This window comes from Bufo bufo, chromosome 3 (genome assembly GCF_905171765.1).
Source record: "Bufo bufo chromosome 3, aBufBuf1.1, whole genome shotgun sequence".
Taxonomy (NCBI): Eukaryota; Metazoa; Chordata; class Amphibia; order Anura; family Bufonidae; genus Bufo; species Bufo bufo.
The window spans coordinates 40,462,846-40,607,024 of record NC_053391.1 but is presented as its reverse complement, the minus strand read 5'-3'; the positions used below and the strand labels follow the sequence as shown (position 1 = coordinate 40,607,024).

At 45.2% G+C, this 144,179-nt stretch overlaps 1 protein-coding gene across 3 annotated transcripts; it reads left to right on the top strand.

Moving 5' to 3' along the window:
* Nucleotides 1-25,535: 25,535 nt before the first annotated feature.
* DOP1B (DOP1 leucine zipper like protein B) lies at nucleotides 25,536-139,255 on the top strand. Of its 3 annotated transcripts, XR_005777423.1 has the most exons (38): nucleotides 25,536-25,637; nucleotides 32,249-32,410; nucleotides 63,940-64,121; nucleotides 65,254-65,424; nucleotides 66,619-66,808; nucleotides 67,220-67,318; nucleotides 70,566-70,689; nucleotides 73,977-74,086; nucleotides 74,761-74,875; nucleotides 75,629-75,749; nucleotides 76,107-76,226; nucleotides 76,371-76,470; nucleotides 78,437-78,628; nucleotides 83,533-84,169; nucleotides 85,253-85,524; nucleotides 85,939-86,091; nucleotides 88,107-88,207; nucleotides 88,287-88,477; nucleotides 89,929-91,531; nucleotides 94,184-94,295; nucleotides 94,864-95,049; nucleotides 99,631-99,756; nucleotides 102,226-102,360; nucleotides 102,444-102,499; nucleotides 103,296-103,400; nucleotides 117,238-117,304; nucleotides 118,542-118,686; nucleotides 121,359-121,444; nucleotides 121,575-121,684; nucleotides 124,985-125,131; nucleotides 125,503-125,564; nucleotides 128,440-128,568; nucleotides 128,755-128,891; nucleotides 130,333-130,388; nucleotides 130,482-130,640; nucleotides 131,616-131,742; nucleotides 134,369-136,321; nucleotides 139,224-139,255. XR_005777423.1 is itself a non-coding variant. In XM_040423117.1 (37 exons), the coding sequence occupies exons 2-37, from the start codon at nucleotides 32,273-32,275 to the stop codon at nucleotides 134,621-134,623; spliced, it is 6,816 nt and encodes a 2,271-aa protein (XP_040279051.1). In that variant the 5' UTR covers nucleotides 25,536-25,637; nucleotides 32,249-32,272; the 3' UTR covers nucleotides 134,624-138,685. The 3 variants fall into 3 exon arrangements, 2 of the variants coding, with proteins under 2 accessions (XP_040279051.1, XP_040279050.1); XM_040423117.1 differs by lacking the exon at nucleotides 139,224-139,255 and having other exon boundaries at nucleotides 89,932-91,531; nucleotides 134,369-138,685; XM_040423116.1 differs by lacking the exon at nucleotides 139,224-139,255 and having other exon boundaries at nucleotides 134,369-138,685.
* Nucleotides 139,256-144,179: the final 4,924 nt, after the last annotated feature.

Below are 144,179 nucleotides of genomic sequence, written 5' to 3'. Positions count from 1 at the left end.
AAGAGGAGAACTCGGACGTCAATCGACTGGACATGGGCGTGCCACTGCCAAAGGGTGAATAGACGGAGCCTCTAGGTGCTGCAGCAACGCCCTCATCGCTAATGTCAGTCAGCTACATAACATAAAGTTTTTTCTGGTGATGACAGATTCAGAAACCTGTTTAAACACTGTTAGACTTCAAATGTTTTATATACCTTTTTAGAAGTGACTACTAGGACAGGACTTGGTCACACAGGTTGAAAAAATACTGCTGCACTGTCTGCAGGCAGGGCACAGTGGGCACTGGGCTGGGCACTTGGGCAGGCTGCTGGACTGGAGAAGAATGATTTCTCCCACGGAGCTCCCTGCCTCTCTCTCTCTGATGTCACTTCCTGTTCCTGACTTCCTTATCAGAGAGAAGGAGGGAGGGACTGGGAGGCAGGCAGGGGAGGAGCGAGGAGGAGCGAGGGAGACTCTGAACACAGCGTTCTGACTCTGAGGCTGCGCTGGCGCTAGCATCACTGTAGAGGAGGGACTCGGGGAGCGCTGCGCTCAGCTGATCACCCGTCCGCCGCTGTGACAGCTTATCCGATCGGAGTCTCGGACCGTCGGACGTCCACACTAGTGCTCATCGCCCGCCGCGGCTCACCGCCAGCTGTCAGGTGAGACGAGAGTGCAGTTTGAATAAATCCTGTGCCCGGGTCTAAGAAAGGCTTGTACCCGGGCACAGGATTACAAACCCGGACTGTCTGGGTCAATCCCGTACGGGTGGAAACCGCGGTCGCTACCTCTGCCCCCACCACCAATACCGTGGTACAGGTGCCACTATTACCAGCACCAACACAGCTATGCATGGGGTCCCCCGCCTCCCCCTGAACCTCCTCCTCAAGACAGTCCAAACGCTGACTGCTCTCACACAAGTCATCAACAGGGAGACTCTTTGACCAGTGCATGGTTGGATTTTGTTGCTTTTTCTTAGGAAAAAAGAAGGAGCCCCACTAGGAAGGGGCACTGAAGGAGCAGGAGGAACACTGTGACCCCTGGCTCCATGGCATGGTCTTAGACTCCGAAGTCATATTCATATCATCCTGCTACGACTGAGAGGAAGAATGAGCCATCCAATCCACAATCTCATCCTATTTATCCTCAATGATAACGTTGCATCTTTCCGACGCCAGGGGCCTACTACTGCTACTACTACTGCTACTACTACTACTTCTGGCCAGATAGCTGGTGCAGCTACTACCCACATTCTGGCTCTGTGAGGACAAGGCCTGACACTGGGTCTTTCGTTTGGAACCCTTCCATATTCCAGACATTTGTCCTAATGTACACAGTCAGATAAAAAAATATGGAACGGTTTGCAAATCAGTTTTCTAGCACTCACAGACAGAGAGGCGCAATAAAATGTCCTTCCCTTTCTACAAACACACTGGACACACTGCTAATGAGTTTGGGAATAATGCAGTATCAGCACCACTAACAGATTTAGGCCTAATGTCTTAAGTGCGTTCAAATACGCAGATTCTAAAAAAAGCTTTCTCTTGTGTAAAACACAAGTTGTCAACCTACTTTGAGATTGTACTCCCTCCCCCAACGTTAAAATGTTTAAAATGTCTGGCGATGCCCTGTCACAGATCTGGGCCCATTATTTACTGTGTGTTCACACAAAGATTTAAAACAGTAGTCTCTGTATTGTAAAAACACGCGTTGCACACTTGTATTGCAATTATTCCCACACAAACACGCACACACAACAACTCTTGACTTGTCTGGAGATGTCCTGTCACAGATTTCAGCCTACTGTTTGATGTGTGTTCACACAGAGATTTAAAACAGTACTCTCTGGATTGTAAAACACGTGTTACACACTTGTATTACGATTATTTCCCCCCCTTCCTCCCCACATACACACACCCCAAAACATGAACTGTTGCAGGAAAAGGAGGTTTGATTTTAGTGTACGGTGTAATTTGTGTTTAATTTCACTGGTAGAAAAATGTTGTTAATGCTTTTGCTACAATGCAACACGTTTAAATAAAACACAGATATGATGCACTGAAAAAAAAAATATTGATCCTCAGCAGATTTCGTTATTGCTGTAAAATACTTTTTCTATAATGCAACATGTTTAACACGGACGGATATGATGCACTGAAAAAAAAAAGTACAATAATGGCTCTGCTGCAGAATGCTATTGGGGTGCTGTACTGGCAATAAGTCTATGTAGAAACTTCAGGTTTGGGGGGAAAAAACACAGCTGTATTTCTGTTCAAATAAGAAAGATAAATAAATGTTCTTTCTATGGGCAACTAAACCAGTTTTCCTTTACACCAGTTTTGAAAAAACTACCTGAAGGGATAGATTTACATTTTTACACCACTCACTTGTGGCCTTTGGGACCCTACACGGATATGGCGCAAGATCATATTTGACCGTATACGTGTTGTTATACTGGGCCTAGAGAAATTGACTCGGTTGTCCATAGCAACCAATCACCGCACAGATTTTATTTACAACAGCAGGATATGAATCGAAAGCTGTGCTGTGATTGGTTGCTATGGGTAGCATAGTCTTGTTTTCTTCTAGACAGTTTCATAAGTCTCCAAACTATGCCGTCTGGTATTCTTACTTCAGCCGGAGTTCTTATGCATATGTAACTCAGATCCCAACGGATGCCAACTCCCTGTTACATATTCGAGGATGCAAAACTGTGTACATAAAAGTACATTTCCTATCAAATGAAGCACCTGAAGGGCATTAGTGATACCGTATGTCCCTTTAAGAACTGATTTTGTAATTTCCATTTATGAACTCTAGGTGGCGGCATTGTACAGGGATTCTCTCAGATCGTAAACTGTTACGTCCTTGAAATATTCCACTTTCGGCATATGAATGTACCTCCCTCTCAGGATACATATCCCTGCCCCGTAGTATTTAGAATTCCAAAATGGGTATAACGAAGGGTATATCTATAGGAGACATAGCAGTTGCACCAAGGCCATGGAGCCTCTCTGCCTCACAAGAAGACCTCATTACTGTAAATGGCACATGGTATGTAGGTTCCCTTTAAGGGTCCTTTCACACGTCCGCAAAATGGGTCTGCATCCGTTCCGCAATTTTGCGGAACAGGTGCGGACCCATTAGTTTTCAATGGGGTCGGAATGTGCTGTCCGCATCCGCATTTGCCGATCCGCACTTCCGTTCCACAAAAAAATAGAACATGTCTTATTCTTGTCCGCAATTGCGTACAAGAAAAGGCATTTTCTATGAGAGTGCTGGCGATGTGCGGTCCGCACATCGCCAGTGTCCGTGTTTTGCGGATCTGCAATTTGCAAAACACATACGGACGTGTGAATGGACCCTAATACTATGCAGCCAGCCAGTCGCAGGGGGAACACGTGAGGTGCACGGTGGACCGATGAGGGGCCAAATAGTATAACACACAGTTCATCAGTTTACTCACGGTTAGCAGAAAGCCTCCCTGGGCTGGCAGCACAGTGTTGAGGTGGACAGCACGAAATCCTCCGGGGCACGCTCTGTGCTAGGAAGCATCAGCCAAGATGGAGGTTGAGGTGCCCTTGATGTTAGGGGTGCTTAGGGTGCTTGTTGCGGCTGAGTCCCTTGATGTTTTTTGTTGTGACACCAGTACCGTTAATGGTGGTACAACCATAGGTAGTAATAATGAGGTAGACAGTGGTAAGATCCAACTCACAACTTTTACTTTGGATGTCTCTTGGTTGCAGTAGTACAATTATGCAGTCTCTAGATGGTACAGAGGTAATTCTGCAAATCCACTGTTGTAGGCTTGTCAGGTTTTTGTGGTTTTGGAGCAGTGGGTTACTTTAATGTCAGTGGAATCTTGGTGAGGTTGCCAGAGGCTAAGGTATCTTTCACCTAAAATATCCCAAAGGTCCTTTCTGCCTGGGTTACGGCTTTTATCCTTTGGATGAAGTTAAATTTGTCCTTTTCTCTTGTCCCTCTCTGGATTAAAACTTTCTTTTAGAGCTGAAATGCTGGATCTGCACCTTTTCACTCTCTGATCTTCACACTGACCTGTGGTCTCAACTGAACTGATCTGATCTTCTCTGTCCCCACTCTATTCTGCCTTAACCTGATCTGTCTCACTAGGCCTGACCTGGGTATATATAGGACCTGAACTTTATCCCCATCTAGTGGCGGGATGTATAAATTACACCTAATAGGCCTGTTAACAGGGATTTTGCAGATACATAAATGCAAGATTATACATTAAGGTACAATGCAATTATTAAGATGAAAAGGTACTTTTAAGCAGTGCCCACACACACGTAGTGGGACGCTGCATACCCCCATGGTAAAATGTTAGTCGAACTTGACACATTCTTGACTCGATGTTGTATCATCCTGAAAGATATAAAAAGGGAGAAGCATGCATGCATAGGGAAATAATGCCATAACTCATATTCTTGTACTTCTTGTACCTATGAATAAAACGGGTTAGGCAAACATATCTCAGGCAACAACGAAATGTAACAAATGGGGTAACACATTTTTTCTCTGCATACTGCTGTTATACCGGCAACTAAAATAGTCCATAATGATGAGGAAAACACAATAAACATCTCAGGAGGCTCACAGGGTATGAATCCGTTCCCTGGGCACAATAAATATAATAATGGAATAGCACGGTAGCTCAGGTACGTGAAAGTCTATCTCCGGGTGCTGGGATCTTAACTTCTCGGCTGCTGGAGCAGGAAATCTCCATAACGGACTGGTGGTTTCCTGAATTGTGACAACTTCGGTTTCTGGTTGAAGTGTTGGGGTATTAGTTTTAGCAGGCACTAGAATGTTAAGCCATGGGGTTAAGAACCATTGCAAAGGATCAGAAGCTAGCAATGTTTTTCCCAAGGACTGTTCCCTCTGGCTCAGTTGGTTTTTCCAGCTCTGGCTCAATGGGTTGAATTTCCTCTGAAACAGCTTCTTCTTGAGAAGTATCTACTGAAGGGTCCTCTTTAAGACACAATTTTAGACGGTTTCTGTGTACTACACAGGATTTATCCTCTTGGGTAATCTCATATGTGTCAGTTTCTGGATTCAAAATAGCAGAAATGGTATAAAGTTCTCTCTCCCATTTGCTATCAAGTTTGCTGGTTCTATGGTTATTTTTTAACCAGACACGATCACCAATTTTAAGTGGTTCTGCCTTGGCAGATTGGTTGTAGTCCTTCTGTTGTTTTTCTTGGACATGTCCCATTCGTTGTTGAACAATTTCTTGCGCGTTAATCAAACGCCTTTGGTGTTCAGCCACCCAATCAGTCTTTGGTAGGGGGTTGATTACATCAGGCACTTGTACGCCCAAAGTGTGGTCAGCAGGTAATGTACCTTGTCGGCCAAACATAAGGTAGTATGGTGTATACCCAGTAGAACAATGGACAGTGTTGTTATACATCAGCTGAGGCAATAAAGTAGGCCAATCATTTCTTGTAGCAGGTGGGACTGCTCTTAACATTTCAATAATGCCTCGTTTCCACTGAGCGGATCGGTTCGGTACGGTTCGGTACGGTACGCTATTTTGGGTGTTTCCATTATGAAAGCGTGCCATAAAACCGAACCGTACCGCGCCATTCAGGGTCCTGCTTCTCATGTGGGTCCATAGAAAATGGAACGGTACGGTTAGGGCGGAGCTACTGGCGTCACACAGTACTTTCCACTGATTGGTGGTCAGAAAACATCAATGCTGACGTCAAAGCAAAGCGCCAAACAATCACCACGTCGCCTTATTAGTCCATATAAAGGAGAAGGATGCCAGCAAACAACAGCAGGGTCTGGTTATCTGAGGAACTATCTACGTTCTTAGCAATCATCGGCGATGGCGTTATTCAGAGTGAGCTTGATGGATCAGTGAGAAATGAAAAGGTCTATAAAGATATTTCGCAGCGGATGGCAGCCGAGGGATTTGAACGGACGTCGGGCCAGTGTAGGGCAAAGCTTAAAAAGCTTAAAGCACAATATAAAAAAATTAAGGACGCCAACAGCCGTAGTGGAAACTGTCCAACTGCTTGGAGGTGGTACGACGCCATGGACGCCATTTACGGTCATCGGCCAGCAAACCAAGGCAGGGAGGTCTGGACTCTGCAACTGTAATTCTCGAATCCATGGTAGACCCCTTTGGTAAGTTTTTTTTTTTTTTAAAACTTCGCTTAGAATATCGCTCTGCTTACCATTTAATATATAATATCTAACCATATGTTTATTTTCAGAAACAGTTGATGTACTCTCCACTGATGCATCAAACTTATCAGAAGATGGACCTTCAATGTCTTTCAGCAGCAACAGCAGCAGTATTTCCTCAAGCCAACCACAGAGTAGCCAACCACAGAGTAGCCAACTACAGAGTACTCCCAATGCACCAAGGCACAATGGTAAGACATGATGATAAAAAAGAAATTTTTAACTGTGCATTTTCTTAAACTAAAACAGCAGTGGGGCAGATGTGCAGGAGGTACAGTGTTGGAATAGATAAGAAGGGGGAGATCAGCTGTGGGGGAGATGTGCAGGAGGTATAGTGGTGGAAGAGATGAGAAGGGGGGGATTAGCAGGAGGTACAGTTGTGGAAGAGATAAGAAGGGGGGGATTAGCAGGAGGTACAGTGGTGGAAGAGATGAGAAGGGGGGGATTAGCAGCAGGTACAGTGGTGGAAGAGATGAGAAGGGGGGGATTAGCAGCAGGTACAGTGGTGGAAGAGATAAGAAGGGGGGGATTAGCAGGAGGTACAGTGGTGGAAGAGATGAGAAGGGGGTTCAGCAGTGGGCAGATGAGCAGTGCTGTGTATTGGTGTAGCAGATGAGCAGGGGGAACAGAGGTGTGGCAGTGAATCACTGTGGGGCAGATGAGAAAGGAGCTTACAGTATTGGTTTGGCAGATGTTACCAAAAGCAATATTTCGGTCTTTTGTATATTACAGGTGAAAGGAGAAGGTTACAGTTGGATCTGCGCACAGTCATGGAGGATATGCGGGCAGCAGAAGAAAGGCAGCTGGAAAGAATGGATAACCTTTCTGAGAGGCGGTTTCAAGCAGTACGTCAGGATGCCCAGGAAGCTATGCGCCAGGAGGCAGAAATTGCCCGGCAGCAGATGGAGCAGTTGGCTACCTTCAACCAGGCCTTCCTCGGTGTCCTTGGTCAGCTTGTTCAAGTGATTGGAGCCAATCGTCAACCCAGGTCACCACCCAGACATTAGTGCCTTTCATGCAGCACAGGACCTGTACCCATGTTTACGTTTAAAAATATATAATTAGAGTGGGTTTTAAAGGTTAGATTTTTTTTTTTTTTAAATAGGCTCCTTTGAGCCATCAGCGATCACACAAGATTGGACACATTTGCTCCTTGCTGCACATGGCTTTCTTTGTGCTGCTGCTTTGATTCCCTTCTGCCTCCTTTGCGTTATCACCCCCATTGGACGGTGGAGCCTGGATTTCAACAAAGGGCACCCCCGATCGCTTAATTTCTTCTCATTTTTGCATTGTAGATGTAATTGCGAATATACTTGGCATTTTTGGTTTACCTTTTCCTTTAATTTCCTTTTTAGATGTTTTTTTTCTTGGTCTGAATTTCTCACTTCCTGTTCCTTCTCAGTAAACCTGACAACATCATCTGAGCTGTGTTTAGTCAGTCAGCACAGCTTATTGAACAGCTTACTGAGGAGGAACAGGAAGTTAGAAATTCATACAAAGAAAACAAAAAAAAAACATTTATTGGAAGTGAAATTGAAGAAAAAAACAACAATGCAATAGCTTAGGGATATGCAATTAGTGGATATCCAACTGTTTCAGAACTACAATTCCCATGTGGCATAGCAAGACTCTGACAGTCACAAGCATGACACCCAGAGGCAAAAGCATGATGGGACTTGTAGTTCTGCAAAACAGCTGGATTTCCGCTAATTGCATATCCCTGCACTAGCTTAATAAAAAACAAACCTTTACAAGCTCTTTATTGTAAACAATGTTTCTACATTATCAAAATTTTGCCTTTACAAAATATGTAGGAAGATGATTTTTTTTGTGGAATAAGAAACAAGAACGACTTCTCTGAGTATGTCTGATTTTATTTAGCATTTAGCAAAAAGTAATTAAAGATTTTAATTATTCACGGTAACAACGTTAACGTTAAGGTGCCTCATCAGAGCCTGACGTATTTCACTGCACTCTTCTTCCATATCCTGTGCTGCTATTACTGGTACTGGCTCTTCTGGAGATGTATTCCAATCCTGGTCAAAGTCTTCTCCATGACTTTCACAAAGATTGTGAAGAGCACAGCACGTTAGGACCATGGATTTGGTTAGTTGTATGTCACTGTCATTCCTCTTCATAAGACACCTCCATCTACCCTTAAGTCTTCCAAACGCATTTTCCACTACAACACGTGCCCTGGATGTTTTCTTGTTGTAGATTTGCTGCTCTGTTGTTAGGCGCCCATTGTCTGGAAATGGTTTCAGGAGCCAATTTTGTAAAGGATAGGCAGAGTCCCCAAGCACATAATAGCCAACATTCACCCCACAAATGTTCTTAGTGCTAACAGGGTACAGGCCTCCCTGGCCAACCCAATCCCAAAATGTTAACAATCGGAGAACCCGAGCATCATGCAAACTCCCAGGCTTTCCTACATTCACATTCCAGAATAGTCCCTTGCCATCCACTACTCCCTGGAGGATGATGGAATGCCAGCCTTTTCGGTTGAAGTAGTCAGTGTGGTATTCTTGTGGTGCTATTATTGGTATGTGTGAGCCATCAATAGCACCAACACACTGTGGAAGGCCCCACCTGTTCTCAAAGTACTCAGCCATGTCTTTGAGCTTTTCCCTGTTAGGAAAATGAACAATTTCAGGCGCTAGCAATGTGCACACAGACTTACAGAAGTCCTGCACACACCGGCACACTGATGATTTGCTGACACCAAAAAGATGACCTATACTCCTGTATTCACTGTTGGTAGCCAGCTTCCACAGTGCAATGGCAATTCTTTTCCTTACAGGCAAACAGGCTCTGAAGTTGGTGCTTTTCTTTTCCATCACTGGACGTAGCTTTGCACAAAGGAATGAGAAGGTTTCCTCTGACATGCTTAAATTCTGCACCCACTGTCTGTGGGTGAATCCTGGGACGGTCACATTCCACCACTCATTGGCACGAGGGAAAGCCCAAATCACTGGTCGGCGGCGCTGCTTTGCCAAAAGGAGAAGCATCTGTAAAAAATGCAGTGTGTCAGTGTGTATAGGTCAGTGTGTGTGTCAGTGTGTGTGTGTAGGTCAGTGTATGTGTGTGTATAGGTCAGTGTGAGTGTGCCAGTGTGTATAGGTCAGTGTGTGTATAGGTCAGGGTGTGTGGGTCAGTGAGTGTGTCAGTGTGTGTATAGGTCAGTGTGTGTATAGGTCAGGGTGTGTGGGTCAGTGAGTGTGTCAGTGTGTGTATAGGTCAGGGTGTGTGGGTCAGTGAGTGTGTCTGTGTGTCAGTGTGTGTATAGGTCAGTGTGTGTCAGTGTGTGTGTGTGTCAGTGTGTGTATAGGTCAGTGTGTGTCAGTGTGTGTGTCAGTGTGTGTATAGGTCAGTGTGTGTGTGTCAGTGTGTGTGTGTAGGTCAGTGTGTGTGTAGGTCAGTGTGTGTTTCAGTGTGTCAGTGTATGTGTGTGTGTGTGTTTCAGGTAAGTCAGTCAGTTGTGCTTACCCTATAGCGCTGCCGTCTTTGTCTTAGCAGCACAAATGTATACTTCTCCTCCCGGCTACACATCCAAGCTAAAAGTTTTCTTCTCTTTTCGGCTGTGTTTCTCATTGCCGCTCGCAACCTTCTCTCATACAGTGCGGTATGAATTTTGCCTATTACGAACCAAAAGGCTAGCAGAGAAAAGACGAGCTGCTGAATGACCTCCATTGTTGTTGTTGTTGTTTGGCTGACGCTGAGTGACGCTGCATCACGTTTCTCGTCGCACTAGTGTGACATCATGAGAGGCATTTTTTCTAAAACCTGTATGGCCCCGGCGGTCCGATTTGCAGTGGAAACGCTCACCAGAATAGACCGGACCATTCAAACCCGTTCCATTCTAAACGACCCGAACCGATCCGCTCAGTGGAAACGAGGTATAAGAGTTTGGTTCATCTTCTCACAAAGTCCATTCCCTTGGAGATGATACGCTGTGGTCCTGATTTTTTGACAATTGTGAAAAGTACATAGTTCTTTAAAGAGTTGGGATTTAAAGGCAGATCCTTGATCTGTGAGGATTCTCTCTGGACATCCATATGGTAACAAGAAATGTTTCCAGAAAGCATCTGCAGTTGTTCTTGCGGTCAAGTCTTTTACAGGCACAGCTACAACAAATTTTGTGTAGTGGTCAATGATGGTCATAGCATAGGTATAACCTGAGCTACTTGGTTCCAATTTCACATGGTCGATTGCGACTATTTCTAATGGTGTTTTGCTTACTATGGAATGTAAGGGAGCTCTTTGGTCATGCTTCTCATTTCTTCCAACAGCACAGGTGGAACATTCTCGACACTATTTCTCAATATCTCCTCTCATTCCGATCCAATAGAATCTTCTACGGATGGTGGCTTCTGTTTTCTGTACGCCAAAGTGTCCTGATTGGTCATGATACATTTCCAGAATGATTCTTGCATCACGCCGTGGTATTAGGATTTGGTAGAGACGATCCCATGTAACTGGGTCTAGAGTTTTTCTTAGGCCTCATGCACACGGCCGTGTTCCGCGGCCGAGAGCGGTCCGTAGTAACCCGGCCGGGATTCCTTCTGAGAGCAGGAGCGCACAGCGTCATTGGTTGCTATGACGCCGTGCGCTTGATGCCGCCGCTGCTGTACAGTGATACACTCGTATGATCTATATGAGTTTATCACTGTACAGCAGCGGCGGCATGAAGCGCACAGCGTCATAGCAACCAATGACGCCGTGCACTCCTGCTATCAGAAGGAATTCTGGCCGGGTTACCACGGACCGCTCTCGGCCGCGGAAACACGGCCGTGTGCATGAGGCCTTAGTAGTAGGCCTTTTTGTAGAAAGAGGTGTTTTCTATGTCTCCATAATTTGGACAACTCTAAGTCTGCATTCTTCCTGCGGATTCTTTCTGGGGTTCTTCAACTGGTGAAATTCTCCTAACACTCTGCTTTTGTTTTGTAACTTGATCCATCTTTCTTGGTCTACATGAGATTTTGGATCCACTTGCAGTTGAGAGTTGAAGACCTTTTTTCCTTTAACAGTGATGATGTCTTGATGGGCAAAGTTGTTATAGAAGGATGGCATTTCTACTTCTTCCCAAATGTCTTCTTGTGAAATAGGGTCTTCTTCGGTTGGCAGACGGGATAAAGCATCTGTATTTTCGTTTGCTTTTCCTGTTCTGTACTTTACAGTAAAGTTGTAGTTAGCAAGGCGTGAGGCCCATCTTTGTTCCAACGCTCCTAACTTGGCGGTGTTAAGATCTGCTAGTGGATTGTTATCACTAAAGGCCACGAAGGGTGTTGCAGCAATGTAGTCTTTAAATTTTTCTGTAACGGCCCACACGAGTGCGAGGAATTCCAACTTGAAGGAACTGTAGTTTTGGTCGTTCTTTTCACACCTCTAAGAGATCTACTAGCGTAGGAAATGACTCTTTCTTTACCTTCTTGCACTTGTGACAAAACAGCTCCAGGCCTTTCTTACTCGCGTCTGTGTAAAGATGAAACGGCTGTTGTCAGTCCGGGTAACCTAAGATTGGTGGTTCGGTTAATTTCTTCTTCAGGAGCTGGAAGGCAATTTCTCTTTCAGTGTTCCATTCCACTGGTATGGGAGTCTTCTGGTATCTTTTAGGATGCCCTCTCAAAAGTTCCAATATTGGCTCTGCAATTTGGGAAAAATGAGAAATGAAACGTCTGTAATATCCTGCGAAACTGAGGAAACTTCTTACCTCCTTCACCGTAGTGGGAGTAGGCCAATTACGGACTGCGGCTATCTTCTCTGGATCCGGTTTAACACCTTCAGAGCTGACGATATTGTCACGGCTGTATGTGAGCAACAAGAGCATACACAGTAAATAGAGCTACTGCCCGGACCCAAACTAGGGAGGATAAAGGGTGACCCCTGTCAGACCCTCAAAGCTCTCCCTATGCTGCTAAAGCACATGCCCGGATCCAAATGGTGGAACGAGGCATGCCCGCGAACCTAAGACTGATGACCACTGTAACCCCTACAATAGTGGAAGGGGCACGGCCACCGGTGCCCTGCTCAGTATATGGAGGGAACCGTGGTCGCCTCAGATCCAGTCAGAAAATAAACAGATACACTACAATGTCTGCACACTTAGCTGAGAAATATAATCCACACCCTACAAAGGAGGAGGTGTGATTTAAAGGCAGGGAAATCAAACGCAGGAGGAACAGCTGGGAGGAAGGAAACAGAAAGTAAAAACCTCATCACAGGGGCGGAGAAACAGAGCAGTGAGAACTCCTCCAAGCTCTAGTAGTGACATCATCACAGGGGTGGAGAAACAGAGCTGTGAGAACGTCTCAAAGCTCTGGTAGCGACAGATATGCCCTAAGTATTTAACTTCTGGCTTCAGCAGATGACACTTGGGTGGTCCATGCTTAATTAGAACTTGAAAAACTTCGGCCAGATGTTTCAAATGGTCTTCATAAGACTTGGAATAGATGATGACGTCATCTAAGTACAGCAGGACAGTTTAAAAAATTTAGTGGCCCAGACAACGCTCCATGAGTCTCTGAAAAGTTCCAGGTGCATTACAAAGTCCAAAAGGCATGCAATTGAACTCAAATAGGCCCATAGGGGTAGTAAAAGCAGGCTTCTAACGATCTCCTGGTGCCATTGGTACTTGCCAGTATCCACTGGTTAAATCAAGTGTAGATAAGTAAGCTGAGGATCCTAAAGATGTTAAGGATTCCTCTATGCGTGGCAAAGGATAAGCATCTTTGTGGGTAATTTGGTTGATTTTTCTGTAGTCCACACAGAATCTGATGTTGCCGTCTTTTTTCCGGACTAGGACTAGTGGTGCAGCCCATGGGCTATGGCTGTCTTTGATGATGTTTGAGTCTTTCATTTCTTGAATCAATTGCTTGACGGATTGGTACATAGTAGGTGGTATAGGCCGATACCTTTCTTTGATCGGTGGGTGAGAACCTGTAGGGATGGAGTGTTTTATGATGTCTACTTCTCCATAACCTGTAGAATGTTTGCTGAAGGCACGGTGATGCTACTTCACGACTTGCAATACTCCTATTTGGTGTTCTGGTGTGGAAGCATCTCCTACATTAAGTTCTTTCCACCAGGAGGTGTTTAAGTTTTGGCCCTGTGGGGGTTGTCTCTTTAAATCTGTAGTCACGCTGATGACGTCTTGAAAGGTGATTTGGATCAGCTGTGCAATAGGACGGTACTTGGCTAATGTGACATTATGATCACTCAAGTTGAGAAGACGAATAGGCACTTTACCTTCAGTGACAGTTACCAGGCTTCTTGCAGCTCTGACTAAAGGATAGTCTTCCAAAACAACTGGTTCCACCAAGGCCTGGTAGTCTTGACCTTAAATTCCGACTACAGCTCGGCACCATAGGAGAGTTTCAGTGTTGGGCTTGAGAATCACTGGTTGATTGTCTCGGATGCGGACGCAGCAAATTTCTCCTCTTTCATTGGCGAATCTCTGTTGTGCACTCAGTACACGGATAGTTTGCTGGATTACCTTCTTAGAAGCAAAAGAAGCAGTAGGCACTGATTGGTGTAAAGCTTCCAACATTTCAACATAGCAATTCCTAAGGACATTCATGCCTAGGACTATAGGAGGGTTGTTATTGTTTTCTTTTACTTGCACTACAATGATGCCTTGTTGGGATAGGATGGTTCTTCCTATTTGGATGGTGGGTTCCCAGTAACCCAGTATTGGTACTGGTTTGCCGTTGCTGGCTATGAGACTCAGCCAGGATTCTGGTGGCTGGGTAAGTTGATTTTGGTCCCAGTATTTCTCAAATGCTGTTTGTTGTATGGTAGTGACTTGGGATCCTGTGTCAACTAGGGCAACAAAAGGAACTCCATTTATCTGAAGGGTCACTTCTGGACGGGATCCTACATATCTTGGCATCCAATAAGGATCTTCTGGACCTATTGATCTACCTCCCGAGGGGTGGTCCCTGACCTCGGGGGTCGCCCGTTTAACTGCCAGCAGGTGGCTTCAGTATGGCCTGGCTTGTGACAGTATGTACAGATAGGCCGCCTGGGGGTACTAGTGCAGTCAGGTGGGCGTCCGCCTGAATTTCTGGAATAAGTCCCTTTGTAATCAGGGGAGAAGAGCCTTCTGGATACTGGTTTCTCATCCTCTAGTAATAGTGGCTTTTCCCATTGTTCCAGTTTTTTGTGAACTTTCTCCAGACTTTTAGTTAGGAATTGGACTTGCTCAGTAAGGGCAGCAATTGCGTCAGGAATTGGGTCTTGAGTTGCCTGACTGACGACAGGTAAAGGTTTGACAGGGGTGACCGGCTGTGTTACTGGCACTACAGCGGATCCAACTGGTTCTGTTGGTGAACTTTCTCCCAGTATACTGATAGCTAGTTCTTTAAAATATAGGAAAGCAGCACTTGGATGCTGGGCGGCTAACATTCTTAGTTGGCTCTTTAACCACCTCAGCTCCCCTAGCTTAAACCCCCTTAATGACCAGACCACTTTTTACAATTCTGCCCTACACTACTTTCACGGTTTATTACTCAGTCCTACAACTTACCCCCCAAATAAATTTTACCTCCTTTTCTTCTCACTAATAGAGCTTTCATTTGGTGGTATTTCATTGCTGCTGACATTTTTACTTTTTTGTTATTAATCGAAATTGACCGAAATTTTTGCAAAAAAATGAAATTTTTCACTTTCTGTTGTAAAATTTTTCAAACAAAACTACATTTCTATATAAATTTTTCTCTAAATTTATTGTTCTACATGTCTTTGATAAAAAAAAATGCAATAAGTGTATATTTATTGGTTTGCGCAAAAGTTATAGTGTTTACAAACTATGGTACAAAAATGTGAATTTCCGCATTTTGAAGCAGCTCTGACTTTCTGAGCACCTGTCATGTTTCCTGAGGTTCTACAATGCCCAGACAGTAGAAAACCCCCACAAATGACCCCATTTCGGAAAGTAGACACCCTAAGGCAGTGATGGCGAACCGATGGCACGGGTGCCAGAGGCGGCACTCAGAGCCCTCTCTGTGGGCACCCACACCCTGGAAAAAGTCTATGGTGTACCAATATGCCTTAGACTTTTCCTGCCATTCAGCAGCGCAGGGCGCACTATAAACAGCCCAGGCAGCGCACTGAAGGTAGGCAGGCTATTGTAAATAAATGATAAAGTACATGGAAGATATCCTATATTGGCCTGTAGTATTCAAGGTAAATTGCTGTGTTGGCACTTTGCGATAAATAAGTGGGTTTATGTTGCAGTTTGGGCACTCAGTCTGTAAAAGGTTCACCATCACTACCCTAAGGTATTCGCTGATGGGCATAGTGAGTTCATGGAAGTTTTTATTTTTTGTCACAAGTTAGCAGAAAATGATTAATTTTTATTTTATTTTATTTTTTTTCTTACAAAGTGTCATATTCCACTAACTTGTGACAAAAAATAAAATTTTACATAAACTCACCATACCCCTCACGGAATACCTTGGGGTGTCTTCTTTCCAAAATGGGGTCACTTATGGGGTATTTATACTGTCCTGGCCTTTTAGGGGACCTAAAGCCTGAGAAGTAGTTTGGAATCCGAATGCGTAAAAAATGCCCTGTGAAATTGTAAAGATACTCTTTGGAATTTGGGCCCCTTTGCGCACCTAGGCTGTAAAAAAGTGTCACACATGTGGTATCGCCGTACTCAGGAGAAGTAGGGCAATGTGTTTTGGGGTGTCTTTTTACATATACCCATGCTGGGTGAGATAAATATCTCTGTAAAAGACAACTTTTCCCATTTTTTTAAACAAAGTTGTCATTTTACAGAGATATTTCTCTCCCCCAGCATGGGTATATGTAAAAAGACACCCCAAAACACATTGCCCTACTTCTCCTGAGTACGGCGATACCACATGTGTGACACTTTTTTGCAGCCTAGGTGCGCAAAGGGGCCCAAATTCCAATGAGTACCTTTTAGGAGGGCATTTTTAGGCATTTGGATTACAGACTTCTTCTCACGCTTTAGGGCCCCTAAAATGCCAGTGCAGTATAAATACCCCATAAGTGACCTCATTTTGGAAAGAAGACACCCCAAGGTATTCCGTGAGGGGCATGGCGAGTTCATAGAAGTTTTTTTTTTTTTGGCACAAGTTAGCGGAAATTGATTTTCTTTTGTTTTTTCTCACAAAGTCTCCCTTTCCACTAACTTGTGACAAAAAGTTAAATCTTTCATTGACTCAATATGCCCCTCAGCGAATACCTTGGGGTGTCTACTTTCCGAAATGGGGTCATTTGTGTTTACTGTTCTGGCATTTTGGGCGGGGCTAAATTGTGAGCAACCCTGTAAAGCCTAAAGGTACTCGTTGGACTTTCGGCCCCTTCACGCACCTAGGCTGCAAAAAAGTGTCACACATGTGGTATCGCCGTACTCAGGAGAAGTAGGGCAATGTGTTTTGGGGTGTATTTTTACATATACCCATGCTGGGTGAGAGAAATATCTCTGTAAATTGACAACTTTGTATAAAAAAAATTAAAAAGTTATCATTTACAGAGATATTTCTCACACACAGTATGGGTATATGTAAAAATACACCCCAAAACACATTGCCCTACTTCTCCTGAGTACGGCGATACCACATGTGTGACACTTTTTTGCAGCCTAGGTGCGCAAAGGGGCCCAAATTCCAATGAGAATCTTTACGATTTCACAGGGCATTTTTTACGCATTTGGATTCCAAACTACTTCTCACGCTTTAGGTCCCCTAAAATGCCAGGGCAGTATAAATACCCCACAAGTGACCCCATTTTGGAAAGAAGACACCCCAAGGTATTCCGTGAGGGGCATGGCGAGTTCCTAGAAAAAAATAAATTTGGCACAATTTAGCGGAAAATGTTTTTTTTTTTTTTTGTTTGTTTTTCTTACAAAGTCTCATATTCCGCTAACTTGTGACAAATTTTTTTTTTTTACATGAACTCGCCATGCCCCTCACGAAATACCTTGGGGTGTCTTCTTTCCAAAATGGGGTCACATGTGGGGTATTTATACTGCCCTGGTATTTTAGGGGCCCTGAAGCGTGAGAAGAAGTCTGGAATATAAATGTCTAAAAAATTTTACACATTTGGATTCCGTGAGGGGTATGGTGAGTTCATGTGAGATTTTATTTTTTGTCACAAGTTAGTGGAATATGAGACTTTGTAAGAAAAATAAATAAAAAAATCAATTTCCGCTAACTTGTGCCAAAAAAAAAAATCTTCTATGAACTCACCATGCCCCTCAAAAGTGATCTTTATAGCGCCGCAGCGATTTTACGGTGTTTTTGCAGTGATCAGAAAAAAAAAAATTCTGTCACTGCGGTGGGGCGGACTGAACGCAAGTGTACGCACAAGATCAGGCCTGATCAGGCGAACACTGCGTTTTTTGTAGAGCCTATAGAACATGTCCTATTCTTGTCCGCAATCGCGGACAAGAAAAGGCATTTTCTATATAGTTCTGGCAATGTGCGGATCCGCAAAATGCGTAAAGCACATTGCCGGCGTCCGTGTTTTGCGGATCCGCAAAACACATACGGACATCTGAATGGAGCCTTACAGGAGGTGATCAATGACAGGGGGGTGAACAGGGAGTCTATATGGGGTGATCACCCCCCCTGTAAGGCTCCATTCAGACGTCCGTATGTGTTTTGCGGATCCGCGGAGGTCAGCCTGCACGTTATCTTCCTGCACAGACATGCTGACAATAGTTTAATTACAGTCAGATAAGTTATTTGTGGCTTGCAATACTTTTTACTTAACGTTGCTATGGGCGACCGTTATTTTTCGGTGTGTAGCCCTTTAAATGTTCAATGTCGGCTAAGTACAATACTCAGACAGCGCTTATTTGGATTCCTAATGGCGCTCCTGGCTAGCGGTGCTTCCCTTTGAAATGCCGAGAGTAAATTACAGTCTGCGGTAGTTACTTGGGGGCAGAGAGGCAATGCGATGCGATCCGGCAGCCTGCCGGTGTAAATCTCGCGATACCTTGGGGATGCACGCACGTCACACCGTCCTCCCGTGCGCGGCGTCTCCCTTTAATGTGGCCACAAGCAGAGGAGGCGGCGCTGCGCTAATATACAGGGCCCGCCTCTCAGAACCCACACAGTACAGGTAGGATGGGCTTGAATTTGCATAAAGGGGCGGCACACTGGTTTCCCACTCTGCAGGGGGTGTCGCCAATTAGCACAGTGATGGTGCAGTGTTATTTTTTTAAATCGGAGCTCCGGCGGCCATATTAGTTTCACAGTAACAGTCTATTCACTGACAGAAAGCCGTTATAGTGACACACAAATGTTGAATTTTCACACTTTTGACACTGCGGTTTTGATGCTGGGGACTAGTATACCACCTCCATATACTTTTCAATCAATTTGAACAGTCCTGGGCCCCAAAACAGCGCACAATAAGTCTCTCAAGCAAATAAAGGGGCTTATTTACAAGCGACAGTCTTTCAAATATGGCGCAGGGGTTAATTATCCTGTTCGTGACGCCAATAAAAAGTTATGCAGCCAGCCAGTAACGCAGGGGCAACACGTGAGGTGCACGGTGGACCGATGAGGGGCCAAAGTATAACACACAGTTCATCCATTTACTCACGGTTAGCAGAAAGCCTCCCTGGGCTGGCAGCACAGTGTTGAGGTGGACAGCACGAAATCCTCCGGGGCACGCTCTGTGGTAGGAAGCATCAGCTAAGATGGTGGTTGAGGTGCCCTTGATGTTAGGGGTGCTTAGGGTGCTTGTTGCGGCTGAGTCCCTTGATGTTTTTTGTTGTGACGCCAGTACCGTTAATGGTGGTACAACCATAGGTAGTAATAATGAGGTAGACAGTGGTAAGATGCAACTCACAACTTTTACTTTGGATGTCTCTTGGTTGCAGTAGTACAATTATGCAGTCTCTAGATGGTACAGAGGTAATTCTGCAAATCCACTGTTGTAGGCTTGTCAGGTTTTTGTGGTTTTGGAGCAGTGGGTTACTTTAATGTCAGTGGAATCTTGGTGAGGTTGCCAGAGGCTAAGGTATCCTTCACCTAAAATATCCCAAAGGTCCTTTCTGCCTGGGTTACGGCTTTTATCCTTTGGATGAAGTTAAATCTGTCCGTTTCTCCTGTCCCTTTCTGGACTAAGACTTTCTTTTAGAGCTGACGTGCTGGATCTGCACCTTTCCACTCTCTGATCTTCACACTGACCTGTGGTCTCAACTGAACTGATCTGATCTTCTCTGTCCCCACTCTATTCTGCCTTAACCTGATCTGTCTCACTAGGCCTGACCTGGATATATATAGGACCTGAACTTTATCCCAATCTAGTGGCGGGATGTATAAATTACACCTAATAGGCCTGTTAACAGGGATTTTGCAGATACATAAATGCAAGATTATACATTAACCACCTCCCGACCGCCTAACGCACGGATGCGTCCGGAAGGTGGTTGATTCATTCCTCCTGGACGCATCCGTGCGTCATCTCGCGAGACGCGAGATTTCCTGTGAACGCGCGCACACAGGCGCGCGCGTTCACAGGATCGGAAGGTAAGCGAGTGGATCTCCAGCCTGCCAGCGGCGATTGTTCGCTGGCAGGCTGGAGATGCGATTTTTTTAACCCCTAACAGGTATATTAGATGCTGTTTTGATAACAGCGTCTAATATACCTGCTACCTGGTCCTCTGGTGGTCCCTTTTGTTTGGATCGACCACCAGAGGACACAGGCAGCTCAGTAAAGTAGCACCAAACACCACTACACTACCCTACACCCCCCCCTGTCACTTATTAACCCCTTATGAACCACTGATCACCCCTGATCACCCCATATAGACTCCCTGATCACCCCCCTGTCATTGATCACCCCCCTGTCATTGATCACCCCCCTGTAAGGCTCCATTCAGACGTCCGTATGATTTTACGGATCCACTGATACATGGATCGGATCCGCAAAACGCATACGGACATCTGAATGCAGCCTTACAGGGGGGGGTCAATGACGGGGGTGATCACCCCATATAGACTCCCTGATCACCCCCCTGTCATTGATCACCCCCATGTAATTGATCACCCCCCTGTAAGGCTGCATTCAGATGTCCGTATGTTTTTTACGGATCCACGGATACATGGATTGGATCCGCAAAACACATACAGGCGTCTGAATGGAGCCTTACAGGGGGGTGATCACCCCATATAGACTCCCTGATCACCCCCCTGTCATTGATCACCCCCTTGTAAGGCTCCATTCAGACGTCCGTATGATTTTTACGGATCCACTGATACATGGATCGGATCCGCAAAACACATACAGACATCTGAATGGAGCCTTACAGAGGGGTGATCAATGACAGGGGGGTGATCACCCCATATAGACTCCCTGATCACCCCCCTGTCATTGATCACCCCCCTGTCATTGATCACCCCCCTGTAAGGCTGCATTCAGATGTCCGTATGATTTTTACGGATCCACTGATACATGGATCGGATCCGCAAAACACATACGGACATCTGAATGGAGCCTTATAGGGGGGTGATCAATGACAGGGGGGTGATCACCCCATATAGACTCCCTGATCACCCCCTGTCATTGATCACCCCCCTGTCATTGATCTCTCCCCTGTAAGGCTCCATTCAGATGTCCGTATGTTTTTTACGGATACATGGATCGGATCCGCAAAACACATACGGACATCTGAATGGAGCCTTATAGGGGGGTGATCAATGACAGGGGGGTGATCACCCCATATAGACTCTCTGATCAAACCCCTGTCATTGATCACCCCCCTGTCATTGATCACCCCCCTGTAAGGCTCCATTCACACATTTTTTTGGCCCAAGTTAGCGGAATTTTTTTTTTTTTCTTACAAAGTCTCATATTCCACTAACTTGTGTCAAAAAATAAAATCTCACATGAACTCAACATACCCCTCACGGAATCCAAATGCGTAAAATTTTTAGACATTTATATTCCAGACTTCTTCTCACGCTTTAGGGCCCCTAGAATGCCAGGGCAGTATAAATACCCCACATGTGACCCCATTTCGGAAAGAAGACACCCCAAGGTATTCCGTGAGGGGCATATTGAGTCCATGAAAGATTGAAATTTTTGTCCCAAGTTAGCGGAAAGGGAGACTTTGTGAGAAAAAAAAAAAATATATCAATTTCCGCTAACTTGTGCCAAAAAAATAAAAATTCTATGAACTCGCCATGCCCCTCATTGAATACCTTGGGGTGTCTTCTTTCCAAAATGGGGTCACATGTGGGGTATTTATACTGCCCTGGCATTTTAGGGGCCCTAAAGCATGAGAAGAAGTCTGGGATCCAAATGTCTAAAAATGCCCTCATAAAAGGAATGTGGGCCCCTTTGCGCATCTAGGCTGCAAAAAAGTGTCACACATCTGGTATCGCCATACTCAGGAGAAGTTGGGCAATGTGTTTTGGGGTGTCATTTTACATATACCCATGCTGGGTGAGATAAATATCTTGGTCAAATGCCAACTTTGTATAAAAAAATTGGAAAATTGTCTTTTGCCAAGATATTTCTCTCACCCAGCATGGGCATATGTAAAATGACACCCCAAAACACATTGCCCAACTTCTCCTGAGTACGGCAATACCAGATGTGTGACACTTTTTTGCAGCCTAGGTGGGCAAAGGGGCCCACATTCCAAAGAGCACCTTTCGGATTTCACCGGCCATATTTTACAGATTTTGATTTCAAACTACTTCTCACGCATTCGGGCCCTTAAAATGCCAGGGCAGTATAACTACCCCACAAGTGACCCCATTTTGGAAAGAAGACACCCCCAGGTATTTCGTGATGGGCATAGTGAGTTCATGGAAGTTTTTATTTTTTGTCACAAGTTAGTGGAATATGAGACTTTGTAAGAAAAAAAAATCATCATTTTCCGCTAACTTGTGACAAAAAATAAAAAATTCTAGGAACTCGCCATGCCCCTCACGGAATACCTTGGGGTGTTTTCTTTCCAAAATGGGGTCACTTGTGGGGTAGTTATACTGCACTGGCATTTTAGGGGCCCTAATGTGTGGTAAGTAGTTTGAAATCAGAATCTGTAAAAAATGGCCGGTGAAATCCTAAAGGTGCTCTTTGGAATGTGGGCCCCTTTGCCCACCTAGGCTGCAAAAAAGTGTCACACATGTGGTATCGCCGTACTCAGGAGAAGTTGGGCAATGTGTTTTGGGGTGTCATTTTACATATACCCATGCTGGGTGAGATAAATATCTTGGTCAAATGCCAACTTTGTATAAAAAAATGGGAAAAGTTGTCTTTTGCCAAGATATTTCTCTCACCCAGCATGGGTATATGTAAAATGACACCCCAAAACACATTGCCCAACTTCTCCTGAGTACGGCAATACCACATGTGTGACACTTTTTTGCAGCCTAGGTGCTCAAAGGGGCCCACATTCCAAAGAGCACCTTTCGGATTTCACCGGCCATTTTTTACAGATTTTGATTTCAAACTACTTACCACACATTAGGGCCCCTAAAATGCCAGGGCAGTATAACTACCCCACAAGTGACCCCATTTTGGAAAGAAGACACCCCAAGGTATTTCGTGATGGGCATAGTGAGTTCATGGAAGTTTTTCTTTTTTGTCACAAGTTAGTGGAATATGAGACTTTGTAAGAAAAAAAAAAAAATCATCATTTTCCGCTAACTTGTGACAAAAAATAAAAAGTTCTATGAACTCACTATGCTCATCAGCGAATACCTTAGGGTGTCTACTTTCCGAAATGGGGTCATTTGTGGGGTGTTTGTACTGTCTGGGCATTGTAGAACCTCAGGAAACATGACAGGTGCTCAGAAAGTCAGAGCTGCTTCAAAAAGGGGAAATTCACATTTTTGTACCATAGTTTGTAAACGCTATAACTTTTACCCAAACCAATTTTTTTTTACCCAAACATTTTTTTTTATCAAAGACATGTAGAACAATAAATTTAGAGAAAAATTTATATATGGATCTCGTTTTTTTTGCAAAATTTTACAACTGAAAGTGAAAAATGAAATTTTTTTGCAAAAAAATCGTTAAATTTCGATTAATAACAAAAAAAGTAAAAATGTCAGCAGCAATGAAATACCACCAAATGAAAGCTCTATTAGTGAGAAGAAAAGGAGGTAAAATTCATTTGGGTGGTAAGTTGCATGAACGAGCAATAAACCGCTAAAGTTATGGAGTGCCGATTTGGAAAAAAGGGCCTGGTCACTAGGGGGGTATAAACCTGTGGTCCTTAAAGGGACACTGACAGGCCAAATCAGCATATATAGTTAGATATATGACATTACAGGTCTTATAGAGTCTTTTAAAAGCATATAAGTATCCCCCCTGTCCACCTTATAAAGAGCGAAATATAAAGTTTTATAACCTGCTTCTCCGTTCAGCAATCTGCCCAAGGGGCGGCGTTTCATGTGAAAATGCGCCCAGCCAGCCTTCCCAACTGCCGTTCTTAAGCCCCGCCCAGCTCATCATTATTCACTTCGCTGGGCGGCGGCTAGAACTCTCCCCAGTCCCGATCCTGCGCATGGGCAATTCAATCCTCTGGGCATCGTTCATGCCCAATCTTCTGCGCCTGCGCCCCGCCGTGGTTAGATCGCGCATGCGTACACACACAGCCTGCCTGCGTCTTGGAGGCAGCTGCAGCCTCAGCCATGCACTGTTCAGAGCAGCGCTTCAGAGCGCTGCTCACTCACATCGTCAAAGGGGTTAATAGTGCGTCCCAGAGGATTGAATTGCCCATGCGCAGGATCGGGACTGGGGAGAGTTCTAGCCGCCGCCCAGCGAAGTGAATAATGATGAGCTGGGCGGGGCTTAAGAACGGCAGTTGGGAAGGCTGGCTGGGCGCATTTTCACATGAAACGCCGCCCCTTGGGCAGATTGCTGACCAGAGAAGCAGGTTATAAAACTTTATATTTCGCTCTTTATAAGGTGGACAGGGGGGATACTTATATGCTTTTAAAAGACTCTATAAGACCTGTAATGTGATATATCTAACTATATATGCTGATTTGGCCTGTCAGTGTCCCTTTAAGTGATTAAAAATAGAAAAAAAAATTGAAAAATTTAAATCAATCCTCCCCTCAAAAAATAAAATAAAATAAACAATATAAAAAATAAACATCATCCATGAAACAGTTTACCCATACTATTGAAATATAAAAATATTTTTCCCATATGGCGAACGGCATAACGGAAACAAAATCAAAATTACCTATTGGACATTTTTTTTTTTAATCACTTCACCTCCCAAAAAATTAAATAAAAAGTGATCAAAAAGTCATGCACACCCCAAAATGGTATCAGTATAACTACAGTTCGCCCTGCAAAAAATGAGCCCTCACAAAGCTCCGTAGATGTAAATATCAAAAAGTTATGGTGGTCAGAATATGGCGGTGCAAAGAAAAAAAAAAAATCTCCCCCCCAAAGTTATTATTATTAAAACACAAGAAATACGATATGAACGTACTCGCTGTAATCATACTGACCAGGAAAATGAAAGTAACAGGTCAGTTTTATCATACAGGGAACGTTGTAAAAAAAAAACATAAAACTATAGATGTATTTTTAAAAAAAAAATCCAATTCCACCCCATTTGGAATATTTCCAACTCGGCACTAATGCAATAATTAATGGTGCCATTAGAAAGTACAGCTTGTCCTGCAGAAAACAAGCCCTTATACCTCTGCGTGAACGGAAAAATAAAAAAGTTATGGCTCCGGGAAAGTAGGGAATGAAAAACGAAAATTCAAAAATGAAGATTTTTTTTTTAAAAAATGGCAGATTTGAACATAGCCTGAGAAACACACAGCGCCCCCTACAGACCCATATATTATAAAATTGATCAGCATAAAATTTTAGATCTAAAGGCAGAACATTAAATTTGATCAAGGCGTACTATTGCATGGCAACTAATTACAGCGTAATTTTAGCGCCAAAGGCTTTAGAATGCTGGGCCTTGTAGTCCCACCGTCGAGGAGTGATGGTCTGGCCTGCACTAGTCTGTATAGTAACATGTGCGGAAGTGAAATGCTGTGGCAATCTAGAGCACACTGGCGACGAAGGAGTTAAACCAGCCCGACTGACGTCACCACTAGCGGCAGAACCTGAACAACTTGCTGAGAAGTTGGATTGTACCATGTGTCGCACGGGGGGATTCAGAGGACCTGCCTTTTTACCACTAGAAGTACTACGTTTAGTATTGGAGAACATTTTGAGTTGCTTTGTTATAATGTTAGATCATATCAATCAAATCAACAATCGTACAGTTTAATTTTGGCCGCTAGCGAGTGACAGAGAAGGATTCGTGAGGCAGCGCTCCCCTCTACCCCCGGGAGTGGTCGCGTCCGCTGGCTGGCAGTCCTGTACAGTCTGTCAGACCAGTGTTGTCCACATCTCCAGCACCTTGTGCCCGGGAGAGGAGGTGGATGCTGGGAAGGGAGGAGCGCAGGACACGGCGGAGCCAGGTGGGTGTAGTCCTGGGAGAATACAAATAGGGGGTCTGAGGGTACCCCATATGTTACACAGTTCTGGAGCCCTAAATTACGGCAGGGATCCCCCTGCACTGTGCTCATGGTACAGCCCCAGTAATAGCTCATCTCACCAGTGACCCCTGCCTGTGGTGGACCATCACCCCTCTATAGTGACCACTACAGCTGGGGGACCATCACCCTGTATAGTGACTACTACATCTGATGGACCATCACCCCTGTATAGTGACTACTACATCTGATGGACCATCACCCCTCTATAGTGACCACTACATCTGGTGGACCATCACCCCTCTATAGTGACCACTACATCTGGTGGACCATCACCCCTGTATAGTGACCACTACATCTGATGGACCAGTCCATCACCCCTGTATAGTGACCACTACATCTGATGGACCATCACCCCTCTATAGTGACCACTACATCTGGTGGACCATCACCCCTCTATAGTGACCACTACATCTGGTGGACCATCACCCCTGTATAGTGACCACTACATCTGGTGGACCATCACCCCTCTATAGTGACCACTACATCTGATGGACCATCACCCCTCTATAGTGACCACTACATCTGGTGGACCATCACCCCTCTATAGTGACCACTACATCTGGTGGACCATCACCCCTGTATAGTGACCACTACATCAGGTGGACCATCACCCCTCTATGGTGACCACTACATCTGGGGGACCATCACCCCTCTATAGTGACCACTACATCTGGAGGACCATCACCCCTCTATAGTGACCACTACATCTGGTGGACCATCACCCCTGTATAGTGACCACTACATCAGGTGGACCATCACCCCTCTATGGTGACCACTACATCTGGGGGACCATCACCCCTCTATAGTGACCACTACATCTGGAGGACCATCACCCCTCTATAGTGACCACTACATCTGATGGACCATCACCGCTCTATAGTGACCACTACATCTGGAGGACTATCACCCTCTATAGTGGCCACTACATCTGATGGACCATCACCCCTCTATGGTGACCACTACATCAGGTGGACCATCACCCCTCTATGGTGACCACTACATCTGGGGGACCATCACCCCTCTATAGTGACCACTACATCTGGAGGACTATCACCGCTCTATAGTGACCACTACATCTGATGGACCATCACCCCTCTATGGTGACCACTACATCTGATGGACCATCACCCCTCTATAGTGACCACTACATCAGGTTGACCATCACCCCTCTATAGTGACCACTACATCTGATGGACCATCACCCCTCTATAGTGACCACTACATCTGATGGACCATCACCCCTCTATGGTGACCACTACATCAGGTGGACCATCACCCCTCTATAGTGACCACTACATCTGATGGACCATCACCCCTCTATGGAGACCACTACATCTGGGGGACCATCACCCCTCTATAGTGACCACTACATCTGGGGGACCATCACCCCTCTATAGTGACCACTACATCTGATGGACTATCACCGCTCTATAGTGACCACTACATCTGGAGGACTATCACCCCTGTATGGTGACCACTACATCTGGGGGACCATCACCCCTCTATAGTGACCACTACATCTGGTGGACTATCACCCCTGTATAGTGACCACTACATCAGGTGGACCATCACCCCTCTATAGTGACCACTACATCTGATGGACTATCACCGCTCTATAGTGACAAAGAAATGGATGATGTAGCAGGTGGGCCGAGACACAGTGAGAGAGATCACCCTACCTAACAATCCGCTGCATACCGGTAGATATACCTTGGAACAATACCATTATCCCATAAGTGACACTGAGTGTGGGGGAGCGCTTGGATCCGACTTAGGTCTGTAGTGCTTTTCCTCCTTTAACGCAGCTTTTCTGTTTTTTAGGTGACAGCTAACTTACATCCACTGAAATACTACCATAGACCTAAATAGTAAGTAGTGTGTAATTTTACACCTTTTAGCGGTGTGTGTTTTCACTACGCTAGAGGGTTCGACAGCTTGTTTGAATGACAACCCCTGGAGGCAATGGGAAACCTAGGGATAGGATACCAGTACCTCCACTTTGGATGGATGTACATGGTAATTAGTCACCCTACTGACTTGCTGACTTTTACCATACGCAATGGTGGGCACGGAAGTGGCTAGGGGCGCCCTCCCGTTCACTCGGTTGGAACCCCACACAATGTGACCCTAAGCGTTGAATGTGTAAGGACAAATTGGCGGTTACTCATCACGGGGTGACTCTGCCAGTGTCCGAGCTTTTATATCCCTAGCCCACCCTCTCCCATATTGAGACACCATTGCATTGCTGTTTGTATTAGGAGGTTTTTCCCACATTAGGTCATGATATTATAGAGGACTGTATGTTATATGTATGTTATAAGCATACTATTTTTACATTTTGCTGACACCCGTTTGAATTAAACAATGCTGCAATTACTATCTAATATTGCCTTCCGGACCCCCACTTCGAGTGCCCTTATGCCCTACTTAGATATCACTGATGCGATACAGCCGAGATTGCCAAGGAGAATACATTGCCTAGGTACTGTCACCAGCCGGCTGACAGCACACTCACTGAACATGCGCAAGCTCCGCTCCGACGCCTGCACTTTGAGTAACTGAACAATGACCTCCGGTGCGCCTACGTGACATCGCGCCTGCGCACATCTAACTTTCTTCTGCGCACGCGCGAACACCGTTCCGATGCGCATGCGCATTGCGAACTCAGACGCGGCGAGACTAAGTGTTTTGGCGCGCATCCAGCCTCCACACGCTTGCGCACATGCGAGGGGCATAGGCATGCGATCAACATGCTGTATACAGCACCTTGTTTACACCCACCAGCAGTCCACAAGGGCCAATCTGAAGTAAGTAATATTTATTACTGCAATACATATGTATTTATAAACTGTAACATGATGCTTGGCACTATTTTGGAAGGAGGGCCTATGATATTTTAACCTTCTTTCCACATATGTGCCAGCTCCACGATTTAGGTTGATTTATTATGTTTACACAATTTTTGACATGCGTGTTAGCTCCTCCTGGTAGGAGGGTATTTAAACCAGGCTAAGCTGTATTGTCAGTTGCTTGAGAAAGACCACACCGGTCGAAACGTCGCATGAATTTGATGGAATAAAGTGATTTAAGGATACAAGAGAGTGCTGCGGTTTTTCTATTTCTTTGGACCCCTCTATAGTGACCACTACATCAGGTGGACCATCACCCCTGTATAGTGACCACTACATCTGGTGGACCCTCACCCCTGTATAGTGACCACTACATCTGGTGGACTATCACCCTGTATAGTGACCACTACATCTGGTGGACTATCACCCCTGTATAGTGGCCACTACATCTGGAGGACTATCACCCTGTATAGTGACCACTACATCTGGAGGACCATCACCCCTCTATAGTGACCACTACATCTGATGGACCATCACCCCTCTATAGTGACCACTACATCTGGAGGACCATCACCCCTCTATAGTGACCACTACATCAGGTGGACCATCACCCCTCTATAGTGACCACTACATCTGGTGGACCCTCACCCCTCTATAGTGACCACTACATCTGGTGGACCCTCACCCCTGTATACCACTACATCTGGTGGACCCTCACCCCTCTATAGTGACCACTACATCTGGTGGACTATCACCCTGTATAGTGACCACTACATCTGGTGGACTATCACCCCTGTATAGTGGCCACTACATCTGGAGGACTATCACCCTGTATAGTGACCACTACATCTGGAGGACCATCACCCCTCTATAGTGACCACTACATCTGATGGACCATCACCCCTCTATAGTGACCACTACATCTGGAGGACCATCACCCCTCTATAGTGACCACTACATCAGGTGGACCATCACCCCTCTATAGTGACCACTACATCTGGTGGACCCTCACCCCTCTATAGTGACCACTACATCTGGTGGACCCTCACCCCTGTATACCACTACATCTGGTGGACCCTCACCCCTGTATAGTGACCACTACATCTGGAGGGCTATCACCCCTCTATAGTGACCACTACATCTGGGGGACCATCACCCCTCTATAGTGACCACTACATCTGGGGGACCATCACCCCTCTATAGTGACCACTACATCTGGTGGACCCTCACCCCTCTATAGTGACCACTACATCTGGAGGACCATCACCCCTCTATAGTGACCACTACATCTGATGGACCATCACCCCTCTATAGTGACCACTACATCTGGAGGACTGTCACCCCTCTATAGTGACCACTACATCTGGAGGACTATCACCCTGTATAGTGACCACTACATCTGGAGGACTATCACCCCTCTATAGTGACCACTACATCTGGGGGACCATCACCCCTCTATAGTGACCACTACATCTGGTGGACCCTCACCCCTGTATAGTGACCACTACATCTGGTGGACTATCACCCTCTATAGTGACCACTACATCTGGAGGACCATCACCCTCTATAGTGACCACTACATCTGATGGACTATCACCCCTCTATAGTGACCACTACATCTGATGGACCATCACCCCTCTATTGTGACCACTACACCTGGCTGACTTTTTTGGTGGCACGAGAGGCAGCTACACAATACAAGTTGTTATAATGTTATGTCCGATCGCTGTACGTGAGGAATGTCCGCCTGGCGGGCGTTACCCTTTATATAAAGACTATTTGGCGGACAGAAGCCTCAATGCTTGAAGTTATGATTCCAATGGTCCCCATGTCAACTCTTCTGCTCTGTGATCTGGCGGCAGATTTATTGGTGGATTTCTTCTGGTTTTGTGGTGAATACATATAAAAAATATGGCGTTTCTTCCGACCGCCATATTGTTAAATCCCCGTGAGTGTGACAGTATCGGTAGGCGTGGCCCCAGATGGCGGCGGAGAGACTTGTATATCGGCTCTCTGATAATTACCCATGTCATAAATGTCAAAGTCCTTTTTATCTGCCTGGATCTTTCATCCTTCTGTTCAAGCAGTAATTAGTTTCCTGTAATTCCTGCCGCGTCCGGCCTCCTGGGAGTTGTAGTGCGTGGAGTCATCCAGCAAATAGTTTAAGGGTGTTTTCTGAGGATTTAAAAAATAATAATAAAAATATCCCAAACTGTGTAATATTTGACCTTTGAAATTTTGCCCTGACCGCCTCCACTCGCCAATCGTTGGAGCCCGTGCCGCGATGATGTCACATGGTGTGCCCATGGCGACCGGCGCTGCTGGCCGCGATGATGTCACATGGTGTGCCCATGGCGACCGGCGCTGCTGGCCGCGCTGACGTTACATGGATTTTATTCTCCATTTACATCCAAAGTGAAATTCCGAATTCTTGTAGATTCCGGACGGCAGTGCATCGTGGGAGCTGAGTTGACAGGCAGGGTGAATCAATGGCCGTCAATATTTGCTCAGCGTGGCTCCGACACCTCGCACCCTCCACCAGTCAGCTGTTCTGCAGTAGCACTGGCACCAGTAGCCGGCGCTGAAAGTGAATGGGAGCAGCGCTGCAGTATCCAGCAGCGTGTCGCAACAACTGTAATGGTATTAAAGCAGGGATGCTCAACCTGCGGCCCTGCAGCTGTTGCAAAACTACAACTCCCAGCATGCCCTAATAGCTGTAGGCTGTCCAGGCCTGCTGGGAGTTATAGTTTTGCAACAGCTGGAGGGCCGCAGGTTGGGCATCCCTGTCTTAAATGCCTCATTGGGGGCATATCCTAGTGATAACTTCACCTCTGGGACCCGCACCTATCCTTAGAACGGAGCCCGCAAAGTGCTGGAGGGCGCGCCGCGAATGTGCGCCGAAAATAGCCAAGCCACTCGCTCAGCCATTTTCGGAAGTCCCACTAGAATGAAAGGGAAGCTCGCCGTGCGAAGCGCGGCCACAGCTCCATTCGCTGAGCCAACGCTCGGTTATTTTCGGAGCTCACCTAGAAATGAATGGCCGCACATACGCGGTGCGGGCTCCGCTCTAAGGATAGCTGCGGGTCACAGAGGTGAGACTCGCGCCTATCAGACATTAGCGAAATATCCTAGCGATATGCCCCCAATGTCCCAGATGGAAATACCCCTTTAATTTAAACTCTTCCTACCGTTTTCCATCTACAGCTCCTATGCAGACCTGTTTGTTTCCATGGTAACGGACAGAAAAAGAAAAAAAGCTGTGTAGTGTACCTTTCTGCCGTCCTGTTTTCCATTTGTCCGTTTGGTAGGTAGACAAATAGAATGGAGTGCGGCTGCAGGATCCGACTTCACAGAGCTTGTAGTCTGTTACCATGGAAACACCTATTCATGTTTGTGAAGATGGAAAGGAGTATTCCCAATACTTATGGCACGTTTCCAGCTATGTGGACCCCTTTGGGCCTGGTAGGGGGCCGCTGCATCCAGGCATAGATGGGATAGAGCCTCTCTCCGCTCAGAAGCGGTTGACCGCCTTTTTCCCCGCTACGATGCCCAGCTGTAATAATGGCCGCTCTTCTGCTTGGATATGATCAGTCGTGTATAAAGCAGCCAGTGCCGGAAGTACAAGTCGTCATTGGATTGGTTGGTTTTCCTGCTGACGAGTCTCACCTTGTGTCTGTCATGTAGGGCGTCCTCCAGAAAGGATGAAAAATGGATCCCGAAGAGCAGGAGCTGCTGGCGGACTACAGATACCGGAATTACTCCTCGGTGATTGAGAAGGCCTTGAGAAACTTCGAGTCCTCCACTGAATGGGCAGATCTTATCTCCTCGCTCGGGAAACTCAATAAGGTAAGAAATGGCGCTGCACGTGAACACGCACCGATGAGGCTGGATTCACATCACGTTTTTGCCATTCGTTTAACGTATACAAAAACGCGTATACGTTAACGGATGGCTCAGACCGACGCCATACAGTGGCATCCGTCACCATAGAGTTCCATTGTAAAAAACAAAACATTAACTAACATATACGTTTTTTTACTGGTCTCTGCAGCTCTGCACGCTTTTGTATCCTTTTTTAATTTTTTTTTATGGACAGCAAAAACGGGATGCGAACCCAACCTTACCGCCATGTACGGGCGCCATTAGACCCCCACTAGGCACGATGGATTTTGTCAGGCAATTCTCTCTTCTCTTAAGGCCTCCTGCACACGAACGTGTGCGCCCTGTGGCCGTGCTTTGTCCCGCAAAATGCGGGCCACAATGCACGAACACCGACCGTCGGGCAGCCGCAGCGGATCGCGGACCCGTTCACTTTAATAGGTCCGTGATCCGCCCGTTCTGCAAAAAGATAGGACATGTTCTAGCTTTTTACGGAACGGAAGTACGGGACGAAACCCCACGGAAGCACTCCGCAGTGGTTCCGTTCCGTGCTTCCGTTCCGCACCATTCCGCATCTCTGGATTTGCAGACCCATTGAAGTGAATGGGTCCGCATCCGTGATGCGGAATGCACATGGAACGGTGCCCGTGTATTGCGGATCCGCAAATGCGGTCCGCAATACGGCAACGGGAAGCACACGTTCGTGTGCAATAAGCCTAAAAGGGTTTCCCAGTTTTTGATGTTGATGGCCTATGCTCAGGATAGGGCATCAGTATCTGATCGGTGGGGGCCCGACTCTCCTGCGGAAAGACCGCAGCCGTAGGCTCCATTCACACATCCGCAATTCCATTCCGCATTTTGCGGAACGGAATTGCGATCCGGAATTGCGAACCCGTACTTTCGGGTCCGCAATTCCGATCCTGAAAAAAATAGAACATGTCCTATTCTTGTAGAATAGGCATATTCTAATAGTGCTGGCAATGTGCGGTCCGTAAAATGCGGAACGCACATTGCCGCTGTCCGTGTTTTCACTTTAATGGGACTAATTCACTTTAATGGGTCCGCGATCCGGCCGTTCCGCAAAAAGATAGGACATGTTCTATCTCTTTGCCGAACGGAAGTACGAGACGAAACCCCACGGATGCACTCCTTAGTGCTCCCGTAGGGTTCCGTTCCGTGCTTCCCTTCCGCACCGTTCCACATCTCCGGATTTGCAGACCCATTGAAGTGAATGGGTCCGCATCTGTGATGCGGAATGCACACGGAACGGTGCCCGTGTATTGCGGATCTGCAAATGCGGTCCACAATACGGCAACGGGGCGCACACGTTCGTGTGCAGGAGGCCTTAACCAGGATAAACCATTGGCGCAGTTCCCCTTGCAGCTGTCTGGTCCTCTGTAGTAATAAATGTTGGTGGTTGTAGTACTCCAGAAGACATCTTACACTAGAAATGCCTGGGAATGTCAGGATCCTGTTAGGCGGCTGTGACTTCCTGGTCGCTGCTGTTTGTGTTTCCAGCCTCCTGTCCTGCGCTCTCCGTCTTCAGACCTCCTTCACTCACTCGGGGAAGCCCCTGAGCCTTTGTGTGAACACAGATCTATGTAGCAGAGCTGAATTTGTCACGTAACTCTTTATGCCCTGTGCACCTATAGAAGATGCTCACTAAATGGCCCTCGCATCACTGAACTCGGGAATGGAGGACCATAAATTGCACCGCACTGTCAGGTATGCTAATAAAGCGGCAGCGGCCGCTGGTCATGTGATCCTTTTCAACCAATCAGCAGAGAAATTATTTGTATAGTGAGGATCGGGAGTGACGATATTTTAAGACCGCATCTATGGGGGGGGGTATTGGTTCTACTGGTGGAGAGGAGTCTTGCAGGCGGTGCTCCCTGGGAAAAGTATTCAAATTAGTAAATTCCGCCCCTGCCCTACTGTAAAGAGGCACTCCGACCGTAGACACACGTAGTGTAAACATGTCATAAAGTCACAAACAGCGGGTCCGCAATATATGGGTCACGGCCGTTCTAGCACCGCATCACGGATGCGGACCCATTCACTTGAACGGGTCTGCAATCTGGAAGGTGCAGTGCGGAACGGAGGCACGGAACCCCACGAACGCAGTATGGAGTGTTTCTGTGGGATTTCTCTCCGTGCCTCCGCACCGCAAAAAAATCAAACTTGTTCTATTTTTTTATTTTTTTTTGCAGTGCGGACGGATCACGGACCTGCAAGTTGAATGGGTCTGGATCCGTTGCAACAGCCGCACTGATGTTGCCCGTGCATTGGGGATCGCAAATTGCGGTCCCCAATGCACGGAACGGGCCGTGTGCATGAGCCCTTATGGAAACAGTGGTGTCAGAGGGGAGACCACCAACCTAGCAGGTATTTATGACCCATCCTAAAGATACACCACAAATGTCTATCGTATGAACGCCCCTTAAGGCTCCATTCACACGTCCGTATGTGTGTTGTGGATCGACGGATCCGCAAAACACGGACACCGGCAATGTGCATTCCGCATTTTGCAGACCACACATCGCCGACACTATAATAGAAAAGGCCCCATTTGAAAATGAATGGGTTCGCACATTTGAAAATGAATGGGTTCTCACCTGTTCCGCAAAAATTGCGGAACGGATGCGGACCCCTTTTGCGGACGTGTGAACGGACACTTGGGCTCCATTCACACATCCGCAACGTGTTTTGCGCATCCACGGATCCGCAAAACACGGACAGAGGCAATGCGCGTTCTGCATTTTGCGGACCGCACTAATAGAATATTCCTGTTTTTTGTCCGCAATTGCGGACAAGAATAGGACATGTTCTATTTTTTTGCGGAACGGAAGTGCTGCCCCATAGAAATGAATGGGTCCGCAATTAATTGCGGACGTGTGAATGGAGCCTTAAGGAGATCGGACTGGTGATAAATCAGTCCTACAAAAAAAAAACAGATACAACAACTCATGACAAACTCAGCTCTGCTATATAAACTTATAATCAAGTCACAAGCGTCAGAGTATCTAATAGATACATAGGAAACTTGCAGGTTATTACGTTGCGATGTCCTCCCTGTTGTATAGGGGTAAAGGGGTCCTCTTCTTGCGATGCTGTCCTGGCTTTATGATTTCTACTCTTTTCTCAAGCTTCCTGGATGCATTATTGGGGGGGGGGGGGGGGTGTAAAACAAGCCTGTGACGTGGAAGGGCAGTCTACTGTACAGCAAAACACTTCTGTGCGTGAAGAGAAGAAGTCATGTGGGTGGTTGCTAGGCAACCTAGACAAACAACTTGCAGAATACCGACGATCTGCAATAAATAGTAAGATGATTACATGGCGCTGTCCTGTATTGATCCTACAGGATGGACCCGCTCCCAGTAATCCCCGGCTGATCGACCGGGTACTGGGTGTCAGATACTGATGACCTATCCTGCCCTTTAAAGAAGTTTTTCCAAGATTTAAACTCCTCATGTGAGCGTGTCTGATCATCGGGGTCCGACTTCTGCACCCCCCACCAATCATGGCGATAGAGTTCCTGGCCCCCCCCCCCCCATGTGAATGTAGCAGTGGTCGGGCGTGCACTCGCTGATCTCTGTTGGACTGCCGTTCATCTGTATTTGTCAGCGCCATGGAGATGAATGCAACGGTAGAGCGCATGCTCCTGTGCCGCCATATAGGCCCTACCCCCTCCCGCCGCCATATAGGCCCTACCCCCTCCCGCCGCCACACCCTGTTCTCTTTTTAGGAAAGTGCGAACGTTGTGTAAAAAGGGAGAAAGTTGAAGATTCTTTGAGCAAAACTGGACTAGCGCCAACATTTGTGACTTTAGTAGGACAGAAAAATGGCGCAGTGCTTTAATAACGTCGCCCCCGTCTCGTAACGCGGGAGCTGTAACCAGGGATACTGTTTTTATTTCATGGTGCCCGCAGGTTCCCTCTGCACAGGTTCCGAAATTTTTGTGAAAAATAAATCCTAAACTCTAAATAATGTGTAGACCCTAAAGTTGTGTTCACACTGTGGATTTTAAAAACCCGCCTACAAAATTCGGCGCGGAATCTGCACATTTTGGAGCATTTTATATGTGTTTTTTTTTCTTTTTTCTTTTTTTTTTTTTACGAATGCATTTTCAGCTTGTGGTTTTTGGTGTGAATCTGTGCGGGGAAAAAAAAGCGCAGACACGTTAGGGAGCTGATTTTTTTTTTTTTTACTTTTCCCATTCAATTCGGAGGGAGATTCAGCCTGGATTGTGACCCAAAATAGGTCGTGCTGCTTCTTGGAGGCTGTTTTGCTGAGTTTTTTTGGCGCTGATTTTGAAGCGGAAACGCACCAAAATCAGCTCCAAAAAACCAAGTGTGAACAGGCCCTTAGATCTAGCGTGAGAGGGCCACACGTGACGCCAGCAGGCATCCTCTCAGATGGCGGATCCAGTGACGGACGCAGCTAAACATGGCCTCAAGGACTTTTTCACACGCCGATTCACCGCTCGTTTGTGCGGGCTTCTAGAAAGAGATTGATGCTGCCGGCTCTGCATGAATGCACCAGTGACGGGGCAGGGAGCGGCCGGTTCCCACTGCACGGCTGATTGATGCCCGGTACGTCCGAGATGTGTCATTGTGAGCTGGTACATGGCATCCTCAGTGTAAGCGGTATCATTTGCTGTTGATGTAGCAGAGCTGACTTTGTCACTTAGAAGATTGTTTGTTGTTTAAGAGCCAGTTTTGCCTGCAGTCCTATGTTAAACCTCAGACCGGGGTACCCAGCGAGTCTTCTTTCTATTTACTATGTGTTTTGCAAAATTAAAGGGTCTATCCAAGACTGAATAACGCCCCCCTCCCCCACAATTTCCGGACCCGCAACACTGAGCATACTCACCTGGTCCATGATGACTGTTTTCTTCCAGAAGCCGTCTTCACATCTCCCGTCAATGGGGGGGTGGGTGCCGTCGTGGTGACCTGCCCCCTTGCACCGCCTTGGCCTGCTGTTGGCTGCACCCCCCATCAACAGATGATGTGAAGACGGACGCGGATTGATCTGAAAGGAAGCCGGCATCGCGGACCCAGTTCGGGTCCGGGCATTGTAGGGGGGGAATGAGGGGGGGCGGTTTATTCAGTCTTGGATGACCCCTTTAAGGAACACACTTTATACTGTGTTGTCCTAGTGCAAGGTCTGAGGGGGCGGAGCATGACACAGGCATTGAAAGAACACAACGAATCCTTGTGTCATGCCCCACCCCCTGAGACCCTGTATGGGGATAATTTGCGTGTTTTGTGGTTTAAGAATATCCTTAGGATAGGCCATCAATATTAGATCGGTGAAGGCTGGAATCCCAGGACCCCCACCACAGCGATACCATGGCCCTCCCACAACTCCATACATTACATCCATACAGTCCCATGCAAATGAGCTGCAATACCAGGCACGGGCACTACACAGGGTACGGTACACAATGACGGGGCCTGTCGGACCGTCGCAGCCCCATCAGTCAGCTAATTGGCAGCAGCGCTGAGAGTGAGATCACCGCTGGTCACAGATTAATGGCTCGTCCTTCAGTTTTGTTGACCAGGAGAACGACTTTAATGTTCTGCTACCAAATGCAGGGCGTGTCCTCGTCTTTCCAGTACTGATAGGAAGGGTGTAGTGGTTCATCCCTTTGTGAAGTTTTGCTGTGCTGTTCCATAGGGAACCAACGCATCAGCGGCCATTTATATAGCCCTCGCGGAGAACCCCCGCAGTACTGGAGTATAATACAGGATGTAACTCAGGATCAGTACAGGATAAGTAATGTATGTACACAGTGACTCCACCAGCAGAATAGTGAGTGCAGCTCTGGGGTATAATACAGGATGTAACTCAGGATCAGGACAGGATAAGTAATGTAATGTATGTACACAGTGACTCCACCAGCAGAATAGTGAGTGCAGCTCTGGAGTATAATACAGGATGTAACTCAGGATCAGTACAGGATAAGTAATGTATGTACACAGTGACTCCACCAGCAGAATAGTGAGTGCAGCTCTGGGGTATAATACAGGATGTAACTCAGGATCAGGACAGGATAAGTAATGTAATGTATGTACACAGTGACTCCACCAGCAGAATAGTGAGTGCAGCTCTGGAGTATAATACAGGATGTAACTCAGGATCAGTACAGGATAAGTAATGTAATGTATGTACACAGTGACTGCACCAGCAGAATAGTGAGTGCAGCTCTGGAGTATAATACAGGATGTAACTCAGGATCAGTACAGGATAAGTAATGTAATGTATGTACACAGTGACTCCACCAGCAGAATAGTGAGTGCAGCTCTGGAGTATAATACAGGATGTAACTCAGGATCAGTACAGGATAAGTAATGTATGTACACAGTGACTGCACCAGCAGAATAGTGATTGCAGCTCTGGAGTATAATACAGGATGTAACTCAGGATCAGTACAGGATAAGTAATGTAATGTATGTACACAGTGACTCCACCAGCAGAATAGTGAGTACAGCTCTGGAGTATAATACAGGATGTAACTCAGGTTCAGTACAGGATAAGTAATGTAATGTATGTACACAGTGACTCCACCAGCAGAATAGTGAGTGCAGCTCTGGAGTATAATACAGGATGTAACTCAGGATCAGTACAGGATAAGTAATGTAATGTATGTACACAGTGACTCCACCAGCAGAATAGTGAGTGCAGCTCTGGAGTATAATACAGGATGTAACTCGGGATCAGTACAGAATAGGTAATGTGTGTATACAGTGACTCCACCAGCAGAATAGTGAGTGCAGCTCTGAAGTATATAATACAGGATGTAACTCAGGATCAGTACAGGATAAGTAATGTAATGTATGTACACAGTGACTCCACCAGCAGAACAGTGAGTGCAGCTCTGGAGTATAATACAGGATGTAACTCGGGATCCGTACAGGATAGGTAATGTGTGTATACAGTGACTCCACCAGCAGAATAGTGAGTGCAGCTCTGAAGTATAATACAGGATTTAACTCAGGATCAGTACAGGATAATGTAATGTACAGTACAGACCAAAAGTTTGGACACACCTTCTCATTCAAAGAGTTTTCTTTATTTTCATGACTATGAAGGCATCAAAACTATGAATTAACACATGTGGAATTATATACATAACAAACAAGTGTGAAACAACTGAAAATATGTCATATTCTAGGTTCTTCAAAGTAGCCACCTTTTGCTTTGATTACTGCTTTGCACACTCTTGGCATTCTCTTGATGAGCTTCAAGAGGTAGTCCCCTGAAATGGTTTTCACTTCACAGGTGTGCCCTGTCAGGTTTAATAAGTGGGATTTCTTGCCTTATAAATGGGGTTGGGACCATCACTTGCGTTGAGGAGAAGTCAGGTGGATACACAGCTGATAGTCCTACTGAATAGACTGTTAGAATTTGTATTATGGCAAGAAAAAAGCAGCTAAGTAAAGAAAAACGAGTGCCCATCATTACTTTAAGAAATGAAGGTCAGTCAGTCAGCCGAAAAATTGGGAAAACTTTGAAAGTAAGGGCTATTTGACCATGAAGGAGAGTAATGGGCTGCTGCGCCAGATGACCTGGCCTCCACAGTCACCGGACCTGAACCCAATCGAGATGGTTTGGGGTGAGCTGGACCGCAGAATGAAGGCAAAAGGGCCAACAAGTGCTAAGCATCTCTGGGAACTCCTTCAAGACTGTTGGAAGACCATTTCAGGGGACTACCTCTTGAAGCTCATCAAGAGAATGCCAAGAGTGTGCAAAGCAGTAATCAAAGCAAAAGGTGGCTACTTTGAAGAACCTAGAATATGACATATTTTCAGTTGTTTCACACTTGTTTGTTATGTATATAATTCCACATGTGTTAATTCATAGTTTTGATGCCTTCATAGTCATGAAAATAAAGAAAACTCTTTGAATGAGAAGGTGTGTCCAAACTTTTGGTCTGTACTGTATGTACACAGTGACTGCACCAGCAGAATAGTGAGTGCAGCTCTGGAGTATAATACAGGAGTGTAACTCAGGATCAGTACAGGATAAGTAATGTATGTACACAGTGACTCCACCAGCAGAATAGTGAGTGCAGCTCTGGAGTATAATACAGGATGTAACTCAGGACCAGTACAGGATAAGTAATGTAATGTATGTACATAGTGACTGCACCAGCAGAATAGTGAGTGCAGCTCTGGAGTATAATACAGCATGTAACTCAGGATCAGTACAGGATAAGTAATGTATGTACACAGTGACTCCCACCAGCAGAATAGTGAGTGCAGCTCTGGAGTATAATACAGGATGTAACTCAGGACCAGTACAGGATAAGTAATGTAATGTATGTACACAGTGACTGCACCAGCAGAATAGTGAGTGCAGCTCTGGAGTATAATACAGGATTTAACTCAGGATCAGTGCAGGATAATGTAATGTAATGTATGTACACAGTGACTCCACCAGCAGAATAGTGAGTGCAGCTCTGGAGTATAATACAGGATGTAACTCAGAATCAGTACAGGATAAGTAATGTAATGTATGTGCAATATTATAAATTATGAAATGATACGACAATCTGGACATGTCTGTGTGAATTCACAGGTAATTAATAATAATAGAGAGTCCAGCACTTGTTTTCAAATAAAATCGGGGATCTCTTAGGGACGTTTGTCTTTCCTACAAATGACAAGCATTTGCATAACAATTGCATACGTGTTTTTTGACAGACGGCCCTTTGTCCAGAACACTTATTATCTAGCGCTGCTCTAAATGCAAGATAATGAATTCTTTATAGAAGTTCAGCAGTCGTAAACATGACAAGCATCTGCAGCAAATTATTTTAGACCAGAAGTCTCCTAGTCGTAGATATTGATTGAGGGTTTCAAGGTCTGAAACGCGTAAGAATTCCATTTATATATCTCCAAAAAAATGAGTTAGCACTCCGAAATGGTGAAAAAATGGTGACCCAATTTATTCCCAAGGCAACGTTTCAGCCCACACAATGAGGCCTTTGTCAGCCCACAGAAAGACCTCATTGTGTGGGCTGAAACGTTGCCTTGGGAATAAATTGGGTCACCATTTTTGAGTGCTAACTCATTTTTTGGAAATATTCATCAGTGGATGTATATGCCTGTCATCCCGGAGGATTTTGCACCCTACTTCTGCTTTGGTCTGACTCTGCTGCTGCTTCTTTTGCTATTCAATATATATATATCTATCCATTCCTTTTAAAGTGACCCAGCCTCGGTGTACTAGAGGAGATGCCTGGGGTAAAGAGGTTGTCAGGTTTTCTAAATTCATTCCATATTATCTGGTATCCAGAATGGAGAAGGTCTGCAAAGCTCGCCACTTGCTCCGGTCCTGAGTTGTGCATGTATTACACCGTCAACGCATTGATTTCAATGGGCACAGTGTAATGCTTCATTTCACCTGTGGTGGCGCTGTAGGGAAACTGAAGACTTGATGACAGATATCCCACAGATTACAGTACTGTTGGCCCCAGGTCATCAATATGAACAAGCTGCACAACCCCTTTAGAAGAAATCCTGGACAACACCTTTAGGCCTCATGCACACGACCGTTGTTTTATTCCGTGTCCGTTGCGCCGCTTTTCGTGATTTTCCGCAGACCCATTGATTTTCAATGGGTCCGTTGAAAACTCGGCTAATGCACCGATTGCCATCCGCGTCCATGGTTCCAGTCCGTCAAAAAAATATAACCTATCCTATTATTTTCGCGGAAAACGGTTCGCAGACCCATTCAAGTCAATAGGACCGCTAAAAAACGTGGAGGCACACAAGATTGTCGTCCGCGTCCGTTTTTTTCCTATCATTTGCATGGCAAACCTGTCTTAGACTTTTTTTTTACATTCCTTTATGTTTGGTGGTCCTCCAAAATTAAAGGAAGACACACGAAAACGGATCACGGAACAGCGGAACCCCATTTTGCGGAACGGAACACAACAACGGTCGTGTGCATGAGGCCTTAAGGTCATGTTCACACTTGGCAGATTTTTCAAAAACTGAATCGGCTCCTTACATGTAAGATGAGATTGTCGCATGTGCATGGATTTGTGCAAGCTTCGGGAGAGTCACAGAAACTGCAGTACCAAAAACATCCTGTGGACAAGAGTGGCGCTGTAATTACAGGCATTAGATTCTGAGTGTTTGGCTCCTTTCACCTGAGTGTATTACCGGTCTATGCAGGTGGACAGTAATGTTCCTGATCTTCTTTGGCGCTTTCCTCCAGTGTTATATACAACCACTGCTCCATTTTTAAAGGCCCATACAACAACTAAAAAAAATAAGATCTGCAGTAGCGCACGCCATGATTTCCAGTGCAAAAAAACCGCTGATCTCCGGTGTCATTTTCACCTTTTCTGCTTTTCACTCACTTGATCTGGAGGGTTTTCTTCCCTTTCTGTGGGAAGGCAGCAGCTCACCAAGCACCTGCAACCCCCAGGACGCACTTCACTGAGCTCACATAGTCCCTCACATATACCCCTAGACATACATATGGTATGTAATTCCCTTCTCTGCTGTCTAGAGAGAGAGAGAGCTATATACTTCTATGGACTTAGAAGTCGGGATGAATATTATAAAGGTGTCTGGGCCGCTTCACTATGAGATCACTACTCTGAGAGGAGGAACGGAAAAGAGAAGCTACTGATCATGTCAGTCCACCTCTGAATGCAGGAGAAGGTGGACGCGAGGGGTAAACAGCAGGGGGCGCTGCCAGAGAGGAAATGTAATGCACATAAAATATCTTGTAATATTGTATTGTAATAATTCCGCATTTGAAATGCCCCGTTCATTGCACAGGAATATTTTTATGGGATAAGCCTTTTAGACTGCACTGAGGAGACCTGGCTCCCCTGTCCTAGAGATTGATAAGGGTCCCAGCAGTTTGACATCCCCCTTCCCCCGCTGAAATATTACTTTTTCATCACCAGTGGACAGGTAATAACGCCGACCCGTGGAATAAAATGATCATATCATTTTTACTGCAGAGTGAACGTCTCAAAAATGGAACCCAAAAATAATGGCAAATGGTATTTTTTTTGCATTCTGTACTGCACGATTCCTTAAAGGGGTTGTCTCATCACAGACAATGGGGGCACATCGCATTGTCTTATAGGTGCGGGTCCCACACCTATATTGAGAACGGAGCCCCGAAAGTGTTGGAGGGCGCACTTCGTATGCGCAGCCGCCCTCCATTCATTTGGGGCCACCAAAAATAGCCGAGCACTGGCCCCTTGAAGTGAATGGGAGCAGTGGCCGGTCATGCGCGGTGCGCTCCCATTCACTCCTACGGGGAGAGCACTTGGTTGTGGCCGGACCAGAATCCTCCAGCCACCACCTTGCGGGGCTCCGTTCCCGATATAGGTGCGGGTCCAAGCAGTGGGTCCCGCACCTATCAGACAATGGGCGATGTACCCCCATTGTCTGTGATGAGACAACCCCTTTAAAGGGGTCCTCTCACTTCAGCAGATAGCATTTATCATGTAGAGAAAGTTAACATGTATTGGGATTGTCCATATCGCCTCCTTTGCTGGCTGGATTCATTTTTCCATCACTTTATACACGGCTCATATCCAGGGGTTATGGCCATCGCTGCAGCGCAGATACGTGCCTAGGTGTGCTCCCATGGCCACCAGAGAGGCCAGCGCTTTTTTCCTATAGTGTGCAAGCACGACCACCCCTGCTGGATTATAGGGTGGTCGTGACCCCTGGTAACGAGCAGTGTATAATGTGATGGAAAAATGAGCCAAGCCAGCAAAGGAAGCAATATGGACAATCACAATACATTAGTAAGTGGCTTGTAGTAACTTTCTCTGTATGATAAATGCCATTTGCTGAAGTGAGAGACAACCCCTTTAAGGGTTTATTCAGACTACATAGAACAAAACATACAATGCAACAGCTCTCTGCAAAGCAAATAAAGTACAAAAATGCATTGTAATTATTGTATAATTACAATAACGCTATGCTTATTAATTAGAGATGCTTGGCAAATACATTTTGTACAAAATTATTTGAGCCCGTCTGCCCCACGTCAAGGCGATCTCTGTAAGACTGGAACCTAACACTAAATTCTACCTGTTATTCAGACTAGCGACAGAAAAGTCGTCTTTAACCTCTTGTCCCCCCTTTACATTAGAGGGGCATGAGAGGTATCTAGTGGGATCTAGCGGGCTGTATAATACAACCGGCACTGGCCGCAATGACGAGATCAGCGCTAACTCCGATACTGGTCATTTAACTCCTCAGATGCCGTGGTCTACAGTGACCATGGCATCTGATGAGTGGTTAGACAGACAGAGGGGGCTCCGATTGATTGCTGTGATAGCGTGACCATATGTGAAGGCTGCCAGGACTGTTGTAGCGAGCTGCCTGTTGAGCTCAGCCAGAGGCACAGCCTGACAGGCAGCCTGTGAAAATCCAAAATAAGGTGATAGTACTATTACAGTTTATGGTACAAGTGATCTAAAAATCACATGTACAAGTCCTCTAAGGGGAATAAAAAATACACAAAAAAAAACAAACAGAAAAAAAATTAAAATAAAACAATATTTTAATTTCGAACCATCACCCTTCCCAATCTTACATGTAAAAATATATAAAGAATAAAAGATAAACATAAAGGGCGTCGCTACATCTGAAAATGTTTGAACTGTTAAAATATAATTTTTTTTTAACATTTCCTGCGCTGTAACAGAAAAAAAAAAAATCTAAACGTGTGATTCGCCATTTTTTGGGTCACTTTGCCCCTCCAAAAAATTTAATTAAAAAGTTGGTGGAATTGATCAAAAAGTCATATGTACCCCCCCCCCCCCCCCAATATGGTACCAATAAGAACTGCAGCTCACCTGGCAAAAAAAACAAGCCCTCACACAGCTCTGTAGACAAAAACATTGAAAACTTATGGGCATGCGAATATGGCAATTCAGATCAAATTTTTATTTTTTCAAAGGTTTTTATTTTGTTAAAGTAGTAAAACCTAATACAAACTAGACATATTTAGTATCACCATAATCGTACTGACCTGTAGAATAAGCTTGTTGTGTCACTTTTAGCCTATGATGAACACCATAAAAAAAAAACTTGAATAACGACATAGAATATGGTTTGTTTTTTAATTATGTCATTTGACAACTATATATATTTTTTTTCCTGTCTTTCAACACAAGATATAGTGAATTAAACAGTCCCATCAAAACCATACAAATTGTCCTGCAACAAAAAACTAGCCCTTATAAGGCTGTGTGAGTGGAAAAGTAAACAAGGTATGGGTCTTGGAAGGCGGGGAGGGGAAAAATAATAAACCCAAAAACTGAAAATTGTCCGTGTCCTTAAAAGGGTTATCCCATGACTAATGTAAAAAATGAAAATCAGACCTCATACAGTACATGACAATCACTTTCTAACAAAGCTAGAACCAGCCCTGGACCTCACATGGTTTCAGAGATCTGTCCCTTCATTGCTCTGCTAGATTTATATCAAGTTAGAAGCTCAAGGGGAGTGTCTTCTCTGCTGCAGCTTAGGGGGCGTGTCTCAGCTCTGCCTATCACAGCTCAGGGGGCGTGACTCAGCTCTGCCTATCACAGCTCGGGAGGCAGTTGAAGGATGGAACTGAGCGTGTGCGGCCATCTCAGTGAGCAGGTCAAAGAAATAAGAAAAAACAAGCAGCAGGTGGCGCTATACAGATACATTTTATTGAATAACTCAGTGGCTAAATGCAAAATTTTTAATTACATGCAGTTACAAAAGAATTCAGACCCAGATGCTGGTTTGAAAACTGGAGAATATTTTTCGTGGGACAACCCTTTTAACCTCTTAAGGACACAGGGCGTACAGGTACGCCCTGATGTCCTGATACTTAAGGACACAGGGCGCACCTGTACGTCCTGTGTATTTCCGATCACCGCAGGCACCCTGGGACAATGCGCGGGGGCGATCGCCGCAAACCGCAGGTCAATTCAGACCTGCGGTTTGCAGCTTTTACGGGTCGTTGTGGCGGGCAGTCGGCGGTGGCATCGGGTCCCCGTGCTGCTGTAATAGGGACCCGATGGCATGGAAGGCAGCGCGATGCCTTCTTTAGGCATCGGTGCTGCCTTCCGGTAAAGAGCCTGTGAGATCCAGCCCCCTGGATCTCACAGGCAGGGATCTGTATGAGTAATACACACAGTATTACTTATACAGCCAATGCATTCCAATACAGAAGTATTGGAATGCATTGTAAAGGGGATCAGACCCCCAAAAGTTGAAGTCCCAAAGTGGGACAAAAAATTAAGTGAAAAAAACAAAAAAATAAAAGTTTCAAGTAAAAAAAAAAAAATTAATTTCCCCCAAATAAAGTTGAAAAAAATGGTGAAAAAATAGGGGGGGGGGGAGTTGACGTATTAGGTATCGCCGCGTCCGTATCGACCGGCTCTATAAATATATCACATGACCTAACCCCTCAGATGAACACCGTAAAAAATAAAAACTGTGCTAAATAAACCATTTTTTTGTCACCTTACATCACTAAAAGTACAGCAGCAAGCGATCAAAAAGGCGTATGCCCACCAAAATAGTACCAATCTAACCGACACCTCATCCTGCAAAAAATGACCCCCTACCTAAGACAATCAACCAAAAAATAAAAAAAACTATACCTCATAATATGGAGACACTAAAACATCAAATTTCAAAAATGATATTATTGTGTAAAACTTACATAAATAAAAAAAGTATACATATTAGGTATCACCGCGTCCATAATAACCTGCTCTATAAAAATATCACATTACCTAACCCCTCAGATGAATACCGTAAAAAAATAAAAATAAAAACGGTGTAAAAAAATAAAAATTTTTGTCACCTTACATCACAAAAGGTGTAATAGCAAGCGATCAAAAAGTCATACGCACCCCAAAATAGTGCCAATCAAACCGTCATCTCATCCCAAAAAAATGTGCCCATACAGCAGTTTACGACCACATAATGGGGTGTTTCTGTAAACTACAGAATCAGGGCCATTAAATATTGAGTTTGGTTTGGCTGTTAACCCTTGCTTTGTAACTGGAAAAAAAATTATTAAAATGGAAACCTGCCAAAAAAGTAAAATTTTGAAATTGTATCTCCATTTTCTATTCATTCTTGTGGAATACATAAAGGATTAGCAAAGTTTGTAAAATCAGTTTTGAATACCTTGAGGGGTGTAGTTTCTAGAATTGGGTCATTTTTGGGTGGATTCTATTATGCTCACAAAGCACCTGAACTGGTCCTTAAAAAGTGGGTTTTTGAAAATTTCAGAAAAATTTTAAGATTTGCTTCTAAACTTCTAAGCCTTGTAACGTCCCCCAAAAATAAACTGTCATTCCCAAAATGATCCAAACATGAAGTAGACATATGGGGAATGTAAAGTAATAACTATTTTTGTAGGTATTACTATGTATTATAGAAGTAGAGAAATTGAAACTTGGAAATCTGCAAATTTTTCCAAATTTTTGGTAAATTTGGTATTTTTTTATAAATTAAAATGAATTCTTTTTTTTTTACTCTACCAACATGTGACGAAAAAACTGTCTCAGAATGGCCTGGATAAGTTAAAGCGTTTTAAAGTTATTCACACATAAAGTGACACTGGTCAGATTTGCAATAAATGACCTGGTCCTTAAGGTGAAATATGGCCGTGTCCTAAGGGGTTAAGGTGCTAAAGGGGCCAAAAGGCAAATCTTGGTTGCAGGTCCGCTGCGATGCTCTGCAGAGCTGTGGCGTGCAGGACTCTGCCTTCTCCTTGTATTGTTTGGATCTTGGCTGCACAATGATCTCGGGTGTGTCGGAGGCACGAAGAGCAAACATCGTCCAACAGGATGTGGAAGGCGCTTGTAATAATAATAATGCAGCAGCTGTCGCAGGACGGCATTCCCAATGTATCAGGCCGTACGAGCTGTGAAAATCCAGCTATCCATATAAAGGGGCACTCCGGTTTCAGCAAGCAAATATTACTTTGTGTGTACAATGAAATATGCTACAATTTTCTAGTTCTTTTCTGTGCTTTCTGTATCAGTTACTCCGCTTGCTGTCATTTTGTTGTTTACTTCCAAGCGGTGTAAACCTGCCCTGATCACGTGATGGGCACATGGGTGCTGTCCTGTAATGAGCTGAGCACACGTGTGTCCATCACATGACCAGGACGGGTTTGTATGCCCTGGAGGTAAACAACAGCTGAAGGATAGCAAGCAGGGATCTTGAAACCCACGAGGAATTGAGATGAAACATCCGTTGTAAAACTGGATACATTTTCAGAATGCAAGCAATGGGGGTCATTCATTAAAGGGAACCTGGATTTGGGGTATAGAGCTGAGGACATGGGTTGCTAGATGGCCGCTAGCACATCTGCAATACCCAGTCCCCATAGCTCTGTGTGCTTTTATTGTGTAAAAAAACGATTTGATCCACATGCAAATTACCCTGAGATGAGTCAGAGCTTGAAAATATGACTCTCCTCTGGTCACACAAGTAAGATATGACTCATGTTAATTTACATAAAAGGCGGGAAGTACAAAAATGCATAATACTAATTGAATTCGTCTGCAAATGAAATTAAAAGTGTAATTTATATCTTTAGGGTAACACAATGAACATTTAGAAACGCTCAGTGAGGGTAGCATAGTAGAGGTGACAGGTTCCCTTTAAGGGTCTTGCGACTATTTTAGTCGCAGGTTCCTTTTTTGACTGCCCGTGCGACAATGTTTATTGGCACGGCCAGTTTTATTTCCTGTTAGGCAGGGGCGTGTCAGGAGTCATGTTGGGGATGGGACTCCGACCCCACAAGTTTACACGGTCTCATCATAAATTAGCTTAATTTTACAGCAGCCGAGGGGAATCTAAGACCGGCATGAAAAGCCGGCTTTAGTAAATGATTCCCCCCCCCCTTCATTACATTTATTTGAATAAAGTCACAGGGTAAATACTCAGGATAGGTCATCAATATCAGATCGTGGGGTCCAACACTGGCTGTTTTGGGCAGCCAAAAGCAGATTGGGGGATGAGCTGCAATATCCCAGTACAACCACTGCGCTGTGGGCGGGGTTTTCTGCTTCCGAATTCATCTACTATGTTGTTTCCAGTGCCACAGATTGCCGAAAACAGTTGATTGGTGGGCTGCTGGGTGTCAAACCCCCATCAATCTGATATTGGTGACCTACAGTCAGGTCCATAAATATTGGGACTCCAACACAATTCTAACATTTTTGGCTCTATACACCACCACAATGGATTTGAAATGAAAAGAACAAGATGTGCTTTACCTGCAGACTGTCAGCTTTAATTTGAGGGTATTTACATCCAAATCAGGTGAACGGTGCAGGAATTACAACAGTTTGCATTCCTACACCGTTCACCTGATTTGGATGTAAATACCCTCAAATTAAAGCTGACAGTCGCAGGTAAAGCACATCTTGTTCTTTTCATTTCAAATCCATTGTGGTGGTGTATAGAGCCAAAAATTTTAGAATTGTGTTGGAGTCCCAATATTTATGGACCTGAGTGTACCCTGAGGATAGGCCCTCAGTATCTAGAAACCTGAAAACCTCTGTAACCTGATAAGGATGTGGCCTAGTTTGGTACTTAGAAGAGTTTTCCGGCTTACTTTACTATCCTTTAAAATAATGCTTTATGAAGGTCGCTGTAATTTTGTAATGTATTTCTTTTCCCTTTATTGCTTCTGTTCTGGGCTTTGGTCACATGACCATGTCCATGCAGCTCCTTATTTCCTGTGATTTCATGTCCATGGGCGGGGCAGTGATAGGGGAGTGTCTATGTAACTAGCTGGGTGGGAGGAGTTATATACTAGCTGGGCGTTGTTAGGGGCGGTGATAGGGGAGTGTCTATGTAACTAGCTGGGTGGGAGGAGTTATATACTAGCTGGGCATTGTTAGGGGCGGTGTTGGAGCTGTGGCAGAGAAAGGAGAAGTGCATTGTTTCAGCAGTTTTTTTGATACAGGGGTTAAATTTCAGTCTGTTTGCAGACTGCCACTTACTGTTTACTCTAAGGCTACTTTCACACTAGCGTTCGGGTGTCCGCTCGTGAGCTCCGTTTGAAGGGGCTCACGAGCGGCCCCGAACGCATCCGTCTGGCCCTAATGCATTCTCAGTGGAGGCGAGCGGATCCGTCCAGACTTACAATGTAAGTCAATGGGGACGGATCCGCTTGAAGATGACACAATATGGCTCAATCTTCAAGCGGATCCGTCCCCCATTGACTTTCAATGTAAAGTCTGAACGGATCCGCTCAGGCTACTTTCAGACTTAGAAAATTTTCTAAGTTATAATGCAGACGGATCCGTTCTGAACGGATGCAAACGTCTGCATTATAGGAGCGGATCCGTCTGATGAAACATCAGACGGACCCGCTCCGAATGCTAGTGTGAAAGTAGCCTAAGTCCTGTCAGATGACTGCTCCTGTAGAGCTATGATCTACTGACCTCATGAACACTCATTTAAGCCATATTCTTATCAGTTTGATAACAATTTTGTACAGACAATGGTTGTAGAACCACTGTGCCAACCGGTTTGACTTTGGACCACTCCTGAGGGTGTTTTCCTGGCGGCCCCCTGGTTTTCATCCTTTAACCTCTATAAATAGATCTGGTCTTCGTGGCAGGGGAGCCACCAGGCCACTACCTCTTGGCAGAGTCCCAGTGTAGTTGGCAACTGACTCACAGAGGTCAGAGAATTCAGCGCAACGCACCAGAGGCACAGACAAAGCACACAGACAGAACCAGGCAGAGAAAAGGCTGGCAGAGTACATGGCAAACAAAGACTGAACCAGACAAGGTCAGGCAAACAGAGTTCATACTAATCGGACAGACAAATCAGTGGAACAGACACAGGGTAATGACAGACGGAACTATGTCAGACTTCAGACCGACAGGACCTAAACATATCCAAACAGAACTTGGGGCAGGACACACAACTCAGAATATATATAGCAGGGAAAAGGCACACATTAGACACACAGCTGCACATGCAGAGGCAGGGAAAGTTAACCCTAGCAGTACTGAACCGAGGCAAGATACAAAGCACAATGGCCCAAATCCACACCAACAAGAAGCCCACTCTAGGACACACAGAGTGGTGGCAACATGAACCGCCACTAAACATAGTGGCCCAATTCAAGCCCACAAGAAGCCGGCGCCAGCTCGCACGGAACGGTGGCAAAAAGTGAACCACCATTGTAGCCAATTTAGCTGTAGCGAGTGTTTATGAGGTCAGGAGATCAGAGATGAGAGCTCTACCTGAGCCTTCATCTAACGGGACTCATAGAAAACCAGAAAGTGACAGTCTGAAAATAGACTGAAATTAAACCTCCATATAACAAAAACTGTAGACATTTTTTAATAAAGACCAATTGCAAAAATTATTTTTAGCCCCAAATGAGTAAAATGCCTTCATTTATACATAAGAAAATTGCCCCCAAAGGTGTTTCTTCATCTCGGCATTTCAAAAGCCTTAACCTTTTTTATTTTTCCATTGATACGGCCGTATGAGGGTTTGTTTTTTTGTGGGACGAGTTGTATTTTTATTGGCGTCATTTTTGGTGTACATCTAAGGGCCCTTGCACACGACCGCATGCCCTCTGAGATATACGGTCCGTGAGCGGGCCATATGTCCCGGAGTGACATTGATCGTGTGCACGGGAGCGCACAGCATCATAGGTTACTGTGCGGGACAATAGCCCCGTGGGCGGCCCGATGTGCACAGTATCATTGTAATCTATGATGCTGTGCGCTCCCGTGCGCACGATCAATGCCGCTCCGGGACATATGGCCCGCTCACGGACCGTATATCTCGGAGGGCATACGGTCGTGTGCAAGGGCCTTAAGGTAGAGATTCCTGTATATGTGACATGATAACTTTATTCTGCGGGTCAGTATGATTACGCCACTACCACATTTATATAGATTTTTCCTATGTTTTTCCACTTTTGGAAAACATTTTTTTTGTTCTTATTGCAATTCTTTGTCCGTGGGCTCTTAACGTGCCATGGACCTGTGTGAGATGGTCATGGTCAAGAAACACAGGTTCCATTAAAAAGTTGTCGATGCAGTGATTACGTTTTAGTAAAACTTCCCCTTTAACACTAGAACCAGTTTTCTCAGAAAACACATGAAATGCAGATTCTTAGAATTAATTATTTTTTTTTTTTCTAAAAATCTGAACACTTTGGTCCTAGGTGTGTAAAATTGTTTCATGTCTCGAGTTCTTTGACTTTGCCTCTAGCTGGGTTTTCTACACCTGGGGCAAAGGTTCAGATGACTGCCCTAACCCTGCGCCTAAGGCTCCATTCACACGTCCGCAATTTTGCGGAACGGGTGCGGACCCATTCATTTTCTATGGGGACGGAATGGATGCGGACAGCACACAGTGTGCTATCCGCATTTGCGGAGCGCGGCCCCGATCTTCGGGTCCGCAGCTCCGCAGCTCCGCAAAAGATAGAACATGTCCTATTCTTGTCCGCAGCTTGCGGACAAGAATAGGCATTTCTATAGGGGTGCCGGGCGGGTGTGTTGCGGATCCGCAACACACCACGGACGTGTGAATGGAGCCTTAATACCCTGGTCGTACCCGCCACTCACCCACTCTGCTGTGATGTGAATGACACATAACCGTAGACCAGTGGTCTCCAACCTGCGTCTTTCGGGGCATGCTGAGAATACTGGAGAGCTGCAGGTTGGAGAGCGCAGTTATAAAGACTGCAAAGGAAGCCGAAGGGCTTTGGGCATTATGCAGAGTACTGCTGCTCTGTAAGAATTGGTGGGTCTCCACTTTATGGGTTTTTTGAGTGGAGTTGAAAGAGGGGCTGTAGTGCTCCGTCAGGTGCTGCAGCCGTTACACAGCACCATACCTATGACTGTGGCTGTGCCTGGTACTGCCTGGTCACTTGACGGAGCTGCAGTACCAGGCTCAGCCACCGGTACAGATGAGCCGCTGTGACTGTGTATCTCCAGCAAGCCCCTTTCTTCTGCTAATGGGTGCTGGGTCCCTCGGGGGTAGACTGCCACCAGTAAACCATTGATGGCCTATCCTAGTAATTTGGGTGACTTGACAATACAGTTACTGTTAGGCCAGTTTCAGGCCTTCGATTTGGTGTCTTGGACCGACTGCAGTTTTTATAACCCAGACTTTTTTCTTTGCCACGAATGGTGTTTTCCGAACGTCTCGAGGCGGATTCGCCTGCTCTTCTCAATCCATTTTCTTGCAGGGAATGTGGAGATGATCGCACTCATGTAAAGCAACCATTGAGAAGATCGGAGCCCTCCAGTGAATGTAATGAATTGTGCCAGGCAGGGCTGTGCATTGCATTTTGCCTTCTCTTATCGGTGGAGTATCTGACCTTGGCATCTGCTCCATCCTCGCATCTGTTAGGCCTCTTTCACACGGGCGTTGCGGAAAAATGTGCGGGTGCGTTGCGGGAACACCCGCGATTTTTCCGCGCGAGTGCAAAACATTGTAATGCGTTTTGCACTCGCGTGAGAAAAATCGCGCGTGTTTGGTACCCAAACCCGAACTTCTTCACAGAAGTTCGGGCTTGGGATCGGTGTTCTGTAAATAGTATTATTTTCCCTTATAACATGGTTATAAGGGAAAATAATAGCATTCTGAATAGAGAATGCATAGTAAAACAGGGCAGGAGGGGGTTAAAAAAAATAAAAAATCATTTAACTCACCTTAATCCACTTGCTCGCGATGCCGGGCATCTCCGTCTGACTCTTTTACTGTATAGGACCTGTGGAGAGCATTAACTATAGTTTAAGGACCTGGGATGACGTCACTCTGGTCATCACATGGTACATCACATGATCTTTTACCATGGTGAATCACCATGGTAAAAGATCATGTGACGTACCATGTGATGACCGGAGTGACGTCATCCCAGGTCCTTAAACTATAGTTAATGCTCTCCACAGGTCCTAGACAGTAAAAGAGTCAGACGGAGATGCCCGGCATCGCGAGCAAGTGGATTAAGGTGAGTTAAATGATTTTTTTTTTTTTTTTAACCCCCTCCAGCCCTGTTTTACTTAGCATTCTGTATTCAGAATGCTATTATTTTCCCTTATAACCATGTTATAAGGGAAAATAATAAGGTTCGGGTCTCCATCCCGATCGTCTCCTAGCAACCGTGCGTGAAAATCGCACCGCATCCGCACTTGCTTGCGGATGCTTGCGATTTTCAACCAACCCCATTCATTTCTATGGGGCCTGCGTTACGTGAAAAACGCACAAAGAGGAGCATGCTGCGATTTTCACGCAACGCAAAAGTGATGCGTGAAAATCACCGCTCGTGTGCACAGCCCCATAGAAATGAATGGGTCAGTATTCAGTGCGGGTGCAATGCGTTCACCTCCCGCATCGCATCCGCGCGGAATACTCGCTCGTGTGAAAGGGGCCTTAGGGTGACGTGTGCCGGTCAAGGGGAGGCTCGTCTTCTCAAAGACATTTTTTTGCTTTCAGAAATGGCGATGGTTTAGTACGTGAAGAAAAGGGCTTATACAAATGTCGGCCCCTTTAAAAAAAAAAATCCCTAACCTCTTCAGTGTTGTGATCCATGTTGATTGCGGGGCCAACAGAGGGAGGTTTCCCTGGTTAAGGGGGTATTCCCTGGGTAGGGGATGACTGTTAGATTGGTGGGGGTCCGACAGCTGGGACCCCCCCACTGATCACTTGAATGGGAGTCGCATGTTTGCTGCTAGAATGGAAAGGCAGGTGAGGGTACGTACTGCCGCTCTATTCATCTGTATTGGACCACCGGAAATAGGCGAGTACCATAGAGTTTGAATGAAGCGGCTGCACGTGCGCTCGCGGATTAGGGACAGGCTATGGCGCAAATTAAGCCTTTTCGGGCTGGGTGCTCTGTTCATCACAGTACGGTGTGCAGGGGTAGTGACAATGTACCCGTCAAATTTATTTCCCACTCTAGTTTAGTGTTCCTCCGCATTGCACCACTCGGTGCGGTTGGTTCTTTTACCCTACGGAATTGTGGACCCGCCCCATTTTTGCAGTATTTTTAACTTTTGGTGGGTTTTTCCAGGACTTAGATTTTGATGACCTATTCTCGGGACAGGTTATCAGTATCAGATGTTTTGTCCGACAGCTGCCACTCTCACCGATCAGCCTTTTTGGGCAGCTCTGGGAAACTATACAGTGGATGGAAGGCTCTGTCCACAGCGTTGGTTCTGGCGCTGGCGTACTGCAACTGAGCTCCTATTCACTTGAATGGGAACCGAGCTGCAGTACCCCAGCTTGGCCGACACATTTTGCACATAACCTTTTGCTTCCGCCTCCACCCACGGTACAGCGGATTGGTGGTGGTGCTGGGTGTTGGGACCGTCACCAATCTGATATTGATGAACTATCCTCAGGAGTCCTGAAAAAAAAAAAGTTCAAAAGTTATGTTTTAAAAGGGTTGTCCCATAAGTGTCTGATCGGTGGGGGTCTGACCACTGGGGCCCCTACTGCTCATGAGAGCAAGGGCCAATTCTTCCTATTTGAATGGAGCTGCAGACATGCATGCATGTTCACATCTCTATGCGATGGAGATAGCGGAATACTAGCGCAGCCTCATAGATCTGAATGCAGCAGCAGTGCACAGGCTTGACCGCGTTCTCGTGAACAGTGGGGGCCCCAGCGCTAGGACCCCGACGATCAATCACTTATCCACTATCCTTAAGTTGTCTTAATGAGACAGCCCCTTTAAACCCCAGCTCCTTGATCACCAGGGTTCACCAGGGTGGTGGCTTTTTTGTGCCCATCTGCACATTCTTCCCTTGCAGCACTTGCACATCGGACACTATGGCGGATGCCAGCTGCAGCAGCAATTTGATAAATTTTAGAAAAGCGGCTGCTGCCATGTTATTTTATTCAATTATATTCAAAATCCGAAGCCAAAAGACCCTGGGGCAAGTGCCCCTGGTGGCTGGGCCTAGGGGATATGAGATAGATGGGAGATGGCAGCCGGTGTCTCTCCTGTTCCACCCCCGTGGGTATGACATAGTGAGAAGACGCTGTTATCGCAGCAGTAGCCTGGTATGGTTATGTGTTATCTAGCGCCTCCATGAGGAATGCAGGAATTTATATTGTTTTTTGCTAGTTTAACGTCCTCGCTGCTATGTGATCCCTGTACGTTCAGATGTGAGCACGACGGTAAAACTCCACTGAAGTGTGAGCCTCTGTGCACAAAACCTGAGGGCGTGTCAAAGGCACTTATCAGGGGATGGTGGGCTCTGGGAGTTAGGGGGTTAACCTTTTTATAAGCTTTATACTCTTTCACCACTTTACTGACATGTGCCTGTCTGTTCCATACTGGGCAACCCCAAAATCAACTCTATCCGCATGACAGGTGAGAAGGTGTCGGCAGTCACCCCCATAAACAACAGTGCCAGCGATGGGTCTCGCCTAAAAAGTGCTGCCAGCAGGGTGTCCCCTAGTCTATCCGTTCACACCGCCATAGAATTAAATGAGAACATTCTGGCAGGGCGAGCTCACTGCTGACATATTGATAATCTCCCATAGAAATAAACATTTACAAGGATAGGTGCACTACTGTGGTGGATGCAATCAACCAAGTCTGACTTAACCCTCACACTGATGTTAAAAGGAGGCCTTAGCCAATATATCCTTGTATTAAGGACATACCGGAGCCCGCGCACCCCGTCAAGGTATCTCAAGTGGCACGGGACCTAACGCTAACCTACCTGTGCCGTATGGGCAATACGAGGGGCCAGTGGGCGAATTACGGGAGCGTAAGGTCCGACTCGCAGCAAACAGCTCCCAGGTACCTCCAGTGTGAAACCACAAATATAAAGGGAGGAGTGAGGAGGCTGTGAGTCCCACCCATGGCTGACGCAGGCCTCGCAGGTGCACCTAAATGTTGCCTATGGATGAAAATCAAGGCACATTCAAATTTGGAGTTTATACACCTCCAGACATGCATATACAAACTACATGACAAAACAACATGGTCTTAAGAGGCAGGAAATGCGCAACCCCGTATGCAGTTGTGCATCTATACCCGGGGGAGCAAATCCTGCACATGTCTTCCGTTGCTAATGGCAATCCCCAGCAAAAAAATGCTTGCAATGGAGGATGCCCGCAGCGGACCACAAGTGCCTCAAAGACATCCTACACGAGATAGCAAAATGTGTGGATGTAACTATATGAAATATACATTTACAAGGAGAGGTGCACTACTGTGGTGGATGCAATCAACCAAATCTGACTAAACCCTCACACTGATGTTAAAATGAGACTTTAGCTAATATATCCTTGTATTAAGGACATAACGGAGCCCGCGCACCCCTAAAAAGTGCTGCCAGCAGGGTGTCCCGTAGTCTATCCTTTCACACCGCCATAGAATTAAATGAGAACATTCTGGCAGGGCGAGCTCACTGCTGACATGTTGATAATCTCCCATAGAAGTCTACAGATCGAATATTTAAGGGGTTGTCCAACAGGGAAAACTTTTTCTGAAAGTGTGCAGAGTGGTTTAAAAAAAAAAAAAAAAAAGAAGCAATTTGCACCTAACATATATACAGCAAACCCCCTGTAGTGGTGGCTGCCGGGGGCGGATTTAGTTGCCTAAAGGTCCTGGGCTGTTCCTTGAACCTGGGCCCCATGAGTTAAAACAAAAATGTATGCTGCACAGTATACCCTCCCCGCAACCCTAGTGCTAATGTTTATATGGACATTATATTCAGCACTACCAAACATACAGGAGAATACAACACCACATGCCTCTTATACCTATTGGTATCTCCTCTGATGCAGATGTTTCCTTTCCTCATCTTCTCCATTGTAAGCAGACCACCATGATGACATCTATCAGCCATGTCTCAACTCTGCTGCTACCCCCAATACTGTGTCAACTGTGCTCCCCAATCCCCACAAACACTGTACTGCAGAAATAGTGCCATACAGATAGTCCCCCGTAGTAATACACTGCTCAAAAAAATAAAGGGAACACTTGAAACAACAGAATGTAACTCCAAGTCAATCACACTTCTGTGAAATCGAACTGTCCACTTAGGAAGCAACACTGAGTGACAATCAATTTCACATGCTGTTGTGCAAATGGGATAGACAACAGGTGGAAATTATAGGCAATTAGCAAGACCCCCCCCCAATAAAGGAGTGGTTCTGCAGGTGGTGACCACAGACCACTTCTCAGTTCCTATGCTTCCTGGCTGATGTTTTGGTCACTTTTGAATGCTGGCGGTGCTTTCACTCTAGTGCTAGCATGAGACGGAGTCTACAACCCACACAAGTGGCTCAGGTAGTGGAGCTTATCCAGGATGGCACATCAATGCGAGCTGTGGCAAGAAGGTTTGCTGTGTCTGTCAGCGTAGTGTCCAGAGCATGGAGGCGCTATCAGGAGACAGGCCAGTACATCAGGAGACGTGGAGGAGGCCGTAGGAGGGCAACAACCCAGCAGCAGGACCGCTACCTCCGCCTTTGTGCAAGGAGGAACAGGAGGAACAGGAGGAGCACTGCCAGAGCCCTGCAAAATGACCTCCATCAGGCCACAAATGGGCATGTGTCTGCTCAAACGGTCAGAAACAGACTTCATGAGGGTGATATGAGGGCCCGACGTCCACAGGTAGGGGTTGTGCTTACAGCCCAACACCGTGCAGGACGTTTGGCATTTGCCAGGGAACACCAAGATTGGCAAATTCGCCACTGGCGCCGTGTGCTCTTCACAGATGAAAGCAGGTTCACACTAAGCACATGTGACAGACGTGACAGAGTCTTGAGACGCCGTGGAGAACGTTCTGCTGCCTGCAACATCCTCCAGCATGACCGGTTTGGCATTGGGTCAGTAATGGTGTGGGGTGGCATTTCTTTGGAGGGCCGCACAGCCCTTCATGTGCTCGCCAGAGGTAGCCTGACTGCCATTAGGTACCGAGATGAGATCCTCAGACCCCTTGTGAGACCATATGCTGGTGCGGTTGGCCCTGGGTTCCTCCTAATGCAAGACAATGCTAGACCTCATGTGGCTGGAGTGTGTCAGCAGTTCCTGCAAGACGAAGGCATTGATGCTATGGACTGGCCCGCCCGTTCCCCAGACCTGAATCCAATTGAGCACATCTGGGACATCATGTCTCGCTCTATCCACCAACTTCACGTTGCACCACAGACTGTCCAGGAGTTGGCAGATACTTTAGTCCAGGTCTGGGAGGAGATCCCTCAGGAGACCGTCCGCCACCTCATCAGGAGCATGCACAGGCGTTGTAGGGAGGTCATACAGGCACGTGGAGGCCACACACACTACTGAGCCTCATTTTGACTTGTTTTAAGGACATTACATCAAAGTTGGATCAGCCTGTAGTGTGTTTTTCCACTTTAATTTTGAGTGTGACTCCAAATCCAGACCTCCATGGGTTAAAAAATTTGATTCCCATTTTTTTATTTTTGTGTGATTTTGTTGTCAGCACATTCAACTATGTAAAGAACAAAGTATTTCAGAAGAATATTTAATTAACTCAGATCTAGGATGTGTTATTTTTGTGTTCCCTTTATTTTTTTGAGCAGTGTATAAAAGTCCCAGCAATAGCTATAATTTTGTCCCAGAGAGTCCTAATTAGTAATAGTGTCCCCTACACTGCCCCCATTAGTGATATGCTCACAGAGACTGCCCACATTAGCAGAGGTGCCCACTAAAAATGCCGACCACAGTAGCCTCAGTAATAATAATAAACCCATAGTGCCCCCTCCAGTAGTGACAAAGCCTCTCTATGAGGCATTCCTAAAGAGCCCCCGGTAGTAATAATACCCCTGCGGCCTGAGTTGCCTGCATCCCGGGTGGTGGGTTGTGGCAATAATGAAATCGCCTTCGGACCATCTGCGTCGGTCTATGGCCTGAAAGGATCAGGCCTTGTGACCTATGAGAGTGAACAGCGGGAATGAAAACTATGGGCTCCCATACCCCGCCACAGTATTCAAATGTGGGGCAATGGGCAAAACATCCAGGTCCCAAGTCCAAGATGTTTTGACCTAAAAACTCCCAGGAACATTGATGGATGTTTTGGGCGACCATGGGCTCCGTGCGGTTGCCCAAGACACCCTATTGTAATCCGCCATTATCCGCTTCTCTTGGGGAGATCTATGAAACTAAGCGGCCAACAGGTTAACAGAGGCATCGCCTTGGAGTCGTGAAGCTCCAGCCTGGAAGTAAACCTGTCTTTGTTGTCCATAGCAACCAATTATAGCGCAGCTTTCATTTTTCCACAGCAGAATACAAAATGAAAGCTTCGCTGTGATTGGTTGCTATGGGCAACAGAGATCCCCCTAATGCCATCCTGCGGGGCTCCTGCTCTGTGACATGTAGCATGGGTTGTCAGTACTGGCCGTCAGAGGCGGGGTGTCTCCTGTGTGACTTGTTTACATTACACCGACACGCTAACATGAGCTGGAGTCATACGCTGCGCCCCACCCCCGGCACTTTTGTCTGGTATTGTGCTGCAGCTCTCGCCCTCTCTTTACTTACCTGTGAATGTCCTCATCCATAGCTTCTTATAACTCAGGACTGCCGAGGACTTCTTTACATTTTTGTTTTATCAGTTATTTCTTTTAAAGGGTCACTAAGTTTTGGTAAAACTTTTGACATATCAAGTTTTGATTGGTGGGGGATGGAGCGTTGAGACTCCGACCGCTTTCTAGATCGCGCTCTTTCTCCTCACTGCAGGTAACGGGCCCGTAGACTCCTATTGAGCCCGTCTCCTGCAGCGAGGAGAGAGCGTGCGATATGTGAGCGCATCTCTCTACTCTTTCTAGTGGTAAGAGGGGTCTCAGCACTCAGACCTTTGATATGTCTCTGAAAAAAGTGTGGTTTGTGGGCTGAATTAGAAAAAAATGCAGTTTGCCATTGTTTTTGGCCTTAGTTCACAGTACGTTAAAAATGACGTTTTCCGAGACTTTTACTCTGACCTATCCTCAGGATATGTCATCAGTATCTGATTGGTGGGGATCCGACTCCCAGGCCCCCCGCCGATCAGCTGTTTGAGAAGGCACCGGTGCTCACAGTAGCGCCGCGGCCTTCTCGCAGCTTACCAAGCACAGCGCCGTACATTGTATAGTGGCCGTGCTTGATATCGCAGCTTAGCCCTATTCACTTCTATGGGGCTGAGCAGCGCCTAGGCCATGTGACCGACGAATGTGACGTCACCAGCCTAGGCAGAGCTGTGGGTAGGACGCGGCACTACTCGGAGTGTCCCTGCCTTCTTAAACAGCTGATTGGCGGAGGTACCAGGTGTCAGACTACCATCAATCAGATACTGATGACCTATCCAGGATATAGATCATCAGTTACAATATCTCGGAAAAACACCTTTAACCTTATTCTGCGGGGCAGTATGATTATGGCAGTGTGATTTGACATATTTTTATATAATTTTTGTTATGGTTTACTATTTTAAAAAATGAAAAACCTTTAAAACTTTATGTAACTTTTTTAAAGTTTTCCATTGATGGAGCTGTGTGTGGACATTTTTTTTGCAGAATGAGCTGTATTTTTTTTTTATAAATTTTTTTTGTACCATTTTGGGGTACATACAACTTTTTGATCATTTTTAATTATATTTATTGGGGGAGGCAAAGTCACAAAAAAAAAAAACAATTGGCATTGTTTTTTTTTTTACAGCATTTAACGCTCATGATAAATAACATGATATTTTAATATTTCAGAGATTTTTGGATGAGGCAATGCCAGTTATGTTCATTTTTTTTTTTTTATATGGGAAAATTATGTTTTTTTTGGTATTTTTTTATTTATTTTTTTAGTTCCAACCCCTCACCACCCCACCTGAGGATTTCTTCACAATACTTCTGTTTTACAGATTACCTAGGGATTTTACCTTCATCCTGTTATACCATGTGACAGGTGTAGTGAGATGGTGGGTAGGTCCCCCATTTCCATGACACCCAATCAGCACTCGGGGGGATGCATTGTGGTGTGGCTTATCGTGGGACCGTTTCCTGCAGCCTCCAGCACTGGAACTAGCTCTTGAATGGAACAGGAAGCAGACAGCGCTGTTCGAAGTGTAGTGGTCGTGCTGGGTATTGCAGCTCAGCTCCAAATAAAGTGAATAGAAGCTAAAGTGCAGTAACCCGGTCACTTTTGAAGAAGCTGTGCTTCCTTTCTGTACCATTCAAAGTGCTAGTTTTAGCACCGGAGGCTGCAGGGAACAGCTGATTGGTGGGGGTGTCGGACACTCACCGATCCAATATTAATGACCTATCCTTGCGAAAACCCTTTGATGAAATGCAGAGATAGGAGAGGCCAGCGCCGTTTGGGGAAGTTACACAATGACTCTGATGTCCTGAATCAGCAGTGATTGTGACCGCAGTAAACTTTCGCACAGAATGTACATGGTATATGGGTTTCAAGTTCTGGATTGAAAGGTTATGGCCGTTTTAGCGCCTAGTAATGACGCAGCTTAAATTGTCCAGCTGTTTAGGGATTCAGATGTCACTCAGTAGCAGGCTTTAAGTATGTAGAAATTGTAAAGTACTTAAATATGTTACATTTTAATGTAAAAAAAAAAATCTAAAAAAAAATTACTAAAAATCAAATTTACAATTTTCCTTTATTTTCTAATGTTTTTATTCCAGGTAGACTTTACAGCATTTCGTTAAGTAACATATCATCAATAAAACTCTCAACTCAGACAATCATGATGAAATATTGGTGCTACTACGTCAGCCTTCCGACGCTAGTTGTTTTTTCCATAAGAGGGGAAAGGGAAGAAAGAGGCGAGGGGACAGGGCAAGGAGTATTAGGAGCATCTGGGGAAGAAGAAGGAGGGGGTATGGGGGGTTAGTAACGCAACAGAACACCCCGCAAACTGCAGGGTGGGGAGATGCAATTTCCCTTTAAAGGGGTTATCTGAGACTAAAAAATGTCCCCCATATGCCCGGGCCCCTCACACTGAATATACTTACCTGGCTCCCCGCACCCTGTGCCGCTCCTGGACCCCGCACCACCGCAGCTGCTTCTCCCCGTGCGCGGATGAAAATATCATATGCATTGTTTTGGAGACACCAGAGGCATGTTCACATGGCACAATGCGTATTACACCTGAAGTCCATGCCGAATCGGTTCATAACCCACCTCCGTGCTGTAGTTTATAAAACTGAAGCAGCTTCCATAGATAAAAGCAGATGCACACCTACCTTGATGGTATCTGCCACATGCAAATCTGCAGTGCATACGCCCCGGGGTGATGTGGCATAAGAAAGTAAAGTTTACAACCCCTGTGAATGCTATGATGGCGGGCGGCCATACTTGTCACTCAACTAAACAAAATAGGGGGATTAATTGGAGCGGGTGCTCTTTAAATCCAAGAAATAAGCAGACTGCATCTCCCTGTGTCGGTCCCTCTTTGTAATATAACCAGCCTTCCCTCGGCACATATGGTGCACACTGAGTCGTTGTCGTACAGTTAACATTATTTTCATTATTATTTATTTCAGGCTCTGCAGAGTAATCTCAAGTACTGCCTATTACCAAGGAGACTGATCATTAGTAAGAGACTGGCACAATGCTTGCACCCAGCTCTGCCAAGTGGGGTGCACTTAAAAGCTCTCGAGACTTATGAAATCATATTTAAGATCATTGGAACAAAATGGCTGTCCAGAGACCTTTTCCTTTACAGGTAAGCTATTTTTTCTTTGACCCGGCCAATCTTTTTTACTTTAAATCGACTTTCCAAACTTCTATAAAGTACAGAAAGCGCTCAAAAGATGATGCCACCATAGTTCAGTTATTTTTCATTTTCTGTTATCTACCTAACTCTGTGCTGCACCTTTGTTTTGATGCATCTAGGGCTTGCTGTGTATGAGATAATCAATGTAAAGGACTACGGTTTTGATTATTTCTCTCCAATCTATCAGATATTGCCTCTTTTTACACAGCTCTACTACAGACAGACTGATGCTGCATAATCTGCTGCTCACCGTGTGAAAGCCACCCCCTCCAGAGACCTGTAAGGAGGGGGAGAGCACAGCTGTCAATATACTTTAGATAGCTGTCACCTGGCTAGTTTGGCTGATAGCTGTCTTTCCGACTTCCCCATACACGTGCATACGTTTTGTCCATAGAATTAGGGTCCATTCACACGTCCGTTGTTTCTTTCCTGATCTGTTCCGTTTTTTGCGGAACAGATCTGGACCAGATCTGGACCCATTCATTTTCAATGGGTCCTGAAAAAAATCAGACATTGAGCTGTCCGATTTTTTTCAGGACCCATTGAAAATGAATGGGTCCAGATCTGGTCCAGATCTGTTCTGCAAAAAACGGAACAGATCAGGAAAGAAACAACGGATGTGTGAATGGACCCTTAGATGGACACATTTGATGCCCACAACTTTAACATCTCCTAGCCCTTCCACACGGCACATGCAGTGTGAATTGAGCTTTGTCAAAGTCTAAAGAAAGCACGTGTAGCATGGAGAATCATTCTGTTATATATCAGGTATAACTTCCAGTGATTATATCAATTCATGTAGCTACATGTGCACACATGGTGGTCACCCAGACTGGAAGCAGGTGGTTGCTAGGCAACCGGAACTTGCACACCATGCGGAATACTCAAGAAGGAAGAGGTGGGATGGGGTTTTTACCAGAAGAAAAACAAATGTTGATCCTGGCCGATATATATCCTTGGGTTAATAGCCCTGTATATGGAAATATTGAATACTAATGATACTTTGGAAGATACCATCTACTTTTACAGCCCCGTATAGTAATATCTATATAATTATGTACGTGTTCTTGCTTCTTTACAGTTCGGGTCTGTTCCCGCTGCTGTCACATGCAGCAATGTCTGCGAAGCCGCTGCTCCTGGGTCTCTATGAAACGTACTTCCTACCTCTTCAGAGGTCACTGCTTCCCAGTCTCCAGGCCTTCATAACTGGATTACTGCCAGGCCTGGAAGAAGGATCTGAGATTTATGACAGGTAAGTGTATAAACTTCAACTTTTAAAAAAATAATCCTATCGTTTTGTGCCTACAGCTCTTGTGCAGATCTATGCGCCTTCATTATTACAGACCACAAGCAAAATTTTTGATTGTACAATGGCAAGAAGCATTGGACAGAAGGAAGAGAGCACGAAAGCAGGATCAGACTACACATGGTTTGTTTGTAGTCTGTTTCCATGGAGACATATGTCTGCCTAGAAGATATACACATATATATACAAATGGATAGGGGACGTTTAATCAGAAATGTATGAAAAGTTGCTTAATTTTTTTAATTTTTTTTTTCAATGCATTGCGGAAATAAGAAAATGGGTGCAGGAGTGGAAAAACCACAGCATGCAAAACCACATATAAAAGCTACATCCATCAGCCATCACATTAAATCCATGGACAGGAGAAGAGGACAATATTGAGTTTTTGTAGCAGTGGCATCTGCCAAGTGCTGAGATATTTTAGGCAGTAATTGAACAGTCAATTCTTGAAGTTGATTTGTTGGAAGCAATAAAAATGGGCAAGCGTCATGTTCTGAGGGCCAAAATGTGATTGTTAGACAACTGGGTCACAGCCTCTCCAGAATGGCGGATCTTGTAGGATGTTCCTAGTTATGCAGCGGTTAGTACCTACCAAAAGTGGTCAAAGGAAGGACAACTGGTGAACCAGGGTCGTGAGTGCCCAAGGCTCATTGATGGCCATCCGATCAGTGAAGGCCCAACCTCACAAATTAAAGGATCTGCTGCTAATGTCTTGGTTACCAGGACGCCTTCAGAGGTCTTGACAGGTCACAGCTATCTTGACGGCACGAGAAGGAACCACACAAAATTAGGCGGGTGGATTTAATTTATGGTTGATTGGTATACATACACTGACGCTGTACCTTGATTGTGGTTTTCCATATGAGTAGCTCTAGATGTGATTCGTAGAACTGTTTCCCTACAGGGATTTACAAGATCATCTGTCCAGGTGTGCCTCAGTTAGATCCATTTTTGAGAAAGATGGGTGGTAACCAAAATGGCTTCCATTACGACTCCCAAAGGGGATTGTTACCCAGATTTTCCAGACTGGCACACTATCAGATGGACCTAATTATAAAAATGAAACATCTCCACTCTTATGTTGCTTCACATCTAGAAAGTCTGCCGTCCAGCTCCTATTTTGTACATGTGTTTCCTCAGGACGGACATTTTACTCCAGAAGCTGTCCATGGTGGTCGGACAGGAGGTCTTCTTCAGCTCCCTGTGGGGCAGCGTCCTGGTCAGCAGCTCCATCAGACTCCCGGCCTCCCTGTTTGTAGTCAGTCACATCAACAGAGACCTCTCCGCTAACGCACAGGGCTACATGTTGGGGAAAGACAAGCAGCTGGCCGTGAGTATGAATAATGTTCAATAGGCACAGGCATGCTGAGAGTTGTAGTCTCAGTTGAGAAGCCACTAGCTGGGAACAGTTGGTTAGGGTTCGTTGATGAGGATTAGAAAAACATGGCTGCTTTCTTCCAAAAACAGCGCCACACCTGTCCATAGGTTGTGTCTGGTATTGCAGCTGGACTATAGAAGTGAGAGGACCTGAGCTGCAGTACCAGACATAGCCTGTGGACAGGGGTAGTGCTGTTTTTGGAAGAAAACAGCCATATATTTCTAAACCTGGACAACCTCCTTTAAATTATGTTGTAAAACCTGACATAACACAAAAGCTTGTAGGAAAGTCAATTACGTGTGATCTCGCTGATGCCGGTTTGTGCTGACTGGATCACATGGCTTTTTATTCTGTTCCCTGCAGATAAAATCTCTCTGCGTCTCGGTGATGGATTCGAATGTCCTCGTTCAGAGGAACACGCTGGAAATTCTGCTTTTCTTCTTCCCCTTTCACACTTGTTTGGTAAGAAGAGATGTGTGCAGTGCAGACGAGTCAGGCCTCATTCACACAACTGTATTTTGGGTCTGCTTCCAATCGGCTTTTTTTGCGGATCGCACATGGACCCATCAATTTCTGCTCTTCCTAAAAAAATACAGACAGCACACGGATATCATCCAAGTGGCCGTTCTGCTAAATATACAACATCTCCTATTGATGTCCTTTTCTAGTGAAGGGAGTGAGAAAATTGCGGCATGCACACGGGCGGTATCCGTATTTTTCTGGTCTCTGGTTTGCAAACCGCAAAACTAATACGGTCGTGTGCTTGAGTCCTAGAGATTACAGAATTGTATTGTAGTAAACCATATAATACACATAATAGAAGTATAATGTAAACTGCTCAAAAAAATAAAGGGAACACAAATAACACATCCTAGATCTGAGTTAATTAAATATTCTTCTGAAATACTTTGCTCTTTACATAGTTGAATGTGCTGACAACAAAATCACACAAAAATAAAAAAATGGAAATCAAATTTTTTAACCCATGGAGGTCTGGATTTGGAGTCACACTCAAAATTAAAGTGGAAAAACACACTACAGGCTGATCCAACTTTGATGTAATGTCCTTAAAACAAGTCAAAATGAGGCTCAGTAGTGTGTGTGGCCTCCACGTGCCTGTAGGACCTCCCTATAACGCCTGTGCATGCTCCTGATGAGGTGGCGGATGGTCTCCTGAGGGATCTCCTCCCAGACCTGGACTAAAGCATCTGCCAACTCCTGGACAGTCTGTGGTGCAACGTGATGTTGGTGGATAGAGCGAGACATAATGTCCCAGATGTGCTCAATTGGATTCAGGTCTGGGGAACGGGCGGGCCAGTCCATAGCATCAATGCCTTCGTCTTGCAGGAACTGCTGACACACTCCAGCCACATGAGGTCTAGCATTGTCTTGCATTAGGAGGAACCCAGGGCCAACCGCACCAGCATATGGTCTCACAAGGGGTCTGAGGATCTCATCTCGGTACCTAATGGCAGTCAGGCTACCTCTGGCGAGCACATGGAGGGCTGTGTGGCCCTCCAAAGAAATGCCACCCCAGACCATTACTGACCCAATGCCAAACCGGTCATGCTGGAGGATGTTGCAGGCAGCAGAACGTTCTCCACGGCGTCTCAAGACTCTGTCACGTCTGTCACATGTGCTCAGTGTGAACCTGCTTTCATCTGTGAAGAGCACAGGGCGCCAGTGGCAAATTTGCCAATCTTGGTGTTCTCTGGCAAATGCCAAACGTCCTGCACGGTGTTGGGCTGTAAGCACAACCCCCACCTGTGGACGTCGGGCCCTCATATCACCCTCATGGAGTCTGTTTCTGACCGTTTGAGCAGACACATGCACATTTGTGGCCTGCTGGAGGTCATTTTGCAGGGCTCTGGCAGTGCTCCTCCTGTTCCTCCTTGCACAAAGGCGAAGGTAGCGGTCCTGCTGCTGGGTTTTTGGCCTCCTCCACGTCTCCTGATGTACTGGCCTGTCTCCTGGTAGCGCCTCCATGCTCTGGACACTACGCTGACAGACACAGCAAACCTTCTTGCCACAGCTCGCATTGATGTGCCATCCTGGATAAGCTGCACTACCTGAGCCACTTGTGTGGGTTGTAGACTCCGTCTCATGCTACCACTAGAGTGAAAGCACCGCCAGCATTCAAAAGTGACCAAAACATCAGCCAGGAAGCATAGGAACTGAGAAGTGGTCTGTGGTCACCACCTGCAGAACCACTCCTTTATTGCGGGTGTCTTGCTAATTGCCTATCATTTCCACCTGTTGTCTATCCCATTTGCACAACAGCATGTGAAATTGATTGTCACTCAGTGTTGCTTCCTAAGTGGACAGTTTGATTTCACAGAAGTGTGATTGACTTGGAGTTACATTGTGTTGTTTAAGTGTTCCCTTTATTTTTTTGAGCAGTGTATGATAATAGTGTTGACATTTAGCAAATTATATAACAGAACTGCAAGTATAACACTGTAATACAACTCTAAAATGTAAAATAATATAGTATAACGTAATATTATATAACTGTAATACAACTCTAAAATGTAAAATAATATAGTATATCAACAGAATATTATATACCAGTGTAATACAACATTATAATGTAAAATAATATAGTATAACATAATGTATAACCGTGTTAGAGAACAGTCAAAAAAAACTGCTTAGCTGAGCTCTTATAATGCAGTAAGACAGTTTATTTTTCCTACATCAGATGACAATTCAGTGTAAAAACTACCTTTTACCAGATACCAAATTGTCAATGCAACCTCTACAGAGCTAGAATACAGGATGTAACTCAGGATCAGTACAGGATAAGTAATGTAATGTATGTACATAGTGACTGCACCAGCAGAATAGTGAGTGCAGCTCTGGAGTATAATACAGGATGTAACTCAGGATCAGTACAGGATAAGTAATGTAATGTATGTACATAGTGACTGCACCAGCAGAATAGTGAGTGCAGCTCTGGAGTATAATACGGGATGTAACTCAGGGTCAGTACAGGATAAGTAATGTAATGTATGTACACAGTGACTCCTCAGGCAGAATAGTGAGTGCAGCTCTGGAGTATAATACAGGATGTAACTCAGGATCAGTACAGGGTAAGTAATGTAATGTATGTACACAGTGACTCCACCAGCAGAATAGTGAGTGCAGCTCTTGAGTATAATGCAGGATGTAACTCAGGATAAGTAATGTAATGTATGTACACAGTGACTCCACCAGCAGAATAGTGAGTGCAGCTCTGGAGTATAATACAGGATGTAACTCAGGATCAGTACAGGATAAGTAATGTAATGTATGTACAAAGTGACTGCACCAGCAGAATAGGGAGTACAGCTCTGGAGTATAATACAGGATGTAACCTAGCATCAGGACAGGATAATGTAATGTAATGTATGTACACAGTGACTGCACCAGCAGAATAGTGAGTGCAGCTCTGGAGTATAATACAGGATTGGAGTCGGGAAGGAATTTTTTATTCCCCTAAAGTGAGGAAAATTGGCTTCTACCTCACAGGGTTTTTTTTTGCCTTCCTCTGGATCAACTTGTAGGATGACAGGCCGAACTGGATGGACAAATGTCTTTTTTCGGCCTTATGTACTATGTTACTATGTTAGGATGTAACTTGAGATAAGTAATGTAATGTACAGGGTTTTGAGGTCTGTAATACCCCTTGCAGTGATGTTTACAGTGAGTCTTGTGACATTTTTTGCAGGATTCTGGGGATTGCCCTATGTCACTTCATCGGAAAGATCTTGTTCACATCCTGTCTTGCGCCATCCAGACTGTGCTGAGGCGGGACATGTCACTCAACAGAAGGCTATTTGCCTGGCTGCTAGGTAGGTTTGTTAAAGACACATGTGCCAAGTAGAGATGTAGCAGTTTGACTCTATGTGATATCACATTGCGATTGTATGGCACCTCTGGGGCCATAGTGGTAAATGTGTATTATCGTAATTTATAGATGTTGCACTGGATTAGGAAAACATGTCCGCTTTCTTCTAGAAACTGCAGCACACCTGCCCATGCCACGTTGAAGTGAATGAGGCGGAGGCGCAGAATAATGGTGTATAGGCAGTCACCGGCCGGCCGACACTATTCTGTTTCCTTCTCTCCTTAGCTTGATAGTTTGGAAATTTACAGACCCCTCCCCGAATACAAACATTCCAGTCCTGTGCCCTCTTAACCCAAACCGGCCTCACCCCTCCCAACCACCTGTACAAGGGAAAAGATATGAAGCGTCAGAGCTCGTGCACAAATCTAGAGAGGCAGCCATACTGATCAGACGCATAGCACAGACGACTGCCTTCTGCACAGTACAAAATCTGGATGAAAAGAAAAGCATACTGTGAGATTATTTTAATCCGGCATCTGATATTCCATGTGAATAAGCCCTAAATGTTCTCCTTTTTTTTTATTTTTTTGGGGAACTGCAGCACTCTTACCCATGGTCTGTCTGAAATTTCAGCTCAGGCCTTTACACTTGAATGGAGCAAGCTGCAATACCAAATGCAGCCCATGGGAAAGAGTGGCGCTAATTCTATAAAATAATAATAATAGTAATAATAAAATAAAAAATGGAGTCTTTTATCTAATCCCTGTTAGTCTCTTTTCAATCTCGAGAGATTGTTTGTCAGCACTTTTCGACAACAACGTCTAATAATCCTGAATTTCTGATAATCCAGTAATACTTTACTATTCGCAGGCGAGGTTTTTCAAGTTGAGAATACAGCATCTGCAGACCACGAGTTTTATACTACCTATTGCAGTGTAGTCATTCTCATCATATGATACATATTACAGGGATTCTGCATGCTTCATAAATAAAGTTAATTGAATCAAGGACTTAGGCCTATAACAAGGCAAGTCGTTTAAACAGTAGTGCTAATGCTGTTAAAAGTCGCGGTATAATATGTGGGGGTCTTGGGCAGCAAAGTGGTTAATAGGTACATCACTAGTGGTCTAGGATAGTGAAGTGGTCAGACGCACTGTTGTCTTATTTATTGAAACTACCGTATTTTTCGCTTTATAATGACGCACTGTTATGGGGGGATCTGTGGATGATGCACTGTTATAGGGGGATCTGTGGATGACGCACTGTTATAGGGAGATCTGTGGATGACGCACTGTTATGGGGGGATCTGTGGATGACGCACTGTTATAGGGGGATCTGTGGATGACGCACTGTTATAGGGGGATCTGTGGATGACGCACTGTTATGGGGGGATCTGTGGATGACGCACTGTTATAGGGGGATCTGTGGATGACGCACTGTTATGGGGGGATCTGTGGATGACGCACTGTTATGGGGGGATCTGTGGATGACGCACTGTTATAGGGGGATCTGTGGATGATGCACTGTTATGGGGGGATCTGTGGATGACGCACTGTTATGGGGGGATCTGTGGATGACGCACTGTTGTGGGGGGATCTGTGGATGACGCACTGTTGTGGGGGGATCTGTGGATGACGCACTGTTGTGGGGGGATCTGTGGATGACGCACTGTTGTGGGGGGATCTGTGGATGACGCACTGTTATGGGGGGGATCTGTGGATGACGCACTGTTATGGCGGGGATCTGTGGATGACGCACTGTTATGGGGGGGGATCTGTGGATGACGCACTGTTATGGGGGAGAATCTGTGGATGACGCACTGTTATGGGGGGAGAATCTGTGGATGACGCACTGTTATGGGGGGGGAATCTGTGGATGACGCACTGTTATGGGGGGGGAATCTGTGGATGACGCACTGTTATGGGGGGATCTGTGGCTGACGCACTGTTATGGGGGGATCTGTGGCTGACGCACTGTTATGGGGGGATCTGTGGATGACGCACTGTTATGGGGGGATCTGTGGATGACGCACTGTTATGGGGGGATCTGTGGATGACGCACTGTTATGGGGGGATCTGTGGATGACGCACTGTTATGGGGGGATCTGTGGATGACTCACTGTTATGGGGGGATCTGTGGATGACGCACTGTTATGGGGGATCTGTGGATGACGCTGATGGGCGATCTGTAGATGGAACTGTTATGGGGGATCTGTGGATGGAACTGTTATGGGGGATCTGTGGATGGAACTGTTATGGGGGATCTGTGGATGACGCTGATGGGCGATCTGTGGATGACACTGATGGGGGATCTCTGGATGACACTGATGGGGGATCTGTGGATGACACTGATGGGGGATCTGTGGATGACACTGATGGGGGATCTGTGGATGACACTGATGGGGGATCTGTGGATGACACTGATGGGGGATCTGTGGATGACACTGATGGGGGATCTGTGGATGACACTTATGTCATCCACAGATCCCCATAAGTGTCATCTACAGATCCCCCATCAGATGCATCAGTGTGGAGGGAGGAGGCGGAGACGCTCATGGCGGGGCCCGGTGCAGTGATTCTAATCGAATACACCGGGCCCCGCAGCTGTTAAGTACATTCAATCCGATACATATCTTAATGTATACCGCACTGTTCTGTACTTACTGTAGTACCGTATGTATAGCATTAAGACCGCGCAGACCGGTAGCTCCCTCGGTCATGCGCCGCCTGCCGCAGCTCCCTCCTCAGGCGCTGCCTGCCTGCTTATCTCACTTTATGAATGAACAGGCAGGCGGCGCATGACCGAGGGAGCTGCCTGTCTGCGCCGTCTTAATGCTATACATACGGTACTACAGTAAGTACAGAACAGTGCGGTATACATTAAGATATATATCGGATTGAATGTACTTAACAGCTGCGGGGCCCGGTGTATTAGATTAGAATCACTGCACCGGGCCCCGCCATGAGCGTCTCCGCCTCCTCCCTCCACACTGATACTTCGCTGGCCGCGCTGTGCAGCATAGCGGCCAGCGAAGTATCCGCTTTATAAGACGCACAGCCATTTTCCCCCCACTTTTGGGGGGGAAAAAGTGCGTCTTATAAAGCGAAAAATACGGTTAAATATGGTTAAATTCTGTCTGAATGCAGCCACCACTAGGGGGAGCTCACTGCATGTAGATTTATGAATACATGTGGGCTCAGCTGGTGGCTGCCTGCTAAGATTGATGAATGATAGAGGATCCCTATGCTCCTCTTATGAACTGGGTCCTAAACTTTTATTTTCTCTGTGCAGGAACTAATATAAAAGGGAGCTTTGTGGCTCCAGAGCTGAAAGCCACATCCGGAGAAGAAGAATACGGTTCTGCCTTTTTTGCAAAATACTCCAAAGATTTTTTAGTCCAAGTAAGTACAACCTCCATCGTCCTCCATTCTCGGAAATGTACTGCTATCATTTACTAATCATACAATTCTAAGAGTGCTTTCATTGTATGAGCCTTTGAGTTCATTGTGGGGGGTCCACTGTTGAGGACCCCCCTCTAAAAGCCACCGCAAAAACTAGTTACAAAATAATGTCTCTCTTTGGAGGAGCCAATGCATCTATTTAATATATGGGCAGCCTATTGTAAATTGTGTAATGCTTCATTTGTCCTGTGGAGGCACTGTAGTTAAATCGAATACAGGAAATTACAGCTGACTGCTAGGAGACCCTTCATTTATTAGAAGAAGATTAAAGCCAAATAAAATGAGTTGGGTTCTTCCTGACAACCCTAGGAGTCTGAATAATCCATAATTTTCAATAAAATGCCTCACCACCCAGTCCTGAGAATTCTAGATTAGTTCTAGTCTTGTTTCAGTTTTTTGTTTTTTTTGTTTTTGTTTTTGTTTTTTGTAACTTTTTATTTGCCAGCAGTGAAGTTTGCTAAGTTTGACTCCCCCTGGTGGAGAAATAAGGAACAGCCGCTGCATACAATATTGTTGCTTTCCTGCACTTACTTCTTTGGCACTGTGCAATGTGACACAAAGGGGGGAAGGGTGTTAAATACATAAGTTATATAGGTTTATTTTTATTACCGCAGGCACTGATGCAGATTTTACACCAGAATATCCTGTATTCAGACACAGAACAAGGTCTCCAGGTCTATCTGAAGCCCTTTCGCATCCTCGTCAGTCTTCTGGACAAGCCAGAGCTAGGTAACGTGAGTGGCTGAGAACACGCTCATCTCTTTCTTACATCTCTGCCGTGACCCCTGTAGTGCCGAGTCATCCCCTCCCCCAAGAATCCCTGTCTGGAGTAGCCTATAGATTTACCATAAATGTTAATAGTCGTAATACCCCTTTAACAACACCGACAGACTGAGAGCCGATGTATGTTCGCTCACACTGACTGGATGCAGCTGTGAGAAGTAATCGAGCAGTAGAAGTTTTTAGAGTCTGAAGGCAAACAGCAAGTCTTTTTTTTTCCACTGACAGCAAGCAGAGATCTTGAAAATGGCGAAGAATAGCAATACGACTACATCAGAACGTTGCAGACCTTTTCATTAATAGTGCTGTTGGTTTTATAAAACTAATTGTCATACATCATGTTAGGGATATAGCATTAAAGGGTTTGTCCAGGAGGTAAAGAACTTAGCTGCTTCCTTCCATAAATGGCGCCACGCCTGTCCATGGGTTGGTTGCGGTATTGCAGATGAAGCTAATTCACTTCAGTGGCACTGAGCTGCAATACCAGGCGCTGCTGGGAAATTGAACACTTCCTGCCACTTTGTGATCAGCCTAGACCTTTCTAGCAAGTAGAGATTGCCAGAAAGCGGAGCACCCCATTAAAACTGGAGAACCGCGTGAGAAAAATCAGCTGTAAGAAATTGAGGGTAGCCAGTCCCCTGCCCACCGTCGCGTCCTCGTCAGCGCATTATGTAGGATGACGCAATATGTTGTGTCCCGCAGGTCCTCCGTTGGTGGAAGTTTTGTTCCTGGAAGTGATCCGAGCCTTTTATGCCTACTGCAGAGATGCCCTGGGGACGGATATAAAGCTGAGCTATGGCCAGAGCGGCAGCCAGCTCATAAGGTATTCGGAGCAATGCAGAGATTCGCCACAATCGCGGTCTTTGTGTTTTGTGCAGCACGATCATGGGGTTTCTGGGTTTGGAGGGTCACCCCTAGAGAGAATTTACTTCTGGGTCTTTTTCTTATAAAACACATCATGGGAAAGTCTCAGAACCTGACAGTTATGTAGAGAGGAGCAGCGGTTCTGCCTAGGCGCCGCTTATCTCTTCTTGCAGAAGAGATATGTCCCAGATCGCTTTCTTCTGTGCCACCCTGACACTTCTCATCCAAAACCTGTTTGATTGCCATGGGTATCTCCGTCCCTCCTTCACCACTGTCATCATGTCGTCCCCCACCCCCCGTGTCTTCTGTTTTCCAGTGCAATTAAAGAAAATAAGAACGCCTCTGAAATCGTGAAAACGGTCAATCTCTTCATCACCTCCCTCAGCTCGGACTTCCTGTGGGATTACATGACCGTGTGCTTCGAGCACAGCTTCAGGTACGTGCGCCTCCCCGTTGCATCTGTCCATGCTGGGACTTGTAGTTCCATCACTTACAGGGACCGCTGTTGAACTGAAGATCTGTTTGTCAGATGGAGGAGGCTGTGAAATGGGGCCGACATTTATCTACTCTTTCCTTACAGAAAAAATGGGGACAGCGGTGACCCCAAGTACGTGGGACGAGCTCCTTGTGTGTCTGAGATCTGCACTCTGCTGGTCTTCCTACTCGACGTCATTCCTCTGGTAAGAGCATTCAGGGACCTTAAAGGGGTTCTCCGGTCTTATCCATAAATAAAGATTAAAGATGTTTTCTGGGGCTTAACTATTGATGATCTTTTATTAAGATAGGTCACCAATATCAGATCTGTGGGGGTCTGACTCCTGGGACCCCTGACGATCAGATGATAGAAGGAGCAGCAGCATGCTGGGATTAGCACAGCTACGCGCAATGTGAACAGGACAGCTTGCAGTACCTTTCCCGGCCACTACGCTGTGTACGGAGCTGGGCTAGTTCCAGCGAGCTGTGGCTTCTTCGACTATGGGGGTAATTTATTATCCAGAAATACTGGCGCAGATTGCTGTGCAATGGTTAGTTGCGCCACAAACTGCGACTTTTCCCTGCTCACGCCAAGTCTAAAAAATGGGGCTGGGAAGGGGATGGGCCGGCAGGCCCGTCTCATTCATCATTTTCTACACCTCTTTTAGGCAGATCCACCGCCAGATATAGGGGTCATTTTAGACACTGGACTTAATAAAGGACCCCCTGTGTATAGATTATAAAAAACTGCCCAAAATGACAAGGCTTCTTTCATAGTGTCTACAGCAGCAGCACAGTCCCTTCCATAACAATGGCGTAATAAGGACTGTGTTCCATACCCCACAATTTGCCAAGTGGTACAATTAATATTGGACAAACACACAGGCAAAGGAATTGGGGTGACAGATATAGGAACCAAGGGGGTCATTTATTAAGAATGGATCTGCCCAAGTTATCCAGAGGCGCCAGCCTCTACATAACTACGGCGCATCCACTGCCTGTCTAAATGTACTTCAGCTTCCCTGCTGGCTTACATTTAGACCATTTTCTACACCTAGAAAATGATAAATGAGAAGGGCCTGCCGTCCCGTCCCCTTCCCCGCCACTTGGTGTGAGTGGCGGAAAGTTGCAGAGTGGCAACAGATATATGCCAGAATAGTGGCGTATGTCACTTAGTAAAGGACCCCCCAAATCTCCATAATCCCAACCCGTTTACCCAATGCTATTGGTCCATCAGGGAATAAATGAAAAGATGAGATTACCAAATATAACACTGCCATTCACAGAACGGATGGCGCTTAATACTGACACAGTCCCGTCGGTATAGAAACAGTTGCCTCGGTGTAAACCCTGAGCAATGTGCTTAGTGAATAATTCCCACATGAGATAGTATGCCTCAGTATACAGTGTTAGGGTCCATTCACAGGTCCGCATAATGGATACGCCTCCATTCCACAATTTTGCAGAACGGGTGCGGACCCATTCATTTCAATGGGGCTGCAGAAGACGCGGACAGCACACCATGTGCTGTCCGCATCCTCACTTTCGTTCCGCGGCCCTGCAAAAAAATAGAGCATGTCCTATACTTGTCTGCAGCCACGGTCAAGAATAGGCATTTCTATCATAGTGCCAGCCATGTGCAAAATGCGGAACACACATGGCTGGTGTCTGTGTTTTGCGGATCCGCAATTTGCGGAGCGCAAAACAGTTGCACACGTGTGAATGGACCCTAAGGAGGTAAGGTATAGATGCTGCTGCAGGTGCCACACTGAGTAATGTCCCTTATGGGTTGGTAGGCATTATCCAAGAAGGGGTAATTAAGGATAAGTGGGATTAGTGGCAAGACCCCTGTAAATCCCGGCGACCTCTTTAATTATTATACCTGTCTCCCCTCCTGACATGGCTTGTTTTAGTAAATGCTTGTATTCCCCATGGAATAACCATTCTGGAGCACGTTTTCTTATAACTGTAAATTGTGTGATTCCTCTGTTATTCCTGCTGGAATTTTATCAATAAATGACAACTGCAGGTTTTTTTCATGGGGAAATATGTCCAATTATAAACCTGTGAAACAGACTTGTCGGGAAGACTGCCCCATGTTTTATAGCAATTATTATTGGTTTACTTACAGTGATGAGATGTTATTTTTAACCATTTTTTTCCCCTTGTCAGGAACTCTACTCCGAAGTCCAGACCCAGTACTTACCTCAGATGCTCAGCTACATGGCTCAGTCTCTGTCTGAGAACACGGACGCCCTCAGCCTGCCGGAGCTGACCCAGGCGCTCAGAACTTGCTTCAAAGTCCTCAGCAAAGTGCAGATGCCCCCCGCTTACCTCGACATGGAGTCTGAGAGCCCAGACAGTGTAAGCCCTGTATTCTAATGAAACCCTTAAAGGGGTGGACCTCCGAGCAACCTTTTATCACCTATCATCCACAGCTTAGGCGATAAACGTATGATCGCCGGGAGTCTGACTGCTGGGACCGCCAACAGTCTCGAGAGTCCCCTGTGTGAAGGGAACCATGGTGCACATGTGTGACCACCACTTGGCTTCTGTGGGACTGAGGGCGATCGGCGAGTGGTGGGCCATGTGACACATGCTCACAGCTCTGCTCCATTCACACGGGGGACTCTGTTCTCATGATCTGTGGGAGTGTTGTTTATGGGAAAACCTCTTTAATGATTGGCTAGTTAGTTTTTTTTTTTTCAGCAGCCATCCATTTTTTTTATTTTGCGAGGGGGATACATATAATGTACTGTGTGATTTGTAAAATTTTTTTATTTTTTTATTTTTATACTATTCACACTGCATAACGAGTGACATTATTTATCCAGTTTATTATAGTCATGTGGATCCCTAGTAAATGTGTGTATAATGTATGCCCAATTTATGATATGCATATTGCACCCTACCAATGGGTTAATTATGAACCCCTTAATCCCTGGATGATTTTCAGTTTTTGCGTTTTCATTTTTTACTCCCCTCTTTCCCAGAGCCATAACTTTTTATTTATTCATTCATTCACATAGCCGTATAAGAGCTTGTTTTTTGTGGAACAATTTCTGCTGTCTAATGGCACCATTTACTGTTGCATACGATGCAGGGAGAAGCTGAAAAATTCCAAATGGGGTGGAATTGGGACGCAAATTGTCGGGTATATAAAGCAAATGCTTTATATAAATATAAAAAAAAATTACGGATCAAAAGAAAAATAGTTCAAACGATATTGACCCGCGAGATGGACATAAACATCTCAAAAAGAGTTCAATTAAGAACCTGATTATTTTGTGCAATCAGTAAAACAGGGTACAAGCGTTTATGCAAAAATATAAATGGTTTATTATACAATAGTTTACAATACAATCAAAAATTAATCAACATACATTTCAATAATATACAATGATATGCAGTACCCAGAATTCACCACTACATGGTGCCAACAAAACACTACTCAACCAACACAAGGATATTATGTAATGCAGCTTTAAAATTGTGAGAGATATAGAATCAATGGATTATGCGAAAAACTCAATCAAGAAGATGACAGATACGAGCCCTTGCTGTGCCCCAAAATGATGACCAATCTCAGATAATGGTAGTATTGCAACAGAACTTATAAATTATTTGCTAACCACGGAATATAAAGATTCCCAACAGAGAGTTTCTCCAATATTATCCCCTTTATTCAGTTATATGCATCGTAACTGAAATCAGAGAAAATACTGATGTAGCAACTAACGTTACACGTCCGCAAATGAGCGGGTATCTGGCTGAGTATCAAGCCAATTAATTTAGATCAATACTACATAAAACAAAAATATACATTGCACATCACTTGACTCTTGGGTAGAGTCTTGGGGCACCCAGCTCTCAAGAGTTTTTCCCGATAATCCAAATGTTTCTCCAGAGATCTCCCTTTCTTTCTTTGTTTTAAAAAAAAATAAAAATTTAATATCTGGTTTCTTAACCCAAAACTTATCAGATGAACACACCCTCCTAGTTTGGAACTTTCCAATCATTGTTGGATGGGTGTGTGCATTGATAAGGAGTGTGACATCATAACACTACCCAGAATGCACTTTTGCTACTGATGTAGTATTAACTAGGGATCGACCGATATTGATTTTTTAGGGCGGATACCGATACCGATAATTTGTCAACTTTCAGGCCGATAGCCGATAATTTATACCGATATTCTGGGTATTTTTATTTTTGAGAAAAAACATTTTTTCCTACACAAATCTGCTGAAAATTAATATGTTTATTGTTAACGTGTATTATTATTTTATTTTTTTGTAAATCTTTTTCATTTATACTTATTTATATTTTTGTGTTTTTTTTTTTACTAACTTTTAGCCCCCTTAGGGACTAGAACCCTTGTCCTATTCACCCTGGTAGAGATCTATCAGGGTGAATAGGATCTCACACTGTCCCTGCTGCTCTGTGCTCTGTGCACACAGCAGCAAGGTTACTGACTATGGCAGCCAGGGCTTTAATAGCGTCCTGGCTGCCATGGTAACCGATGGGAGCCCCAGGATTACACAGCTGGGGCTCCGATCGGAGGAGCAGGGGAGAGGGGATCCTGTGGCCACTGCCACCAATGATTAATACTGGGGAAGGGGGGGGCGCACTGCGCCACCAATGATTAACACTGGGGGGCTTGGGGGGGGAGCACTGCGCCACCAATGAAGATACCTCTCTCATTCATATACAGGAGGCGGGAGCTGGCTGCAGAATCACATAGCCGGCTCCCGACCTCTATGAGCGGTAGCTGCGATCCGCAGCACCTAAGGGGTTAACTACCGCGGACCGCAGCTGCCGTTCATAGAGGTCGGGAGCCGGCTATGTAATTCTGCAGCCAGCTCCCGCCTCCTGTATATGAATTAATGAAAGACTTATCTTCATTGGTGGCGCAGCGGCCACAGCCCCTCCCCTCCTCTTGTCTTCTCCCCTCTCATTGGCGGCAGCAGCAGCACAGGGGGAGGAGACACTGCTTCCTTCTCCCCTGTGCTGCGGAGGGAACACAGAACGCGCTGACAGCAGCGCGTTCTGTGTTCCCATTACGTTATCGGTATATCGGCAAAATAGATGCCGATACCGATAACTGTCAAAATCCTCAATATCGGCCGATAATATCGGTAAAACCGATAATCGGTCGATCCCTAGTATTAACTGCTCATATCTAGGTGGCACTGTTGTATAAGCACTAAGCATCGTACCATTAAGGGTTAACTCATACATGCCTGATATTTTCAATACTACACACCTCTGACATCTGGAGTCCTTGTCTTAGGGCCGAGGGACAAACTTTGATACATGAATGTATACTTTGAGGAACATCTAGACAATTTTCAAACTGTGGAATTCATGCTCAGATAAGAAATACAATGAAGCCTCAGAATCTGCAGGTGCGGTGTATCTTCTAACCGTCTAAATGTATAATATATTGTTACAATAACACTAGCTTTTGAACGGCACAGTAATCTTCTCATGGACTTACTTTGGCCTACATGAAAATCCATACAAAACAGTGAATATAAATCAACATTGCTCTTAAAGGCAATGAATACCCATTATAACTAAAATAAGTAGATATAACTGTTTACAATTATGAAAAAGCACAACAAAATCCAATTCCTCCACAGTTTTATGAGTTTTGTTTTTACCGCGTTCCATGTGCAGTAAAACTGACCAATTACCTTCATTCTCTGGGTCAGTACCATTACAGTGATACCACATTTATATAGTTTTTCTTGTGTTTTAATACTGAAATAAATTTGTGACAAAAATAATTTTTTTATTTTCATCACCATATTCTGACTGGTTAAGTCTACTGAGCTGTGTGAGGGCTCATTTGTTGGAGGGGTGATCTATACTTTTTATTGATACCCTTTTGGAGTGTGTATGATTTTTTTTTTTTTTGGGAGGTGAGGCAACGAAAAAATGGCAAATTGGCCATTTACTTTTATTTTCTGTTACAGCGTTCACATATAAATTTTAATGGTACAAGCATTTTGAGATGCAGCAAGGCAAATGATTATTTATGTATTTATTTATTTTTTGTTTATTTTTAATATGGAGAAAAGAGGGTGATTTGAAAATTTTCCTATTTTTTATTTAAAAAATTAAAATAAAATTGATAACTTTTTAAAAATCCCTCTAAGGGACATTAAAGAGGTTTTCCGGGATTTTAATATTGATGACCTATCGTCAGGAATCAATATCAGATTGGCGGGGGTACTACGCACGTAACTTGACCAGCATGCATTTTCTATAATACCAGTGGCTTCTTATTTGGCACCAGGGTCTTTGGGCCCCCTCAGGCTCCTGGGCCCGGTAGCGATTGCTACCTCTGCACCCCCTATAGCTACGCCCCTGCACAGCCCTGATAGTGACACTTGTCCAGGGCTAAACTAAAAAGATTCAAGCAGTAGTCATAATAATAGTAAAATAGTGAAAAAAAAAGGTATTTTCTGACCTTTGAGGGAATCAAAATAAGGGTCCATTCACACGTCCATAATTTGGATCCGCATTCGTTCCACAATTTGCGGACCCATTCACTTTCAATGGGGCTGGAACGGATGCGAATCCGCATTTCCGGGATCCGAATATGCATTTTCGGGGTCCGCACTTATGGACGTGTAAACGGACCCTAAAAAAATTACACAAAAATAACCCTAAAAACAATTTCCCAGCCAGATCACTGGCTAGCCGAGACCTGATTGCACAAAACTGGGCATGTCACATATCAGAGTGCATGATAGACAATGATGAATGCAAATGAAAAAATATTTTAGGGTAATAATATGAGAAAACGAAATGGCAAAAATATTAAAAAGCATATTTTTTTTTCACGCTATAAGCCTGAAAATCTCAAATAAAAGATGTATAACATAATAGGCAAAAAAACCTGCATTATTCACAAAAAAAGGTTGCCTAAATCATGTCGCTGGCCCAACAAATAAAAAAGTTACGGTTGTTAAACTGACGCTTGTGAAAAAGGGCTCAAAATGACCCTGAGCCGGTTAAAGGGGTTGCCTATGGGACTGTCAGGGATAGGTGAGTATAGGTGCTCTACTATTTCTGGTAGGTCCCATAGAGATGAATGGAGTGGCAGTGCACATGCTCGACCAGCTGCTCCATTCATATAGGGGATCTGTGCCCCTATTTTCATGATCAATAGGGTCCTAGTGAACTTTGGATAGGGGATAACTCAAAATAACCGGAATACCCCTTTAAACAGTTTTCTTCTTGTTCTTTTATTATAGAGTCCATCCAAGGAGTCCCTGAAGCTAAAAGCCAACAGTGACACTGAGGTGGAGGTGGCAGAAGATCCATTATTCACCCCGTTAAAGTCAGAGGACAGCGGAATTGGCCTGAGCACGTCATCCCTGGAGTTGTCTGGATACCTGCGCGTGCCCAAAGTGTGCCCGGAGAAGGGGGACGTCTGGAAGAAGGGAGGCAGCGTGCAGAAGACACTGCGCTGCGTACAGGACCTAGTGGCCAATTTTGCCAGCAAGCATCTGTTCGGGCTACAGTTGCAGACGCACAACGATGGGGTCAGTGCCCAAGAGAAGGCAGGGAAGAGGAAGGGCCACTGGGAACCCAAGCAGATCACCGTGCCGCAGTTCAAGCAGATGCTGACGGATTTCTTCACTCCGCGGCCTCCGTTGTCGAAACAGATTGAACATTCTCCATCCCGCATCCCAAGTAAGAGGGTCAATAAGGGGTCAGACGAGGAGTGGGACATTGGGCGCTTCATCCAGAACATGGGGCAGATGTCCGAAGACTGCCAGGAGGCCTTTGCCGCCGCCTGTCACTTTCTGCTGGATTGTGCCACCTTCCCCGTCTACCTTTCAGAAGAAGAGATGGAGCAGTTGTACTCTTCTCTATTCCAAGTGCCCGGTAAGTGGGGTGAAAGTCAAAGTATCCAAGTCACATGACAATTTTAAAGGAGAACTGCACAACTTATTTACAACACTCTAAAGTGTAATTCTACCTGTGAGGTTGAAAATCCTTGCAAAATTTTTCCCTCGACTCTTCTCTGTTCAGACAGAAAGCGAAATCCATGTGCATTATGGGAGCCCAGTTCTACAGCTAGAGGGCAGCAGTTAGGTCACATGACTTCAAGGAGCAAATAACATTAGCAGTATCTTGTGAATAGAGAAGAAAACAACCTAAGTGTGCAATCATTACAAGATATTTAAAGTTTCCCCCTTGGCTGCCTTCCTCTACGTCCTCAGGTCGTGTATGATATTGCTGCTCCACCCTATTCACGTTAATGGAACTGAGCTGCATTACCAGACACAACCTACGGACAGGTGTGGCGCTGTTTTGTTGATGAAAGCAGCCATCTTTTTTTTTTTTTTTTTATAATCCTGATCAACCCCTTTAAGCATTTGCAGTCCTGGCCATGTTCCCCTGATAATAACCAGGCATGCAGGTTTGAAAACTATAAGGTTTTATTTTTTTATGCCATTTTTATTTATTGTGCTTTATGAAGCGAAAATGTAGATAAGTCTGTTTCTATTTTGTGTTTTTTTATTTTTTTGGAGATGTATATATTCCGTCATTAAATGGGTGATCCAGTTTTCTCATACTGATGACCTATCCGCAGAATAGGTCATCAATATCAGATCAGCGCGGGTCTGACTGCCAGCATCCTTGCCGATCAGCTGTTTGAAGAAACCGTGGCGCGAGTTCTGCGTTCTCTTCACTGTTTACCTGCAGACCGTCGACGGCGGTGCATTGTCATTACAGCTGTAGAAGGAGCAGTCAGTCCAGGGATGAAGCTGTGCTCATACATGGGATCAAGTGATGACAGCAGCATCCTGGACACACCACTCACATCCGCTATGTATTACTGGGAGGGGCATGTCCACATGAAATAAGTCTGAAGCTAGGAGCAGGTGGCAAACTGCAAATCTGGCGGTCTGGAAATGAATGAAGGTATAGCCTTTAACTCTGTATCTCCCTTATTTGTGCCAGGATCAAGCGATGCCGGGTTCCCCCTGTGGTTCAAGTCCCTGATGACGGTCTGCTGTTGTGTGAAGGACTGTTACATTCAGAACGTAGCTATATCTACTCTTTTAGAAGTTGTAAATCATTCACAGTCCCTTTCGCTGGTCATGGAAGACAGAATGAAACGCTCAAAGATGTCCGACTACAGCGCAGTCTTTGGGAAGTTGCAGATGGTCACAGTTCCACCCGTCTCTCCAGGGGTCCTCAAACTTATTGCCGAAAAGACGGACTTCTACCCGGTTAGTTTGCACGGAAGTATTATTTGTAGCCATTTTGTTATTGCATCCACACATTGTTTCTATGAAGGCCTGTGTGTCTCCATGGTTACAGACTACAAACAGACCTTGTGTAGTCTGACCCTACAGTCATCAGCTGGTTCACTCCTTCAGCTCACTGTTTTTGCTCACCTACAGACAGATGGAAGAGACTAACGCATAACTCCAGGATCGGACTACATAGAGTTTGTTTATAGCCGGTAACCACGGAAACACATAGATCTACATAGGAGCTGTAGACACAAACATTTTTAATGTAGAATATTTGTTTTAGATGCTTTAGAGCTGTGAAGATAACGGTTGCACATAGTAGAATGCATAAAATATATAAGTTGCAGAGTTAGTAGAGTGATGATAACGACCTCTCTTCTTCACCAGAGAGTCGCTCACGTGCTGTGGAACCAGCTGAACATGGAAACCAGGGAACATCATATCACCTGCGTGGAGTTGTTCTACAGACTGCACTGCCTGGCACCTTCTGCCAATATCTGCGAAGAGATCATCTGCCAGACTCTGCTGAACTATGATAAGGTAGGCAGGTGGGAGCTTCTGGGTGACGCCTCTGCGTCTGCAGACCAGCTTCTCATTTGACACAACTGTGCATGCTATCACATTGTGTGTTTGAGGTTTTACATAGGTCTGCAGGTACATTTAGTCCTTAACATGGAAGAAGGTCCATCTGCTCTAGGCTGAACACAGCTGAACTTTCATCACATGGCATTTTTTATTATTCATATTTTTACAGAATGCCAAATTAAAGAGGATCTGTCACCAATCCAAAGAAAGGTGGATTCTGTAGTATTGACCCCCAAGATGTCAATTCTCTCCTTTAGACGCTAGACGATCTCCATCACACAGCCTTCTGATGCAGCGTGATCTTGCGAGAACTGGGACTTCTTGTAAGACCATTCTGTACCATAGCGTTCAATGGGACAGCATCTCACTGAAACCATAGTAAGACGCAGCCACAGAGAAGAGCCATCCGTTGCAGAGAGGGCTCTTCTGTGCAACGGCATCTTACTCCGGTCTGCCTTTTTTTTGGATTGGTGACAGGTCCTCTTTAGAAAGTTAGTTAAATAGTCTTCTTTAAAAAAAAAAAAAAGTCCTTCACCTGGTGCCACTGCTTCTAACATAGATTACAGTACACTGCCCCTGTCTCTGATGGCTCTCTGCCCTCCCTCTCCATTCTCACAGTGTTAGGGTACTTTCCCACTAGCGTTATTATTTTCCGGCATTGAGTTCCGTCCTAGGGGCCCAATACCGGAAAATAACTGATCAGTTTTATTCTAATGCATTCTGAATGGAGAGCAATCCGTTCAGGATGCATCAGGATGTCTTCAGTTCAGTCTTTTTGCCATTTCAGGACGAAGAAAATACTGCAGCATGCTACGGTTTTATCTCCGTCCAAAAAGACTGAGCACTTGCCGGAATACCGGATCCAGCATTAATTTACATTGAAGTGTATTAGTGCCGGATCCGTCATTAAGTGTTCCGGCAAATCAGATCCGGCATTCCGGTCTGCGCATGCCCAAAAAAATTTATACCGGATCCGTTTTTCCGGATGACACCGGAGAGACGGATCTGGCATTTCAATGCATTTGTTAGACGGATCCGCATCCGGATCCGTCTGACAAATGCCATCAGTTTGCATACGTTTTGCTGGATCTGGCAGGCAGTTCCGGCGACGGAACTGCCTGCCGGAATCCTCTGCCGCAAGTGTGAAAGTACCCTTAGAGATAGCAGGGAGTGGGAGGAGGTTGTACTCAGCAGATCAGAGAGTGCAGAGGAGGAAAAGCATTCGTGCCCTGGAGGGCAGATCATACTGTAGACATGCTGTAAAGCACAAAAGACAGCTTTCAAGGCGAAAATCACACAGGCTTTACAAATAAAGCAGAGGTTGGGCAATCACACTCTCCTTAGCATTAGTGACTGCCAGTACAAGGAAGAGGAGATCCTTCATGAGCTGTGGGAGGAGAAATCAGCCCAGGAGTGAAGTTGTACTGATAGATGAGAGCTTGTGAGGACAGCAGCATCCTGGACACACAGGCCTCACATTCAACATATATTACTGGGAAGGAAAAGTCCATATGAGAAAAGTCTGAAACTAGGAGCAGATTGTAAACTGAATATCAGGGGGTCTAGAAACGGATAAATGAAGAAAGGAAGGAATGAAGATTTAATCTAAGGCTAACCCCTAATTTATGTTTAAAAAAAAATGTGCGTATCTAGCCTCATAGTGTCAACTACCGGTAGAGGCTCCTAATGATATGCAGCTACCAAACGCTATCAGGGAACCTGAATTAAATGTTCATTTGCTCCATACGCCTTAATAGGGTTTATGGAAATACAACTTATACAATTGATAGGTTAGTAGTTGGACTAATGACAACCACCAACAATGTGCTGCTGACCATAGACACTTCCTTCAACTAGATACAAGCAAAAGCTGTGACAGATTTGAACATGGATTCTGTTCCTTGACACTTCCTCTGATGCTGGATCCCACCGTCTTGAATATGTTCTCTGTCTTGTCTTTCGTGTTGCAGGTGATCAGACTGGAGGCGCTGTTCCGGTTCTCTGTGATTTGGCACCTGACAAGAGAGATACAAGGCAGCCGCGTGACCTCCCATAACAGATCCTTTGATAGGTGATTTGCTGAACAGAGGGCATTACTGTGACTGCACTCTGCCATCACTGCACCATTACTAAGCACTTGTTTTTTGCAGGTCTCTTTTTGTGGTTCTGGACAGTCTGAACTGCACGGATGGTGCCATCAGTGCAGCGGCTCAGGGCTGGCTGGTACGTGCACTCTCTCTGAATGATGTCGCCCGGATCCTAGAACCCGTCTTGTTACTTCTGCTGCATCCTAAGACCCAGAGAACGTCCATTCAGTGCGTTAAGCAGAAAAACTCCTCAGGTACAGCCGACACATCCCTCATCTTCATTCTCATACGGTCCTCTTACATGGGCATCCCCATCTTACATATCATATAACTAGGATATGCCATCACTTTATGATTGGTGGGTGTCCGACCTCTTGGACTCCTTCCTACTCAGTCTCCTCACTAGACAGCTTTTCTGGGTTATAGATATTGATGAGTGGGGGTCCAACAAGCGAATGGGAGCCCAGGTGTAGTAACCCGGCGTGCCCACCGTCTGCTGCGGGCTCCGTTCTTTCTAGGCCTCATGCACATGATCATATGTATTTTATGCTCCGAAAATTGCGGTTCCGCAAAATATGGATGCCGTTCCTGTTGCATCCGCATTGACCGATTGACTCCCATGGGTCCGTGGTCCGCATTTTGCAACCAAGTATAGGACATGTTCTACCTTTTTGCGGAATGGACATACGGATGCAGAAAACACATGGATCATCTGTGTGCTTTCTGCATCCTCACGTCTGTTCCGCATAAAGATAGAATAAGGACCATGGACCCTTTGAAGTCGATGGTTCTGCAAAAAAAAATTGCGGACAGCACATGGACTGCATCCATATATTTTGCCTCATGACCATGTTCATGTTGCGGTCTACAGATACCTTCTGCGTGCAATCTTTTTTTTTCTCACTCTTATAACTAGAAATGACTATTCTCGTCCACAATATGGACAAGAGTAGGACATGTTCTTTAATTTGCGGAAACGGGCACACCGATTCGGACAGCACACAAATGAAATTTTTTTTGCAGACCCATAGCAGTGAATAGGTCAGCGTGCAATCCAGAAAATATGCGGATCAGACACGGATGCAAAATATGGTTGTCTGCATGATGCCTTAAGGATGTATTAGACACCCTGATGCTGCAAGGGTTCCCTCCCAGCAGTCGCCAGATAGCTAGCATAGGACACCGTTGCTTATACATGCAGCGATGACCTCTGCAGCATGGGGAGGAGCGATCGCTATGCCATCACTCATCGCCATGCAGGACGGCGGCAGATCATGATTACACAGCATGATCTGCCGGCGGCAAATCCAGTTCTTTGGAGACAGTATTAGACTTCCAAGATGATCGCTTATGAGTGTTCATACTGTAGGAATGCTTGTTAGCAGAAAATCCGCCCTTCTAATATACCCTTTAGTCCCAGTGACTGAAAACGCCTAACCTGTGGGGCTGTTGGACCCCCGCTGATCTGATACTGACCTATCCTGAGAATAGGTCATCAATTTTAATAACTTGGAAAGCCCATTCAAATAGCTCATGAAGAATAGTACCATATGTTTGTGCCAGACATGCTATGTGAATCTATTCTCTTCTGTGAATACCATACTATGGGACAACCCCTTCTAAAAAATAAAAATAAAGAAGAAGCATGGCTTCTGGTGATCAGCAGATTGCTGTAATTAAATATTTGTTCCTTTTTTACATCTAGAAGAAATCAGCTACTGGTGCAGACGGAAAAGATCTTCCTTGAAAGACACAGGAGGGTGTCTAGAATATCCTGAGAGTAATTCCGATGAGATTCTCCCTCAGTTTAATACAGTGGACAGAGAGGCCATCTGGGCCGAGGTGGAGAAGGATCCCGAAAAGATGAAAAACGAGTTGGCCAATAGCCACATTTCGGAGAGAGCTGAACCCCTCTACTCCGAGGATGGTGATCAGGAGGAGGACAACGAGCACACAGAATCCGCTGACACCAGTGTCGGGCAAAGCACCAGCGAAAACACATCTTCCTTTAACCCCAGCTCCATAGACTCAAGTAACGATCATCGCTGGAGTAACAGTGACAACATTGATGGCCAAGGGTCTTCTAGGCCTTTCTGCCAGCCCAATATGTCCTGCATGGATGTGCCCAGGCCTGGCGCATTGTTAAATTTGGTACGTACAGAGTCTGATGTTACACAGACTTCAGAGTCACTTTCTAGTGACGACGAAGCAGATCTGGAGCTTCAGGCCATTCGGACCTCTAAACTTTTCAAGCAGCAGAAAGAGAAAGAGGAGTTAATTGAAGCTCTTTTCAAGCACATCCTCCTATACCTGCAGCCATATGACTCTAAGAGGGTACTATATGCTTTTTCAGTGCTGGAGGCTGTCCTTAAAACCAATCCTAAAGAGTTTATTGAAGCTGTAGCCAGCACCAGTATGGACACCAGCTCCACTGCACACCTCAACTTAATATACAACCTCCTCGCGCGCCACCAGGAAGCCCTGGTTGGACAAAGTTTCTATGGGAAGCTTCAGACTCAATCGCCATCCATGTGTCCCCATTCCCTTTTGATTGAACTTCTGACATACCTTTGCCTAAGCTTTTTGCGTTCCTATTATCCATGCTACCAGAAAGTGAGTCACAAGGACATACTAGGCAATCGGGATGTCCAAGTGAAAAGCGTAGAAGTTCTCATCAGGGTGATGTCCCAACTGGCCTCCATAGCCAAGAATTCGGAAGGGAAGAACGTCGACTTCATACACAACTTACTAGAGAGATGCAAAGTTCAAGAGTTTGTTCTATTGTCCTTGTCGGCCTCCATGTACACCAGTCAGAAGAAGTACGAATTGGTGTCTCACGGCGGCCACAGCGACATGGCAGACGAAGGTTTGTTTGAAGAGAGCGTCATTAATTTTGGTCAGGACCAGATCTGGAGCGAGCATCCTCTTCAGATAGAGCTCCTGAAGCTTCTTCAAGTTTTGATTGTTCTGGAGCATCACTTGCGGCAGCTACAAGAAGACCAGGATTCTCCAGTAGACCTCTCCAAAGAATGGAATCGGGGACTGAAGTTTCAGCAGTCGATTAACTCCATGCAGTACGTGCAATCACGTGCAATAACGTCACAGGGACTTTTCGTGTCTGCAGTCGTGAGGGCGTTACGCCCCGAGTACGGCTACGGAATGCACCCTCCATGGGTGGCTCTGGTCACGTCATCCCTGCCTTATTTTGGCAAATCTTTAGGATTGACTGTAGCGCCTTTCGTGGCCCAGATATGTAAGAATTTAGATGAACTTGTGAATCAATATGAAAATGAATCTGTTAAAATAAGGTAAGTTAACCTCTTAGCGACCAGGTTGTTTAGATGTTTTTTTTTTTTGAGATTTTGGGCATGTGGTGGGTTAACGGCCCAATACCAAATAATTTTTGCTCTTTTTTTTTTCCATGACATATGGGGCATGTTTTTTTCTACCATTTTTATACAAATATTTTTAGTTTTATGGATAACGTAAGTTATTTTTTATTTCAATTTGTAAGTTCACATACAGGTCATGGGTCATAAAAACCTTCGGGGGCATTCACTCTTCTATGAGAATTTTTTGGATTTTGAAGTTTTCACCTGTAATTGGGGCGGACATAAGTGAACGGAGTCAACAGCCCCCTGTGGTGACATAATTGGACTGGCACTGCTGAACGCCAGCAGTTATGCCCTTCTGGGTGGGGGCACCCTGCGGTTACATGATCATTGTTGCTGCTTTCCCTGTTCCCCTCGTGGGACTCATTGAGGCCGCTCCTTGGGGTCAGAGACAGCCGGGCTACCCCGACCCAGGGAGTCGGACCCTCACCAATCGGATACTGATGACCTGTCCTGAGGATAGGTCATCAATATTCTACTCCTGGAAAACCCTTTTAATCCCGCAAGCAAAAATCTACAGTGGCGCGGGTTTAAAGCCCAGGGCTCTGCGCCATACATTCACAGCACATGGTCATAAGCAGGTTTTAAAAGAAGACGCATGAGTCTTACCCCCAATGTAATGTCATTGGATTCAGTCCCTTAACAGACAGAAGGGATTGAGATGGATGGAAAGGTGGGTGCAGTTGGGTGCATGATGGATATATTGGAGGGGGAGAAGATAGGTTTGATGATGGATGGAAAGATGAGTGGTTAGATGGATGCATAGAGAGGTATGTTGATAAGTGGATGAATGAATATATAGGTTGGATGTGTAGGTAAGTAGACAGACCGGTAAGTGAATGAGCAGATGGATGATTGCCTGATGGTTGTATACATGGATATAAGTATAAAGAGTAGATTGGTGATTGTGTGATGTTGTATAGATGGATAGAAACAACATGAAAATCCGACCTTAGGTGATCCTCGTTTCCATTCGGCCTGGGCTGTGTGCTGGTGCGGTGACCAGACTGCTGGATCTGGGGATATTCCTGCACAGTTCTAATATACATGCCTGCTTTACATGTGAAGCTGTAACCGTACAGCCGCATGTGGATTTTCCGCAACAATATTTTTGCTTCGTAAATCCATAGCATTTTACACAAGCAACAAAGTTAAAGGGCTTCTACCACCAGAAATACTGTTATGTAGCTGACTGATATAGCGATTCGCTAATGTCAGCACTACATAACAGTATGTTTCTAACATTAGTCCCTGCAGCCGTTTTTGTTAAAAAAGCACTTTTATTATATGCTAATGAGCCTCTAGGTGCTATGTGGGCGTCATTAGCACCTAGAGGGCTCCGTCCACTAACCATTTCAGCCGCCCATCGCGTCCCTCCAGCCCGCCCCGCTCCTGTTGATTGACGTGAAACTTCTCAGTATCTCGTACCAATTCCCGCGCGTGCGCTTCTGTATTCGGCGCAGGCGCGGTGAGTGAATGCCGCGCTCCTGGTGCCGGCTTCCTCATTGTAACGTAGTTGGCGCAGGCGCAGTGAGGAAGCCGGCGCCGGGAGAATACAGAAGCGCACGGCGCGGGAATTGGTACGAGAAACTGAGAAGTTTCACGTCAATCAACAGGAGCGGGGCGGGCTGGAGGGACGCGATGGGCGGCTGAAATGGTTAGTGGACGGAGCCCTCTAGGTGCTAATGACGCCCACATAGCACCTAGAGGCTCATTAGCATATCTATAAAAGTACGTTTTTAACAAAAACGGCTGCAGGGACTAATGTTAGAAACATACTGTTATGTAGTGCTGACATTAGCGCATCGCTATATCAGTCAGCTACATAACGGTATTTCTGGTGGTAGAAACCCTTTAATGAGATTTAAAAAAATAAATAAAATTTTCACCTTGCGGGAAAAACATCTGCATCAAATTCCCACACATATACCTTGTCTTGCAGTGCGGATTTTAAATTTATGCTGCAGATTTCCACCTTTTGCAAGGCAGAGGGTGAAGTCCGTGGCAGATGCATGACATACATCCCGTGTGGATGTACCCTTAAAGGAGAACACGTCTCTAAGTTTGTGGCAACTAAAGCACCAGCGTTATCTTTATGCAGCTGGGGTTTAGTGTTCTAAAGGTGCCCCTGCACAACCGTAGAGGAACTCCTCTATTACCAGAGATGATGAGAACGGCGCCTCGGGCACAGACACATTGCTCGGATGAAGCCTCAGGGACATTCTGGTGGTTCAGTGGCCCTAAACCTGGTGGCCAATTCCCTTTAGGCCACGTGCACGCGACTTTTTGTGGTCTGCGAACTGCAGATCCACAAAACAGATACCGGCTGTCTGTGCTCTGCATTTTTCCATTCTGCAGGTCCAGCACTATTGTAGATATGGACAAGAATGGGACATGGTTTTTTTTGTTTTGTTTTTGCGGAGCTGCGGAACGGACATCACATGTCCCCGTAGAAATGAATGCGGACTGAAAATATGGTGATGTGCTCGGGGCCTAAATCTGATGAAACCTTTATTATCAAAAATGTATAAAGCTGAATCAAATCTCACGGTGGATTTCTACCCACAGCACGGCTGGCAAAAGAGAGAACGTTTCCCCCGATTACCCTCTCACCCTCTTGGAGGGACTCACCACCATTGGCCATTTTTGCCTCTTGGATCATCCTGCTCAGGCAAAAAAGGTATAGTATATCATCCCATGTCTGCCTCCTTTTATTTCCATGAGCATAACACCATCTTAACATTACTCTGCTGGAGTCTCCCTTATTTTCCCGCTATCTGCCTCTGACTTCATTTTCCCGCTCAACATCCCTACGCCTGCAGCCTCGTCTTCTACTGAAGGTACCCATACACTTGAGAGTACCTGCTAGCACCATGTATGTTACTAACACAATCCGTTCTGATAGAACCAGACACCAACACTATGATTGCAGTATTCAGCATAATCACAAGTGGACAGGTCACTGCCCCTCACAAAATCAACACAGTCCTCCTGGATGACGAGGTTGTGCAGGAGGACCCTGCTCCGTTCACTATCAGACTGTGATCTTCCAATGATCTCTATCCCTTCTTCACATCCTGATAGTGTTCCTTTTCTCACTGGCTTGATGGTCACTTATCTCCCACAAGAGCAGTACACCAATACCCCGCTGTTGGCTTATGACCCAATTGGATGCAGTGCATTCTTTCTCTATGGAAATAATCTATCAGCTTACGGTTATTTCTTTTTTTTCTATTTCTTGCCGTCAGTCCTCCTCATCAGATCCGGCTAATCTTAAGAACGCTCGTAATGCTCTACTGGAAGAATTACCGCGCATTGTTAACAGCTTGTCTCTACTGTGGAGCGTCATTACCAGACAAGAGCGGGAGAGAAGACCCTCCGATCTCCTGGGGACAATAAAGGGCTCCTCCTCCGTCTACTTCAAAACCACAAAAGTAAGAAACAAGATCTTCCTTACCTAGTGTGCCTGGATATGTGATCACTCCTTATGAGGAACTTGCCGTTAGAGGTGTTCCCCCTCCATGGGCGTAACTGTCAGGGTGGCAGGTGTAGCGGCTGAAATAGGGACCAACAACTAAGGGGGCCCATATCCACTCAGACATAAGGTGCAGTTAGTAGTAAAATGTTTATAAGGTGCCATGGAAATTGCAATACAACCCCATTCTAAATTTTACTATGGAGCATTTTAAAGCCAGCAAGCAGAGGAATAGCCTGCCGGAGTTCGCCGTATCTGGCAAAGCCCGATAGGGCCGTGCCCCGCCGGATCCCCGTTGACTACAATGGGATCCGATGGAGATCTGGTCGGTTTTGGCTGGGCATAAAATGGTGCATGTAAGATACTGTCTGTGGGTCCACCATGTTGCTTTGGTCAGACATCTTATATGACTACCTTAAAGTTTAGCAAAGAGTTAAAGGGGTTCTCCCCTGATTAATGTAAAAAATTAAAATCAGACATCATATAGTAAGTACATGACAACCTCTTTCTAAGGGTCCATTCACAGGTCTGCAAAATGGGTCCACATCCGTTCCCCAGTTTTATTTTTAATGTGGCCGCAAAAGATGCGGACAGCACACTGTGTGCTGTCCGCATCCGCACTTCCATTCCGCGGCCCCACAAAAAATATAGAGCATGTCCTATTCTTGTCTGCAGCCACGGACAAGAAAAGGCATTTGTATTATAGTGCCGGCCATGTGCAGTCCGCAAAATGCGAAATGCACATGGCCGGTGTCCGCGCTTTGCGGATCCGCAAATTGCAGACCGCAAAACAGTTGCGGACGTGTGAATGGACCCTTACAAAGCTAGAACCAGCCCTGTACCTCACATGGATCCAGAGATCTGTCCCTTTATTGTTCTGCTAGATTTATATCAAGCTGACAGCTCAGGGGGCGTCTTTTCTGCTGCAGCTCAGGGGGCGTGTCTTTTCTGCTGCAGCTCAGGGGGCGTGTCTTTTCTGCTGCAGCTCAGGGGGCGTGTCTTTTCTGCTGCAGCTCAGGGGGCGTGTCTTTTCTGCTGCAGCTCAGGGGGCGTGTCTTTTCTGCTGCAGCTCAGGGGGCGTGTCTTTTCTGCTGCAGCTCAGGGGGCGTGTCTTTTCTGCTGCAGCTCAGGGGGCGTGTCTTTTCTGCTGCAGCTCAGGGGGCGTGTCTTTTCTGCTGCAGCTCAGGGGGCGTGTCTTTTCTGCTGCAGCTCAGGGGGCGTGTCTTTTCTGCTGCAGCTCAGGGGGCGTGTCTTTTCTGCTGCAGCTCAGGGGGGCGTGTCTTTTCTGCTGCAGCTCAGGGGTGTGTCTTTTCTGCTGCAGCTCAGGGGGCGTGTCTTTTCTGCTGCAGCTCAGGGGGCGTGTCTTTTCTGCTGCAGCACAGGGGGCGTGTCTTTTCTGCTGCAGCTCAGGGGGCGTGTCTTTTCTGCTGCAGCTCAGGGGGCGTGTCTTTTCTGCTGCAGCTCAGGGGGCGTGTCTTTTCTGCTGCAGCTCAGGGGGCGTGTCTTTTCTGCTGCAGCTCAGGGGGCGTGTCTTTTCTGCTGCAGCTCAGGGGGCGTGTCTTTTCTGCTGCAGCTCAGGGGGCGTGTCTTTTCTGCTGCAGCTCAGGGGGCGTGTCTCAGCTCTCCCTATCGCAGCTCAGGGGGCGTGTCTCAGCTCTCCCTATCGCAGCTCAGGGGGCGTGTCTCAGCTCTCCCTATCACAGCTCAGGGGGCGTGTCTCAGCTCTCCCTATCAGCTCGGAAGGCAGTTGAAGGATGAAACTGAGCATGTGCGGCCATCTCAGTGAGCAGGACAAAGAAATAATAAACAAACAGCAGGTGGCGCTATACATACATTTTATTGAATAACTCAGTGACCATGCAAAATTTATAATTACATGCAATTACAAAAGTATTCAGATCGAGGAGCTGGTTTTAAAACTAGAATATTTTTCGTGGGACAACCCCTTTAAAGTGAAGAAATAGCTTGGTTATTAATGAATAATTGTGATGTACTTTTGCTAAGAAAATAGAGGTCCCAGATAATCGATTAAAACATGTTTTCTGATTAGGAGGCGCTAGTGGTGAGATCATGGATTCTTAGTGGCACATTTATGTACTCCATAGGTTCTTTTAAATACTTGATTTTTGGACACTTGTCAGCTTCTTTAGTTTATGGCAAACAAACACTTTCAAGGATAATGGAATCAGAGGACGATGGATGAAAGATTAAAACTGCATTAGATATTCATTCTCATACGTTTTAGAAAACTTTTAGCCAATTAACTATCATGAAGTATAAGGAGGTGTAAGTCTACCTTATGCATACTGATGTTTGGAGGTTGTCACATAACAAGAACTTCTAACCAGTCAAGAATTGAAGTGTACAAGAGGTGTGACATTTCTTACGTATGGTGATGTCCAAATGTAGTCATAGAAATGAATATTAAGCTATTAATGATGTCATGTACGAAACACATTGAGGTCTATGAACTGCAGCATACTGCGGAAACTTGAATTATAATACTAATTAATCCTTTGTTCTCTGGGGTATAAAAGACCGTGTTTGGGGACTTAAGGTGGATTTACACGGCCCATAAATCAGGCAGATTATAGGGAATGACCGTTCCTGTGACATCACTGTGTTTATTATCCCTGTACTGTGACATCACTGTGTTTATTGTCCCTGTACTGTGACATCAGTGTTTATTATCTCTGTACTGTGACATCACTGTGTTTATTATCTCTGTACTGTGACATCACTGTGTTTATTATCTCTGTACTGTGACATCACTGTGTTTATTATCACTGTACTGTGACATCACTGTGTTTATTACCCCTGTACTGTGACATCACTGTGTGCATTACCCCTGTACTGTGACATCACTGTGTTTATTATCCATGTACTGTGACATCACTGTCTTTATTATCCCTGTACTGTGACATCACTGTCTTTATTATCCCTGTACTGTGACATCACTGTGTTTATTATCCCTGTACTGTGACATCACTGTGTTTATTATCCATGTACCGTGACATCACTGTGTTTATTATCTCTGTACTGTGACATCACTGTGTTTATTATCCATGTACCGTGACATCACTGTGTTTATTATCTCTGTACTGTGACATCACTGTGTTTATTATCCATGTACCGTGACATCACTGTGTTTATTATCCCTGTACTGTGACATCACTGTGTTTATTATCCCTGTACTGTGACATCACTGTGTTTATTATCCCTGTACTGTGACATCGCTGTGTTTATTATCTCTGTACTGTGACATCACTGTGTTTATTATCTCTGTACTGTGACATCACTGTGTTTATTATCCCTGTACTGTGACATCACTGTGTTTATTATCCCTGTACTGTGACATCACTGTGTTTATTATCCCTGTACTGTGACATCACTGTGTTTATTATCCCTGTGCTGTGACATCACTGTGTTTATTATCCCTGTGCTGTGACATCACTGTGTTTATTATCCCTGTACTGTGACATCACTGTGTTTATTATCCCTGTACTGTGACATCACTGTGTTTATTATCCCTGTGCTGTGACATCACTGTGTTTATTATCACTGTACTGTGACATCGCTGTGTTTATTATCCATGTACTGTGACATCACTGTGTTTATTATCCCTGTACTGTGACATCACTGTGTTTATTATCCCTGTGCTGTGACATCACTGTGTTTATTATCCCTGTGCTGTGACATCACTGTGTTTATTATCCCTGTGCTGTGACATCACTGTGTTTATTATCCCTGTACTGTGACATCACTGTGTTTATTATCCCTGTACTGTGACATCACTGTGTTTATTATCCCTGTGCTGTGACATCACTGTGTTTATTATCACTGTACTGTGACATCGCTGTGGTTATTATCCCTGTACTGTGACATCACTGTGTTTATTATCTCTGTACTGTGACATCACTGTGTTTATTATCCCTGTACTGTGACATCACTATGTGCATTATCCCTGTACTGTGACATCACTGTGTGCCTTAGCCTGGGAGACCATTCATAAGCTGTTATGAGAACGTTGCTGAAAGTGATTATGATGGAACGGGCCCCCCACCAATCCTGAGAATGAAGGGGCTGCAGCACTGGTGTTTGTCCTCCTCACTCTTTTCCCTCTGCACAGTGATGTGGCCATTTACTCTGCAGGGAACTACAATGCGGCTCCATTTAAGTGGCTGGCTGCATTCTCTGCCCAGTGGGTGGCCACGAGCTCTGCAATGCATGGAAAGCTTAGAGAGGGGACACTTGGTGCTTTATCTGTGGTGACATAATGCCCAACTGCAACTTGGCCAGATGACGTTTCACTTTGGGCTGCAGCTTCTCAACCCGTGCGACTGAAACTGGCAGCAAAGAAGACTTTTCAATGGATGAAATGTTACAAAGTTGTTGTTTTTTTAAATCGTTATCCACCATGAAAAATCCAATATATTATTGTTATTTTAAGAGGCTACAAATTAGGCCCTGCGACGGTTTCAGATGTCTGGGATATCTACTAAGAGGCCGCATCTAAATAGAATCATTTTGTGCTTTCCAGACGCTGAAGCAGAAGATCTTGGACTTCCTGAACCCCCTGACGGCACATCTGGGGGTGCAGCTCATTGCGGCAGTGGCTGCTGTGTGGAAGAAGAAGAGGTTCAGCAGGGCGCAGAGTAAAGCCAAGGTGAGGCATGATGGGAATAATGGATTATGGGTTTAAAAAAAATGGAAAAATATATCCGATTAATTCTACTTGACCCTTGTCTGTCCTCAGTCCAGTACCATTTTGTATTGAACCAAAGACCTAAGTGTTGTTAGGCAGGCTGTTTGCTGTGGGCACCCTGCCTGACCACCCCCTGTGGGCATTAACCCCTTAAAGAATGCCCATACATGTTTTTATACCAACCGTGTAAAAAAAAACGTATTCTACAGAGCTGTGTTTTTATGGCGCTCTAGAATTGGTAAAGCATGGGTGTCCTATACCACCTTGGTCAGCTCTCTAATGGCAGCCAAGCTCCTGCTCTAATGGCTGGACCACAGGCCAGGACCTCTAACCCTTTGATTTATTTTGGTGAAGAGTGACTGCGTTATGACCAAAGGGGACTCTCTCCCTGTGCTGTGTTATTAGGGCGCTCTAGAATAGGTAATGTCCTATACCACCCTGGTCAGCTCTCTAATGGCAGCCAAGCTTCTGCTCTAATTGCTGGACCTGAGGCCAGGACCTCTGATCTGGGCCGTCTAATCCTTATATTTCTTTGCTAAGAGTGACTGCGGCCTGATCAAAGAGGACTCTCTCCTTTTATCATGTCATCTGGTTTTCCCCTGGATTGGGGACCCCTGTGCAGCTACCCTTGGAGACCTAGAGAGGACCCCAGGTCTGTCTGTACTCTAAGCCTGTGGTTACAAAGTGGGATATTTATCATTTAGTTTGAGCCTGTTAAAAAGTCACAAACTGCGTCGCCTTGCCACTTTTCCGAAAGGGATCATGGCAAGGGTGGGAAGGTGGCGTGGACAGCCTCCATGAAAAATGTACCTTAATTTTACTCCAGTCTTCTAGAAAGGAATCTCGGAGCTGCCGTCGATTTCTGTTTGGGCAAAGACTGCTGGAGGATGCATCTAATTTATGAGGAGCCTGCACCTCCAGCGGGGGATATCAAAACTGGCACAGAAAAGCGCTGGTCTAGATAAATATCACCCCCTCCTCCCCAACTGTGTTTCCTTAACAGCCTGTATCATAGGCACATGGAATGTACTAGTGCCCAGGAGTATGTTAACACAAAAAGGCTGCAATAAAGAAATGACAAAAACATTCACTGTTTAGTATAAAACATTTTCTTGCTCATAAAGTACATAAAAACAAAAAGTTACATATATTTGGTATCTGCACAAATTAATGCAACAGGCATTTTCCTAAATTTGCATTAAAATGTATCTAAATTACAGTAACGTGAATGTACCCCCAAAAAAGTAAAAAAAAAAAAAAAAAAATTCCCACATAAAACAAGACCTCATACAACCAGGTCAAAGAAAAAATCTAAAAGTAATGGCTGCTGAATTTCAGAGAGACAAAAAATGTTGCTGATCATTAAGGCCCATTAAAGGGGTTATACCATAATTTACGTAAAAATTTTTAAATCGGACATCATTTTTTCTTTTACAATGTTATGTTTGAACAAAACGGGAAACAAATACAAAAAAAGCAATAAAGATTATTGTTAACAAAAGAAAATCAGACATCATATAGTACATGTAAATCTCTTTCTAACAAAACTAGAACCAGCCCTGTACCTCACATGGACCCAGAGATCTCCCCATTCATTGCTCTGCTACATTTTCTTCAGGCTGACAGATGTGGGGGTGTATCCTTTCTGCTACAGCTCTCTCCCCGTCACAGCTCAAGGGGCGTGTCCATCTGCTACAGCTTTCTCCTTATCGCAGCTCAGGGGGGCGTGTCCATCTGCTACAGCTCTCTCCCCGTCACAGCTCAGGGGGCGTGTCCATCTGCTACAGCTCTCTCTCTATCACAGCTCAGGGGGTGTGTCCTGCTGCAGTTCTGTCCCTATCACAGATCAGAGGGTGTATTTTTTTCACAGGAAGTGTGTCCTTTCTGCTGCAGCTCTCTCCCTGTAAAGCCTCATTCACGCGTCAGTGTTTTGGTCAGCGATTTCCATCAGTGATTGTGAGCCAAAACCCGGAGTGGAGCCCCCACAGACATAAGGTATAATGGAAAGATCTGCTCCTGTTCTGTGTTTAGAGCCGCACCTGGTTTTGGCTCACAATCACTGATGGAAATCCCTGACCAAACGCTGACGTATATGAATGAGGCATAACTGTCACATCTTCTAATGGTAGATACACCTGGTGGCGGTTGAAGCATAGAAATGAGCATGTGCGACCACTTCAGCAATGTCACTGAGGTGGACAGTGAAATAAGGAAAAGAACAAACAGCAGGTGTCGCTGTACAGATAGATTTTATTGAATAACTCAGTGGCTATGCTACATTTTTAATTACATGAAGTTACGAAAGTATTTAAATCAAGATGCTGGTGTGAAAAAAATTAGAATATTGTTCAAGGGGTTAATTGGCGGACCCCTAACAGGCAGACTGCAGACACCTCTCTAATCGGACTTGTCCTCTGATTCTCCCGGCAGATTATACCGGCGCCCAGCGAGGCGCAGCTGACCCTGGTTGACTTAGTGTGTGCTTTGAAGACCCTGAAGACTGACACTATTTTGCAGCTTATGAAGGAGGTGGTCAAGAAGCCTCCTCAGGTCAAAGGAGACGAGGTATTGGTCAGTCGCCGGCCGCCTTCCCGTTTGTGTGACAACTGCCGTCATTGTAAACTGTGATTCTCCTCTCATTTCTTTAGAAGGCATCACTAGTCGATATACCGATGCTTCAGTTCAGCTTTGCATTTATACAAAGGTAGGTATTTCAGGAAACCAGCGCCATGTTTTGTGACCACGTATGACAGCCGTTCCTATGATTTAGTGCAGTTCCTTTTGTAACTTGTATGTGTTGTTTTCATCTTCCTTTTACAGGAACCCATACACGTTAGACGGCCATTGGTCAAATCTGCCATTTTCGACATTGACTGGCCAAATATTTGTCCAGACTTTTCTCTAGTGGCAACTGTCAGTGAAAAGAAGGGTAGGGCTTGCTAAATTTCTGCAGATCTCGCCAAATGTAGCTGCACCTGCCAATGGTCTGCAGACAAATACGATAAATGTTGGCTGATCCCACAGATTTTAGCTGACAGTCTAATGTATATCAGGGAAAGCTGACTGTCTCCTGACGTCTCTCGACAGATAAGTGATGCTACATGTCGACTCCTATGTTCAAAAAACGTATACCATGCAACAGTACAGGATGCCTCTGCATAGAGCAGTGTGGTCTGCTACACCCCCCGCACTTTGATTGACAGGGCCAGGTGTGATAACGTTTTCACTGTGTGGTCCTGTAAATCAAAGTGCAGAGGGTGTGGCAGCAGCAGCAGAGAGAGCGGAATCTCTAGGTGTAATGGTAACGCCCCTGTTGCTCCTAGAGGCTCATTTGCATATAATAAAACATCATTTTTCTCAGCAATACGGGCGCATATGAACATGGAACCAACACAGATGCCTTCAGCTGCCAAGCGCACATGTAACCGGTCAGCCAGTGTTGTAGGTACAGAACTGCTGACAGATGCCCTTTAAATTGTCCTTTCTCATGTCATTTGCAGGCTCTCACCGTCTGAAATGCAGGAAAACTTCCAGTCATTGCTGATTCTGTTGAAAGAGTCTGTTCCTTTAAATCTGGCTCCTCCAGGATTCTTCCTGCTCTTAAGGTAATTCTATATCTTTCCAACAGACTTTCAGACTCCACAGTGAAAAAAGAAGCCATTAAAAACAGACGCACTTAATGTCCGTTTTGCATCCGTTTTTCATGGCCCTTAAAGGAAATCTGTCACCAGGATAATCGCTATTCAAGTAAAGCCATAGCCTAATAGCACTTAGTATGTGCCTTTGTTCCAGCAATAGATGTTTTTTATCTTTTGAAAATTCAGTTTATTTGGTATGCAAATGAGCCAGTAAGGTGCCCAGAGGGGCGTCACTCTTGCGGGAAGGTGCCCAGACGCGCCTCCTGCCACAATGTGTCCACCCCCCCCTCCTACATCACATTCAAGCCATAACTCTGCCCCCCTTTTCCCTGCTCCCAGCAAAAGGGGGGCTTGGGCACAAACAGGAGGCGTGCCTGGGCTCCTTCCTGCAAGAGTGACCCCCCTCTGGATGAATATTATTGCTGTTTTTTGTTTGTTTTGTTTTTTGAACATCCCAACCCCTCCATTGCCCACAGTGCCACCAGTATAAAAAATAGCCACCGAATTTCCTATAGTGTCTATAATGCCCCTCATTGAGGCCCCCCACAGTGCCCCCTGTATATAAAATCCCCCACAATAGTGCCCACCAGTATAAATATTGCCCCCAGGACTTCCAGTTCCGGCGCTATCATGGAAGGCAGCAGGAGGTCAGCGCTTCGCAACCACCCGCCTGAAAACCTCCCTGCTCCCCCCACATATCAGGATAAAACCCCTTGGCATTATTCAGAACAAGAGAGGAGCGGATCCTTCAGTTTATGGACCACTTTTTAATCAATATGGGTAGCAAAAACAAGCAGAAAGACCCTCCCAAAGCAATCATGCCGTCTGAAGAAATGCCAATAATGGCGGAACACGAGAATTCCACTTACTTGGGCAGCAGCAACATACAACACATGCCTGAAGAAGGTGGCTACACAGATGGCCCCCAGATTGATTATCGCCGAGTGGAGCTTGAGGTGGCGGCAAGGATCTTAGGCTACTTTTACTCTCGCGTTTGGTGCGGATCCGTCATGGATCTGCACAGACGGATCCGTTCAGATAATACAACCGTCTTCATCCGTTCAGAAGGGATCCGTTTGTATTATCTTTAACATAGCTAAGACGGATCCGTCTTGAACACCATTGAAAGTCAATAGAGGACAGATCCGTTTTCTATTGTGACAGATTGTGTCATAGAAAACGGATTCGTCCCCATTGACTTACATTGTGTGTCAGAACGGATCCGTTTGGCTCAGTTTCGTCAGACAGACACCAAAACGCTGCAAGCGTGTCTGCCTCCAAAGCGGAATGGAGACAGAACGGAGGCAAACTGATGCATTCTGAGCGGACATTTTTTCATTCAGAATGAATTAGGGCAAAACTGATCCGTTTTGGACCGCTTGTGAGAGCCCTGAACGGATCTCACAAACGGAAAGCCAAAACGCCAATGTGAAAGTAGCCTTACATGATCTACAAGAGTCTCTATCCACCACAGTGACGTAGTCATTCTGTCGGGGATATAAAGCAAAAGGCTTTATATAAAAGAAAAGATCGAAGAAAAGAATTCAAATGATTATTGAGTTTGATCGGTTATTTAATTTATATTGTGCAATCAGTAAAACAAGGTACAAGCATCTATGCAAAAATATAAATGATTTATTATACAATAATTTAAAATACAATCAAAGATTAATCAATGTGAAATTCAATAATCTGCAATGATACACAGTGATATGCAGTACCCAACACAAAGACCAACATATACACGATACCTCTTAAACATAAAAATGTAATACAACCGTCTCGATGACAATTATTGGATATAAAACAATGATAAGGACAGATACGAACCCTTGCTCTGCTAAAACTATGACAAATCTCGGATACCGGTAGTATTGCGACACAACTTATAAATGATCAAGCCTGATATGGCTATGGAATGAATATTCCATTCAGAGATTCCCTCTGATATCAATATTAGGTCTCTTATTCAGTAATATGCATCTTTACTGAATAGCGTTAATATTGATGTAGTACATCTAACATACATCCGCAATAAAGCGGGGATTTTCCTAAATATCAGGCTAATTAATTCAATCAATACTACATATAATGAAATTATATGTTACCTGAGAGTGCAGTTGATATGCAGAATCTAAGGGGAGTCAGCTCTAAAGTCTGTTCTCATCATTGGGATTTTCTCCTGGGGTGTGCTTCCTTTCTTTGTTTCTCAGTGTTTCTGCGTCATCTGTTGCTCCCTGTTGTTCTTTCCTGTTGCTGTTTTTTCTTCCTCATGTGTGTGTGGTTTAAGATCACAAACTTATCAATTAGACACACGTTCCTAGCTTGGAGTTTTTCAATCATTGTCGGCTAGGCGTGTACATCTGATAATGACGGTGATGTCATTGTATTACCCAAAATGCATTTCTGCTGTTGGTGTAATGTTACTCATTTACCCCTAGATGACACTATTACCCAAGCTATTAGTAGCATTCTACTAAGGGTTAAATATCCAAGCCTGACTTTATCTCACATTCTATACACATGACCTTTGGAACCTTAAATTAGAGCTGAGGGATTAATTTTGACACATATACCAATTAAAACACAGACGTTTGGGCACCATTTAGACTTTTCCCATACTCCGATTTATGTACCTATAAATAATATAATGAACTCTGTACTCTCACAGATATCTGTGCCTCCTCTGCTACTCCAATGTGATTGATGGTTAGTTAAAATAACACATCTTACCCTAGACAGAGACTCATTAACAAAGTCCACACTTTAAATTCGTGCTTTAGGAGTATATGCGTTACTAGTGAGAAATATATATATGACAACAAATACATAAATGTCCTTAATAATATGTAACAATAGAAAACAATACATAGGTCCTATTGATTTTCTTATACAAACAAAACTAAGGTTGATTATACGTATACATACACATCACAGATATTCTGCTTCATTAATAGATAGCAAACTGTAGAGTTAATTAGCATCGGCTTCTATCCTTATCTAATTCATAAATCCATAAGGAGACAAGAATGCCTCTTCTCAGACCGGTACATGAACTGTCCTTTCCATGAACCTCTCTCGGCAATCTTTGAAATACATAACATATAAGAATATGGCCTCTTATGGGTCTAATCAAATCCACTATAATTAGGAAATTATTTAGAATGTTATATACCTATGAAAATGCACAACAATTCCAACAACTACAGGCCGAGGTAACTCAAAACTCACAACGTCTGGAGGCTCAATGTGATGCAATGGCCCGGGAGCTGGAATTATCTCGACCGGCACCGACAACAGTTGAGCGAGAAATCAAACGACTAGGGGAAAAAATTGACGACCTTGAAAACAGATCACGGAGAAGCAATTTACGAATAGCAGGTCTCCCAGAATCTGTACCGCTCCATGAGCTCACTTTAATTTGTGAAAAGGAGATCCCTGAAGCGCTTGGCCTGCGAAAGATATGCGCGGTGGAAAGGGTACACCGAGTGGGCCTGATCTCAGATCACCAAAAGAACGCCAGCAGAAGGAGAACGAAAAGAGCGCGCTAATTCAGAGGCCCAGGCAAGTGATGGTGAAATATCTTAACTATGCGGACATCATGAAGACAAGAACAGACATCTTGAGATCGTACAAGAAGACAAGAACAGACATCATGGTCAGAAGTCACAAGATATTGATCTTTAACCCCTTCCCGCATTATCGCGTATCTGGATCCTTGCCGCATCCTCACGTGCATGTACGTGATTGAATCAGGCAGGTGCAGGAGCTACACCCGCCCGATCCGCAGCACGGGCCCGGCTGTTACTGATACCCGGGCCCCTGCTGCATTCACTGGCATCGGTATGTGCGGTGATGCCAGCGGATTAACCCTTTCATGTGCGGCGGTCAGCGCTGACTGCAGCATGTGTGGGGTGTACAGAGGGAGGGGGCTCCCTCTGACTCCATCGCCCCCCCCCCCCCCCCCCCCCCCCCCGCACTGCACTGGCAGGGGGTCGATGGTTGCCATGGCAGCCCCGATGCCTTACACAGGCATCGGAGCTGCCAGCCTACGGAAGCCAAGGAGATCCAGCCTGAGGCAAACTGATGCATTCTGAGCGGATCCTTTTCCATTCAGAATGCATTAGGGCAAAACTGATCCTTGTGAGAGCCCTGAACGGATCTCACAAACGGAAAGCCAAAACGCCAGTGTGAAAGTAGCCTTACTTGATCTACAAGAGTCTCTATCCACCACAGTTACGCAGTCATTCCAACTGTGTTAGACGCTGACAGTTCAATTCAGTACAATACAGAATGTATTGTACTGAATTGAAACAGGGATCAAACCCTGAAAAGATGAACTCCCACAGTATGACAAATATAAAAAGTAAAATAAAGTGCGGGGGGGGGGGGGGGGGAAAGGAAAAAAGAAAAAAAAAAAAAAAAAAAGTGTCCTTTTTCCAAAATAGCACGGCAGATAGCACGCTGCTCAAACTCCTGGCTGGGGATTTCAATACAGTAATTTATGCTGATGCGGACAGAAGACAAATGAGACAAAGCCCAGAGGAAGGGACCAACAGTTAACATCTTTTCTCCAAAATCTAGACCACCAAGATACATGGTGCCTCTTTAACCCAGAAGGTAGGGTGTATACACATTACTCGCACTCCCACGAGTCATGGTCTAGGCTAGACTACATATGTGTGTCCAGGTTATATGCTTCGCCCATACAATCCATAAAGATAGGAGAAATGATAATATCTGATCACACACCAGTTATAGCGACCCTTGTGGATACCATACCAAAGGGTGCTGACTATATCTGGCGGTTCCCTGCAAACATAACAAAAAAATGAGTCGTTCTCTGAACTACTGAACCATTGGTGGCAGAAGTTCCTGCTGGATAAATCGGATACGACAGACACACAACTCCTCTGGGACGCAGGTAAAACAGTTTGAAGAGGGAGAATAATCTTACATATGACATTTCTGAAAAAAATAAATACAAACCAGAAGTTTTAACATCATAGCCGACTGCTAGAAAAGGCTTATACCACAAATTGCACAAATACTACCCAGTTTAACAAGACGGCATGGGAACAGGCAAAACAACAATATGAAAATTGGGAAGAACTGAGTCGCTCATATATGGAAGCACAATACTACAGATATGGGAACAAGACAGGGAAATTGTTGGCACTCCTAGCTAAAGGACATACTACTAACCCCCCAGTAGTAGCTTTAAAAGACTCAAAGGGATTAACACACCACAACCCACATAATATCAATGGGATCTTCCAGGAGTTTTATACTCCTCTTTACTCTGACACACCACAAAACAATAAAGACACGAAATCCTGGTTAACTTTACTTTCCCTCCCAAAAATTATTACAGAGAAGCTGGATATGTTAAACGCTCGTATAACACAGGGGGAAGTAAATAAATGTATCCAGGGGTTAGCCCTGGGAAAGGCACCGGGTCCAGATGGATACACGGGAGAATTCTATAAGGCCTTGAAGGAGAAAATAGGACCCATCTTAACACCTTTTATATAATGGTTATATGGCTAACAAAAAGATACCAACAATTGCCAATACGGCATACATTAAAGTACTACCTAAACAGGGGAAAGACCTCACGTCACTGACACCGTATAGACCAATATCCTTGATTAATGTGGATATTAAAATAATATAAAAAAATATTAGCAGACAGACTAGCAAAGGAGCTGCCCCAACTAATATCTCCACATCAAGTGGGGTTTGTCCAAGGTAGGGCTGCTGTATCTAATATACAGTACGTAAAGTATTAGCAGTATTGGATACCATACAAGCAAACCCGTCAGCTCACCCTAGACCGGGCATACTCTGCATAGATGGAGAAAAAGCATTTGATCATGTAAGGTGGGGATGGTTGATGGATCTACTAACTAGACCATATGGGATTGCAGGGACCCTTTCGGAACTACCTATCCACGTTATACTCTAACCCACAAGCGAGGATAGCTACGGTACACCAGGATTTATATCTAAACCTTTTGCTCTACAAAAAGGAACGTGACGGGGATGCCCCCTATCCCCATTATTATTTAATTTGGCTTTAGAACCTCTGTCAAAAGCAGTAGAAAAGGGAAGACTGGACTTTAAACATGCACTCTTTGCAGACGATATACTGTTTTTCATGTCAAACTATGGTGTGTAGGTGAAGGAGATATTCTTGCTACTCGATCAGTTCAGCGATCTATCAGGTTTCAGAGTTAGGCTACTTTCACACCTGCGTTCAGGTGTCCGCTCGTGAGCTCCGTTTGAAGGGGCTCACGAGCGGCCCCGAACGCATCCGTCTGGCCTCAATGCATTCTCAGTGGAGGCGGATCCGCTGAGAATGCATCCGCCTGCCAGTTTTCACCTTCCTGCCCAGGCCATTTTTTGCAAATCTGACATGTGTCATTTTATGTGGTAATAACTTTGGAACACTTTTACTTATCCAAGCCATTCTGAGATCGTTTTCTCGTGACACATTGTACTTCATGACAGTGGTAAATTTGAGTCAATATATTTCACCTTTTATTTATGAAAAAAATCCCAAATTTACCCAAAATTTTGAAAAATTCGCAATTTTCAAAGTTTCAATTTCTCTGCTTTTAAAACAGAAAGTGATACCTCATAAAATATTTATTACTTAACATTTCCCATATGTCTACTTTATGTTGGCATCATTTTGGAAATGTCATTTTATTTTTTGGGGACGTTAGAAGGCTTAGAATTTTAGAAGCAATTCAAAAAAAATTTAAGAACATTTTCAAAACCCACTTTTTAAGGACCAGTTCAGGTCTGAGGTCACTTTGTGGGGCCTACATAGTGGATACCCCCATAAATGACCCCATTGAAGAAACTACACCCCTCAGGTTACTCAAAACTGATTTTACAAACTTTGTTAACCCTTTAGATGTTCCACAAGAATTAAAGGAAAATGGAGATAAAATGTCTACATTTCACTATTTTGGCAGATTTTCAATGATGTTTTAGTGTCTCCATGTTCTGAGAGCTATAGTTTTTTTTTATTTTTTGGGCGATTGTCTTAAGTAGGGTCTCATTTTTTGTGGGATGAGGTGATGGTTTGTTTGGTACCATTTTGGGGAGCATACGCCTTTTTGATTGCTTGGTGTTGCACTTTTTGTGATGTAAGGTGACAAAAATAGCTTTTTTTAACAGTTTTTTTTTTTAACAATGTTTATTGTACGGGGTGGATCATGTGATCTGTTTATAGAGCCGGTCGTTACGGACGCGGCGATACCTAAGGCTACTTTCACACTGGCGTTTTGAATTCCGTTTGTGAAATCCGTTCTGCTCTGGATGCGGACACCAAAACGCTGCCTGGCGATGCAGAGCCAAACGGATCCGTCCTGACTTACAATGTAAGTCAATGGGGACGGATCCGTTTTCACTGATACAATATGGTGCAATTGAAAACGGATCCATCCCCCATTGACTTGAATTAAATGTAAGACAGGACGGTTCCGTTTTGACTTTGTTCTTCATAATGCAAACGGATCCATTCTGAACGGATACAATCGTTTGCATTATAGGTGCGGATCCGTCTGTGCAGATACCAGACGGATCCGCACCGAACGCAGGTGTGAAAGTATCCTTATATGTGTGTTTTCTTTTTTTTCCTCTATTTTTTTTATATAAAATCAGGGGAAAGGGGTGTTTTTTTTTCCTTTTTCTTACTTGAAACGTTTTTTTTTTATTAAAAACTCTTTTTTTTACTTTTTTTTTAAAAACTTTATTTCTGTCCCAATCTGGGACTTTACTATTGAGATCTGACCCCCCTCTGCAATGCATTACAATACATCTGTATTGTAATGCATTGCCTGTTGGTGTATTACACAGAGTAGAGGTTGCCTAGGAGACGCGGCCTGAGGCTGGATCCAGGTCCCGATGCCTCTGCACGGCATTAGGCTGCCTTCTCACCCATCAGATCCCCACTACAGCAGCACGGGGACTCGATGGGCTCCCTCACCCACCTCAAATCCCTTCTATGTCGTGGTCAGCGCTGATCGCGGCATAGAAGAGGTTAATCCGCCGGCATCGGCTTGTACAGCGATACAGCGGATACAGCAGGGGCCCAGCTATCAGGGACTGCCGGACCCCTGCAGTGATCGGGCGCGCACCGCTCCGGTGCCCGCCCGATCACCATGATGTAATAGTACGTCATATGTCGGGAAGGGGGTAAAAAGAAAGTTCAGACAAATCAGTAATCTTCCAGTCGCCATGGCTAAGAATTCTATACCTGGGTATATTGATTGGAAGAACACCAAACACTATATACTCACTGAATTATCCCCCCTAATAAAAAAAAATATTAAGTGAGATCTCCAGATGGATGGAGCTCCCACTATCACTGATGGGAAGATGCCATATGCTGAAAATGATGTGTGTTCCTAAACTCTTCTATAGGATACAAACCATACCATTACTGATAAAACATACTAGATATATGGGCAACCAAAAAGCCAAGAATATCTTTGACTACACTTCAGTTAAGGGTAATCCTAAAACATAACATGGGATGGGATTGCATGGGAGTGTTTCATGCATCTTTAGGGACATATAGATTTTTAGACTAAGGGACAGGTTCCAGACGGGGTCGTCCTTGTAAGGACGAGTGCCCTGTGGTCAGGCTGCTACTCATTTTTTAGTATCAGGGTCGAATGGCTAGACAGCCATAGGGATCGAATAGGGACCCTACATAGCTGTGTATCACTGCCATCTTTTTTGTCTGCCTGGACACCATTCTTGGAGGGGTATATCACGAATACTACTTGTGGTGAAGAATCCGATGACCGTCCCTTGGTACCGGTAGGACCTGCTGGTTACTAGTGCCGCCGTGCACTTTTTTGTATGTTTTTCATTTGGGATACTAATTATTGTACTAATTGGGGGTCTACTACCCTCTATCCCAATGTTTGTCTTTGCACACTATATTTAGGACACTATATTTTCTGGGAAACTATAAGGCAACATATAAAGCACAGCCTTAACCCCTTCACGCCTGATGACGTACATGTAAGTCATCGGGCGTGTTCTTAAAGATGGCGCCCGCTCCTGCCCGCTGCGGGCGCCATAGCCGCAGGTGGCCACCTGCTTCTTATAGCAGACACCCGCCGCTAATGTCCGCAACCGGCAGTAATGCCGATCGCAGACATTTAACCCCCTCCCGACCAGTGCCGTGATAGTACGGCGCGACTTGCACCCAGCGCCGTACTATTACGGCCCGCTGATCGGGCAGGTGCAGGAGCTGCTCCTGCCTGATTAGCTGCCGGACCCCTGCTGTATGCGCCGCCATCGCTAAAAACACCGATGCCGGCGCATTAACCCCTTCTATGCCGCGGTCAGCGCTGACCGTGACATAGAAGGGGTTTGCTGTGGGTGAGGGAGCCCATCGGGTCACCGTGCTGCTGTGGCAGGGATCCGATGGGTGAGAAGGCAGCCCGATGCCGTGCAGAGGCTGCCCAATGCCTTGCACGGCATCGGGACCTGCCTTCTACGGGGGCTGAGGAGATCCAGCCTCAGGCCCGGTCTCCTAGGCAACCTGTTAGTGTATGACTCAGTGTAATACACTAACAGGCAATGCATTACAATACAGATGTATTGTAATGCATTGCAGAGGGGATCAGACCCCCCAAAAGTTAAAGTCAGAAATAAAGTTAAAAAAAGTTAAAAAAAATTGTTTTTAATAAAAAATAATAAAGTTTTAAGTAAAAAAAGAAAAAAAGGCCATTTCCCCTGATTTTATAATAAATAATAGAAGAAAAAAAAAGAAAAAACACAAATATTATGTATCACCGTGTCCGTAACGACCGGCTCTATAAATATATCACATGATCCACCCCATCCGATAAACACCATAAAAAATAAAAACTGTCAAAAAAAGCTATTTTTGTAACCTTACATCACAAAAAGTGCAACACCAAGCGATCAAAAAGGCGTATTTCCCACAAAATGATACCAATAAAGCCGTCACCTCATCCTGCAAAAAATGAACTCCTACATAAAAAAATTGCTCAAAAAAAAAAAAAACTATAGCTCTCAGAACATGGAGACACTAAAACATCTTGTTTCAAATAAGCTATTGTGTTAAAGTGAAATAAATAAAAAAAAGGATACATATTAGGTATCTCCGCATCTGTAACAACCAGCTCTATAAAAATATTACATGACCTAACCCCTCAGGTGAACACCGTAAAAAATAAAAATTGTATAAAATAAATGCAATTTTTGTCACCTTACATCGCAAAAATTGCAACACCAAGAGATCAAAAAGGCGTATGCTCCCCAAAAAAAGTACCAATAAAACTGTCACCTCATCCCGCAGAAAATGAGACCCTACCTAAGACAATCGGTCAAAAAATTTAAAAAAGCTATGACTCTGTCTATGGAGACACTAAAACATCATTTGTTTGGTTTTTAAAAGGCTATTATTGCGTAAAACTTAAATAAATAAGAAAAAGTATACATATTAGGTATTGCCACGTCCTTAATGATCTGCTCTATAATCATGTCACATGACCTAACCCCTCAGGTGAACGCTGGAAAAATAAATGAATAAAAACTGTGCCAAAATTACCAATTTTTTTTGTCACCTTGCCCCATAAAGTGTAATAATGAACAATTAAAAAATCATATGCACCCAAAAATTTTACCAATAAAAACATCAACTCTTCCTGCAAAAAACAAGCCCCTGCACAAGACGATCGGCAGAAAAATAAATTAAAAAATAAGGTGTTCAGAAAATGGAGACACAAAAACATTTTATTTTTTTCAAAAATGCTTTATTATGTAAAATTGAAATAAACAAACAAAGAAAGTAGACATATTTGATATCATTGCGTCCATAACAACCCCCTCTATAAAAATAGCACATGATCTAACCTGTCAGATGAATGTTGTAAAAAATGAAAACGGTGCCAAAACAGCCACTTTTTGGTTACCTTGCCTCACAAAAAACGTAATGTAGAGCAATTAAAAATGTACCCCAAAATAATACCAATAAAACTGTCACCTTATCCCCTAGTTTCCAAAATGGGGTCACTTTTTGGGATTTTCGAAAGTAAGGGTGCATCAGGGGGGCTTAAAATGGGACATGGCATCTACAAACCAGTCCAGCAAAATCTGCCTTCCAAAAACTATACGGCATTCCTTTCCTTCAGCGCTCTACCGTGTGCCCTTACATCAGTTTACGACCACATGTGGGGTGTTTCTGTAAACCGCAGAATCTGGGTAATAAATATAGAGTTTTGTTTGGCTGTTAACCCTCGATGTTTTAAAGAAAAAAAATGGATTCAAATGGAAAATCTTCCAAAAAAGTGAAATTTTTAAATTTCATCTCCATTTTCCTTTAATTCTTGTGGAACACCTAAAGGGTTAACAAAGTTTGTAAAATCAGTTTTGAGTAGCTTGAGGGGTGTAGATTCTACAATGGGGTCATTTATGGGGGGTTTCCACTAAGTAAGGCCCACAAAGTGACTTCAGACCCAAACTGGTCCTTAAAAATTGGGTTTTGGAGATTTTCTTAAAAATTTCAAGAATTGCTTCTAAAATTCTAAGCCTTCTAACGTCCTAAAAATATAAAATGACATTTACAGAATGATGCAAACATAAAGCAGACATATGGGGAATGTTAAGTAATAAATATTTTATGAGGTATCACTTTCTGTTTTAAAAGCAGAGAAATTGATATTTAGAAAATTGCTAATGTTTTAAAAATTTGGGTAAATTTGGGATTTTTTTTATAAATAAAGGTGAAATATATTGACTCAAATTTACCACTGTCATGAAGTACAATGTGTTACGAGAAAACAGTCTCAGAATGGCTTGGATATATAAAAGTGTTCCAAAGTTATTACCACATAAAGTGACACATGTCGGATTTGCAAAAAATGGCCTGGGCAGGAAGGTGAAAACTGGCCCGGGGTAGAAGGGGTTAACCCCTCAGATGCCGTGGTCAATCCTGACCACGGCATCTGAGCGCGCTGAAAACCAAAAGCTTTTGCTTTCGCTTATTCTCCGGCTTCCCCGTGTGGCGATCGGAGGAGCCGGAGCGTGTATGCAGCAGCGCCTGTCTTTATGAATGACAGGAGGCTGCTGCATAGTATTTCCTATGGAGCCCTTGCCTGTAATAGGAAAGTAGAGAAATCATCATAGATTCCAATGCAAGTGCATTGGAATCTATGATCATAGCAATCAGATGATTGATTGTTTAAGTTCCCTATGGGAACTATAAAAAAGTGTAAAAAAAAAAAAAAGTTTACAAAAATAAATAAATTAAAAAAAAACATAAAAATTAAAATCACCCCCCTTTTCCCAAAATAAAAATTAAAGAACTAAAAAAATAAGAAAAAAACATCATTTATGTCGCAATGTGCGAAAATGCCCATAGTATAAAAATATATTCCCCATACAGCAAAACGGAAAAAAGCAAGAAAAACTTTTCATTATAGGGTATCGCCGGATTCGTACTGACCTGTAGAATATAAGTAACTGGTCAGTTTTATCGCACATCGAACGTGAAAAGAGTTAAAAAATATATATATATTGCCCCCAATAGTGCCCTCCATTCTGCTGGGTCCGAAAACAAATAATATTAACAACACTCACCTCATCCACTTGAACTCGAGGGAACACTTGCTTTGCAGTGGTGGGAGCAGGACCTGACACTCCCGGAGTCTTGCCGTCACGTGTGACATCATAACCCTGGGAGCATCAGGTCCTGCTCCCTCCAGCGCAGAGTGAATGTACCCTCGTGTTCAAGTGGATGAGGTGAGTATTTTTTTTATTTTTTTTTCTATTTTAACCCCTGAAAGGCACTTTTACCCATTTTAAATAGGTGCACTCCTGTCTGAACGACCATTAAAAAAAACATCTTTTTTTCCTGTTCGTGTGAATGTAGCCTTACAGTCAGTGCTCACTGGGAAATAGTATGCAAATTAGCTCTCCTCCAAAATGAACAAAACAGTTTCTAGTGCCACCTATAGGTAGCTCCCCTGTAAGTCAGGCCAGACCAGAGGCATCTGTAGACAGTGTTTGCTCCTCATCAGTACTGAGAGCGCTTATCACTTGAGGTCTCATAAAAGCATTTACTCACCTTGAAGGAATTCCTTTATCTACTCTGTACATTAAGGTGCATTATGTCTGACTAAGCCAAAGGTGAACACATGGTCGTATGTCGGGCAAATAAGGGAATTCATAGTATGCCTGTATTATATGAGTACATACGCTGTGGAGAGATCAGATTCCATGTATATTGCTGTTCCTCCCTTATTTGGGTGTAAAGATCAGGATTAAAGGGGTTTTTCTTCAGAAGGGTAGGGGTACCATCCCCTTAGAAAGGTACATGATGTAATCTGTAGTGAATGTAATCTTCCTACCAGTGCCTGTATTTGTAAGTTATAGCCTCCCTTCTGATCCTCAGCTGTGTCATGTGACCAGCACTCTGACTTTCCAAATAACACAGTGTCTTATGTGTGGACAGGAAGCCAGTTTCTCTATGTATTCCTAAGGGGGCCTCAATGTCAGTCCTATAGGAATGAATAGAGAAGTAACTGACTTCCTGTCCTGTGGTAGTTGGAGATCTGAGTGTTGGTCACATGACACAGCTGAGGATTAGAAGGGAGGAGATAACTCACAAATACAGTCACAGGGAAGAAGATTATCTTCACTTCAATTTACATCATGTACCTTTCTAATGGGCCAGGGAATAAAGATTTTTGTGGGAGTGCTTCCTTATAGCTGATTTATGTGACTTGTCCTTCTTTCCGGACAGTATACTGAATGACTTTGTGACCAGGACACCAAACTTGGAGAACAAGAAAGACCAAAAGGATCTGCAGGTAAAATAGTCCCTTCCCCATGTGCCTTATAGTATTGGCTGAGGGTGGTGTAGGCTTATCCCCTATCCTTAGGCACCCATAAACATTGCAGTGAGGTTGGCTGACCACCTAGTCGCTGAATATCATCAGCATTCCTGAATATCCACCCGTATGTTACAGTGTATGTGGGTGACAATACCACTGAAGTATACCCCGGATGGAAGCATATGACGTATGCTACAGTAAAAAAAAAAAAAAATTTATGTGGAGTATGTTACCCCGAAATTTATCATAAACAATGCCTTGTAGGGTTAGCTCAGCTGAATGTAATGATACCTTTCACTTAGTGATCAATTACTTCATTCTGGAGAAAAAGCACTTTTACTCCATATGCAAATGAGCAGTTAGGTGCCCTGGGGGCGGGCTCAAGTCTTTCTGTGCACCCCTGCTCCTCCTGCTTCCTCTGAAAGCCTCTTCCTCATTGATGGGACCAAGTGAGATGACTATGCAGAAACCTAGCCCTGTCAATCAAGAAGTAGTGGGAGAGGTTGGCGGGGGAAGCAGGAGGAGCAAGGGTGCACAGAGGTGCTTGGGCCCACCCTTGGTGCACTTAACTGTTCATTTGCATACAGAATGAAACAGCGGATCTTTGAGTGAAAGGCACTTTCAGCAGAGCCAACCCTACAGGGCACTGTGCCCGGTGGGATTTTCTTGGGGACAGATTTCTTTTAAAAGCACATATATTATGGTTTTTGTTTCTTTGTTTTTAGGTTGTTGTTTTTTTGAGAATGTTTCTGGATTGAATAGCATTGTTGCAGTATTTAAAAGAAAAATGGTTTGCTAATGCTTTCCTCCCAGAAGGGCACTTTTTTGGTATGTTGGGTGAGTGGGTGTTACAGGCAGTGAGTGTGGACCCACTGTGCCAACAAAGCGGTTTGTCTTTGGGCAAGGCCTGAGGGCGTTATCCTGGCAGTTCCCTGGTTTTCACCCTTTAACCTCTATAAGGGATCTGGCCTTTCCTGCAGGGAGCCACCAGGCTGCTACATCTTGGAATAGTCCTGCTGTGATTGGCTGCTGACCCACCGGGGTCAGAGACACCAGGGCAATGCATCGGGGGATTAGGCAATGCATGTAGTCAACTGGGCCCTATAGATATGTTTGCCATATCCATTGAACATACCGGATGAACTTTGTGTTATGAACAAGGTCTAAGTCAGCAAGACTTCACCCTAATAATCTGGCTCTACTTTAATTACAGGAAGTGACTCAGAAGATCCTCGAGGCGGTGGGGAACGTGGCAGGATCATCCCTGGAACAGACTAGCTGGCTGAGCAGAAATCTGGAGGTTAAGGCTCAGCCGCAGGTGTCAATCGATGAAACGGATGCTAATGGGGAGCTGTATGGTAAGAAATGGGTTATGTAGTGAGATCACCGCTGCAACATCACCATTCCAGAAAAACAGATGTTATCGTATTACCATCACAGCAAGCATCTATAGTACATCACAGCAAGCATCTATAGTACATCACAGCAAGGCACATCTATAGTACATCACAGCAAGCATCTATAGTACATCACAGCAAGCATCTATATATAGTACATCACAGCAAGCATCTATAGTACATCACAGCAGGGCACATCTATAGTACATCACAGCAAGCATCTATAGTACATCACAGTAAGGCACATCTATAGTACATCACAGCAAGCATCTATAGTACATCACAGCAAGCATCTATAGTACATCACAGCAAGCATCTATAGTACATCACAGCAAGGCACATCTATAGTACATCACAGCAAGCATCTATAGTACATCACAGCAAGCATCTATAGTACATCACAGCAAGCATCTATAGTACATCACAGCAAGCATCTATAGTACATCACAGCAAGGCACATCTATAGTACATCACAGCAAGGCACATCTATAGTACATCACAGCAAGCATCTATAGTACATCACAGCAAGGCACATCTATAGTACATCACAGCAAGGCACATCTATAGTACATCACAGCAAGCATCTATAGTACATCACAGCAAGGCATCTATAGTACATCACAGCAAGCATCTATAGTACATCACAGCAAGCATCTATAGTACATCACAGCAAGCATCTATAGTACATCACAGCAAGCATATATAGTGCATCACAGAAAGGCACATCTATAGTACATCACAGCAAGCATCTATAGTACATCACAGCAAGCATCTATATATAGTACATCACAGCAAGCATCTATAGTACATCACAGCAAGGCACATCTATAGTGCATCACAGCAAGGCACATCTATAGTGCATCACAGCAAGCATCTATAGTACATCACAGCAAGGCACATCTATAGTACATCACAGCAAGCATCTATAGTACATCACAGCAAGCATCTATATATAGTACATCACAGCAAGCATCTATAGTACATCACAGCAAGGCACATCTATAGTGCATCAGAGCAAGCATCTATAGTACATCACAGCAAGCATCTATATATAGTACATCACAGCAAGCATCTATAGTACATCACAGCAAGGCACATCTATAGTGCATCAGAGCAAGCATCTATAGTACATCACAGCAGGGCACATCTATATATAGTACATCACAGCAAGCATCTATAATACATCACAGCAAGCATCTATAGTACATCACAGCAAGGCACATCTATAGAACATCACAGCAAGCATCTATAGTACATCACAGCAAGCATCTATAGTACATCACAGCAAGCATCTATAGTACATCAGAGCAAGCATCTATAGTACATCACAGCAGGGCACATCTATATATAGTACATCACAGCAAGCCTCTATAATACATCACAGCAAGCATCTATAGTACATCACAGCAAGGCACATCTATAGAACATCACAGCAAGCATCTATAGTACATCACAGCAAGCATCTATAGTACATCACAGCAGGGCACATCTATATATAGTACATCACAGCAAGCCTCTATAATACATCACAGCAAGCATCTATAGTACATCACAGCAGGGCACATCTATATATAGTACATCACAGCAAGCCTCTATAATACATCACAGCAAGCATCTATAGTACATCACAGCAGGGCACATCTATAGGGTATGCCATCACTTTCCGATTGATGTGGATCTGACTGCCGGGATCCTGATTGCAGGAGCCTCTGTAGTATACCAGTGTTTCGGCCCCTTCGTTCTCCGGATCGGTGGGGGTCCTGGCAGTCAGCCCTCCATTGATCAGAAAGTGATCACAGGGAATACTTCTTGTACGGAGGTGTGCGGCATGGAAAGCATTTCGCAGTTTGTATATAATCTAGTAACTGTCTGCATACATTACATTGTTTATCCCGATACAATGCATTCAGAAAGTTTTCAGACTCTTTCACATTTTTCACATTTTGTTATGTTGCGACCTTGTGCTAAAATGAAAAAAATGTATAAATCAGGTTTTGTCCGTCTGCCCCATAATGAAATAGAATTTTAGACATTTTTGTAAGCCGCTGCAGCGCAGATTCAAGGTGGCCAGGACGGGGTCTGCTGCGCGTACTTATCTATGCACACGCCCGCGGTCCCGGCCGACCAGAGAGGCCTGTGCTTTTTCCTAGGGTGCGCAAGCACGACCACTGCTGCTGGATTGCAGGGTGGTCGTAACTATGGAATGAAGCAAAAATGAATGAAGCCAGCAAAGGAGTCAATATGGACAATCACAATACATTAGTGCCTTGTAGTAACTTTCTCTACATGATAGATGCCATTTTATGACCCCCTTTAATAGCACTTTTGAAAATAGCCGAGAGAGAGAGAGCACTTACAGATATGCCAGATAGGACAAATCCTTGAACACAGCCACCCATACATATAATGCAATTCTGTCTGCCTGAAGCCACCACTAGGGGGAGCACTTTACATTTGGAATTTTACAGCTCCCATGTAGTGGCAGCAGAAATAATGTTGTCATTTTATTTAGGACTGGCGAGCGTCTAGGTGTCAGGAAGCCTTCCCTATCGTATAGCACAGAGCCGCAGGAAGACGAGGCCAATGCTAAGCCCTTGTATATATGTATATCATCCTGTGGTTTTCTCCGACAGATGATAACGCTACCGCTCAGTCATCCATGGTCTCTGCGTCCGCTCCATCGGTCTATAGCGTCCATGCGCTGTCGCTGCTTGCAGAGGTGAGTGCTGCCGCACGTCCATTGGGGACAAAGGTCCCGGAAGCCATCTATATGCAGCTCCAATATTCTTTATTGTCATTGTACTGTAATGTCTAATAGGGGGGAGTTGTTTTTTTAATCTTCTTTAAAGGTCCTGGCCACCCTCCTGGACATGGTTTACAGAAGCGATGAGAAGGAGAAAGCCGTGCCTTTAATATCCAGGCTCCTGTACTTTGTCTTTCCTTATCTGCGAAATCACAGGTATGTACCCCAGTAATAGTCACTCATGGTATACGGGAGATGCTCCACAGGTGTATATAGCATGTCAGCAGAAAAAGGGGGGAAAAAATAATATTCTTCATCCAGTACCGGGGGGGGATATAAACAGAATGGGTCGGATAAGGTGGGTGTTTTGGGAGCTTAAAGGGGTTCTCCGGGCTTTTAATATTGATGACCTATCCTCAGGATAGGTCATCAATATCAGATCGGCAGGGGTCCGACACCCGGCACCCCCTCCTATCACCTGCGTGAGGAGACTGCGCGCGTGCGCATTTCATAGACATGCCAGCAGGGAGCAGGAAGAGAGACGGGAGATGGCACGTGCACACTGCGCGCACCTTCCCTTCATACAGCTGATCGCCAGGGATGCCGTGTGTCGGACCCCCACCAATTTGATATTGGTGACCTATCCTGAGGAAGGTTATCAAAAGTAAAAGCCCGGAGAACCCCTTTAATGTATTTGGGGAGCTTAATGGCGAGCTTAAGTGTTGTATGACCTTGTAACCTGGCTTAGGGTACTTTCCCACTTGAGTCAAAGTTTTCCGGTATTGAGTTCTGTCCTAGAGGCTCAATAACGGAAAAGAACTGATCAGTTTTATCCAAATGCATTCAGAATGGAGAGAAATCCATTCAGAATGTCTTCAGTTCACTCCTTTTACAGTATTTGGACGGAGAAAAAACCGCAGCATGCTGCATTTTTCTCTCCGGCCAAAAATCCTGAACACTTGCCGGAATACCATTGGCATGTATTAGTGCCGCATTGACGGATTCGGTCTGCGCATGCGCAGACCTTTAAAAATTTAAAAAAAATACCGGATCCGTTTTTCCAGATGACACTGGAGAGACGGATCCGGTATTACAATGCATTTGTGAGACGGATCCGCATCCGGATCGGTCTACAAATGGTTTCCGTTTGCATACAGATTGGCGGATCCGGCAGGCAGTTCCGGCGACGGAACTGCCTGCTGGAATCCAGCAACGCAAGTGTGAAAGTAGCCTCAATTCAGAAGAGGGTCATGTGATGGAGAAAAGTAGTTTTTTTGGCAGAATCTGACTTACAGTATATGTAAGTATTTTTTTTTTTCCATTCCGTTTTTTTACAGTGCCGTATGCGGAACCATTCATTTCAATGCGTCTGCAAAAAAACTGAAATGACTCCGTGTGCATTCCATATGTCCGCATGTCCGTTCCGCAAAAAAATTTGCAGACAAGGCCATTTGCAGACAAGGACAGGCATTGTTGCAATGGATCTGCAAAAAAAAAACGGATCCAATACGGATGTCACATGGATGTCATCCGCTTTTTTTGCGGATCCGTGTTTTGTGGACCACAAAATACATATGGTCGGGTGCATGAGCCCTAAAAGACAGGCGAAAATGTGGTTCAATTAGGTCATGTTCACACTGTGCCCAGGGCTAAACTGGTAGTACAAGTCCCACTGCGTCATTCCTCATTTCAGCCTGCATTATGGGCGGTGTCCTGGCCGCCTGGGAAATGTAAAGCATTCCTCTCCCTTAGGACTACCCTGAGGAAGTAAACTAGGCATAATTCAACAATGTAAGGGTCCATTCACACGTCCGTAACGTGTTTTGCGGATCCGCAAAACACTGACACGGCAATGTGCGTTCCGCATTTTGCGGACCGCACATCGCCGGCACTAATAGAATATGCCTATTCTTTTCCGCAATTGCGGACAAGAATAGGACATGTTCTATTTTTTTGGGGAACGGAAATGCGGGTCCGCATTTCCGGAGCCGGGCCGCACATCGTGCAGCCCCATAGAAATGAATGGGTCCGCAATTCCGTTCCGCAAAATGCGGAATGAAATTGCGGACGTGTGAATGGGGCCTAAAGGGAATATATTGTCAGAAAATGACAAATTTTCGAAATCAAGTTTTATATTACATATATTTTTTTTGAATTTCTGGTTTTTTTTTTTTTTTTTTTTTTTTCATTTCATTATATTAAAAAAAAGGAAAAGTCTTTCAGTTTTCACTCTGTTCACTGAGCTCCACAGTAGACTGACATTGCATGTCCTGTAAAGATCACTTATCAGCAGTCATCTCATTATCATCACAGCCAGGATAACAATGACACTTATACACACCTAAGGATCTACCAGTCGCAATAGGTGACCATGACAGCTGGTCTACTGCCCCTCACTGCACAATAGCTTCTGTAGAAGTCACACAGCATGCCCACAATACTCTCCTATAGATGTTAATAAGTCCTCTCTAGACTACAGGTTCCTATAGCCCATGTAGCTACTGTAAAGCATATATCTGTTGATGTCTTTTCTAATTTTCCGTATCTTTATATTTTAAAAAAACAGAAATCTTTTAGTTTCTACACTGAAGTTTATAATAGTCTAACCCCTCCTGTTCACTTTTTAGCAGTCATCTCATTATCATGAAAGACAGGATTATAATGTCTACATGCTCTGTGTCCTCTATAGAGATCACTGTGCAAGGAGTGGGAGAAGGTGAGCTTTGCCATTCATCCATTGTGATTGGGGGATCTTCTGTTCTCTATCTCAAAATAGATGATGGTCACAGCTCACCTCCTCCCCTTCCCTGCTCCGTGATTTCTATCGATTCAGGGGTCGGATAACCCCATACAAGTGCATGATGTAGTACCAAACTATTTTTGGCAGGGAGGCGGCACAATCTGCCTTACTTTTCAAAGAAAGCGGTCTAGCAGTCCTCAGCAGCCAATCAGAGTTTAGTGAAAGGAATTCTGCCATGATTTTTGTAAAAAGAATGAAAATCAGACATCATCTAGTACATGGCAATCTCTTTTTACCCTTATGCTGCAGCTCTCTCCCTGTCACGGCTCAGGGGGCGTGTCCTTTATGCTGCAGCTCTCTCCCTGTCACTGCTCAGGGGGCGTGTCCTTTCTGCTGCAGCTCTCTCCCTGTCACGGCTCAGGGGGTGTGTCCTTTCTGCTGCAGCTCTCTCCCTGTCACGGCTCAGGGGGTGTGTCCTTTCTGCTGCTGCTCTCTCCCTGTCACTGCTCAGGGGGCGTGTCCTTTCTGCTGCAGCTCTCTCCCTGTCACGGCTCAGGGGGCGTGTCCTTTCTGCTGCTGCTCTCTCCCTGTAACCGTCACAGCTTCTAACGGCAGATACAGCTGGTGGCAGTTGAAGGATGGAACTGAGCATGTGCGACCACCTCACTAGATGGATGTGCACATTACAGATTAAACACCAGGGAGGCACCATTATAATGAAATCAAGATAGACAAATGAGATTGCTTTACCATCTCACCTCTACCTCCGTTTTCAGCTCCTACAATGCTCCCAGTTTCCGCGCCGGTGCCCAGCTCCTCAGCAGCCTCAGCGGGTACGCCTACACCAAACGAGCCTGGAAGAAGGAGGTTCTGGACTTGTACATGGATCCCGGCTTCTTCCAGATGGATACGTCCTGCGTTCAGTAAGCACACCCCGTGGTTGTCGTCTTACGTAGTGTCAGATGTAAGGTGTCTTCTCTAGTGCCAGTCGTGAGGGTCACCCTTAGCTGATGTTTGATTCTGGCCTGCAATACTTATGCAAACTTTCCCTGAAGCGCCCCAAGTGGGTAACTCAAAGCATAACGCCTTGTCCCTACCGGACCAGTGAAGCTGGGTGGCATGCCATTGTTTTTATGGATGGGTTCCTCGGTTGTATTCGACTGGTTGTCCTCTTACAAGTTGGCTGCTCCCGAGCCAGTGTGCGATCCCAGTTATAGCAGGACATCTTTATGTCTTTTATGTATGTGCTTTACCTGGAAATATGTATTTACCTGTCTTTATTCTTGTTACACAGCTGGAAATCGATCATCGACCACCTTTTAACCCATGAAAAGACCATGTTTAAAGATCTAATGAGTAAGTCCATTTCATTTTATAATCTGACCATGGCAAGTAAAAGGAGGATTTCATGCAACCGCCCCTCCCCCCAGCCCCCCATTACACAAGCTGGTAACCACATAATATTCAGGTGGCTTGGGATTAAGTTAAAGGGATTATGCCAAATTTTTAAGTTAACTGATCACTGGGGGTCCAACGGCTGGGAGCCCCACCAGTCCAGAGAGTGGGGGTCCCGTTCCCCCATTGTGATGCAACGGCAGGTCATAAATGCGCACTGCAGCCCCATTCATTCTCTGTGGGAGTGCTGGAGATTGCTACATACAGCACTGGGTTATCTCTGGCACTCCCAAAGAGAGTGAATGGAACAGTGTGCATGCACGACCTGCTGCACCATCAGAATTAGGGAACGGGGAACACGCTTTCATGATCATGGGGGTCCCAATGGTCTGACCCCCAGAGATCAGCTATCCTGGGGAGAGGGGATAACTTAAAAACGTAACAAAACCCCTTTAAAATGGGTTGTCGGGGATCAACGCGAAAACGGGCCAAGGGGATCCGCTTGGCCTCCGATCACTTAGGCCTGTATTACACCAACAGATTATCTGACCAATATCTGTCCAATCAGACCAATAGTGTATAACAAAAGATCTGTGTGTGTAATAGGCCATCCGACCAGTGATTGGTCAGATAATCTGTTGGTGTAATACAAGCCTTAGACCAGTGATTGGCTGCACGGGTCACCTGTGTTGATGTGATGTCATCGCTGCAGACAGTAAACAAAGACCTGCAGGGGTGACTTGAACAATGGGGGCTTTAACAGGTAAGTAAGTGATGGTTGTTTTATTGGTTTATCCGTTGTTTGTTTTTGTTTTGTTTTATCCCGGACAACCCTTTTAATTGAGGTGGTTTCGGACAGTAAAGTGTACCTTTACAAGCACCACTAGTGGGAACTCGCTGTATATTGAATTATACAGCCACCACTAGGGGGAGCTCCCTGCATACAGAATTATACAGCCACCACTAGGGGGAGCTCCCTGCATGCAGAATTATACAGCCACCACTAGGGGGAGCTCCCTGCATGCAGAATTATACAGCCACCACTAGGGGGAGCTCCCTGCATGCAGAATTATACAGCCACCACTGTGGAAAGCTCCCTGCATGCAAAATTATACAGCCACCACTAGGGGGAGCTCCCTGCATACAGAATTATACAGCCACCACTAGGGGGAGCTCCCTGCATACAGAATTATACAGCCACCACTAGGGGGAGCTCCCTGCATACAGAATTATACAGCCACCACTAGGGGGAGCTCCCTGCATACAGAATTATACAGCCACCACTAGGGGGAGCTCCCTGCATGCAGAATTATACAGCCACCACTAGGGGGAGCTCCCTGCATACAGAATTATACAGCCACCACTAGGGGGAGCTCCCTGCATGCAGAATTATACAGCCACCACTAGGGGGAGCTCCCTGCATGCAGAATTATACAGCCACCACTAGGGGGAGCTCCCTCCATGCAGAATTATACAGCCACCACTAGGGGGAGCTCCCTGCATGCAGAATTATACAGCCACCACTAGGGGGAGCTCCCTGCATGCAGAATTATACAGCCACCACTAGGGGGAGCTCCCTCCGTGCAGAATTATACAGCCACCACTAGGGGGAGCTCCCTGCATGCAGAATTATACAGCCACCACTAGGGGGAGCTCCCTGCATGCAGAATTATACAGCCACCACTAGGGGGAGCTCCCTCCGTGCAGAATTATACAGCCACCACTAGGGGGAGCTCCCTGCATGCAGAATTATACAGCCACCACTAGGGGGAGCTCCCTGCATGCAGAATTATACAGCCACCACTAGGGGGAGCTCCCTGCATGCAGAATTATACAACTACCACTGTGGGAAGCTCACTACATACTGAATTATACAGCTTCGTGAAAAGCAGACCAATCCTATGCATGAGAGTGGTGCAGACTCTTCTACCTGTCGTTAGGCATCAGGCTCGGACTGGCCCACAGGGGTACAGGTGAATCCCTCGGTGGGCCCCTAGTCTCCCACCCCCTGCACAAGTGGCACGTAACACAGTAGACTTACTGCACTACATACATGTATTCCATGTACAGCACCTCAACCAGCCTATGTTACTATAAAAAACACGATCAGAAAGCGGTGATGACTTCTAGGTATAGAGGAAAGCCAGCCAGTATCCTCTTCTCCCCAGGACCTACCTTCTCAATATTGCTGCAGGGACCCCCATATTCAATCATCTGGTGGCATCTTGCTGCCGTGTGAGCAGGTAAGGCTACTTTCACACTGGCGTTTTTGCTGGATTCGGCAGGGTTCAGCAAAAACGCTTCCGTTACTGATAATACAACCGTCTGCATCCGTTATGAACGGATCCGGTTGTATTATCTTTAACATTGCCAAGACGGATTGAAAGTCATTGGAGTACGGATCCGTTTTCTATTGCGGCAGATGAAACGGATCCGTCCCCATTGACTTGCATTGGGGGTCATGACGCATCCCAGGACGGAAAGCAAAAACGACAACATGTTGCGGTTTGCTCTCAGGTATGAGAACGCAACTAAACGGAACGGAATGCATTTTGGAGCGCTCCGTTCTGTTCAGTTTTGTCGCCATTGACAATGAATGGGGACAAAACTGAAGCGTTTTTTTTCCGGTATTGAGACCCTATGATGGATCTCAATACCGGAAAACTAAAACGCTAGTGTGAAAGTAGCCTTATATTTGAATGTATCCGTACGGTGGGCCCCCAAAATACATTTTACTGCTGGGCCCTAGGCACCCCAGTCCGACACGGTTAGCCCCTAGAAGTAAGGTGCACATATATTCTGTACGTCCTGCTCAGGTTTCTTCTTCTGTTGACAGACATGCCCAGCAGCTCTCTGAAGCTCTACCCCAGCAGCGAGCAGAAGGCCATGCTACTAAAACGTCAAGGCTTTGCCGTATTCAGTGGAGAACTGGATCAGTACCATCTCTACCTGCCCCTGATACAAGGTCAGTATAGAGGAGCTCTCATGTGTCAAACACTCTCTTATTCTGGATTAACACCATTCAGGACCCTCATCTATTAGAGGGTCTTTCCTCCTGGAGGGTCCAGCCCGTTCACCTCTTATAGTAACAATCACCGTTACCCTTAGATTCAGAAATACCATTTTCCTTATTTTTTTTATTTTTTTGCAGAGCGTTTGACAGAAAATATCCGCATGGGGCAGACCCCTATAATGGCGGCACAGATGTTCCTGTTTTTCCGCGTCTTGTTACTGCGGATCTCTCCACAGCATCTTACCTCATTGTGGCCAATCATGGTGACAGAGCTGGTGTGTATAAAGCAATGTCCTGCAAGGGATTGTACAGGATTGGAAATCATGGCTGCTCTCTGCCTAAAACAGCGCCTCGCCTGTCCTAGGGTCATGTCTGGTATTGCAGCTCAGCTCTAGTGAAAGAGTGCATGGAGCTGAGCTGCAATAGTACATACAACCCATGGCCAGGTGAGGCGCTGTTTTTGGAAGAAAGCTTTTTCTAATCCTGCACAGCCCTTTGAAATTAATAGTTTTTACATGCTAGGGCTCTATTCACCCAGTTGCAGACAAGAGGTTGTCCCTCGATCTGGCCAGTATGGGTCATTATCGTGACATCCCCACCAAGCTCTGCAGGAGCGGCTTCGGCCATTGTACGGTTGCTTTGGACCCCAACCAATGCTGCATCTCCCAATATGATTGCTCATTTTGGCAGGAGATGCAGCTCGAAGATGTTATGATGCGGTCGATTTAATAATCCAGCAAATTTTATTAAAGGGATATTCCCGTCTGAGACATTGAGGGCATATCACTAGGATATACCATCAATGTGTGCACCGCCTCTGTGACCCATAGACAAGTGGGCCCCCGAAGTGAAGAAGAGCGCAATACACGTGTTCCAAAAATAGCCAAGCGGTAGCTCAGCTATTTTCGGAAGTCCCATAGTGGTGAAAGGGAAGGTGGCCGCGCTTGCGTAGAGTGCTCTCTATTCATTGCTATGGGAGTTCCAAAAATAGCCAAGCGGTAGCTCCGCTATTTTCGGAAGTCCCAAAGTGGTGAATGGAGAGCACACTGCGCAAGCGCGGCCACCTTCGCATTCACCGCTGTGGGATTGCCGGAAATAGCCATGCTAGCGCTTGGCTATTTTCGGAACTCTCATGGCCGTGAACAAAGGGTTGGACACAGCTGCTCTGTTCTCTTCCGGGGCCCTGTTCTGGATATCGGTGTGGGACCCGCACCTATATGACATTGATGGCATATCCTAGCGATACGCCATCCATGTCTCCACGTCCCAGATAGGCCAACCCCTTTAATGATAGTATAAGAAGCCGTCAGAAGATCGTGTTCAGCCACCTCCAGACGCACATGCACACTCGGCCAAAACATGCAGGCGTACATTCAGTAATGCTAGTGATCTCCAACCTGTGACTCTCCAGCTGATGCAGAACCCCCAGCATGTCCTAACAGTTGGTAAATTGTAGTTCCGCAGTAGCTAACGAGACCACTGATCCAACCTGTGACCCCACAGCAGAGGTGATATAATGGGGGGCATTGTGCAACCATAAGAGCCCCTGTAAAAGAGGTCAGACTGGTACCAAGCAAGGAGTCCACATACTGATTGACAGGCTTCTCCCTATGCACAGAAGTAGCACAAGCATTACAGCTATGGGTACATAGACATGGAAGATATAGTCATTCTTACGGGCCCCAGTCTGTCTTGAAACCATCTCTTTGTCTTCAGATACACGCATTTGTCCAACTTCAAGATGATCTGATGGAGGAAGAGACCACAACAAAGTAAGATGGGATGTTGTTTGTGTAGTAAAGGGATGTCATACAGCTCCACCACCTCCGGCTGTGTGATCACCTACATCTCGTCATCTCCTACAGGAACACCAAAGCGAGTAAACAGAAGGCGGCAGCGGCTGAGAGCAATGGCCCGGTGTATGCCGAAATCCATCAGAACAGCCTCGACCTGTATTTATCTGCCTGCAAGTTCCTAGACACAGCGCTTTCATTCCCCCCGGATAAGATGCCTCTGTTTCAGATGTAGGTCCCCCTTGTGTCAGTTTTAGAATGGTTTGCTATTCTTGGGATTCGTAGGGTCCCAGGGCTTGGACCTCCTCCCCGTGCATTAGGAGGCAGCGTCCTGCTCTATCTCCTAGGCTCCCATATCCAGTACAGGAGCTCTAGAATCGCAGTACTGGCTCCCCCTGCTGGATATGGGGGGTTAGGAGACGGAGCAGGATGCTGTATCTCCAAATACAGAGATAAGAGCAGTCACTAGTACAGGCGATGGCTGCTCCGGGCTGCTATGTACAAACCCAATCTGCTCCACAAGTTATATAGAAAGGTGAGTGTTGTGCACTGCGATCACAGTGAACCCTGTGATCGCAGGCAGAATAAAGGCACACATACTGCTCACGATATCTGAGGAGGACATGCAGAATCCTGAATATGACATCATTCTGTATGACTATGGGCCATTATGTGTGATTTATAGATCATTCTGTGTGACTATAGATGATTCTGTATGACTATAGGTCATTATGTGTGATTATAGATCATTCTGTGTGACTATAGATCATTCCGTGTGATTATAGATCATTCCGTGTGATTATAGATCATTCTGTGTGACTATAGATCCTTCTGTGTGACTATAGATCATTCCGTGTGACTATAGATCATTCCGTGTGACTATAGATCATTCCGTGTGACTATAGATCATTCCGTGTGACTATAGATCATTCCGTGTGACTATAGATCATTCCGTGTGACTATAGATCATTCCGTGTGACTATAGATCATTCCGTGTGACTATAGGTCATTCCGTGTGACTATAGATCATTCCGTGTGACTATAGATCATTCCGTGTGACTATAGATCATTCCGTGTGACTATAGATCATTCCGTGTCACTATAGATCATTCCGTGTCACTATAGATTATTTTGTGTCACTGTAGATCATTCTGTGTGATTATGGCTCACCCTCTCTGCTTCATGGTGGCTTCTGCTGTATTTCAGTTACAGATGGGCCTTTGTCCCTGAAGTGGACACGGAGTCTTGTCCAGCAGCGGACATGGTAGAAAATCACCAGGAATGTAAACCTCACGTCGTCCGCATCCTAGAGCTCATGAGGTTGAGGTTTGGCGTAAGTATCTGGGTATCTATTTAAAGGGAAGCTGCCAGAAGGTCCCTTATCCAGTTTTTTGCTGTTTACACAGTACATAGGAAAAGAAGGGCCCAGGTTCTGCTGGGCAGGGGAAATAGATTCTGAGCAGGCACGTGCTGCTGTTACCGCTCCTGCCCCGGCAGTAGTCAGGTTTGGGTCATGCTCCGTTCTGAGCTGCTGCGTCTCTACTGGGTAGGGGCTGCTTGGCTTGGAAAGCAGAAGACTGAGAGAACCTGCCTGTTTCTGTCTTCAAAAAAGTTGCAAAACAGATTTTACAACTTTTTTAGTGCCGGTATTCTAATCCGCCCTCGGCAGGGGCGTGACAAGGGTAGGGCCGTCAGCCTTGGCACATCTATCATTATTTACTCCAGGAACTGGTGTAAATAATGACTGAAATTGAAGGCGGCTCCGAGCTGCTGTAGATTTCATTCTGGCACATGGAGATCCAGGGGAGGCCTGCACCTCGTCATAGATAACATGCCTCCTCCGGCAGCGCAGGTGCTTTCAAGACCCGCGCAGCAGATTCTGGTTTTGATAAATCAGGACCTTTTTGTATATATATGGTTATAGGGGTCACCATGAAATTATTACAAAATATCAAAAGGAGTAATACTCACAGTACCAGTCCCATGCCGCCTCCGTTCCCCTGGCTGCAGTGATGTTTTGCCATCTCAACCACTGTTACCACTGCAGCCAATCTCCGTGTGGACAAGCCGTATCATCACTGGATCCTAATAAACAAAGACCAGTTAGCGACTGGGGAAGTGTCGGCAGAGGAGCGGCAGGGACTGGTACCGTGAGTTTACTGTTGTCATGAGGCAGGAAAATACTTTCAAATTATTCTTCTGATTAGAGAAAGTCTCCTGTGAAAGAAAGCAATTCGGTATTAACCCAACACTGCATTAATGGGTTCAAAATGGCGGTAACCATTGCATATACACTGCTCAAAAAAATAAAGGGAACACTTAAACAACACAATGTAACTCCAAGTCAATCACACTTCTGTAAAATCAAACTGTCCACTTAGGAAGCAACACTGAGTGACAATCAATTTCACATGCTGTTGTGCAAATGGGATAGACAACAGGTGGAAATTATAGGCAATTAGCAAGACACCCCCAATAAAGGAGAGGTTCTGCAGGTGGTGACCTGACCACTTCTCAGTTCCTATGCTTCCTGGCTGATGTTTTGGTCACTTTTGAATGCTGGCGGTGCTTTCACTCTAGTAGTAGCATGAGACGGAGTCTACAACCCACACAAGTGGCTCAGGTAGTGCAGCTTATCCAGGATGGCACATCAATGCGAGCTGTGGCAAGAAGGTTTGCTGTGTCTGTCAGCGTAGTGTCCAGAGCATGGAGGCGCTACCAGGAGACAGGTCAGTACATCAGGAGACGCGGAGGAGGCCGTAGGAGGGCAACAACCCAGCAGCAGGACCGCTACCTCCGCCTTTGTGCAAGGAGGAACAGAAGGAGCACTGCCAGAGCCCTGCAAAATGACCTCCAGCAGGCCACAAATGTGCATGTGTCTGCTCAAACGGTCAGAAACAGACTCCATGAGGGTGATATGAGGGCCCGACGTCCACAGGTGGGGGTTGTGCTTACAGCCCAACACCGTGCAGGACGTTTGGCATTTGCCAGAAAACACCAAGATTGGCAAATTCGCCACTGGCGCCCTGTGCTCTTCACAGATGAAAGGAGGTTCACACTGAGCACATGTGACAGACGTGACAGAGTCTGGAGACACCGTGGAGAACGTTCTGCTGCCTGCAACATCCTCCAGCATGACCGGTTTGGCATTGGGTCAGTAATGGTGTGGGGTGGCATTTCTTTGGATGGCCGCACAGCTCTCCATGTGCTCGCCAGAGGTAGCCTGACTGCCATTAGGTACCAAGATGAGATCCTCAGACCCCTTGTGAGACCATATGCTGGTGCGGTTGGCCCTGGGTTCCTCCTAATGCAAGACAATGCTAGACCTCATGTGGCTGGAGTGTGTCAGCAGTTCCTGCAAGACGAAGGCATTGATGCTATGGACTGGCCCGCCCGTTCCCCAGACCTGAATCCAATTGAGCACATCTGGGACATCACGTCTCGCTCTATCCACCAACGTCACGTTGCACCACAGACTGTCCAGGAGTTGGCAGATGCTTTAGTCCAGGTCTGGGAGGAGATCCCTCAGGAGACCGTCCGCCACCTCATCAGGAGCATGCACAGGCATTGTAGGGAGGTCATACAGGCACGTGGAGGCCACACACACTACTGAGCCTCATTTTGACTTGTTTTAAGGACATTACATCAAAGTTGGATCAGCCTGTAGTGTGTTTTTCCACTTTAATTTTGAGGGTGACTCCAAATCCAGACCTCCATGGGTTAAAAAATTTGATTTCCATATTTTTTTTTGTGTGATTTTGTTGTCAGCACATTCAACTATGTAAAGAACAAAGTATTTCAGAAGAATATTTAATTAATTCAGATCTAGGATGTGTTATTTTTGTGTTCCCTTTATTTTTTTGAGCAGTGTATGAGATACCGTACTGGATATACCTTCCAGAATACCTTTCTTCTCTTGCAGTGCAATTACGTCTAGGTCGTTTTTTTTTTCTTTTCAGGAAATCGCAGCAGAAAGTTCAAGTCTGAAGAGGACCGGGTTCCCCCTTCTCAGTCTGCGGTCCATATCTAAGATCACGCAGCTCATGCAGTTTTTTAGGACTCTCAACTTCGTATTCAAAGCAAAGGGCAGGGGATCTGCTCCTTCTCACGAGCCGGATGTCTCGGTGGAATACCCAGTAGAAGACACTACAAGGGTCCTTAGGGATCTCGAAGAAAACGTGGAATCTGACTTCCTGGAGAACATGTCAAGTTAATATGTCGGCAGTGTACAGATCATGTGACAGGTGGCGGAGCGTGGCTGCCGTCTACCATGTGGAATGTGAATAGAAAGTGCAGATAAAACCAGTATAAATATACAGTATATATAGGGTATAAAAAAAAAAATCCTTCCATAGGATATGTCAATGAGATTGTAATTATATTTTATGTAGAATATTCCAAAATAAGACAAGTTGGCTTATAGAATAGAACAGGCATGCCGAACCTATGGCCCTCCAGCTGTTGCAAAACTACAACTCCCATCATTCCCAGACAGCCTACAGCTATCAGCCTACAGCCGGGGCATGGTGGGAGTTGTAGTTTTACAACAGCTGGAGGGCCGCAGGTTGAGCATCCCTGAAATAGAGAAAAACCTCTCCATGTAAAGGTCTAATATGATGGCAGAGGAGCACAAAATCACAGGGGAGGAATCATATAAATGGAAGGGAAAGCGGAGACGGCCGGCCGCAGTGGTGGCCATTAGTAGATGTCTTATCGGTTGGGATCCTACACCAGGAACTAGAATGAAGGGTCTGCCGTGCTTAGTAACATGCTGTGGTCCCTACTCCCCTGTTCACTTGATTTGGGTTGTGTTGCAGTTCCTAACGCAGCAGGGGTGGCGCAGGCGAGGCACTACAGTCTCCTTATTCTCTGTATTAAGGCCCCAGGCTGTATTTACAAGGGGCTCAGTCGAAAAGCTATTGTGTATGGGGGGCTTCCAGGAGGAGATGAGGATCAGGCAAATTGAAATCTTTTTTGCCCGATCTTTACCAAAGATAAGCCGTCGTCACAGATGTCTGGCAGCAGCTTAACCGCTGAAAACACACGCATGCCAGAGAGGTCTGAATCAAAGTAACCCGACAGCTATTGAAGGTATATGGACACCTTTAGAGAGGGGGAGTAGTCAGACCCCCACCTCACTCATCAGTTATAGAAGTATATCTAATCAATAGATCAACAGTGCTTTGGGTGAAAACATCCTTTTAAAGGGATTCTCTACCTACCTGTATTTTAAGAAAATATACAAAAGAGGAGCTGTCGCCTCTCCTGACGTAAGTAGTAACAGGAGTTGGTGACAGGTCCTTTAAGACTTCCATCACACTTGGTACTACTGAACCAAACTTAAATCTGGTTTCCAAAGGATAGGTCATCAGATCAGCGGGGGTCTGACACCCAGCACTAATACTGATCCGCTGTTTTGGGTACAGAATCTATACACTGGACGGAAGCTGAAGTACAAGGTTCTGTCCCCCGGAGTACTGCAGATGGGCTCTCAATCCAGACTTTCAATTTCTGTCTAGTTTCTGACACCGATGGCTGCCCAAAACTGCTGATTGGTGGAAGTGCCAAGTGTCGGACCCCCACAGATCTGATATTAATGACCTATCTAGAGGATAGGCCATCAATATCTAAAGCTGGTCAGCTGACACACTAGCTCCCAACTCTCCACCAACAGATAATGTATATATTAATATTGTCGTCCGATCCTTTTGTTTTCCTTGGAGATAAGTCGCCGCCAGAGGTGTCTGTCAGTGGATTTTTCCACTATCACCGTAGCAAACACAGACACATTTGGCTAAGCTAAACCTGTATGTGTATGGACAAGACAGGCGAGATAGCTGTCGGACAAGCGACCGTTCAGCCGCAGATATTGAATGCGTCTCGCCAGCTCTGTCCCGGAAAACCCATTTAAGGTGCCCATACACCTTCAATAGCTGTCTCGGCTGACATCCCCTCTTCCCTCCCCCCTACACAGGCACATGCTGTTCGACAGAGCATGTATGTATTCTGAATGGGGGAGAGAGGAGTACGACACCTTTAGCAGCTGCTTATCTGCCATGTGTGCAAAATAATCGGACTTTAAAATTCAACCATGCCTGATCCTTCTGTCCCCGGACATCCATCGACTTTACTGCTATGCTTGTGCTCACCCCATGTAGATGGAAGCCCGGACAGTGCCAGCTGTGATCCCATTATGTCTCACATATAGGTTCAGTAGAGTTATGTCCGTACTGCGGACCCTTAGGTTGGTAGATAGTTGTCGGCCAAACACTTATTTGGCAGAGAGCTACCCCTCCCTTCCCCCCTCTCATACACATTCACTCTGGGCTTGGGCGAGTGGCATGTTCCTTCAATTGGTAGAGTATCAGGCATGTTGAATTCCGACGGCCCAATCTTTATCTCCCTTGACATCTGCCATTGGGGGAAAAGTCTGGACCCCTCCCCCCCACCATACAAATTAGATGGTCAGCTGGGCGGGTTCGTATATGTATGGCCAGCTTTAAATTTTTGTCAAGTTACGGCCATGGGAAATTGTCTAAAACTTTCATGCTGCTTTTTTTTTTTTCTCAAACTATGAACGACTGCAGTAGAAACATTTCATTCTGAAATAATTAAAAAGAATTCCCAAAGAGATTCTGCGCAGGCTTTACCTGTGTACTAAAGGGATTTTCCAGGAGTAGAATATTGATGGCCTGTCTTCAGGATAGGTCATCAATATCTGATCGGTGGGGGGTGAGACTTCCGGCGCCCCCGCTGATCAGCTGTTTGAAAAAGTGGCGGTGCTCTGGTGATCGCGGCAGCCTCTTTCTAGGCCAGTCTTCACACTCGTCAATCTCATGGCCTATGTGCAGCTCAGACCCATTCCAGTGAATGGGCTGCAGTACCAAGAAAAGCCACTGTGCAGCGTACGGCACTGTGTTTGGTAAGCTGTGAGGAGGCCCATCTTCAAACAGCTGATCGGTAGGGGGTGCCCGGTGTTGGACCCCCACCGATCAAATTGATGACCTCTCCGGAAGATAGTCCATCAGTATTGAAGTCCCAAAATCCCTTTAACTGTCTGTCGGCGTATTTATTACATAAGAGATTGACGTTAATGGTCTTAATAATTAGCTGCTAGTGAGTTATTGCCTTGTACTATTACACTAGTACTATTACTCACCAGCTGTGGTGATACTACAAATCCCAGCATGCTGGGAGATCTACTGTTTCCTATTTACTCTCAGTATCAGTTCCTTGTGGCTTTCAAGTTCTCTGCTTGCAGTCATTGAATAGGAACCTTCATTGGTAACTTTCCTGGAATGTCCAGGTGGGTTGCTAAATCTCCTGCACAGCACATAGTTTGGGTTTTCCTGTAAAGCCGCCCTCCATACGCGACAAATGTATGTGGCATCGGGATAATGCATCAACCCAAGGGCCCATACAAGCACTAAAAGGGCATGACGCAGAAAGGGGTGTGATGTCTTGAAAGGGGTGGGGCTTGTCTGAAAGGGTGGAGTCTTTTTAAAGGGGTGTGTCCACACCTTTTAAAAGAAAAAAAAGCCGCCGACACACTTTCAAAACCTTTCCACAAGCCAAATTAAAAATTTTGGCAAAAAAAAAAAATATCCTGGTCATGTGATGGACGCATCGTTACAAGACGCAGCTCTGATAACCGTCCTGTAACGAGCCGCACCCATGCGTTCAAATCACATGGCCAGGACAGACTTCCAGTAATCACTGGAAATAAACACTGGAGGTTTATATTCACAGACAGCAAGCAGAGATTTTGAAATCTTTGAGGGCTCGATACAGAAAATATATTAAATTATTGTTTAGTATTTCATTCTACTAAGGGTAACAATTATTTGTTGGATCTGGCTCCTTTAGTTCTGTAAAAAAAATGATTTTTTTGGCTAATTTATCTAGTAATGTTTTCTCTGTATGAGGCAGATACGGGGTAAGAGGGTAGATTAGATTGAAAATTGCCCTGGAGGTTAAAAAATAACAATAAAAAAATTTTGTTGCTCATAGCAGCCAAAGTTCAGCTTTCATTTTGTAGCCTGGACAATAAACCTCTGGTTGGTTGCTATGGGTAACAAGGCCTAGCTCCTCTGAGGCAGGGCCTGTAAATTTGACCTCTCTTCTCCTCGACCTGGTGTTTTATTTCTCCGCTCGAATGTGAACTTTACTGTGTTTTATTCTGAATCTGCTTCTTTTAATTTTGACAGTTGTGGAGACAAAACCCACACAGCCGAGAATTGTGTAAAGCGTTTAATAAAAGATGGACATTTTCCGAATTTCTCTCTACAAGATGGTTGAATGTCGGATATGGAGAGAAGTGGGGCTGGAGTATAGAGGCTCCATTTATTTCTGTATGTAATGTATACAATGAGATCAAAATGGTCTAAAGGGAAAACCAGGCCTTGTTGCCCATAGCAACCAATCAAAGCTCAGCTTACATTTCAGAAACAGCTTACATTTCAGAAACAGCTTTAGAAAGATGAAAGCTGCGCTGTGATTGGTTGCCACCCCCGGTGATGAGCTGATGGCCACTGGTCTGGCTTCTCTAAACCACATACATTGGTTCTCATTGAAGAATCCATCTGATCTAAAGAGTCTTATGGGCAAAAAAAATGCAAATTAGCTGTCCTCTAGAAGGGCAAGGGTGCGATGTCCATATGCCCTAACGGGGCCTATGGTACTGAATTGTTGTCAAAACCAGTCGACCAGTTGCAGACATGAACAGGTTTCCATACCATGTGTAAAGAGGTTAATCTATATTCGCTCACTCAGTCTTGCACTCACTTTACACTCAGTTGTCAAATTGTGCATAAGGCTACTTTCACACTTGCGCTTGATCGGATCCGTTCTGAACGGATCCGATCATATTAATGCAGACGGAGGCTCCGTTCAGTACGGATCCGTCTGAATTAATAACTTAGAAAAATTTCTAAGTGCGAAAGTAGCCTGAGCGGATCCGTTCAGACTTTCAATGTAAAGTCAATGGGGGACGGATCCGCTTGAAGATTGAGCCATATGGTGTCATCTTCAAGCGGATCCGTTCCCATTGACTTACATTGTAAGTCTGGACGGATCCGTACGCCTCCGCACGGCCAGGTGGACACCCGAACGCTGCAAGCAGCGTTCAGCTGTCCGCCTGGCCGTGCGGAGGCGAGCGGAGGCTGAACGCCGCCAGACTGATGCAGTCTGAGCGGATCCGCATCCATTCAGACTGCATCAGGGCCGGACGGCTGCGTTCTGCTCCGCTCGTGAGCCCCTTCAAACGGAGCTCACGAGCGGACAGCAGAACGCTAGTGTGAAAGTAGCCTAAATCCCACCCCAACACAGTGCACACCCCCCGAATACACGACTGTCTGCGACCACCTACTGAGTTCTGGGCTGATGGTACCTACAGAAATACCAGCACACACAAGGGTGGAAGGGTTGTCTGGGCTACAGATATCTGGATAAGTCATCAATATCAGATTGGTGGGGGTCTGACATCCGCCACCCCCACTGATTAGCAGACACTGTGTAGTGGCCGTGCCGTGGTACTGTGGCTCAGCTCCCATCAAGTAAGGGCTCATTCAGATGGCCGTGTGCTGTTCGCTGTTTTCTTCTGTTCTACGGCTCCGCAAAACAAGTAAAACGTGTCCTATACTTGTCAGTGAAACTCAGGACGTGGCCCCATTGAAGTCTACGGGTTTGCAAAAATGTGGAATGCAATTTGTGGAAAGCATAGCTGAGCTTTAGCACACCAGCGCTGGAAATTACACAGGACATGTAGCCTCCTGTTTCACTCCATACGCTGTTCGTACCCACGGTCCGAAACAATGGAGTGTCAGACCCCCACCGATCTGATATTGATGACCTGTCCTAAAGGATCTGTAGCCCAGAGAACCCCCTTAAAGGGATTCTGTCACCAAGTTTTGGGCTATAGAGCTGTGGACATGCACGACTAGATCGCCGCTAGCATGTCCGCAATATATCTGTCCTATAGGGCTGTGTGCTTTTAATTTCTTTAAAAAAGGATTTTATAGATATGTAAATGAGTCTTGTATGTGTCCAAGGGGCTGTACTAACCTTCCTGGAGCCCAGCCACGCCCTCCTGTGAAGGAGCCGCACCGCCTATGTCCTCCGAATCTCCTCCTTTCATCAACTATAGATTACCGTAATCGCGCGAGCTCGCGCATGCGCAGTGCCGGTATAGTGTTCTTTCCCTGTGCTGGCATCAGCCTCAGGGAAAGAACTGCGCAGTTGATGAAAGGAGGAGATTCGGAGGACATAGGCGGTGCTGGGCTCCTTCACAGGCGGGCGTGGCTGGGCACCAGGAAGGTTCGTACAGCCCCTTGGACACATACAAGACTCATTTACATATCTATGAAAAACTTTTTTAAAGAAATAAAAGCACACAGCCCTATAGGGCAGGTATATTGCGGACATGCTAGCGGCGATCTAGCCGTGCATGTCCGCAGCTCTATAGCCCAAAACTTGGTGACAGAATCCCTTTAAAGGGCATCTGTCAGCAAATTTGTACCTATGAAACTGGATGACCGGTTTTATGCCTCCATTTGACGTATACGTTAGAAAAAAAAAGGATACAAAAATGCAGCACACCATGTATCCTGCACAGTCCGGTAAAAAAATAAAGTATACTTTTTTTTACAATGATAAAAAAACATATACTTCTTTTCTTTTTTTTTTTACAATGGAACTCTATGATGACGGATGCCCGCATTGCTGAGAATAATGATGTTTTACTATAAGCAAATGAGGCTCTAGGAGCAACGGGGGCGTTGCCATTACACCTAGAGGCTCTGCTCTCTCTGCAACTGCTGCGCCCTCTCCATTTAGGTTCACAGGGACAGACAGTGAAAATGTCATCACACGTGGCCCTGTCAATCAAAGTGCAGAGGGGGTGGCAGTTGCAGAGAGAGCTAAGGTGCAACGGCAACGCCCCCATTTCTCCAAGAGCTGCGCCTCATTTGCATATATTAAAACTTCGTTTTTCTCAGCAATGCAGGCACATATGACCATGGGACCAACACAGATGTCTTCAGCTGCCAAGCGCACATGTAACCGGTCATCCAGTGCCATAGGTACAAATCTTCTGACAAATGCCCTTTAACAAACAGTAAGGACGGCCTATGGATTATTGACGGCATCCAAGGACCACATTTAACAACTTAAATACAAAAAGAGGAAATAAAGTGAAAAACAAAATCATGCAATAAAGGCAAAAATAAGTGTAAAAAAACAACAGACGGGGCAGTAAGGAACAAGATTTGCGCAATTTTGATCTGGACCTGGGCCCGGAATGTGAACAGTTTTTTATTCTCAGAAAACAGCTGTGATAGAAGATTTCCTTCACACTTTCTTTTACACTCTTGTAAAAAAAAAAAAAAAGACTTCATGACTTTCAAAATTGTGGTGTTTTTAATTTTGTAATATTTAAAACATGTTTTCACCCATCTTGGACATTGACATTATTACTAGGATATTCCCCCAATGTCTGATCGGTGTATCCGGTTCCACAGTTATACTTAGAACGGAGCCCGCAAAGTTCCTATGGGGGCACCTATGGGAGCACAAAGTTCCTCTGTGCTCCCATAGGAATGAATGCAGGGCGGCCACAAATGCACAGTGCACCCTCCGGCACTTTGCAGGCGCTGTCCCAGAGGTGGGACCCGCACCTATCAGACATTGGGGGCATATCCTAGCGATGTACGCACCCAATGACAAAGATTGGACAACCCATTTAAGGAGAAATGGCAGAAGAAAATGCCATACATAGAGCGTGCCACATTTAGAAGAACGGCAACAGTGCTGGATAAATAAAAAAAATGCTGTGTATTTAGACTTCTCAATTATTTATTCGAATGTAGCGTCTGGACACAGATTTTAACCTAGAAAAAAAAAAATCTGATAATTTTTTTTCTTTACACCGAAAGCCAAGTTCACATTTTAGTGTTTGTCAGTCATTTCCATCAGTGATTGTGAGTCAAAACTAGGATTGGAGCCATCACAGAGATAAGGTAAAAGGGAAACATTGGCACCTGGTTTTGGCTCAGAAAAAGGGCTCATGCACACGACAACGACCCTCAAACAGTGGGTCCACAATATGCAGGCCCTGCCATTTTTGCACTGCATCAAGGATGCGGACCTATTCGCTTTAATGGGTCCACAATCCAGTAGGTGCGGAGCGGAATGGAGGCACGGAACCTCATGGAAGCACTTCGGAGTTCTTCCGTTGGGTTTTTCTCAGTGCTTTCTCACCTCAAAAAATAGAACAATTTTTTTGGAGGAGCGGACGGATCACGGACCCATTCAGGTTGTGCCTAAGGGACCGCATGAATGGGTCTGCATCCGTTCTGCAATTTTGCGGAACAAGTGTGGACCCACTCATTTCAATGGGGCCACAAAAATCCGTTGTTCCATTCCGCGGCCCCGCAAAAAAGCTACAGCATGCCCTATTCTTGTCCACAATTGTGAAAAGAATAGGCATTTCTATTATAGTGCCGGCCATGTGCGGTGCGCAAATTGCGGAATGCTCACCAGCCGGTATCTATGTTTTGCAGATCCACAATTAGAGGACCACAAAACACTACGGTCGTGTAAATGTAGCCTAAGGCCTCTTGCACACAAACTTTTTTTTTTACGTTTAAGTTCTGTATTCCTTCCATTTCCGTATTTCCATTCAAAGATAGAACATGTCCTATTATTGTCCGCATAACGGACAAGGATAGTACTGTTCTATCGGGCCAGCTGTTTCATTCTGCAAAAAAACTGAATGCACACGGACGTCATCCGTATTTTTTGTGGACTGCAAAATACTGAAAAAGCCATACGGTCGTGTGCAAGAAGCCTAACTGATCAAAGCACTATGTCACGGATGGTGTTGCAGAAAGCTGGAACTTATAAATAAACATCCGACTGGCTTGATCCCAAACTAAGGAGCATATGGGTGAGCCCTATAAAACCCCTAGAGCTCTCCCTGACTGCTATGCCCATGCAAAGGTCTTTATGGTAGACTATTGCATGCCCTCGTACCTTATACTATGTGACACCTGAAAACCCTATAATAGTGAGGGGACACGACCACCGGCTCCCTGCACTTAATACGGACGGAGTCAGGGTCACCTACAATCAAGCCAGCAAGGAAACACAAATAAAGGAAACAGACTTATCTGAGGAATCAGGAGAAGCAGCCTCCAGCAGTGAACACAATTCAGGAAGAAGTATAAACTGCAAAGTGAGGCAGTATGGGAGGGAATATAAAGGGAGACAATCAGTGCAAATAGGTGACAGCTGGGAGAAGGAAAGGAGATGAGAAAGTGAAACCAAAACTAAGAACATCATACAACAGGTAGAGAATAACGTCTGCCAGATCTTCTCACAGAGCTGGCGGTGACAGTACCCCTCCCTCTACAGGTGGACTCCGGACACTCAGAGCCCACCTTCTCAGGATGAGACCTATGGAAAGCCCTGATGAGACGAGTGGCCTTAATGTCCGCCACTGGGACCCACATCCTCTCCTCAGGACCATAACCCTCCCAATGAACGAGGTACTGGAGAGAGCCGCGGATAATGCGAGAATCCACAATCCTAGAGACCTGAAATTCAAGATTACCATCAACAACAATCGGAGGAGGAGGCAAAGAGGAGGGTACAGTGGGTTGGACATAAGGTTTTAATAGGGACCTGTGAAAAACATTATGGATCTTCCAAGTCTGAGGAAGATCAAGACGGAAGGCAACAGGATTGATGACGGACAAGATCTTGTAAGGCCCA

What these genes read in the sequence shown, in the direction of transcription:
- DOP1B (XM_040423116.1), top strand. Translation starts at nt 32,273, where the DNA reads ATGGATCCCGAAGAGCAGGAGCTGCTGGCGGACTACAGATACCGGAAT. An exon ending in CTCTGCTGAACTATGATAAG is followed by an intron (nt 86,092 to 88,106) that starts GTAGGCAGGTGG and finishes TTCGTGTTGCAG; the next exon opens with GTGATCAGACTGGAGGCGCT. An exon ending in AATGAATCTGTTAAAATAAG is followed by an intron (nt 91,532 to 94,183) that starts GTAAGTTAACCT and finishes TTCTACCCACAG; the next exon opens with CACGGCTGGCAAAAGAGAGA.